The sequence below is a fragment of the Myodes glareolus genome, chromosome X (genome assembly GCF_982192425.1).
Source record: "Myodes glareolus chromosome X, mMyoGla1.1, whole genome shotgun sequence".
Lineage (NCBI taxonomy): Eukaryota > Metazoa > Chordata > Mammalia > Rodentia > Cricetidae > Myodes > Myodes glareolus.
Window position 1 is genome coordinate 29,683,919 of NC_142053.1, and position 127,353 is coordinate 29,811,271.

At 41.5% G+C, this 127,353-nt stretch overlaps 3 protein-coding genes across 4 annotated transcripts; 1 reads left to right on the forward strand and 2 right to left on the reverse strand.

Moving 5' to 3' along the window:
• Positions 1-30,999: 30,999 nt before the first annotated feature.
• Positions 31,000-35,997, reverse strand: LOC146889285 (uncharacterized). Its single transcript, XM_087903180.1, has 3 exons — positions 35,785-35,997; positions 34,568-35,294; positions 31,000-31,746 (listed from the first exon to the last, which is right to left on the reverse strand). Exons 1-2 carry the CDS (start codon positions 35,862-35,864, stop codon positions 34,928-34,930), a joined length of 447 nt encoding a protein of 148 aa, XP_087759306.1. The 5' UTR covers positions 35,865-35,997; the 3' UTR covers positions 31,000-31,746; positions 34,568-34,927.
• Zbtb33 (zinc finger and BTB domain containing 33) lies at positions 35,189-42,747 on the forward strand. The gene is made up of 2 exons (XM_048439301.3): positions 35,189-35,328; positions 37,668-42,747. The coding sequence occupies exon 2, from the start codon at positions 37,670-37,672 to the stop codon at positions 39,713-39,715; it is 2,046 nt and encodes a 681-aa protein (XP_048295258.1). The 5' UTR covers positions 35,189-35,328; positions 37,668-37,669; the 3' UTR covers positions 39,716-42,747.
• Positions 42,748-43,012: 265 nt separating this feature from the next.
• Tmem255a (transmembrane protein 255A) lies at positions 43,013-97,378 on the reverse strand. Of its 2 annotated transcripts, XM_087903178.1 has the most exons (10): positions 97,164-97,378; positions 90,399-90,541; positions 77,871-77,933; positions 75,343-75,432; positions 68,832-68,900; positions 67,003-67,074; positions 66,509-66,597; positions 58,603-58,765; positions 51,380-51,523; positions 43,013-45,128 (listed from the first exon to the last, which is right to left on the reverse strand). In XM_087903178.1, exons 1-10 carry the CDS (start codon positions 97,219-97,221, stop codon positions 44,973-44,975), a joined length of 1,047 nt encoding a protein of 348 aa, XP_087759304.1. In that variant the 5' UTR covers positions 97,222-97,378; the 3' UTR covers positions 43,013-44,972. The 2 variants fall into 2 exon arrangements, with proteins under 2 accessions (XP_087759304.1, XP_087759305.1); XM_087903179.1 differs by lacking the exon at positions 68,832-68,900.
• Positions 97,379-127,353: the final 29,975 nt, after the last annotated feature.

The window sequence follows — 127,353 nt, forward strand, 5'->3', positions numbered from 1 at the left end:
AAAGTACATGGTATCCAAAATGGATAAGCTGGACACAAGGAAAAAGACTGTCAAATTTTGCCAAGACATGGTAAGACAGTTCTAAAAATTTTCCTGCCTCTCAAAATGGTTTTAGTTAAGGTGTGGCCACACTGGAACCCAGGGTAAAAGGTGTGCACCTCCCTGTGCTCTCTCTCTGCCTTTTTCCGTGAGACATTGCTGTGCTTGGATTTCTCATTTCTTATTTCATGAGTTTTCCCCTTATAATAAATTAAATATGATATTTTTTTCCTTAGCTTGCCTGGCTATTTCTACACAGGCTCTTCAACTGATGGAGCTACTTGGGGAGGCCCTGTTGAAGGGAATCTGTCACTGTGGGCAGGCTTTGAACCTGCATAACAGCACACCTTTCCCAATGCATGCTCTCTGTTGCTTCCTTGTGGGTCAAGAATCCTCAGCATCCTGCCCCTGGTGCCATGCCTCTTGACATGAAGGACTCTTACCCCTCTCAAACCATAAGCTCAAATGAACTCTTTCTTCTATAAGTTGACTTGGTCATGGTATTTTGTCACAGCAAAAAAAAAAAAAAGTAACTGGCGCATATATCTCTAATGTCCTTGTTTAAATGACCTGACTATGTGAGAACACAATGCTCAACAAAGTTGTTCTTCAGCTATGCAGGAGAGATAGGGAACTCCTCACAGAAGGTCTGTCCAGTCTGTCTGACAACCACAGCTAAAGGGAGTTCTGCTGCCTATTTTCATGTCAACAGAAGCTAGAGTCACCTGGGAAGAGGGAGCCATAATTGAGACTGGCTTATAGGTAAGAGTGGAGCATTTTCTCAAGTTGTGATTGACATCAAAGTGCCCGGGTCACTGTGAGTGGTGCCACCCCTGAGCAGTGGAACCGGGGTGTAGAAAAAGCAAGTTTTGCAAGCCACAGGGAGGAAGCTACTAAGCGGTAAATGCAGAAGGAACCGGGAAAGGAGGGAAGCAGAGCAGTGGAGTCATGAGAAAATCAGAAGCAACTTCAGCAGCAGAGAGGACAGAGATGCAGAAAACAGAACCGAGGCCCAGGAGTGTGTGAAGAGGACAGCCACAGCTCCTTTCAGCTTACGTGGGCAGAAATCAACCACGGACCTCTGGTGCCATGTGCTCAGACACCATTATGGTGAGCAAGTACCGGGTGGGGAAATGGGTGAGAGCCAGGCAGAATGGTTCACAGACTAGGAAGAGAGGCGGATCTGAAGAGTCAAGGGCAGTGAGGAACGGGCTGAACTCAATGGCCCACTTGCCGCCCTAGGCCCAGGAGATGGATGTCTGGACTTGGGCTGTTGCCAGGGGCAATGTCTTGGTCAAGGCCCTAACAAGGTTGTGGGGGACTGTGTTGATGTCTGCGGCTCCTGTTGCCACCAAGGGCCATGCAGAGACTGTAGTCTGGGCCAACACCTGAGGTCATGTTGGTATTTGAGAGTCAGGGTGCAGCCTGGGCCATATAAAGCCAGGTGACCTGTGTTGTCACCCTGGGTCACGGTGTTGTCTGGACTGAACTTGGCCGAGGGTTCTGTCTGGGTCCGTGACTCTACTGCAGTCAGGGTCAGGTTCTGTGTTGATATCCATGACTCTTGCTACCATGGAAAACTGAGCAGATGCCTGGGATCTTATTGGGGACTTCTCAGTGCCAGCCTTGGTGTCCCGTTGAAAGTTCAGAAGAAGACTTACAGCAAGTGTGGGACTTAGATCTGAGGGTGAAATGAAGTCTCCATTACGTACATTTCTGATCAGTTTCTTTATTCTTCTCCTGCTGTTCTTCTATTCTGTACAGTTTCCACTTTATGTACACACACAAAACAGAGGCTTGGTCATCCCTTTGTCTTTGAATGTCCTAAAGTGATCTGTATGAAAGACTCTTTTCCTGACTGCATGTCCTGTCATATGGAAGAGAGTTGCAGGGAAGTAACTTCTAAGGTATCTCAGGGAACAAAGCAGAGATCAGACTGTGGGAACCAAGGTTATTGACTCTGTGCCTAAATTTCCCACTGGAGTTCCCACAGGGTGGGGGAGGAATGACCCAATATACCAGTACATGGGAAAGAGTTGTGCCCAATAATCATACTCTGCTGAATCTTGCACCAAGGTAGAGTGCTTATGGCTTTCCAAGAGATTTACTGTAAGAATCAGCGGATATACAAAAGGTGGTGTAGGCCCAGGGCCTTGTGAACTGGGTCTCTCTCCATCAGAGCGCATTCATCCTGGTGGGTCAGGCTTCTGCTCTATAGGCTGAAATCTCACTGTATCGTTCCTGCGGACCACAGCAGGATCTTGGCTGCCACCTGAGGCCATGTTGTTGTTCAGGGATCACACTGCCACTAGGTCCATGCCGTTCTGGGAGCCTGTGATGTCAACTAAGGCCACAATGACATCTAGGCCCAGGTTTCTGCCAAGGACCATACTTGGGTCAATGATTCTACCGTGGCCTGAGTCTGTGTTGATGTCTGTGGTCTATGTTGCTGCCAAGGGCCACACGGTTGCCCAAGATCTGGGCGGTCACCTTTCCTGACTGCATGTCTTGTCATGTGTAAGAGAGTTGCAAGGAAGTAACTTCTAACGTATCTCAGGGAGCAAAGCAGAGATTAGACTGTGGGAACCAAGGTTATTGACTCTGTGCCTAAATTTCCCACAGAATGGGAGAGGAATGACCCAATATACCAGTGCATGGGAAAGATTTGTGCCCAATAATCCACACTCTGCTGAATCTTGCACCAAGGTAGAGTGCTTATGGCTTTCCAAGAGATCTACTGTAAGAATCAGCGGATATACAAAAGGTGGTGTAGGCCCAGGGCCTTGTGAATGAGGTTTATCTCCATCAGAGCGCATTCATCCTGATGGGTCAGTCTTCTGCTCTATCAGCTAAAATCTCACTGTATCGTTTCTGCGGACCACAGCAGGATCTGGGCTGCCACCTGGGGCCATGTTGTTGTTCAGGGATCACACTGCCACTGGTACCATGACGTTCTGGGAGCCTGTGATGTCAACTAAGGCCACAATGACATCTAGGCCCAGGCTTCTGCCAAGGACCATACCTGGGTCAGTGGTTCTACCGTGACCTGAGTTTATGTTGATGTCTGTGGTCTATGTTGCTGCCAAGGGCCACACGGTTGCCCAAGATCTGGGCGGTCACCTGTGGCCATGTTGGTGTCCAAGGGTTGTGCCACTGCCTGGCCCATACAGACCTGAGTGACATGTGCTGCCATCAGGGGCAATGGGGTCTTACTGGCCTGGGCTGTTGCCAAGGACCATATGTGGGTCTATGTCCAACCTCGTTAGAGTCTGTGTTGATATTCTTGGCCCCTGTTGCCACCAAGGACCATGCAGTCGTCAGGTCAGCTACTACCTAGGGTCATGCTAGTGTCTGAGGGCTGACCCTCTGTTGGGGTCACAGAGATCTAAGTGGCCTGCACTGTTCCCAGGGGCCATGGTGTCATCCAGCGCATGTCTGAGTTGCTAGCTCTGCTGGAGTCATGGACTGTGTTAATGTCTATAGCTACTTTTACCATCAAAGGTAGTGAGGATAGAGTTGCTCAGAGTTGGCCCCACCCCTTGTTGGCTGCAACACTAGGGAGAACTGTCCCTGTGCTTTGCCTGGGCAGAACAGTAAGGCTGAGCTTATTGATGGGGGTGCAAATAATCTGGCCCCACGAACATGCGTGGGAAATCTGGTCCCACCCCTCATCTGCCATGTGGTGGAGTGGGTAAAGGAGAGAAGACCTCCCTGCTTTCTTGACCCTCGCTACCTATGGCAGCAGGGAGAGCTGGCCCTGACACATTCTTGAGAATGAGAGAGCTGGTACTGCCCCTCACCAGCTACAGCACTCAGTAGAGGAGGCCCTGCCCTCACCTGGGCTGCACACTACAGCTAACCCTGATGGCAAGGGCACAAGAGAACTTCCTGTGGGCATGACAGAGGGAGACATGACCCCACCCCATAGCGCTCACATGCCCCCTACCCAGCAATCTGGAGAGTGGGGCCTGCTCGTCTCGTGGGCAAAACTGTTAACCTGCCCTGGTAGTGTGAGTGTGGGTGCACAGTGTCTGAGAGCAGAACGAGTCCCGCCCCTGGCTGCAGGCTGCACTGGGTGAGCTAGCCTGGGAAATGCTGGAGAACTCACCTGGTAGTGATAGTGAAGGGAAGGTGGCAGGCTGACCAACCAGCTCCACCCAGGCCCAGGATTAGGTCTATGAGTTGGCCCACGCCAGCATCCATCCCATCTGTGATCTGTTGGAGCATGTGGAGGGGCTGAATGTGCCGATCCAAAGCTGCAGGATCTCCATAACACAGGAGGATATCCAAAGGAGTCCCAGTGAGGGCCCATTATCTACAGTGTAGCAGAAGCCAGAGGCCAGAGCAATGACTCACAGAAGTGAACACTTGCACTAAAGCTGTGTGGACCAAGGGAAAACTGTGTGACTCACTGGACCACACTGTAACATGAGGGCCGGCTTGTTGGGGTTTCTGTCCAGCCTGGTACCCCACAGCCGGCAACTCCCAACAAAAAATCACACACAGGACTCCATAAGGTTATAAACTGATTGGCACATTAGGTCAGGCTACTTATTAGTTCTTATAACTTATCTTAACCCATTATTCTGATCTATGTTAGCCATATGGCTTGGTACCTTTTTCAACTGTCAGTTTACATGTTGCCTCTTCAGTGGTCTGCGCAGGAATGGCAGAGGAACCTCCCTGCTTCCCAGAATTCTCCTGTTCTCATTGCATCACCTCTACTTCCTGTCTGGTTTTCCCGCCTATACTGCCTGCCTGGCCAATCAGCGTTTTATTAAAATATGATTGACAGAATACAGACAATTCTCCCGCATCACCACACCACAGCTTCCACAATGAGATGGTGGTTATGCTTCTTGTTCTCCTTCTTTTTTGCTTTTTGCTACGTATTTGGTTTAGCTTTTCCTTTAAATTTGGTTTAGTTTTGTGAGAGAGGTTGCAAGGGCAAAGGGCAGATGCAAAGGGGCAGGGAGATAAGTGAGATCCGGATGCATGATGTGAAATCCACAAAGAATCAATAAAAATGTTTTATTTTGTAAGATGAACCATGGGAATACGCAAGTGAGAGAGTTCAGGGGAAAGGGAACAAGTTCAAAGACCCCAAGGTCAGGATAGGAACATATCTCTGGTTGAGAAACAAGCAGCGTGGCTGAAGTAAGGAAGGTGAATGAAAAGGAAGGAAGTAGTAGATAGCAGCTTCAAAGTTAGAATTGGTAGGTAAAAGGGGGCTCAGATTTACTTGGGTTTTGCAGCCCATTGTCAAGACTTTTGGTTTTCCTTTCAATTTACTACATGACCACTGAGTTTTCCAGGCACAAATTTTCCCTATTTTTGTGCCTCATTCTACTCTCAGTCAGTAGTCCTGACTGCAGCCCAGACAAACAGAGACACACTCCAAAGCCAAACGCTCCAGAGTCACTTGCACCATTCATTCCCAGAATGCTCTAGACACCCCTCTTACTGGATATCCCTAATGGTGCCTACTGGTCCACAGAGTAAGGATAAGATGTCATCAGGCTTCCCTACTTCCTCCAGGAAGAACTCCTGGACAGAACAGCCAGGGTCTAAGAAACTGCCTGGGGTGGGGGTGGGGGGCTGTAGGATTGGATGTGCTGAGCAGAGCAACACAAACAGCTGGAAATATCCAGGGGCTGGGTGATCTGCCAGATTATCTCGCCTCTGTCAGAGAAAATACATTGGAAAGGGTTTCAAGCTGTTCTTTATCCACAGCACCCTTTTATGATTAGGAAAACATGACTATGCAAATCAGCTCTGAGTCTATTCCCCAAAACTACAGAAGCCACCCACATGAAGTCGAGCCAGACACATGGGAAAGGGTATGGAATTTGCAAGCATAAATTTCTGACTGTGTGGTCAACATATTACAAAACAAAATCAGAATGTCTTTTGGCCCATTCACTTTGATAAGAGCATATCAAAGTTGGTGACAGAAAATTCTTTGTGTAGGAGATGTGCCCTCCTTAGAACACAGATTGTCATTTAACACCTCAATCTGACCAAAATGTTTAGTAGGGAATTTAACAGAGAAAATGTAGAGTTAAAATATAAACACTGGAAACTAGGACTGGTTTTCACCCCCACAGACTACTGTCCCTTGGATTTTAGAAGTTAGATATAGGGACAATGTTCACTTGTTCAACTTACTTTCAATATGATTCCTAGTGTATCTATACTTCAAACTTTACTGTTTTCCTTTTTAAAATTGATTTTATTGAACTATATATTTTTCTCTGCATCTTTTCCCTTCCTCTCCCCTCCCCTTCTATTCTCTCCCATGGTTCCCATGCTCCTAATTTACTCAGGAGATCTTGTCTTTTTCTACTTCCTATGTAGATTAGATCCATGTATGACTCTGTTAGGATCCTCATTGTTGTCTAGGTTTTCTGAGAGTGTAAATTGTAGGCTGGTTTTCTTTGCTTTATGTCTAAAAGCCACTTATGAGTGAGCACATATGATATTTGTCTTTCTGGGTTTGAGTTACCTCACTCAATATGATGCTTTCTAGATCCATCCATTTGCCAGCAAATTTCAAGATGTCATTTTTTTCTGTCTTGTAGTATTCCATTGTGTAAATGTACCACATTTTTCTTATCCAATCTTATGGAATTAGTGTTGCTGTTGAATTCTAATTTTAAACCATGGTGATCTGATTAGATACATGGGGTCATTCTAATTATTTTTTATTTGTTGAGGATTGTTTTGTTACCTAGTATGTGATCAGTTTTTGAGAAGGTTCCATGATGTGCTGAGAAGAAGGTATATTCTTTTATGTTTGTATGGAATGTTCTATAGATGTCTGTTAATCCATTTGAGTCGTAAGAACTGTTACTTCCCTTATTTCTCTACTAATTTTTTGTCTGACACACCCATTCAATGGTGAGAGTGGAGTGTTGAAGTCTCCTACTATTTGTGTGTGGTGTTTAATGTGTGATTTAAGCTTTAGAAGTGTTTCTTTTACATTTGAGGGGGCCCTTGTATTTGTGGCATAGATGTTCAGTATTGAGATTTCCTCTTGATGGATTTTTCCTGTCACTACTCTGAAATGTCTTTCTTTGTCTCTTTTGATTGATTTTAGTTTGAAGTCTATTTTGTTAGATATTAGGATAGCTACACTAACTTGTTTCTTAGGTCCATTTGATTAAAGAAAATTTTCCCAACCCTTTACTCTCAGGAGATGTCTGTCTTTAAGGCTGAGGTATGTTTCTTGTATGCAGCAGAAGGATGGATTTTGTTTTTGTAGCCAATCTGTTAGCTTATGTCTCTTTATAGGTGAGTTGAGTCCATTTATATTAAGGGATATTAGTGACCAGTGATTGTTAGCTCTTATTATTTTTGTTTTCATTATTGGTGATGTTATTTTGTGTGTTTTCCCTTCTTTGGGATTTGCTGCTGTGAGGTCATCTATTGTCTGTGTTTTTCTTGATGTGTTCAATTTCTTTGGGTTGGAGTTTTCCTTCTAGTACTTTATGTAGTGGTGGGTTTTCTGGCTAGGTATTGGTTAAATCTGGTTCAGTCATGGAATATCTTGTTTTGTATTTCTATAATGATTGAAAGCTTTCCTAGGTATGATAGTCTGGGCTGGAAACTGTAGTCTCTTATTGTTTGCATAACGCTTGACCAGGACCTTCTGACTTTGTTTCCAATGAGAAGTCAGGGGTATTTCTGATATGTCTGCCTTTATAAGTTATCTTTATAAGTTGACCTTTTTTCCTTTGCAGCTCTTAATATTCTTTCTTTATTCTGTACGTTTACTGTTTTTATTATTATGTGGCAAGAAGACCTTATTTTCAATCCAGTCTATTTGGTGTTCTGTAAGCTTATTTTATCTTCATAGGTATATCTTTCTTTAGGTTGGGAAAGTTTTCTTCTTTGAGTTTGCTAAATAGATTTTCTGTGCTTTTGAGTCAAACTTCTTCTTCTTCTATGCCTATTTTTTTAGGTTTGCTCTTTTCATGATGTCCCATATTTCCTGGATATTTGTGTTAATCTTTTACTAGATATAATGGGGTTTTTTTGACTGATGAATTCGTTTCCTCTATTGTATCTTCAGCGCTAGAGATTCTCTCTTCCATCTCTTGTCTACTATTATTTATGCTTGCATTTGTGGTTCCTGATCATTTTCTCATGCTTTCTGTTTCTATAATTACCTCAGCTTGTGTTTTCTTTATTGTCTCTATTCCAATTTTCAAGTCTTGAATAGTTTCTTTTGTATGTTTGATTGCTTTATTCTTTTTTTTTTTTTTTTTTTTTTTTTTTTTTTTTTTTTTTTTTTTTTTTTTTTAGTAAATTTTATTAGATTATAAAAGTTTCCATTTCCGCCCCCCCTCCCAACACCCTCCCACTCCCCCCACTCCCCCCCTCCTTCCCCTCCGTCCCCCAGGGCAGTCAGGGTTTCCTGCCCTGTGGGAAGCTCCAGCTCCCTCCCCCTCCCTCCAGGTCCAGGAAGGCAAGCGTCCAAACAGACTGGATCCCCAAAATCCAGCATATGCAGAGGAAACAGGTCCCAGTGTCATAGTCAATGGCTTTTCAGAAAGACCCCGGGCCAGACACAGTCAGAGAATCCGGCCAAATTCCGAGAATCTGGCTAGATCACGTCCTCGTTCAGTCCCAGTCCGGCTGGCCCTGGTAAACTCTCATCAGATCCGTTCCCTTGTATCAGTGGGTGATAGCATCCCTCGCAGTATTGATTTCGTTTTTCATGTTCCTCCTCCTTCCGCTCCCCATCCGGACCTCGGGGGGCTCAATCCGGTGCTCCAATGTGGGCCTTCGACTGCATAGCCGTCCTTCGCCAGAGGAAGGATCTATGGTGATAAGCAAAATATACATCAGTATGGTCATGGGCCACGGCCGATTCAGGCACCCTCTCCTCTGTCCAGAGAGCAATCTGGGGGATTTCTCCTTGGACCTGGGATCCCATATATAATCAAGTCTCCTGTAAACCCTAAAATGGCTCCCTTAGTTGAAATATATTGTTCCCTGATCCCATATTCATCCTACCTCCCTCCTCCCCCCCTCCCCGGCCACCAAGCTTTCCCCTTTCCTCCCCTACTCCCTTCTCTCTAGTCCTCTCCCCCTCCATCGACCCTCCCACCCCCCCCATGCACCCGAGGTTACCTGGGACTCATGTATATTTCCTACCTCCTGGTGGATAGCTAAATAATCTTCATCAGGTTCATCTTCTTATTTAGCTTCTCTAGGATCACGAATAATAGGCTCAAAGACCTTTAATTATGGTTAGAATCCACTTATGAGTGAATACATACCGTGTTCCTCTTTTTGGGTCTGGCTTACCTCACTCAGTAAAGCGTTTTCTATTTCCATCCATTTGCATGCAAAATTCAAGATGTCATTGTTTTTTACCGCCGAGTAAAACTCTAATGTATATATGTTCCACACCTTTTTTAACCATTCTTCTATTGAGGGGCACCTAGGTTGTTTCCATGATCTGGCTATTACAAATAGTGCAGCTATGAACATAGTTGAACAAATGCTTTTGTAGTATGTTAGGGAATCTTTAGGGTATATTCCCAAGAGTGGTATTGCTGGGTCCTGAGGGAGGTTGACTCCCAGTTTCCTGAGAAACCGCCACACTGATTTCCACAGTGGCTGCACGAGTTTGCATTCCCACCAACAATGGATGAGTGTTCCCCTCACCCCACATCCTCTCCAGCATAGGCTATCGTTGGTGTTTTTGACTTTAGCTATTCTGACAGGTGTAAGATGGTATCTCAAAGTGGTTTTGATTTGCATTTCCCTGATCGCTAGGGAGGTTGAGCATGACCTTAAGTGTCTTCTGGCCATTCGAAGTTCATCTGTTGTGAATTCTCTGTTAAGTTCAGTACCCCATTTTTTAATTGGGTTAATTAGAGTTTTAGTGCCTAGTTTCTTGAGTTCTTTGTATATTTTGGAGATCAGACCTTTGTCTGATGAGGGGTTGGTGAAGATCTTCTCCCAGTCAGAAGGCAGCCTTTTTGTCCTACTGACAGTGTCCTTTGCTTTACAGAAGCTTCCCAGTTTCAGTAGATCCCATTTATTCATTGTTTCTCTTATTGTCTGTGCTGCTGGGGTCCTACTTAGGAAGAGGCCTCCTGTGCCTAAATCTTGTAGACTACTTCCCACTTTCTCTTCTATCAGGTTCAAAGTGGACGGATTAATGTTGATGTCTTTAATCCATTTGGACTTGATTTTTGTGCATGGTGATAGATATGGATCTACTTTCATTTTTTTACAGGTTGACATCCAGTTATGCCAGCACCATTTGTTAAAGATGCTTTCCTTCTTCCATTGTATACCTTTAGCTCCCTTGTCGAAAATTAGGTGTTCATAAGTTTGTGGGTTAATATCTGGGTCTTCTATTCGATTCCATAAGTCGACTTCTCTGTTCTTATGCCAATACCAAGCTGTTTTCAATACTGTAGCTCTATAATAGAGTTTGAAGTCAGGGATGGTAATGCCTCCAGAAGTTCTTTTATTGTATAAGATTGTTTTGGCTATCCTGGGTTTTTTGTTTTGCCATATAAACTTGATTATTGTTCTCTCAAGGTCTGTGAAGAAGTTTGATGGGATTTTGATGGGGATTGCATTGAATCTATAGATTGCTTTTGGTAGAATTGCCATTTTTACTATGTTGATTCTCCCAATCCAAGAGCAGGGGAGGTCTTTCCATTTTCTGGTATCCTCCTCAATTTCTTTCTTCAAAGACTTAAAGTTTTTGTCAAATAGGTCTTTCACTTCCTTGGTTAGAGTAACCCCAAGATATTTTATGCTATTTGTGGCTATCATGAAGGGTGATGCTTCTCTGATTTCCCTCTCTGCTTCTTTATCCTTTGTGTATAGGAGGGCCACTGATTTTTTGGAGTTGATCTTGTATCCTGCCACATTACTAAAGGTGTTTATCAGCTGTAGGAGTTCTTTGGTAGAGTTTTTGGGGTCGCTTATGTACACTATCATATCGTCAGCAAATAACGAAAGTTTAACTTCATCCTTTCCAATTCGAATCCCCGTGATCCCCTTATGTTGTCTTATTGCTATTGCTAGAACTTCAAGCACTATATTGAAGAGGTATGGAGAGAGTGGACAGCCTTGTCGCGTTCCTGATTTTAGTGGAAAGGCTTTGAGTTTCTCTCCATTCAGTTTGATGTTAGCTGTCGGCTTGCTGTATATTGCTTTTATTATATTTAGGTATGATCCTTGTATCCCCAGTCTCTCCAACACCTTTATCATAAATGGGTGTTGAATTTTGTCAAATGCTTTTTCAGCATCTAGTGAGATGATCATATGGTTTTTTTCTTTCAGTTTATTTATATGATGGATTACATTGATAGATTTGCGTATGTTGAACCAGCCCTGCATCTCTGGAATGAAGCCGACTTGATCATAATGGATAATTTTTCTAATGTGCTCTTGGATTCGGTTTGCCAGTATTTTATTGAGAATTTTCGCGTCGATGTTCATGAGTGAGATTGGCCTGTAATTCTCTTTCTTGGTTGTGTCTTTGTGTGGTTTTGGTATTAGGGTAACTGTAGCTTCATAAAAGGAGTTAGGCAGTGACTCTTCTGTTTCTATATTGTGGAATACATTAAGGAGTATAGGTATTAGCTCTTCCTGAAAGTTCTGGTAGAATTCTGCATTGAAACCATCTGGTCCTGGGCTTTTTTTGGTAGGAAGATTTTTGATAACAGCTTCTAGTTCTTCACGACTAACAGGTCTATTTAGATCGTTCACCTGGTCTTGGTTCAACTTTGGTATATGGTACTTATCTAAAAAAATGTCCATTTCTTTTACATTTTCCAACTTTGTGGCATATAAACTTTCGTAGTAAGATCTAATGATTCTCTGAATTTCCTCTGTGTCTGTGGTTATGTCCCCCTTTTCATTTCTGATCCTATTAATTTGCAAGTTCTCTCTCTGCCGTTTGATTAGTTTGGATAGGGGTTTGTCAATCTTGTTAATTTTCTCCAAGAACCAGCTTTTTGCTTCATTGATTCTTTGAATTGTTTTCTGTGTTTCTATTTTGTTGATTTCAGCCCTCAGTTTGATTATTTCCAGTCTTCTACTCCTCCTGGGTAAATCAGCTTCTTTTTTTTCTAGAGCTTTCAAGTGTGTTGTTAAGTCTCCAATGTGTGCTTTCTCTGTTTTCTTTAGGTGGGCACTTAGTGCTATGAACTTTCCTCTTAGCACTGCTTTCATAGTGTCCCATAGGTTTGAATACGTTGTGTCTTTGTTTTCATTATATTCAAGGAAGACTTTAATTTCTTTCTTTATTTCTTCCTTGACCCAGGGGTGATTTAGTAGTTGACTGTTCAACTTCCATGAGTTTGTTGGCTTCCTGGGGGTACCATTGTTGTTGAATTCTAATTTTAATCCATGGTGATCTGACAAGACACAGGTGGTCACTAATATTTTTTTGTATCTGTGGAAGTTTGCTTTGTTACCAAGTATGTGGTCAATTTTCGAGAAGGTTCCATGAGCTGCAGAGAAGAAGGTATACTCTTTCCTATTTGGGTGGAGTGTTCTATAGATGTCTGTAAAGTCCATTTGATTCAGTACCTCCAGTAAATCTCTTATTTCTCTGTTTGGTTTCTGTCTGTTTGACCTGTCCATTGGTGAGAGAGGAGTGTTGAAGTCTCCTACTATTAGTGTGTGTGGTTTGATGACTACCTTGAGTTCTAGAAGAGTTTCTTTTACATATGTGGGTGCCTTTATATTAGGGGCATAGATATTCAAGATTGAGACTTCTTCCTGATGAATTGTTCCTGTTATGAGTATGAAATGTCCATCTCCATCTCTTCTGATTGATTTTAGTTTGAAGTCGATTTTGTTAGATATTAGAATGGCCACACCCGCTTGTTTCTTAAGTCCATTTGCTTGGAAAACCTTTTCCCAACCCTTTACTCTGAGTAGGTGTCTGTCTTTGTGGTTGAGGTGTGTTTCTTGTAGACAGCAGAATGTTGGATCCTGTTTTCGTATCCAATCTCTAAGTCTGTGCCTCTTTATAGGTGAGTTGAGACCATTGATATTAAGTGATATTAATGACCAGTGATCGATGACTCCGGTCATTTTTTTTTGGGTAGTAGCGTGTATGTGTTTTCCTTCTTTGAGTTGTGCTTGTGAAGGGTCGCTAGATGTCTGAGTTAATGTAGGCAGTGTTGGGAATGTTGGATTCCTTGGGTTGTGATTTTCCTTCTAGTATTCTCTGTAAGGCTGGATTAGTAGCTACGTATTGTTTAAATTTGTTTTTATCCTGGAATATTTTGTTTTCTCCGTTGATAGTGAACAATAGCTTGGCTGGGTAAAGTAGTCTGGGTTTGCATCCATTGTCTCTTAGTTTCTGCAGTACCTCTATCCAGGACCTTCTGGCTTTCATGGTTTCCATCGAGAAGTCTGGTGTAAGTCTGATAGGTTTACCTTTATAAGTTACTTGACCTTTTTCCTTTGCAGCTCTCAATATCCTTTCTTTAGTCTGAATGCTTTGTGTTTTGATTATTATATGACGAGGGGATGTTTTTTTCTGATCCAGTCTATTCGGTGTTCTGTATGCTTCTTGAACCTTCATAGGAATATCGTTCTTTAGGATGGGAAAGTTTTCTTCTATAATTTTGTTGAGTATATTTTCTGGACCTTTGAAATGCAATTCTTCTCCTTCTTCTACTCCTATTATTCTTAGATTTGGTTTTTTTATTGTGTCCCACAGTTCCTGAATGTTTTGTGATGAGAATTTGTTGGATTTGCTGTTTTCTTTGGACAGAGTGTTTAATTTCTCTATGGTGTCCTCAGAGTCTGAGATTCTCTCTTCTATCTCTTGTATTCTATTGGTTAAGCTTGTTTCTGAAGTCTCTGTTCGTTTACCCAGATTTTCCATAGCCAGCCGGCCCTCGGTTTGTGATTTCTTCATTGACTCCATTTCAGTTTTCAAATCTTGAACTTTTTCTATTACCTGTTTGATTGTTTTTTCTTGGTTTCCCAGAATTTCATTTACGGATTTACTCATTTCTTCAAACTTTTTGGTATATTTCTCTTCCAATTCTTTACTCATTTCCTCAATTTTTTTGTTATACTTATCTTCCATTTCTTTACGGCAGATTTTCACCTCCTGTTTAAGTTCCTCTATTATTTTCGTAAAGAAGCGCTTAGAGTCGATTTCTTCTATTTCTTCTGGAGTAGGGTGTTCAATTCTTCTAGTTTCGAGCTCCCTGGATTCAGGCGATGTCATGTTGCCTTTCAGGTTGTTGGAGGAATTCTTGCATTGGCGCCTGCCCATCTCCCCCACTCTGGATGAAACTCCTCAGCACTTTCTGGATAGAACTCCTCAGCACTCTCTGGGTAGGACTTCACAGCACTCTCTGGATAGAGCTCCTCAGCCCTCTCTGGGAAGAACTCCTCAGCAGGGCAACAGGGCTAGCTGGTCTTCCCAGGACCCAGGAGACAAAGGGCCCGCAGCAGTGGGGGGAGGGGAGGGGTCCCTTGGAACACGGAAGACCCTGCCGCAGAAGCTGAGGGGGGAAGGGCTGTCCTCCCTTCCCGGAGAGGCAGGCAGGCTGCCCAGGCTAGCACCCACTCACCTCTCTGGGAAGAACTGCTCAGCAGGGCAACAGGGCTAGCTGGTCTTCCCAGGACTCAGGAGACGAAGGGCCCGCAGCAGTGGGGGGAGGGGAGGGGACCCTTGGAACACCGAAGACCCTGCCGCAGAAGCTGAGGGGGGAAGGGCTGTCCTCCCTTCCTGGAGAGGCAGGCAGGCTAGCACCCACTCACCTCTCTGGGAAGAACTGCTCAGCAGGGCAACAGGGCTAGCTGGTCTTCCCAGGACTCAGGAGACAAAGGGCCCGCAGCAGTGGGGGGAGGGGAGGGGACCCTTGGAACACCGAAGACCCTGCCGCAGAAGCTGAGGGGGGAAGGGCTGTCCTCCCTTCCCGGAGAGGCAGGCAGGCTGCCCAGGCTAGCACCCACTCACCTCTCCGGGAAGAACTGCTCAGCAGGGCAACAGGGCTAGCTGGTCTTCCCAGGACTCAGGAGACGAAGCTGATTGCTTTATTCTTTAAGGGATTTGTTGCTGTCTTCCAATTTCTTATTTGTCTTTTCCTTTATTTCTTTGAGGGAATTTTTTTCATTTTTTCTTTAAGGGCCTCAAACATTCTCCTAAATTTAGCTTTTAGGTCATTTTCTTTTGCTTCATCTATATTTGGTTGTTCAAGTCTTGCTGTTGTAAGGCCACTAGTTTTTACTGGTGTCATGTTGCTCTTTGTGGTGTTCTCTGTGTTCTTATCTTATATACCCATCTTTTCCTCTGGTTGGTATAGGTGGGACTGTCTGTGATTCTTGTAATTAATCTTCCAGGTGACAGTGGATCCAAGGTTCAGATGGTTGCCCTTGTGGTGCAGTCAGAGCCAAGGTTCCAGTCACCCTGTTGATCACTCCTTGTTCCTGGGGCTCACTTGGCGCTCTCAAGGTTCCCTCTGCAATACCAGGGGTCATTCAGACCTGCTCCCAAGGAGACTGCTTGCTTGGGGCTCTTTTTGCTGAGGTTGCTGCCTTGGGCCTGCTCTGGTAGAGGCCCTGGCTCAGACCTCGGTTGTCCCAGACTCATGGCCAGACCCAAAGAGGTCTCTGGTTGTGGTCTACTCCTTAGAATGTCCCAGACACATACCAGGACCTCAGAGGTCTCTGGTTCTGGCCTACGTCCTCAGTGGTTGCTCCATTGTACCTGCTCCTGTGGAATTCGCTGTCTCAGGCCTGTTCCAGCCTAGGTCACTGACTCAGATCCGTTTCTGTAACTGTCCCTTGTCTGGGCCCGCTCACTCCTGTGGAGGTCCCTGGCTTGAACCTGATCCCTTAAAGGTCTCTGGTTCCAGTCTACTCCCTTGGAGGTCCCAGACTCACGCCTGGACCCGCAGAGGTCTCTGGTTCCTGCCCACTCCCTCAGAGGTCCCAGACCTGCACCTGGGCCCACTGAAGTCCTGTCTCAGACCTACACCCTCAGACCTGCTCCTGCTGAGTTTGATGTCTCAGGCCTGCTCTCAAACTTTATTTTTATATTGTGCTGGAGACTCACTTCAGAGCCTTGGACATGCTAGTGAAATACATCACTATCATCATACATCAGTTTTTATCAAACTAGAAAAAATTGTTGTTATTGTTGTTGTTAATTGTGGCATACCAAACTGGAATGATGAACTTACTGAAACAAATTTCCCAATTTTCCAGGGGCCCAATTCTTTCATGTTCCATCACACATGAGCCACTTTATGTCTCTGCTGAGAGTTGTGCATCTCTAGTGTACACTCTTGGGCAGAAAATTCTTTAAGCTTTGCTAACTATTCTTTACATATCACCTGGTTTCTTGTTTCTGTTCCTTTAAATTATAAAAGGCAACAAACTTTGAAAATAAAGTAACAACAGCAAAAAGCAACAAACAGACTACAACTCAGAGTGCAGATTCATCTCTCCATTCTGAATTTTTATGCTAACAATTCATACTTGAATTAATGCAGATGTGTGTGTTATCTTTGAAAGTTTAAGTGTTTTCAGAACAAGGGGACCAAACAACAAACAACAATGAAAATGTGTGACCCAGGTGATCCAGCATCTCAGAGTGCTTCTGTTACAGTTTCCTCAGAGTTTTGTATCCATAACAGCTTCAAGGCTTCTGGCTGAGATGGTCCAGCCTCAGGCTATTCTAACCAGAACTTGACCGTTATCCTAATTTTCTCAGGGTCCTCCAAAAATTCCAGTACCCCCAAACAACAGGAAGCAGTCTACAGAACACAACACCCACATTCCCAAGTGGTGGGGTGGGTAGTTTTTAGTCATTTGTTGGGTTAAAGATGTTTGTCATAACCAAAATTGGTTAGAAATTGTTGGTTACCAATTGTTACTGATCATAGTCAGGAAGAAAGCTAAACAAAGGAGACCAGATTCAGGGATATCTTCCTGAAGGGAAAATAGTGGAATATAGTATAGAAATGCTGTGATAAAAGGGTAGATTATTGAACCTACTTTTTTTTTTACTTAAGGTTATGTTTTATTGGTTTTTTCATTATTAGTAGTATTATTATTAACATTTTCACCTCCTCCCCTCCTTCCATTTCCCTCCCCCTCCCACATTCCCCCTCCCCTCCCTCTCCAGTCCAAAGAGCAGTCAGAGTTCCATGCCCTGTGGGAAGTCCAAGGTCCTCCCCACTCCATCCAGTTCTAGGAAGGTGAGCATCCAAACAGACTAGGTTGAACCTACTTTTCAACAACCACTAGTCTCAAATATTTTACACTGCTTTGAATTTTTGTATATTGATACAAATTGAAGGCTATTTTTGTTATAATAAATATGTTTCTACTCTTGTTAAATGTCGTGTGCTTATGCAACTCAATTAAAAATGTAACGTATAATTAAGAAATGCAGGTTAGTAGTAAAAAAAAAAAAGAAGCTGCACCCATACGATCTCAGCAATATGACAGCCTGAACACTATCTGAACAAGAACAGCAGCAAGCATTGGCAGGAGAAAGTTCACAGGCCTCAGCCTTACCCAAAATACTATAGGCAACTGAGAAAATCTGGGAGCAAGAGAAACAGTGTCCCCCAAGGAAGAGCACACCAATTGATTATCCAACATCAAATAGTCATCCCTGAAAACATACATACAAATAATATTATACAGACCAAGCCCAAGCAGGTTATATTCAGAAATATACATGTATGTACATACACACATATGTATATAATGCAATTAATGAATTTTAAGGAAAATGGGGAGAACTGTATAGGAGGATTTGAAGGGAGGAGAGTGAAGGGGAAATATTGTAATTAAATTATAGTGTCAAAAGTAAAACAAACAAAAGGAGCTTAATGAAATAATTAATTCTTAAGTTTTATTTATATTTTTAAAAATTGGCAGTAGCTGGGGACAAGATAATTGTTTGAGGCTATTCTAGACTACACCGTCAGTTTCAAGCCAGCCTAGACTCTCCTTCAAACATGAAGAAAAGTTTAATTGATTTCAATAATAAAAGTAAACTTTTAAAGATATGGATTTTTATTTTATGTGTACAAGTGTATTGTGTATGCCTGGACCCTGGGGAGGTCAGAAAGGTCACTAGATTCCCTGGAACTGGAGTTATATAGAGATAGCTGTGACCCATCATTCAGGTGCTAGGATCTGAATTCAGGACCTCTGCATGAACAGCCGGAATTCTTAACTACCAAGCCATCTCTCCAGCTGCAATGAAATTAATTTCTTAAAGCTTAGTGGCCTGGTTTGAATTGGAGAGTTTCATGACTTATACTGATAATTTTGTTTTTACATCAATGATGATCCCATTTTCTAGAATGTCATCTTTGTCAAGTTATACTACTAACTTTTAGTTCACTGAGCTTCATCGTCTGCAATGATCGATTTTAGGGTTCCCGTTGCTGGTGCTCACTGCATTGCCCAGGCTGATGCAGGCATCCTTGAACTCATTATCCTCCTGTTTCTGCACCCACAAGTTCTGTTGTTGTAAGTGTCCACCCCCAGGAGTGACTTAATAGCTTGTTTTGTATAGGAGAGATGCTTGCTAGTGATTTCTGTCAAAGGGATTTTATAAAAAGAGATAAGAAGATTTCTGGAGTCATCTCTCTATATCAAAAGCAAGCTGATCCTAATGCTATTCAGCCTTCAGCATTGACGGGGGTGCTGGAACACCATGCTTGCAGTCATATAGCTGTAAGAGTATAGTAGAGCTAAGATCCCTCCTGTCACCCAAACCACAAGCCTCCACCATTAAACCTCTGTCCTCCACATGTACATACACACACTAGCACACAGCCACCTGAACATCTCTATAACACACATGCGGAGGGGGGGGGCAATGAATCTGGCAAGGTTATCCCACGAGTCTGGGCAGCATTATGGTTCCGCTGGAATCCTGCATCTGTAGGTAGGTGGAACAGGCTTAGCTGACAATGTTCTGATACCCAAAATATCTCAAGAGAATGAACCGCTTAGAGGTTGTGGAATTAACAATGGCCTGCATCTTCTACAAATCCCCATGTGGGCTATTGTTTTGAGTTTCCAGGAATTTAAACTTAGTGAGGTTAAACTTACCATAGTATTAAAGGGTTGAAAATCAAGGCAGCTTCTATAGATTCAGCAAGTCTTGTGTCCCAGCCAGACAAAATTCAGACTTTCTTGTTGCCATGATTAGACATCCCTCACCATGCAATATTAACTCTCAAGTGATTTCAAGGAATAAATTACCCATTAATCATGTTTTAAGGAAACATTCTGTCTAAAAACCAATGCAATCCTATCAGATAGTTAATTCACACCAAGGATAGGCATTTCAAATAAGAGGTTTTTTTTTTCTCAAGAGCTAAGGGGCAAACCCAGGGTACTGTACTTGTCAGACAAGCACCACACTGCTGATCTGAACACCAACCCCCAAACAGAAGGTTTTTGAGAGAGAGAAAGTCATTTTTCTCTATCCTTGCACAGTTCACAGGACTTGTGACACAAGGTTCTCTACTGCACACCAACTGAGTTGTGTTCTGTAAGTTAATTTAACCCTAACACTATATATTTGGCAATAGCATCAGATCTCCTGAGTTAAATGTTTGGTTCCATAAGACTACTGTCCACCCACTTCAGATGCCAGTCACCAGTTCTAGTCTGTCACCCACACTTCTAATTGGCTGGCCATAATTGGCAGATTCCTACAGCTTTCCTCCTCAGGCTCAATTAATTGCCTAAAGCAGTGCATGGGATTCAAACTCACAGCCCATCATAAGTATGCTTCAAGGACAAAGGAACAGAAAATGGAAGAGGAAAGTAAGGCAAGACAGGGTGAGGAGTGCTCATGCCTTCTCTGGGAATAGCACTCTCCAGGCACCTCACTTTAGCAATACAGAAGTTGATCAAGTGTAGCTTAATGCCTAGCTTGTTTCTGTAAGATAAAAGTTCTGACCTTTTTAATACTCTAATCATTTGCTCTTTCAGCTTACCAGCCCCCATCTTTAGCTATCTTGGGGCCTCAACCTATACAAATTCATTAGCATAAATCCAGGTGGGATCAAAACAAATTATTATATATATAAAAAAACCGCTCTATCACTAAGGAAACTCCAGGGGTGTGAGGAGCTGTGCATGGTCATAAGCCAGAGATCCAGTTTAACATTTACCTTATTTTTAATTATGTGCATATGGGAGAGGAGGCCTGCACGTGAGTGTTGCTACCTACAGAGGCCAGAAGTCATCAGATGCCTTGGAACTGGAGTTACAGGTGGTTGTGAGCTGCTGACATGAGTGCTGAGACTTGACTTGAACTCAGGTCTTCTGCAAGAACGATACTTACTCATAATCACTGAACTGTTTCAGCAACCCCAGGATCCAACTTTAAAGACATTAAACTTCACTGGGGATCAGATGGCACCATTTCTAGGAAGGAGGAAACAGATGAGCTGGAAAGATGATGACTGGATGTCAGGACACTTTTTTGTTTAACTCTTCTTACCAGGCATGAAAAGCATTACCAAGGAACCACACAGACTGCAATTCATTAGGCACACTTCCATCTGAAACCTGGAGGTGGTGGGCAGGGAACGAACCATAAATATGGGCATTTTGAGCACAGATCAAAATCTAAAGAAAATTTCCTAAGATGCTCCTTATGGGATCTTATGGGATGATGGTAGCCAAACACCCATTTGGTAAACTCCAATTTTTGCTCATAGTCCTCCCCTTTCTTCTGATGACATTGAGAAATTGGAGCTGTTTGGACCTAAAGGTCCTGCTACTTTAACAAAACCCAAGAGGAGACTACATCCAAGCCAGAATTAATGTGTGAAACAATCCCACACCAGTTTGGATTCAAAGGGTTATTTATTTGAGGGGAAAAAACTTACAGAACACTGTCCTACACGACAGCCAGGAAAGGAGTCTAGTCACTGGAGCAAGAGAAAGAGCAAAGGGCTGCCGCTGCTTTTAAAAGAAAAACAGACCACGGCCCAGTGGGCTGGTATCTCAACGACTATTGGCTGAAGGAGTGGAAGGAGCTCCCGCAGCAAGAATGAGCTCTCCTTGCTTTTTCTCTCATCCACATACCAGCAGGCACATTCTCCAGCTCAGAAGTGGAAGATCATGTATTAGGACCCTACTTCCTGGATACTAAATACTAAAAGGGATTGCTCTAATTCTGACAGTGAAACAAAGGACATAACCCTCCCATTCCCCCCATACACATGTTAACATTTCAATTATTGAGCTGAAGGTATAATTCAGTGGTAGAATATCTACCTAAGATGTCTGGAGTCTTGGGCTTCATCTCTAACACCACAAATAAAATTGATATCCCAATGGTTAACTGACCTTGAAAAAAAAAGCAGTTTTGGGTTTCCTTCATGCTGCCTTCCTCCACAGAAAGTTCAAGATACAAAACAATTTTTAAAAGCTAAATGGAATTTAATGAAATTGAAGAATTATTGTTAGGTATGATAGTGCTAGGGCAATTGCAGTTTTCAAATATCTTGTAGAGGAATGTGAGAAACTGATGATAAATGAAGACACTTGTACTGGTTTCCAATTGGAGGATGGTGACAAGCTTCCACTGGTTGGTAATAGTTCAGGATCAACACTGCATTCCTGTGAAATCATTACATATTCTCTCTACATATATATGTATATATAGATAGATAGATTATGTATATATATGTTTCCATATTAAAATTAGATGAAAAAGTAGCCATCTGTATTTTCATCTTAATATTTTCTTTGGCTTCTATTATTTTCCTTTCTACATCTTCCATCTGCAAATTGAAATATATTAAAATTACTATGGATAATCTAGTGAGACCAGTTTTTAAAAAACAAAATGAGAGAGTTAGAAGGAAAAAGGAAAGGAAAGAAAGAGGAAGAAGAGAGAATAGGAAGAGGAGAATGAAAAGGAAAAGGAGGGGGAATATGAAAGAGAAGAAAAGAGGAAGGGAATGAAAAAGAGAGGAAGAAGGAAACACACACACTGAGCTCTGGATATAGATACATAGGTATACCTGATATATATATATATATAGCTATATATATTATATATAATATGTATACAGAGAGAGAGAGAGAGAGAGAGAGAGAGAGAAATCAGAATCTCAGTGTAGTAAAAAGGGGTGGGTATTGAGGTGAACACATTCTAGAACAACTCAGAGAAATGGAGGTGTGCTTGGGGCATAGTAGTGAGCCCCCAAATTAAAGTGATTCAGAGAAAGTAATTGAGGAATGGTCTATAGGGAAGCAGTGACTCTTAAGCTAGTTGTTTTTGAAATCAGTTTATTGCAAAAGTAGCACATGTCCTTTGCTGTACTGCACAAAGCAAGCTAGAGCAGGGACTGACTGATCTGAAGGCAGAGGCCTGCTGTACCAGGTGAGAGTCAAGAGAAAGCAAGTGGAATACTTAAGGCAGGATAGAAAAACAGGAGAAACTGAGGGACATGAGAAGAGAAAAAGAGAAGCCGTTCACCCGGGCATCTAGATGAAGGTCTATCACCTGCAAAAATCCAGCACTATTCACAACTTAAAACCTTTTCCCTTCCCAGTTATAAACCTGAAATTTCCTAGCAGAAATCCCATTTAAAGAGGATGTGTGATAAACTTCCTGTGTAACTAACCTCACAGCTTCTGATTTTATCTTATTGAATTCTAAATTTCATACAATATATCTTTGGAGTCCCCTCCTGTATCTCTCTTGCAAAATGGGGAAGAGATGGATATAAAAGGTTTCTTAGCAACATTCTGAGATATATTTCAAGAGACACCAAAAGAATGTATATGACTAATGCTGAGACAACTAATTGCTTACTCTTTCTTGGAGAAGCTTATAGACACACTCCAGTACATCTTATTTTCCCCTCCTCTCATGGGAGCACAAGCCCCCACTTGTCTTATTTTCCTCTAAACCCTCATGCTCAAATCTAAATTAAAATATTAAGAAAAAAGTCTGCTTTACTGTACGAGCTAGTCCTGGAATCCTTTTCTGCATGAAAGTCATGAATCCCCATCTGGCCTGAGTCAGGCTCTTAAAGGCTAAAGGGAATGCCTCAGGCTGCTGAGGGGCAGCAGCGTAGAGCTGTGTGTCTGTGTTCGCTCACCGATGACACACTGAGATTACAAATGGTGCTGCAAGAGAGACAGTGGCATCTGTGACTAGAGACTGAGCAGGCTGGGGTTGAAGTTTGTCTTGAAGGTTAAAGGAGCTGGGCGATGATTTTTTTCTTTATGTAAATAACATTCTTCTCATTTATTTTACCTACCAACCAGTTTCCCCTCCCTCATCTCCTCCCATCCACTCCCTTTTTCCATCTATCCCCCCTCTCCATCCACTCTTCTTCTGTCTCCATTCAGAAAGGGACAGGCCTCCCATGGACTTGAACAAAGCATGGTCCATCAAGTTGAGACAGGATTGAGCTCCTCCCCTTACGTTGAGGCGGGGCCAGGTAATCCAGCATGGGGAATAGGTTACCAAAAGCCAGCTAAGCACCAAGGAGAGATCCCACTTACTAAGCCTTACACAATAAGAGATCAAGCTACACAATTGTCTCACACATTTGCAGAGCGCTTAGGTCGGTCCCATGTAGGCTTCCTGACTGTTGGTTCAACGTCCATGAGCTCCTGCAAGCTCAGGTCACTTGTCTCTGGAGGTTCCTGGGGATGATTTTAAGTAGCAGACTGACATGCTCACATCCTATAACTGAGATCAGTCCTCCAGCAATGCGGAAGTAGCAACAGGAGCCAGAAAACCGGATGCCATCAGAGGAAGAAGTAAAATTATCAGTCAGGATGGGGCACAGAAAGGTCACGCTTCTGCACGTTATAGTAGAAGTATAACATTTAGGAAGCACAGAAATAAACATAATTTTTAAAGATTGACAACATCATATCTGGTATATTTTAGCACATTTAAAGAAAAGTGGGATAAATCAAATTTGAGGGGTAGGAAAGTCGCTCAGTGTTAGGACATCTGCCTAACATATACGAGGACATTATTTCTTTCTTTTTATTCATTCTCTGTGGCTTTCACACCATGCATCTTCATCCCATTCATTTCCCCGACCCTTCATATCTACCCTCTGCCCTTGAAACCTTTACCCAAGATAAAATAAAATAAAATTTAAGAGGAAAAAAGAAAAATCAATCTCGTCATAGAAGCGGCAGTGTGATACAGTGAGTCACACAGTACACCCTTTTATCCATTTATCTTTACTCTCAAGTGTTTCTTGCAAAGAGTCATTGGTCTGGTTCGAGGTCTTTGGCTTCTGCTACACTATTGATGCTGGGCCCTCACTGGGCCTCCTCTTGGAGATCCTGTGCCATGGAGATCCTGCAGCTTTGGGTCTGCAGGACTGGCCCCCTTCACATGCTCCAGTAGATATAGATAGGTGGATGCTGGGGTATTCCAACTCATAATCCTGGTTCTGGGCCCCAGGAGTTGCAGGGTTGGCCAGCCTCCCTCCTGGCTCTCCCTTGTCCTCACCACCAGAGTGCGCTCTCCTGCCTTGCCCTGCCTACTTCACCCCTTGCAATGATAAGGAAGGGGCAGGAGCAGTTCTGCTTTCATGTCCTCAGGGTCAGATCTCCTGCACCTGCACCTACAGGATCAGCTCTGCTGTGTTGCCCAGGTGGGATGCAGCTGATTAAGGACAGAGCCAGCTCTCCCACCTGCCTCAGTTACCAGGAGGCATCTCTCCCCCACCCATGCTGCCCTATGACAGATGAGTAATGGGAGCAGCTCTCCTAGGCTCACACCTTCTGGGCTGGCCTACCCACACCTCTACCAATGGGGATGGCTCTATGCACACTGACATTTTAAATTAAAATTATGATTTGGGGAAAATAAAACTTTTTTAATGGGTGACTCTGTCGTGGTCCAGGTTTTCTGAATTTTAGATTCTAAACTTTCCTACAACCTGATACAAATTAATAGTTTACCTAAAGAGAGCATTGTCTCGACTCAACCTAATACAGACAAAGAAATAGAGAAGAAAATTATGAAAAACACTGAAAATAAATAAGCAAGAGAACATGCGCTAATCTTTTGGTAGTATGGCTATAAAAGACTAAACAACAGCATATTGTTACACTGATCTTTAATACACACACTATATATATGTGTGTGTGTATATATGTGTATGTATATACATATATATATATATATATATATATTTCTTTGTAATCGGGCCTGGTGATACAAGACCATCATCTCAGCTCTTTAGAAGCCTGTAGCAAGGAAGTCCACACATTTAAGGCCTGCTTAGGCAAGAAAGCAAGTCCAAGAGCAGCCTAGGCAGTTTAGCAAGTTCCTGGCTCAAAATAGAACACCAAGTAAAAAGCGGGGCTTAAGGAGATGGCTCAGTAGACAGAGCTTTTAACAACCTGAATTCAGATTTCCTGAACCCACATAAAAGACTAACACAGTAGTGCAAGTGTCTGTCATTCCAGTGAGCTCACATCGGATGGGAGGCAGAGCCAGGACATCACTGGAAACGCGCAGGTCTGCTAGCCCAGTACCACAGTAGCGAACTGCAAGAGAGAGCCTGTTTCAAAGTGAAAGGTGAGCACTGACTCACATTTCATGGCATGTGTGCACCCCTCTATACACACACACACACACACACACACACACACACACATACACACACATTATACACACAAAATAACAACAAAAATAATTTTTTGAAGTGCTTGGAATGCAGCTTAGTAGTGAAGCACTTGCCTGGCATGCTTGAGTTCCTAGGTTCAATTCCCCAGTAGCATAAAAAAATAATAACACAATAATAAAGATCCTCTTGTAATATATCATCAGACATGCAATGTGCTACTAAGTTAAATAATTCAATATTAATATATTATTTGCTTTCACAATGAATCTTTCTGTTAATGAAAAATTAGCACCAGATGCATTGATATTAATATTAACATTAAAAGAACAATTAATATGCTAAAACTGACTGGCAACAAGGTTTTTTTTCCTTATTTTCTTACAAGTTGTTTGAGAATTTCACATAATGCATTTTCATCATATTCATACTCCCAGTGGCAAAAGTGTTTGTTCATATGTAGGTTCCGTGTTTAAAATGTAAGAGATAGGAGGGCTGGGGGATGTTTCAGAATTACTGATGCTCAAGTAATTCTTGAGCAGATAGACTGGAGTTTGGATCACCAGGTAGGCAAAGCCACCATCTCCATTTCCAGTCTCAGGGGAAAAAAAGATAGAGAGCACTCCTGGATAGGGAGATTAGTCTTACTGAGAGAGTTCTGGGTTTGACTGAGAGACCCTGCTTCTATGACACAGTTATAGAAGAAGATTTAGCATTAGCATCCACATGTATGTGCAAACAAAAGAGAAAACACACACACATACACACAAAGAAAATTACTAGAAAAGAATAAATCACACACAAAAATGTGCAAGATGTACTTAAAGTTTACTTGCCAAAAACTTTGGAAGAAATCAAAGCATCCTTATTTGCAGGTGAACATGATTCCTTACATACAATTTCTTAAGATTCTACCAGAAAATTCATAGAACTTTCAGCAGCGTTAGAATATAAAATTGGCATACAAAAATCAGTAGCCTTCATATAGACCAATATCAAACATACTGAGGAAGAAATCAGGGAAATAATTCCTTTCACTATTGCCTTAGAAAATGCCTTGGGATAACCAAGGAAATTAAAAGCCTCTACAATGAAAACTATAAAGCATTCAAGATAGAAATTGAAGTCTAAAAATGGGACGATATCTCAAGCTCATGGACTGGAAGAACTAACATTGTGGAAATGGCTACCGTACCAAAAACAATCTATGAATTCAATGAAATCTTAATCAAAATCCCAATGCCACTAATAATAGAAATAGAAGAAAATAAAATTCATTTACAAGCACCAAAATCTTTGAATGGTTAAAGCAAGTCTGAATAAATAGAATAATGCTGGCAGTGGCATTATACCCGATTTCAAACAGCTAGGATTTCAGAAAGACAAATAAGTTTGTGGTTCCTAGATTTTACAGTCACATGTATGTATGTATGTATAAGATGAAAGCATAAATGAAATTGCCTATGGCAATAAAGGGTTCCAAATTGGGGTGAAGGAAGGGTAGAGAGGAACATTAGGAAACATATTCAATTTAAAATATATACTTTATATTTGTATGAATATTTTGTGGGGGCATGTGCATAGTTTTACATGTGGAAGATGAAGGAAAATCTGAAGAATTCAGTTCTCTCCTTCCACCATGTGGGTCTAGAGATCAAACTCAGTTCATCCAGCTTGGCAGCCAGTGCCTTTACCTGTTGAGTCACCTCACAGCACCAGTATAAAATTTTGTTTTAATATTTTAAATAAATTTTGTCAAGACATTCTATATTTAATAAATGTTCTAACATACTTTAGAAATATACTTTGAAACACTTTCTCTCATCCAGGTATGTATTAGTCAAGCAGGGCAGCTATAACAAAATACTACAGGCAACATAGCTTAGGCACTAGAAATTGATTTTTTCACCATTCTGGAGATGGTAACTACAAGAACAAGATCTCTTTATGGGTTGGTTCTCAATATGTGTTCTTTTCCTGACTGGTAGACAGCTGCCTTCAGCCTGTATCTGCACATAGCCTTTCTTCTGTGCACAAGAAGAAAGAAATTTCTACTGTGGCTTCATCTTCTTATGAGAACAGCAGTCCAACTAGTCTAGGGCCCGCCTTCATAATTTCATTTAGCCTCAATTTCCTTCTTTGAGGTCCTCTCCCCACATAATCATACCAAAAATTAGAAATTCAACATATAAATTTGTTAGGGTGGGACATTATTTAATGCAAAACTAATATTCTTTCAAGAAAGCCCCCGTACTTCAAGAACTTCAAATTCTCTAAATTTCTTTCTTCCTTAATCTCCTCAAGAATACAAACATGAAACTTATAATTCAATGTCAGAATTCTGTTATAAATATATAAAAACAGAAAGATAAGCATATTTAAGCATATATATGTGGGCAGAGACTGTTTGTTCATTTCCGGGCTACCCAGACCTGAAAAATTACACAGAAACTATATTAATTACAACACTGTTTGACTGATATCTTAGGCATATTTCTAACTATTTCTTATATCTTAAATTAATCAATTTCTATTAATCTGTGTATTGTCACAAGGCTGTGGTTTACTGGAAAGCTTCCAGGGCTTCTGTCTCCTTTGGCAGCTACATGGCACCTCTCTGACTCTGCCTACTCTCTCATCTCTGTTCAGATTTCCCAAATGACTTTGCTCTGCTAAGCCATTGGCCAAAATAGATTTATTCATCAACCAATAAAAAGCAACATATATACAGAAGGACATCCCACATCATATATATGCTTAAAACAAAATTATATAAAATTTTATAGCATTCTTTGTTACATGTAACTATAGAACCATGATTTACGCAAAATATAATTTATATAAAATAATTTCCAACATGTCCAGATAATAGCTTTTTTGAGGTTTACTTTTATTTATGAGTATGTGTGTGCCTATGTGAGTGGATTCCAGGATTGATATGGTGCACTGATAAACTTGAAGAAGAGGGAACAACCCTTTGGCTTGGAGATACAGATGGCTGTGAGTCACTTGACATGGGTGCTGGGAACCAAACTCAGGTCCCCTGGAAGAACAGCAAGCGCTCTTAATCACTGATTCATTTCTTCATTCCCTACATTTAAAATTTTTAAATAGAAATTTAGTATAAATGAATACTCCAATGTGAATGTTCCAGTGACTGTATCAAGAATAGTACAGACTGGGGCTGGAGAGATGGCTCAGAGGTTAAGAGCACTGGCTGCTCTTCCAGAGGTCCTGAGTTCAATTCCTAGCAATGTGATCTGGTACCCTCTTCTGACCTGCAGACATCCATGTAGACAGAATGCTGTATACATAATAAATAAATAAATCTTTAAAAAAAAAGAAAAAGAACTCAAAAAAAAAAGAATAGTACAGACCACAGAAAGTGATTAGCCCCTTGAGAATGGCAGTCTGGTAAAAACAAGTTATATCAGCAAGACAGCACAATAGAGTTTTAGTATTCATACACTTGAAGAAGCCTTCACAGGAGAAAAAAAAAACCTAGGTGGGTGATTATATCATCTTCACAGAGCACAGAAATAAATAAGAACAGATGCATATGAATTTCAACCTGCCACTTGATGCCTGTTTGGATTTTAACATTTTATCACGCAGTGCACTTAAGATTTTATCTGATTAGGCATAAATACTTATGAATAATTGCTTATGCAACAATAATTACAACTATATTCCTTCTCCTCCCCCACCGATTTTTGTAGTCCGGGATTTCACTACAGGAAAACACTCATCCTCTTATTCTTCAAGGACAGGATTGAGAAGACAAACACGTCTCAGGGCAGTCTTATCTGCACTTTAGCAGGTCACAATTATCTTGTCACAGGGCAATGTTGTTTCCCCCTTTCCACCTAAGCCCTTGATCTCTAATCTACAAAGAGTTTTCATTTGTACAACTTGGTACCATCTCAGCCTGGCCAGGTGTGACACACAATGATGGACCATCTACAGTCTAGTGGTAAATAAACGTTATGCTATCTGCTAGTCATGATGGCACCTGCCTATAATTCTGACACTACTGAAGCAAAGAGTTGAAGGCCAGCCTAGACAACACAGCCAATGGGCCTGACCTACATGGGGACACTATCTCAACAACAACAACAACAAGCAAAAACAAAAAACATATATATATATATATATATATATATATATATATATATATATATATATGGGCTGGAGAGATGGCTCAGAGGTTAAGAGCATTACCTGCTCTTCCAAAGGTCCTGAGTTCAATTTCCAGCAACCACATGGTGGTTCACAACCATCTATAATGAGGTCTGGTGCCCTCTTCTGGCCTGCAGGCATCCATGCAGACAGAATGCTGTATACATAATAAATAAATAAATATTTAAAATATACAAGTGGCAATGCTATACTTAGAACTTCTCTCCTATATCCATTTAATATCTGAGGCAGAAGGAGGACGAGGGTCTTTGCACCTACGAAAGGGACCTGGTAATAAGTGGGAATCTAAGGGAGAAAAGAGGTTAAGAAGGAAAGGAAGGAGCTTTTGTGGATAGACTGAAAACAAGAATGAAAGAGAGCACAAGTAAATTGAACAGAAATGGCCATTAGCACTTGGAAGCCCAACCCAATCACAAGTCAGAGTAGTGCCACCATCCCCCTCCCAGGAACATCCTATTGACCAAGTTTGCCAGAGTCCGCGCTGGAAATGTCTTTGGAATAAACCACTGGAGATGTGGAAGTCACCAGAACAGGGTACACACTCACCAAGTGCTGTGGTGGCTCAAGCGCCTTGCAGAATTACCCAAAATTAATGAAACCATTGTATTTACTTTGGTAAGTCTCCCTTGTGTTCCTAAAACCTCCAGCCAGGGAGAAGAGGTATGTGCATGGGTTTAAATATGCTGCCACTACAGCCGTCTTTGGGCTCTTCATTTCTTTGCCAGGTCTAAGCTGGACCAGAGACCACGTTTTGCTCAGTGTCCAACGGTTATAATAATTGAAGGACAAGAGGCTGCACCACATGTGAAGTGAACACTTCACAGAGTGGCTGTATCAGTTCTATCTGTGTTGCATGCACTTTCTATAAATGTGTTAGATATTTTATAATACTGATGCTTACTGTCTCTCAAACTGTGTGGATGCATACTGTAGACACTTACTGGACTCATACTGTGTCACATGTATGTACATAAAATCTATAAAGATATGTGCATATGTATGCTATATAGCAATAGCACACATAAAATTATATACTTTCCTGTATCTATTTCAATGAAGAGGAAAATTTTAATAAGAATAGCAAAGAAAAAGGACAAAATATTCAAAATGTTTTCTACATAAATTCAGAGGATCCTGCGTAACCAACAGCGTGTTTATTTTGGCTTTATAGGAATCAGCAAAAGAAAATAATAGTTTTCAAAAATGAAAATAGAGTATTTCAAATAAATAACCAATAATTTTTAGTATAAATATGTCCTATAGGATAATAACTCTATGAAATAACAACCATAGCTACATAGGGAGATCCAATCTCAAAGTAATTATCTTCTAAGTAGTCATATAGAATATTTGTGTGTCAGGTACCATATTAAGTATCTTACATGTACTAGTTACTTTCAAATTAAAACAAAACATAAGAGCCATGAGTGGCAGGTTGAAATTAGTATAAGTTTTTATTACTTTTTAAAAACAGGGTCTTACTATATGGGTCTGGTTGGCCCAGTGTTCAATATGTAGACTAGGCTAGTCTCAAACTCACAAATATCTGCCTTTCTCTGCCTCCCAAGTTCTGGGATTAAAGACATGCACCATCACTCCCAGCCATAGATGCTTAATACGGTTAGAAAACGGTGAAAGTATTCAAAGTATTTCCTACATGGATTCAGAGGATCCAAGTAGCCCATGAGGTGTTCATTTTTGTTCTATTGGATTTGGTAAAAAGAAAATATACAGTAGGCCTACTTATATTGGAATTTCAGATAAAGAACAAGCGCCGTGTTAAGAGAAATGTCTCATAATAAGCCTGAGTATGCCAAGATGGTTCAGGAAATACAGGCACTACTCGCAGATCCTCACGACCTGACTTCAAAATTAGAACCTGCAGGATGGAAGAAGAAAAATGATTCTCATGTTGTCCTCTGACATCCACACACATGCTGTGGCATGAACATGCCCACAATTTTTTAACATCTCTATTAAACGACTACTTGTTTTGAGGCAGATACTTGCCTGGTAGCCCAGACTAGCTCAGAACTAGACATGTATTCCAGACTGGCCTCTAATTCATAATCCTCCTGACTCAGCCTTCTAAGTACTGGGATTACAGGCATGTACCACTATGCTCTGATCAGAGATATTCATGAATTGTGTAAGGTGTGTGTGTGTGTGTGTGTGTGTGTGTGTTGCTGGCCATTAAACTCGGCCTTCACATGCTAAGCAAATGCTTTTATTACTGAGTTATCTATCTAGCCACAACTACCGCTCTCTAAGGTGGCAGTCACTCTCTTGTTCTTCCTCCCCCTTCTAAGACTCATTTCTTATATTCTCAGGCTTTCCAGTTGCTGTCTGAGAAAGTGGCATTTGAACAACCTCTGATATCATTTACAACTCGGCAAATTTTTCTCGTTAGACATAAACCGACAAGACACCAAGCGAGGTCATAGGAATATGACTCAGCTGAGAGTAAATGAAATGATCTTGTCTAAGCATAGGCAAAACAAGGTCAGTGTGCCACCCTGGAAACACTGAATTTCCCCTACTGTGCAACACAGGTGACCGCCATGTTCCCAATTCCGGCACTAATCTCACTTAAATGTGTATCCACTATAAATAAGAATTACTGAGTTTGGCAACCATACAATTGTTCCTAGTTTCTGATGGCATCTGCATTCAAAGGTACACCTGTGTCCTGAGGCCCACCTTCAAGTTGCCCAACTTCTCTAACGCTTTTGTTCTTGGTACCAGATATCAAAATGAAAATTAGAAAAGAGCTTCATTTTGAGATAAGGGCTCACTGAGTTGCCAAAGCCGACCTTCAACTGGCTTTATAGCCCAGACAGGTCTGAGAAGCTGTTGCCTCCACCTCCTATAGATCTGGGCTCACAGGTAGACATCAGAAGACCAACTCAAACTGGTTCTTTCTAACATCTTGTTACTGAGACACTCCACAGTTTCCTGGAGGGTATATTTTCTTTCTCTGAAAATAATAAGCTCAACCTACTGAGTATGGATACAATCTTCAGAGACCATGGTTCACATCTTGATCTGCAAGCAGGAGGCAGAGAAAGAAAACTGGGAACAGCAGGCCCTTCCAACATGGACACACCTCTTAATCCTCCCCCAAACAATTCCACCAACTGGGGACCCAAGTATTCAAATATATGAGCCTATGGGGGCAATTCTCATTCAAAACACCAAACTTATGCTATATGACTTGTTTAAATTCTATATTCATATCTGTTTATTATATGTTCCTCCCATTAGCATGTAAGCTGCATGAAGACTGGCATTGTGTCTTGATGATAAGTATATCCACAATACATAGAACCTTGACTGGCCCGAGCTGGTACAAATTAGTATGTATTTAATACATATTAAGCAACATAATAAAAAGATTTATATTATGTTCAGTCCTACACATTTTATTCTGTCCATAGTCAAAATTAATCTTATTGTTTGGTTTCATCCTCCAAATGGATAAGTTTATTATCAAATATCCATTCTCTCTCTTTTTTGCTTTTCTCTCTTTCTCTCTTTGTCTCATTCCCTCCTCTCTCTCTCTCTCTCTCTCTCTCTCTTTCTCTTTCTCTCTCTCTTTCTGTGTGTGTGTGTGTGTGTGCGCGCGTGCGGTAAGTGTTCATGTGTTGTATATGTGAACATATGCATGAAGGTGCATATGTCTATATATGTGCACACCTGTAGAGATTCATGCTAATATCTTCCATTACTTCTCACAGTGAAGTCAGAATTCACCTAGTGACTAGACTAACTGACCAGAGAACTCCAGGGTTACAGACCTTCCGAACTGGTTTTTATCTGGGTGCCTGCTGTGGTTTCAATATAAATGGGTCCCATAGTCTCAAGTATTTGAATATTTGATTCCTGGTTGGTAGACCTATTTGGGAAGGATTAGGAGGTGCTAATTAGTGGAGGAAGTATGTCACTGGGGTGTGAGAGCTTAAAAGACTTGGTGCCATTTTATATTTGCTCTCTTGCTTTTGGCTCAAGATGTGGACTCTCAGCTTGCTGAGATGTTGTTTCAAGATGTGGGTTTCAATTGCTGTTCCAGCCACCATACCTGCTGCCTCAGGTCAGTTTGCATGGCTTCCTACCCTCTAGAGCTGTATAAGCCCACATCAATTATTTCTTCTATAAGTTGCCTTGGTCATGGAGCTGTATCACAACAATAGAAAAGTAACTAAGACGCTGGAATTTCTGCAAATTGGTGCAGCCAATGTGGAAACCAGTGTGGAGTTGTCTCAGAAAACTAGAAATAGATCTATCATGTGACCCAACTCTACAACCACTCCTGGGCATATATCCGAAGGATACTATTTGCTACTATAAAGACACATGCTTATCTGCATTTATCGCTATTCTGCTCGCAATAGCTAGGACATGGAAACAGCCTAGATGTCCATCAACTGATGAAAAGATAATGAAAATGTTAACTATACACAATGGGATTTTACTCAGCTATATAACCTAGTCAATAAACAACCACCAACAGTTACGTGTAAGACTCTAAGTGCTTCTGAGGATGAAATGCTATGGGGATAATAAAGAGAAACAGGACAAATATTATTTGCTTCCGAGACAAGGCTCATTTGACACTGGTTTGTTATTTCCGTCTCCTAAAATACTTTCATCCGCGTTTATGGACCTACTGAACCCTATGAAAAGGGAGAAACTTGCCTTACCTGGTGTATATTTGCTGCAGATCAGAAGTGATCACTGTAAATAAAAACGGAGTTAATAAGGCACTGAATCATTTAATATTCACTTAACAAGAGTTATTCGAATATAGATTTCTTCTTAAAAGTAGACACTGTAATTTGCTTATCTTGTTATCCTACAATTTGAATTATGGGTTAAGTAAGAAATTTTAATACGCAGTTTATATTTCAAGGTGGTTTAGCGTCCAAGCAACACAGGCTAACCAAACAGATTTCGAATTTGGAGAAGACCTGAAACTCTGAAGGTTTTTTTTTTTTTAAGCCCTGGGGGCTTACACGGAGTTTGAACAAACAAGACTAGCTTCCCTGTCCCTTCCAACGGTGTTAGCGCCTTTCCCTTTCCCACACCGCCTTGCGCTCCAAAAAAGAGCAGAGCACTTTAAGAGCTTCCCGGTGACGGAAAGAGCCGAAGGCGGAGCGTGGCACTGAAGCGAGGACTCGGGCTCTTCCGGACAGCCCCGGACAGCTCTCGGAAGAGGAGGGCGGCTCTCTCGCCCGCCCGCGCGCTGCTCCCTCTGTCGGCTGAGTGGCGCGTCCATAGCGGCGGCAGCGGCGGCGACGGCGGCGGCGGCGGCGGCGGCGGCGGCAGTTGCTTAGACGTCGACGGAGACTGGAGCGACATTTAAAGAGGCAGCACAAGCGCCCGGGAGTCCGGCTTCTTCTCGTGGGAGGACTCTGACCCTTCCTCGGCCTGAGGAGGAGAAAGCGGCAGCGGCGCGGAGCAGGTGAGGAGCGGGCTGGGGGCCGGGCTGGGCACTAGGAGCTCGCCCTGCGCCTTCCATGCCCCGGCCGCGCCTACGTTTGCGTTCGCCTCACTTGAACCAGGAAGCTGCGGAGTCGGAGGCTCGGCTCCCTAGGCTCTTTCTTTGTGTGGGCCCGGGAGCACTAGGGGAAGAACCGAGAGGGCGCGGCGTGGTCCCCTTGTCTGTCCCTAGCCGGAGCTGCCGGCACCCTGGGCTAGGCCTCCGGGCGTGGGGGACCCCACCACCGCTACCCACTTGACTTTCACCTTTCCCTTCTGCCGGCCTGCGGGGGTGGGGGCGGGGTGCTCTTTTTCTGCCTACCACCTGATTTGATTAGACCGAGCTTTACTACGGGGCCCCGTCGTCCTCTTTGGTCCCCATCACAGGACACAACAATACCTAGTGCTTTGCCTGACCCCCTACCCCCCAACACCGTACCTTTCAGATCTAGGCCTTCTGCTTTCGCCAGCACCACCACCCCCATCCTCCCGCCTTCGCGCTGCTGTTTGCACCTCCATCTCTATTTGCGAGAAGCTAGCCTTTGCACGCAAATTGGCCTTTAAAAAACTCGATTGCGTCGAAGTTCAAAGGACGAAGAGGCAGGTGGTGAAAGAAAGATAGTGTTCAGCTGCTCCAGGGAGCCCCGCTTGGTTTGCTTCACTCTCTGCCGGGTGGCTTTTATCTCTTTGCTACCTTTCATCAGCCCTCTGAACCTGCCCACAGCCAAAGATTTGTCACACAATGGTGTAGGGTGTCTTTTCCAAGGTCAGGTCGCACATCACTGGGGAGAAAGGTTTGCGACCCACTTGGGTCGATCCTGGGCCAACCCTGACAAGCAGGATGGATACCTAAACAAAATGAAAGCGAGTCTCAGTGTCACCTGGACACCTGCATGTGAACCTTTCCGACATTGGGAGAAAAAGTATTTGCAGACGTTAAAATCACGTGGCCGTACGTAAAGACCTCTCCACTTGAAGGTGGTTTCTGTCGAAATCATCTTTTTTGGATTGTTGGTACCTTGTCCAAAGGTCACACTTTGTAATGAATACCTTTATGGTAGCCTATAGTTCCTTGCTTCTGTTAAAATGGGACCGCTAACATGTTTTTTAAAACTCTTAACTTTGAGGCTTTGGTCTATAGTTTGTTTTTAAGTTATGATGTTGGAAAGTTTTTAAAAAACAGATTCTCTGTCTGCCACGTGTCTATATTTGTGTGTGTGTGTATCTTCAGTACTGTAACAGTGATATCTTCTGCAACTTTAAAAGGAAAGCATATTAATGACGAAATAATTCTTTACCAATGCTCTTAGCAAGTCATGATTAATGCATTATATTTGCATTTAACACGTGTTTTGTGCTTTTTAATTGTTTTGATATATGAATATAGCTTTTTATACTCTGGCCACACTGTTTCCACGATGTCGTCTTGAAATGCAAAAGGAAAGTGTTGGGAGTGTCACCCAGCAGAGACACTTGCTGCCTTCTGTGTGGGAATACTGCCTATGTTCCAATGAGTTACTGTTCTCACTTTCGCTCTCATTTAAGGAGAAATAAGCTCTTATACTAGGGCACATAATTTTTTTACCAACAAAATATGTTTCTAGTTTTTATGTAAGTAAGCAATAAGAAATGGGATGCTTTCCCCTTCCGTTTTCTTATTCCTTCATGAGAGTGTGTCCTGACCTCACTTGGTGCTCTGTTTAACACTGCACCTCTGGAGAGTGTAAGGGGGTGGGCATAGACTGGCAAGGGGTAGGTAAAGAGAAAGAATGGGAAATTGTGAGGTAAAAAATTGCCAGTGTTTGTTATTGTCCTTGGCTGTAGGGCTAACTTTGGAATCTGATCTTCCTAAGAAGAGACTTTAAATTTCAGACTTAATATGAAACACACTAAACTGTTCTGGCATTTAAACCGTTCATTTTCAGAAGTAATTTGTATGCTTTATGAAGATTTTTCTTAAAATTAAAAAATAGTTCTTAACTCTTGAGGAAAAATAAAATTGGGGCTAAGAAAGTGAATTCTAATTTTAAGAGGGTGGTTAGTGAAAATATGTTTTCATGAATTTCAAAGGGAGGTGAGCAAGCGGATTATTGTCTAGATGCACAGCAATTTCAAACTGTCTTGCCTTTTCTCAGAGGAAGTCATATGATTGGACACATGGTCTAAAGTTAGTGTATGTACACAGCATATTTCAAAGTCAAGATGTTGGAGCAAACTCTGATTCAAATTTCAATAAACTTTAATACTTCTGTGCCTTAAATTCTAAATCATTAAGTAATTGTGGATTTCTCGTCCCTAATCCCTTCCTCCTTTCCCTTGCAGGCATGGAGAGTAGGAAACTGATTTCTGCTACAGACATCCAATATTCTGGCAGTCTGCTGAGCTCCTTGAATGAACAGCGTGACCATGGACTCTTCTGTGACGTTACTGTTATTGTGGAAGACCGAAAGTTCCGGGCGCACAGGAACATTCTTTCAGCTTCAAGTACATACTTCCACCAGCTCTTCTCAGTCGCTGGGCAGGTTGTTGAACTGAGCTTTATAAGAGCAGAGATCTTTGCAGAAATTCTGAATTATATGTATAGTTCTAAAATTGTCCGTGTTAGAGCAGATTTACTTGACGAGTTGATTAAATCAGGGCAGTTACTAGGAGTGAAGTTTATAGCGGAGCTTGGTGTCCCGCTGTCACAGGTTAAAAACATATCAGCACAGGATGGTACTGATGAGACCTTACCTCCTGATTCTAGTGACAAAAACCTTGATATACAGAAGTCCAAGGATGAAGCCCCAGATAATGGGGCTACTGTGATGCCCATTATAACGGAGTCTTTCTCATTATCTGCCGAAGATTATGAAATGAAAAAGATCATTGTCACTGATTCAGATGATGATGATGACGATGTCATTTTCTGCTCTGAGATTTTGCCTGAAAAGGAGAATTTGCCAAGTAACAACACAATGACACAGGTCCAGCCTAACCCAGCCCCTGTTGCTATTTCAGAAGTGACACCTTGTGCTAGCAATACCTCCCCACCTTTAACAAACATCACACCTGCTCCGAAGATACCCACACCTGTAAATCAGGCAACTCTTAGCCAAACCCAAGGAAATGAAGAATTGCTGGTGTCTTCGGCTTCAACACATCTGACTCCTAACATTATTTTATTAAATCAGGCTCCACTTACTACACCACCAAGTGTCAGTTCTGCACTTCCCAATCATATGTCCTCTTCAATCAATTTACTTGTACAGAATCAGCCGACACCAATCAATTTACTTGTACAGAATCAGCCAACACCAAACAATGCTGTTTTAACAGGAAAGAAGACCAATGGTGTGGAAGCGGAAGAAATTATAGATGATGATGATGTTACCATTAGCTCCAGTCCAGACTCAGCAGTCAGTAATACATCTTTGGTCCCACAGGCTGATATCTCCAAAAGTACCACTTTTGATGGATCATTGACACAGAAGGTACAGACTCCTGTAGTTCCTCAAGAGCCACCTTCCAATTCTTTAAAAGTTTCAGATGTAATTACTAGAAACACTAATGATCCAGGCTTAGGATCAAAGCATCTAACGGAGGGTCAGAAGATCATTACTTTAGATACAACTACTGAAATTGAAGGCTTATCAACCGGTTGCAAGGTTTATGCAAATATTGGTGAAGATACTTACGACGTAGTGATCCCTGTCAAAGATGACCCTGATGGAGGGGAAGCCAAACTTGAGAATGAGCTACCGAAAACATCTGGCAGTGAACCATCAAACAAGCGTATGAAAGTAAAACATGATGATCACTATGAGTTAATAGTAGATGGAAGGGTCTATTATATCTGCATTGTATGCAAAAGGTCATATGTCTGCCTGACAAGCTTGCGAAGACATTTTAACATTCATTCTTGGGAGAAGAAGTATCAGTGCCGTTACTGTGAGAAGGTATTTCCTCTTGCAGAATATCGCACAAAGCATGAAATTCATCACACAGGGGAGCGAAGGTATCAGTGTTTAGCATGTGGCAAATCTTTCATCAACTATCAGTTTATGTCATCACACATAAAGTCAGTTCATAGTCAAGATCCTTCTGGGGACTCAAAGCTTTATCGCTTACATCCATGCAAGTCTTTACAGATCAGACAGTATGCATATCTTTCTGATAAATCAAGTGCTGTGCCTGTCATGAAGGATGATGCTATTGGGTATAAGGTTGATGCTGGAAAAGAACCTCCAGTAGGGACCACATCTACTCCTCAAAACAAGCCAATGAACTGGGAAGATTTTTTTATTCAACAGGAAAATGATTCCATTTTTAAACAGAATGTAACAGATGGCAGTACTGAGTTTGAATTTATAATACCAGAATCTTACTGAACTCCTTTGAAATACCAGAAAGTTTGCATTGGATTAAGGGGCAGGGATTTCAGAAGGCCTGTGAAACAAATTAAGGTGAAAACATGTTAATTTAATCTGCCATGTCATCTGCAAGTAGCCAAGTTGCATTGTTAATTTTTAGAAGCAATTTTTTCTAAAAGTTTGAGTTGAGATTAAACACCCTCTGAAGTATCTGTATAGTTTAGCTTTCAGCTCATCTAAAAGATGAAACTTTTTGAAGGTACAGAGAGATCATTTTCTGAACAGAATTTGAAGCAGTGTAAATGTTCTTTGACAATTACTGGATTACTAATATACCCTAGTAGAGGTTCTACTGTACTAGGGTAACTTCCATGCTAGCACTTTACAGCTGAATTTTCAATTTTCTTAATGTTAAGCCTAAGTGTGTTGTGTCTTGTATACAGCATAAAAGGTAAATTTCAGAGTAAGTTCTAACTAGGTGGTTTGTTCTGTGAGTCCAAATAGAGAACAGCCTCCTGCCTCTCTCCTACTATAAAATAGCCATGCAAACAGGTCTCTCCTATGAAGAACGAGTTACTTCTAGCTAATTGGGATTAACCATTGCTTTCCTTGCCATAGTCTGTAAGAGACTTTGATGACAAGGCCGCTGTATGCTTTTAAAATGTCCCTGAGCAAAAAAAAAAAAAAAAAAAAAAATGAGCTAGCAGGCATGCATGTAGTTCAAAGGGGAGGTAATACAAAGTTCTTTTGTGCTTATCTTTAATCTTCTGCTTTTATGTGGAGATTTTTGTTAATCATGGTTAAAAAATATTCCCATGAAATGTTGTGAATTTACTATCTGAAAGCCACCGAATGCATCTTTATATGTAATGCTGGTAAATGCTGAGATTCCATAGATGAGACTCATGTATTTTGGGTGGAAGGCTACTGGCATAGATTTTTAAAAGCTCACGTTAGACTCCCCAGTAGGAAGTTTTCATTTTAAGTAGTTTTGATGGCAATCTAGCATTGTCCTTTCAACAAGGTCTTTTAGGGATTTTTTTAACCCCTTAAAATAAGTTCCAATCTGTGTGCAAACTGCTGTTATAACAGAAACTGCATGTGGAATACTGCAGGCATGTTGGTTCCTGTTTATTTTGACGACAGTATCCCCCTTCTTCCTTTAAAGATGGCACATATTTAAACACTTAGAATTTAAAACTTAAGAGTAGTAATAAAAGGAAGCAGGTTGGAACAGATATATAGCTTAGCATTTATAAAAGATTTAACACATTTCTGTAAAAATTTAACCTAATTTTTTTTCAATGGAAAAAATAATAGATACTGAAAATGGTTGTGTTGCATAGTTACTAGTCATTTGTGACCTTGCTTATGTATTTCTTAGTTCAGCATAGGTATTTTCATTCTCCTTACAGTGTATTTTTTATCTCTTTCTTGACTTTGAACTTAAAGCTTTAATCATAATTTTTCATGCATAGGTCATTTTTCTGGTGGTAAACTAGGTGTAAAGAGAAAAGTTTAAGTGTTTTTTAACTGGTAGCTGAGGGTATCAAGAATCAGTGTTTTCAATAATACAAAGGAAAAAGGATAGCCCCTGCTTACCAAGTAGTAGAGTAGTGTACATTTATGTTTTCTGTTTGGTAAGCTTAGACCTTCAAACCATTTCATAAACTAACTCTTAGAAAACTGAAAATCACCCTATAACTCTAGACTCTGATCTCTGTGATCACAGTATCTATATCCTTTCTCTGTAGATATTGATGTTACTGCCTTTTGAGTATAAGGTATGCTCAAGAAATGTTCCCAGTTGGAATTTCAGTTTCATGAATGCAATTTCAGCAGTTAGACACAATTACTTCTACCTGTGTGAGAGATAGTGACGTTGCAGTCTCAACTGCTAGGTAAATTAGTTTGCTGTGGTAAAACTTGCTAGTTCCTACAAGCCTATTATGGGTTTTTTGTTGTTGTTTTAGTTTTTTGTTTTTCTTAAGACAGGGTTTCTCTGTGTAACAGCCCTGGCTGTCCAGTAACTCACTCTGTAGACCAGACTGGCCTCAAACTCACAGAGAGCCACTGCCTCTCCCTCCTGAGTGCTGAGGTTAAAGGCACGTACCACCACTGCCCAGCTCCCTACAAGCCTATTATAACAAACTGGGAATAATAAAAAACCTCTCCATTCTGAATAACATTGGTAAAATTATTTGCCACTGCTGCTGTACTCTGTAAATTTTGAATAAGAACTTCTTAACTCTGTGCCTACTGAACATAGCTTCTGAAGTTTGCAGGGAGGAGAATTATAAAGTTCAATTGTAATTTTGCCAGGAAGACTCTTACACGTGTTTTGGGGTCTTTGAGATTTTTAAAATGTTTTTATAACCAAAGTTCAGAGTTTTGTAGAGTCCACCTGCCTCTGCCTACCTAGTACTGGGATTAAAGGCATGTGCCATCACTGCCTGGCTCAAAGTTCAGAGTTTTTGTGGAATATTTCTTTGGATAAAAACTCTTTACTCCTAGTCACTTTAGGATTGGAAATTTGTAGCAAGGTGCTGTTTAAAACCTACTGTGAAGATTTTCTGGTTGTTTTTTACTTAGCTTTCTGACTACTGAATTTTCTATCTTTCTTTCAAGTGGGCTTCAATTTTGTTCAAATGCTGAATTACCTGTAGGTATTCTGGGTAGAATCTATTTGAAATAGGAAATTTGTTCAAAGAATACCGACTTTCAGCAGTCTTAAAAGATTATGATATTTTGTTATCATTTCGATGGTCACTATCCTTCACAGAGTCACTGAAGAATTTGTTCCATTGGACTAAAAAAAAAAAATGACCACTGATCTGGGCATTTAAACGTCATCCTGGTACGTGTATTTTGAGAAATTATATGCAAATTCAACAGCACTAGCTTCCTTACCTCTGTTCATTTTCCCCAATACTGCAATGTTCATATTTGTACAATCTTCCTTATCATGACTTAAGTTCTGCTTTCCATTAACCATACTTGACATTAGTTCATAGAGTTTGTTATGGTGAAATAAAGCATATTCATTCTCATTTTTGAGTGCATTTTTTACAAGATTATTGTGAATGAATTACACAGGCTTTCTGTCCTATTGTTTTACTGGGTTTTTTTTTCATAGCAGGAGAAAAGCTGTGTTTCTGATGACAGCATGGTAGAAATTAACATTAGGTTTTGTGTATTGGTTAGACTTGTCGCATTGTTTCTCAAACCATCATAGTCAAAAGTGAGTTGTCATTGCCAGTGGTTTCAGAGTAGCCACTGGACTTTTGTACACACCATGAATGCCTGTAAAGTGCATAGGGAGAAGGATAATTTTATTAATTTGAAACATCACAAAAGCCGTCTGGGTTTCCAACATGGCAGTGATACAGATTTTAAGCAATATCTAGTTTATACAGGTTCTGAATTAATATTTTAATATTTCATGCCCAGTTCAATACTTTAAAGCAGAATTAGGAAGAAAGCAGTAAATGTTATAAAATGCAGTCAAGATACATTGGAAATAGAAATTCCTTCATTACAGCAAATGTTTTGCAGAATAGTGAAGCGGCGAATATCAATTTTCCTAAAGTAACATGCACTTTATATAATTCACTGTAATAAAAAAAAAGCTGCTCAAATTAAGTGTTAGAAAATCTATACTGTTTCAAGTTATTTTGTAAAGTAAGAAAAATACATAGAAATGAGTCATAGAATCTTAATACTTTAAGAAATGTGATCATTGAAGATATACTTTGTAATGGTGCCTTTAAAAATCTACACATCCACTAAAGCAAGGGATAAAGTGTAAATGACAAAATACTGTTAGGTATTACAAGGTGATGTTTGTACAAGAAGTCAATTGATTATTAGTCCTTTTTTGAAATCCAGTAGAATTTTATTATGTTCAGAACTGTAAAAATAACCGTAATTTTGTATAGCCTAAAAGGGTTGTGGCCTTTTGGATTTGAAGTTTGGATAGGACAGTATGGTGCTGAAAGGTAAACTCAGTAGTTCCTGTGAACAGTGAGTGCACTTGTTGTGCCTTGATTCTTGGTAACCAGGTGTCTACAAGGTAGATGGGAGCACCAGCATTTATCTGCCACCTCCAACTGGCAAAGATGGGAGGCAGCGAAATGGGCTGGAAGTGTTTCCAGTGTGTGTTCTGTGTTTGCAGAACTGTCTAATTAGGAGTCCTCTGTATCTCCTGTACGTTTACATAATACAAGTGTAGGATTATCAGTCTCCCTTTAAACCAGTTCTCAGGTTAAAATAAAATCCTAGTGAACGTGTTCATGCTGGAGTGAAGGCATGGGCTCCAAAGTGTTTTTAACTCAACAGCTTGATGGTTTAAAGCTCTGTATAATTAAAACAACTGTATAACTGCCACAGTGTGCCAGATGGATTTTAAATGCGGAACACTTAAGAATTTGTCAAGTTGGCTGCATTTAAGGTCTTGAAGACTTGAAGTGGCATTGTAACACTTTCATAATCTTGAATTGAATGCTGTCACAATTGATCTCAATGGGAAAAAGGACCAATAAGAGCAGTGGCATTAAAATACAGATGAGTTTTCAAGGGTGGGGTGCAGGATCGTGCGGTTTGCTGGGGTGAAAGCACAGTATCCAAAGATTAAATAGTCACAAAGATAAGTAACAATTCATATCACGACCCAGTCTAATCTAGCATTTTTAAACTCTGAATTTCAACTGTAAGATTTGTATCTCCAGTAGCAAATGTGTTTTATAATAATGCAACATATAATAGAAACACTGTCTCCTAAGTTGTCAGTTGTATACTGAGATCTACTGAAAATAGCACACATTTGCTCTGTATTTCAGTGCTTCTGAATCAGCCAGTCCTGATCTCCCACCACTCAAGGTGAGGGACTATTGCGCTTTTCCCCTTAGGAGGTACCAGTAACAAAAGCTGAGCTGAATGATCACAACAGCCATTTTCACAAGACTCAGAGAAGAACAGAGTAAGATATGGGCAGCTTTTTGTTAATATCCAATATCCAGACATGAGCAAACAAAAATCCTAGCCAGAACTTTCTGTGTCAGAACTACTTCCCTTCTTGGAAGTATTGGGTTTGGCCTAGCCAATCCTACCCTTCCCTTTTAATGAATAAGCTCCATCCTTATCTTTCCCTAGCCTGGCAAGCTGTTGTAAAACTTTATGCATAAGAGTCACACTTTAGATGTTGTACCCTACACACTTCCACTAAAGCAGAAACACAAAAGCCACAATGATCTCAATAGCCGACAGGTGCTCCTCCTTAAGGACTGTAAGGTGGTGGCTTTTCAAAAGGCGGGTAGTAGGGTGGAGAATAACGGGGTGGTGCGCTGGAGGACCACATGTAGCTGGGCGAAGGAGAGGCAGACTGGGGCTCTTGCTCATCAGAGGGAGGGGAGGATGGAAAGACACTGGAATGCTGTGTAATGAAAAAGAAAGCAACTTAGGCAGTGAGCTTGCAATCCCTTCGACAGACATTACTATTTAAAATGAATATAGGATAAATCTGTTTCTGTTTAGAAAAATAGCTCAAATCTCAGGGTGTCAATAGGGGACAGGATAAGTCTGCATCAAATCACTCATGTTGCAAACTAAATGCAGAAAGTTTTGGGGATCCTCCTCTTCCCCCTTGACCTTTACATCTAAACAGTTAGTCAATTCTGTTGCTTCAGCTGTGTGGTCTCTTGAAGACATCGCTCCATTTTCTGTATCTGTCACTCAAACCATCGATACCTCTGTCCTAACTTATGCTCAAAGCATTACAATCAGTGTTTCAAAAAGTCTTGGACTTAAGGATGTTTAATGAGGTTAAGTAATTGACCCCTAGGAAAAAAACTTTTCTGTGGGAATTATATATATATATAATTGGGAAGTTCAGGGCTTGGGGGCTCATATCATAGACTAAAACGGAGGTTACACAAATCAGTTGGCTGGCTTGCTTCTCAAGCCATGAAGTCCTGTTCCGTATGAACTACCATCCCTTTCATTACCCACAAACTCACCATAGATCAGAAAACAATGACTAACAAGGGCACGGGGGTGAGAAACCAACGCTAAGAATGAGGAGCTGTGTATCAGTTTACAGAGATACTGGGGGTTCAATTTCCTTTTTTGTTATCTAACCTTGGGAAGGGAACAGATGTGGATTTTTAAAATTAACCTAGTGAGATATGAAAAGTATAATATTAAGCAAGGTGTTCCAAATATGGGGGTGAGAGATTAAAGTGTAGATAAATCCTGAAAAATAGGAGACCAAGAGAGGATTAAAGATAGGTGACAAAGAAAGAGGAGTGTGAAGACCGAAAGACACATAGAGCATGAAAAAGGAGAGATGGGAAGATAGAGGGGTCGTCAGAGAGAGCAGGGTTGAAGACCTGAGAGGGGAGAAGAATTGCTAAAACATTGTGTTTGAAAATGGCATAGTATCTAATGCCTTTTATGCTGATTTACTATTTCTTAAATTTCTAAGTAAAAATGTGAGGCAGGTTAGATAAGGATATTTTGCCTGTCTCTCTTCCTGTGTCTTTCCGTGTAATTTGCTATTAAGGGGAATGACTTCTGAAGGGAGGAGGGCATGGCACAGCTAGCTGGTCACAGGTCCAGTGTGGCGTCCTGTTTCCATGGGCTCAGTCTGAAGTCTGCCTGTCGCTGTGCGAGAGATCTTGGCACAGTTAATGAATATGTTTGTGCCCATTGTTTTCTCTTCAATTGAGATTTGATATATGTGATGAGATGAGTGAACATTAGCTAAGCAAGAAACAGTCCTCAACACATAGTAAAAATTCAGTATTTAAAAATAAAATAACCAGTGAATTGCCATAAGAAGGATCACTTGCCTCTGCTCCCTGGCCAATGGCAACCCATAACCCTAATAGTTTTCCTGCTCAGGGACAGTATTTTTTTCACTGTTCTATTCCCCCAGAGCTCAGAACAGTGCTTAGAAAATAGTAAGTGCTCAATAAATCTTGAATGACTGATTGTTCCTTCAAGAGAATATATTAGGTGACCTTGGCCATGCCTTCTAAAACTAGAATCTATCTTCAGAGTCTACAGTCATACTAGAGCAAGGCTGAGATGAGGTCTCACATATGGAGGGAACTACAAGGACAGTAAGAGTTTGGAAACAAATTCAGGGTCTCAGAAAGAACAAAGCTAGTCAGCACCCAGGATAGGACTGCAGGTATTCTGCTGTGTCTGGACTCCATGAGGATCTGGTAATTTTTTTAGAGCCACTTACACTAAATTTTCTCAAGCGCTCAAGTGCTGTTTCACATGGATGTGGGATGGAGGGTCACATCTTTACTTGGTCTAGCCAGAGTTTGAGTTGAACGCATCATTTTTCCATGTTTGTAGCAATTGCAGGCCGTCCCTGGCATGTGGCTTCTAGAGCGTGAGACCAGTTAGTTGATGGAGTCTAATCCCCACGCCAGACCCCTATACTCCTGGGAAGGCAATGTCTAGATTTCTAGGCACTGTATGAGACACTGAAATACCTTCATTGCATCATGTTAGGGGTGAGGAGGGAGGCGCAATCCTCTTCCTTCTCCACCCTTTCCATTTTTGAGCTTAAGAATGACTGGATTACAGAACTGAGAGAACCTACAACTTGAGAGAGTGGACCTGAGAAAAACATGATGTCCTCCTAACTCTAAACTGCCCCCTACCTCCAAGAAGATATCCTTTACTGAAACAGTCCGGGTGTGTGTTGTTTAATAACAGGGTTACGTCCTGGAAAAAAATGCATTGCTCGATCATTGAGCAAACTTGTTCACTTAAGTAAGGTAACTATGGTGTCACTCCTGTCACTACCTGCCCTCACCATGGTGAACTGTTCCCTCTAATGGGAGATAAAATAACCCCTTCCTAGGCTGGGCATGGTGACACAGGCCCTTAATCTCAGGAGGTAGAGGCACAGGCAGGTGGGTCTCTGTGAGTCAAAGGTCAGCTTGGTCTATATAAAGAGTCCCACACTGGTCAAGACTCCATAGTGAGATCATATCTCAAAAAAAGAAAACACAACCAAATAAATAAGTAACTAAATAACCCCTTTCTTCTATGTTGTCACGCTGACAAGAAAAGTAACTAATAGATCCTCCTTTTCTTTCCCTTCTCTCTTGCTGCTTTTTTCTACTAAGAATGTTTCTCTTAACCAGAGAGGAAAAGAAGACCCCCAGGGCCGAGGATCTCTGTGCCTGGGCGTGCATGTGGCACTCTGCCCTTCTAAATTCCACTCTGGGGATGGCAAGAGGCAGCAGGGCGGTATTAGGTGTTCGCAGCCACAGAAGGGAAGGACAAGTCCCTGCAGTAGCGCTCAAGTCAGCTGTATCCTGAGAGCCATTCAAAGGCTCCTGTGGGTAGCAGCTGCCGTGGGTAACACTTGGGCACTTTGTTAATAGAGCAGGTACAACAGCCGCCTCTAGATTTTCATTTCTCAGTTTCGTCTTTGGTAAATATTAGGGGGTGGGTAGCAGAGAAGAGGTGATTCTCATTTCCCTCTGAGGTCAGAATTGGAAATCCAAATGATAAATTTGAAGGTTCCTGGCAGAGCTAGGGAGCTAACTGGCTGCAGTCCTCATACCCTTGAGGGTTGGAAAGGGAAAAGGCCCACAGTACCAGTGCATAGTTTCCTAGCAACAGGCAAGCACCTTGAGAAATACTTGGCTTTGTTGCAGCTAGAGAGCTGGCTTGATGTGTTTTGGTTCCTGCTTGAGAGTTGAACTTTACTAATGCTTTGAATCTCTGCACAGCACAAAGTACAAGAAACATCTAAGTACCTAGCCCACTGCTGGCCTAGTCAGCTTTGGCTTCCTGAGCTCACTCCAAGGCCTGGGTGGCCATTTAATGTACTTAAGGTAGATAATGTGCTCTAATGGTGCTAAGGAGGGCACCACCCTTCATGAACCCAGACATCTCTCTATTTCCCACCCCCTCACCTGCCCCATGCTGTCCACATTCGTTAATATCTATGTGCATTCTGTGAATGTGTGCACATCTCTCTTCAGGGGGGCCATGAAACTCTTACTCCAAAGGTGCCCTGGCATTGCCTAGCGACTGACTAGTTAGAGAAGTTGTATCCCAAAGCGGGGAAATGAAAGCATTTGTTGATTTTTTAAAAAGCATCCCCGTGCATTCTGCCCTAGAAAGAAAAGGCTACGCAAATGGAAGAGGAGCAGACAAAAGGACAGAGGAAAATGAGGAAGAAAGAGCAAAAAAGGAGAATATAAGGAAAAGTTGAGAAGGGAGGGGGGATATAAAGACAAAGCAGAAATGGCTTCCTGAGCTTCAAGGTAACCTGTACCTTTAACTCCTCCCACCCCCACAGGATTGAAGCAATCCTTTTATTAAATGGGCTCAATGTATACTCAGTCACTTTAATGGCTGCAGTGAAGCATCATGGACTCTCAGGTGCCGAATAAAGAACATAAGCACCACTGTTTGCATTCCTCATAGGCTGAGATTTTTGAGCTTAAACTTGGCAGTTCACCAAATGGACAGAAAATGGACAAGTCCATGAGTAAAGTAGAGGAACTAATCCAGCAGTCCAGATTGGGAAATATGGCTGGAAACATTCATGGTTTTAGATAAAACTGCACTGGGTTCAATTTCTGAGCAGAAGCAGGAACTGATAATGCCCTATAGAGTTTAGGCTTGGCTGAAACTGAAGAGGTCATAGGGAAATGATTTCAAAGGGCAAGAGAAGTAGTGCTGGGGAGATGAGAAAGGAGGCTAAAGCCTTCTCAGCACATAGACTTCCTGTTTTGAAGTACAGGAAGTTCACTAGAAGTAAGGACACATTGGAATGCAAGACTGAAGTAGTCCATTGCCCCACATCAAGGTCTCACAACTTCCTCAGGGCCAACTGACCCAAGACAAACCCTTGTCCATTTCTCACCAGAAGAAATGCTTCCCAGACTTCCTAACTAGATCATTACCCAATGAAGACAGAATTTTGAGGGACTAAAACAACCCCTGTGAGGGGCTGGTGAGATGGCTTATCCAGCAAAGACACTTGCTGTCAAGCTTGATGACCTGAATTTGACTTGGGACCTACATGGTGGAAGGAGAAAGCCAACTTATGCAAGTTGCCATCATTGCTTCATAAGTACATGAATGTGAATTCATGCGCACGCGCGCACACACAAAATTAACTAATTAAAACCATGAACCTTTCTCCTCATTCTTCTATTACCCTCACTAAAAAGAGAATAGAAATGATCAAATCAGAGTCACAGAGATAATCCTATTTAGAAATTAACTAAATGGGGGCTGGAGAGATGATTCAAAAGGTTAAGAGCACTGGCTGCCCTTCCATAGGACCCGAGTTCAACTCCCAGCACCCACATGGCAGCTCACAACTTTCTATAGCTCCCGGTCCAGGGGACCTGACACCCTCACACAGACATGCATGCAGGCAAAGTCAGTGTACCGTTGGGAATGAACAAGTGTTCAATGTATATACCAAGTTCTAGAGAGAAAGAAGTTAAACATATTCCAAGACCTACACCACAAAACTCTAAAGTATTTTGATTCATGAAGTAGGATTTGAACAGAAAATGATGGATGAATATATGCTTGAGTATCTTAAAAAGGAATTTTCTATTAAGAGTTTGTGGTAACTGTTACATGGGCTATATTCCTAATTAGAAGGTTCATCACAAGGTCTAACTTCCTCAAATCAATACAATTTACTTTGATATGAAAATAAAATGGCTCATCATGGAGGCACACATCTATATTCCCTGCGTTTAAGAGGTTGAATCATAACTTATGATTCTTGTTATATATGGTTTAGAAGTGTCCCCTAAAGGTCCAGGTGTTGAAGGTTTGGTCCCCAGCACTCTGAGGAAGTGATGCAACATTTACAAGCCTACACCATCTGGCCAGTCGGTCACAGACAGAAGCCTCCAAAGCTGTGCTCGAAAATATCCATCTCCTGTTTCCAAGCTGACTGCGATCTCATGGGTTTTGCCATAGTGAAAGAAAGCTGCCACCAAAATCACTGTTAATATGTAAAGACCCACTTGGCATGGCTCTCCAAAGTGCCTCCTCGCTGCACACAGTGAGTTCCTCGTGCCCTTTTTATGCTTTCTGTCTCTGCAGTTAGTCCCATCTCAGAAGAAAAGGCTGAAAATGTAAATTCGGTAACACTATTTCTGACCTATGCAATAAGGCAACATATGGGATAAAATGTTGTAAAAATATTTTCACTATGTAGTTCTCATTAGCATGTTTGAAAAAAACAAAAGGACTTCCTCATTGGAGGTCTGATTCATACCTCTGTGTGGCTCAGAACATGCTTAGGCCAAGCATCAGGGCTATGCCTCTCACCACGGCAAAAGCTGCTCTTGAACAGGGATCCATTTCCCAGCCAAATTATTTTCTTAGTGTATTTAAACACAATCTGAGCAACCTGACTCTGTTTTCCTCTCATTCTATTTCTTCCCTTATGCTACTCCCACTTTCTTGTGCCTTCTATCATTGCCTCCCTGCAGGTCCTTAATCTAATCACTGCTTCCTACAAGCTGATAAATTCCACTGAGGAAGAGCACCTGGGCTAATTCCTGTCAATTCCAAAGGCAACAGAAAGATTCTATAAATAAGTCAGGGGCAATAACAAGGGCTGGGTTACAGCAAAGGGGGCCAAGAGAGTTTTTTTCTCTCAAAACATACCTGAAAGTCATAAGCAGAATACGGTGGCAGATGAGGAGGGCTATGGTAGTAGGTATTGTACGATGTCACTTGGGGACGAGCATAGTAAGAAACAGTCGGATGGGCATTTTCAACAGAGCAGTTCAGTGCCGGAAGGGTAGGGTTCTGCAGAGAAACAAATTAGAAACAATAGATTACATACCATCATCATTAGGTGAATGGTTAAATAAGCCATAGCACGGACATTATAGCATATCACCCAGCTAGCGATAAACAAATATTTAGATTTAGTGATATAAATATTACTGATATTTGTTTATAATAGTGATATTATCAAAATAGTGATATTTAGTGATAAATATTTACACTTATATTTAGATAAGCAAAGTCCTATGTATAATGGCAGAGAAAGCTGTCCAGAATACATGGTTATTTATTTTATATGTTTGAATGTTTTGCCTATATGGATGCCTATGCATCCACATGTGTGCCTGGTACCCAAGGTGACTGGAAGAGGATGCTGGGTTCCCTGGAACTGGAGTTACAGATGATTGGGAGCCACCATGTGGGTGCTGGGAATTCCGGGTCCTCTGGAAGAGCAGGCATCCTCTCAAGCACTGCGTCATCACTCCAGCCTCTATTGTCCTTTTTCTAACTACTATGGAGCTAATGACAAAGCTCAGTGGTCGAGCGTTGGCCTAGTATGTGCAAGGCCTTGGATTCAATGCCCAGTTCTGCGGAAAGAAAGGCTACTGTGATAAATTATTGCAGTGTGCTCTAGTTTATGTTTCAAAACCTCGGTTACATATTTATCTGTGTAAATGCAAAGAAATTAACCTGGAAAGAGTCATAGCAAACTGTTATTTAAAGTTACCTCTGCAGAAGGAAGTAATATTAAGAGGAAAATGGAAACTCTTAACTTTCTATTATATATGCCAATATTTTCACAATTAATACACATTGGGTCATTTTCCTTAAGCTTTAAATTTGTTTTAGATTATGTTTTATGTGTCTGAGTATTTTTGCCTGCATGTATGTATGTGCACCACATGCATGCCTGGTACCCACAGAGATCAGAAGAGGGTGTCAGATTCCCTAAAACTAAAGTTACAGGTGATTATGATCTACCATGTGGGTGCTGGGAACCCAACATTGGACTTCTGCAAGAGCAACAGGTGCTCTTAGCCACTGAGCAATCTCTCCAACAGCTCTACCTTTTTAAAAAGATTTATATTTCTTTATGTGTGTGTATAAATGAATGCATGCACAGGCATGTGTTTGTGTGTGAACAAGTGAGGGCACTGTCTGTGGCGATCAGAAGATTGTATTGGCTCCCCTGAAGCTGGAGTTACCGATGGTTGTGAACCACCACGTAGGCAGTAAAACAGACCTTGGGTCTTCTGCAAGAGCAAGTGCCCTCGGCCTTTGAGCCAGTAGTGCACTCCCCATACCCCCCCCCCAACGTTTTGCTGGAAGAATCCAAATCTACGGAAATGTTGAAATCATTTGAGTAACGCTTCCATTATTTTTGCAAATAAAGCAGTGTATGAATTTCTGTCTTTGCTGTAACCTGCTGACAGAGTTAAAGCCACTGTCATCCAGGGTAGAGACTGGCTCTTTATTTCCCGAGTAGAACTGTGGTTTGTACCACATGGATCAAAGTTCTGGGTAAACGTTCGCCTTTTCCATCTCCCTTGTCCTAGAGCCCTCTTCCGTTTGTGTGGACAGTCAAGAGCTGTCTGAAAGGTGGACCTCTTCCTTCCAGCATGTCTCTACACCACATTAACACCGAGCAGGAGCTTTGTCTGAAGCAGTGAAAACATGTGGATAGGTTTTGGCCGTGGCACCGGCAAGCATGTCAAGGTATTGACAGGAAAACTCCTTTCCAGAAAGTTTCAGCACGGTTCTGTTGCTCTGTTGCTTGGGTGTTCTGTGGGCCTAGAGGCGCGCAGAGCTACAAGCCTCGGTCATTACAGTGCACCTCACAGGTGCCTCTTCTGTGGGAGAGGCTTGAAATCTTGGCTTACTTTACAGAGGAAGATCTCAGAGAAGTGCCCTTCTTTCGCCACCAAAATTCAAAAAGGACATTTCACCCCTGAGGAAGTATCAGAAAGTATGTTTCTTTGGTCTCCTGTTTACGAGAAAACAACCCTGCCAGCTGTTACAAAACAAAACCTTCTGTCCAAATAAACCAAGCCTAACCATAGGAGTGCAAGCCAACAATGTAACTATATCTGTAAAACGTTTTCATGTCTTCAGTAGGCCAGGGGTTCAGGATTGTGTCTGAAAGAAAATGAGCTATTACAGAGAAAGAAGTCCAGAAGAACATAAAAGAAAGATTTCCTGCAGGAAAGATGCTGATGAGTTCAGGATAGAGGGGACAGAGAAATGGGAAGGACAGCAAAGGTGAAATAGATGGGCAGGGATGAAGTAACAGAGATGGCCAAAGACTGATCTAGCCACATTTCAAATGGATAATAGGATTTTAAAGCATGCTTGTCAGTATTCATGTGCACACATAGGAGTGTGTGTGTGTGTGTGTGTGTGTGTGTGTGTGTGTATACATTTGTGTGTGCATGTATGTTATGTATGTTATTTCAATAGAAACAATTCTGGAGATCAAATTGTGATTTGATCTCTACTTCCCATTACTGCTCAGTAACTTTCTGAGCTCATCAAAGCAAAGGTTACTAGGAGGCACAGGAAAAGATGAAAGCAATCTTTCCTGACAAAACTGAGTCTACTGAGACAATGGTCATAGACTTGGGAAAGAATGCCACTTTTATTCTTCTCCAACTTATTCCAAATCAGAGACACCGGTGACTCGGGAACAAAATGTACAGATGTGTTCACTTTTTAGAGAGTCATCTCAAATCCTCCTATCTTTGATCAACAAACATTGCATTGGACATTTCCTTCAGTTCACTCTCAAGCATTTATGGCTAGGGTGCAAAGACATCCTCCTTTCATTTCAGCTCTGCAACAACGCTGCAAAATAGTGGCTCCTATCCCATTGTGCTTAGGTGCTGCCAGCTCACAGCATTTGGCTCCTATCCCTTCCATCAGCCAGCACCCCTGAGCCTCCCTACAGACTCCAGGGCACTGTAATAAGGGAGCAGACATGCTAGTCACCAACTGAATTGGGACCTAGGCCAAAGATTTTGTTTTGGCTCATACATTTGTATTCTAGGACTTTCTAGATCATGCTCTCATTTTGATGACATCATCTCCTTGATAGCCTCAAGTTCTACCCCCACTAGAATTCTTTTATTCCATGAAGCAACTATCTTTTGCCATGATCTTTGCTGTCATCTTTTCATTTCCCTCATGGGTCTTTGACAGAGCTTCCAGGCTTATGGTTTAATAACATCCAGTATTTCTCCTGCTCTCCACCCTGACTGCTAAGGAAGCTCACAAGCAAATAGCAGGTAGTATTTGTTACAAAGCTTAAAGAAGCAGAAAGGTCTGGACAAATGTCAGTTGGGGGCAGAAGGGATGGAGCAGAAGGAGCAAGAGTCTATCTGGGCTCCAGTCCACAACCTGCTACTTAATTCTTGGCAAACCACTTAAGCCCACTTGATCTGTTTTTCTTGTCTGCTAATTGGTTATAGTACTTAATATCTGCTAGAGGTGAGTATTGACGGTATCTAAAAGATCAAACAAAAGTAAATGCACAAAGACGTTTGGAAAGGGCACACGGTCACTATCAGAACCATTAACAGACTCCCCTCTCTTCTGGGCATAAAGAACAACTGGAGTTCAGAGTTCAGAGAAAGATCTATGTATGTGAGGTTAGCTTATTTTTGACACGAACACTAAGAGTGAAATGGGGGAAATAGCAGTCTCTTAAACATATGTGCTACAGTAAATCATACATCTGATTAGGGTTTAGTATCTCTAACAGGAGAAGAATGCTTATAAGTCACCAGCAAAAAGAAGAAAAACTTAACTGAAAAAAGAAAAAAAGACAGGCAAAGGCAGGCATGGTGTCCCAAGCTTATAATCCCGGTGCTCAGGAGGCTGAGGCAGGAGGATTTTTTTTCATATAAACTTAAAGTGGGAGCTTTGGATTGTGCATTTGAGGCTAGCCTGGGCTATAAAGTAAGAGCCTATCTGAAAAGAAAAGATAGATAGGTATGTAGGTGGGGGTAGTGGTAAAAAAATCTAAGATGGATGATTTTTTTCTAAAGAAGGAATATAAATGGTCAGGCCTGACAGTATTGGCTATTATAGAAAGGCAAGTCAAAATGACGGTGGTGTATCTACTGGAATCTTTTGTCAGCAGGGATGTAGAGAAGTTTGAATCCAAGTGACTGGAGAGATAGCTCAGAGGTTAAGAGAAGTTTGAATCCTTGTATACTATTGGTAGTAATATGAACTATCTGATAGGAAAATAGATTGGCTCTTTCTCTGGAAGCTAAACATAAAAGCACCATTCAATCCAAAACTCCCACTATAAGTTTATATGAAAAAAACTGGAAAATTTTATGAATATGTTCAACAGCATTTCCCCATGGCCAAAAGGTGGGTACAAATGTTCATCAATAAATTTAAAAAGGTAAATAAAATGTGGCATGTCCATAAGATGAAATATTATTCAGCCATTGAAAGAAACGAAGCACTGGTATATGCCAAAAGGCAGTTGTGTCTTAAGATAACGGTCCGTGGAAGGAGTTGCACAGGACTTTGTGTATTATATTCATCCATTTGTAGGCAATACCCAGAAGAGACGTGTCCATAATGACAGCAGATTAGTGGTTTCTGGTGGTTCGGGACAAGAGGAATAAGGAGTAGCTGACTAATAGCTACAGGCTTCATGTAAAGAAAGGGCCGTGAACAAAGCAGAGGTGATAACCACGTGGAATTTTGAGTGTACTGAATCACCGAACTGTACACTTCAAAGAGCTTGATGTTACCATTTAGATGTCCTCCTGGAGTTTTTAAGGTGAGGGAAATCTTTGGTATGAAGAGAAAGAAGGTCAAAACCTTGGAAGGGCTTAATTTCCTAGAACACTACCTTCTAAATCCTTCCTTCTCCCCAATTTGCAGAACTTTCTTGAAGAAAGTCGTCTTTCTTAGGCACACTTTGACTGCACATCCCAATTACTTCTGCCACCATAGAAAATTATTAAATCCTTCACTCGGAGAGGTTAATTAATACAAGGTTTTAACACCTCCGTGGCATATTAGCCAGCCTATTTAAAATGTTACTACTATCTGGGGCTGGAGAGATGGCTCAGTGGTAAAGAACATGTATCTTGTAGAGGACCCGAGTTCTGTTCTCTGCACCCACATCAGGAAGTTTACAGTTGCTTGTAACTCCATCCCCAGGGGATGCCCCTAACCTCAGGCCCATGCACATATACAGACATGTGCATATGTATGCATAAATAAATAATAGCAAAAATAGAAAAATATAAGTAACATGTTACTATCTTAATTTTGAAACTCCAGCCCCAGGGGATGCCTCTAAATTCAGGCCCATGCACATATACAGACATGTGCATTTGTACACATAAACAATAATAAAAATAGAAGGATATAAATAAAATGTTACTGTCTTAATTTTGAAAGCAGACAAGAAACAAAGGGGCAATGCCTACTCGAAAATGTGGAAGAAAAGCAAACAAACGAATTGTTAGCACCCTGACTTTATGGGGTAAAATTAGAGGAAGGGACACCTTGCAGGTAAGGCAGCATTCATTGCATCAATGCAGGATTCCCTACCGCTCCACTGGGTGGGAAAGCTTTTCTGGTTCAGACAGCCCCCACCACTAGGAGACTCTTCTGGGGAAAGCATCTGAGAAAATGGCAATTCTTTTCCCCCAAAGAAACCTCAACCCAGAAACAGCTATGACTTCTAAACGTTTCCTTGTTCCCAGGTGACAGGAAAGCCTTCTCTTCCCTAGGATGACAGCTGGGTCAAATGCTTGCCTTACTCCTTGGTGCTTGTATTTCCCAATGTAAGAGCAGAGGGGATGAGAAATGTGTGCACGGGAGATGGAGAGAAGAGGGAGCGATAGACTGAGGCCAGACAAGGAAGGGTTTCTCATGAGAGACCCACCAGCGGTATACCCACTCTTCCTAATCAGGTCACTTCTGCTGGAGACGTTGTAACCAAAACTCCATTGTCACTCTTACCCTAGTTGCTTTCCATTTTCCCATCACCCCCTTCTCGATTGTCTGTCTGGGGTCAGATTAGAGACTTCTATTGAGGATCCTGTTTCGAGGGTCCCTCAAAGAAGACATAAACAACCAAGGGTCTAGAATCCTTGGGTCCAAAGAAAATCCCTTTTAGGCACAAAACAACTCTGAAAGGGATATGTGAAGCAGTGGTCCTCAATCCTGCCTATGGATCAGAATCACCATTCATAGATGGGTTTCCATTTATACCAGCCAAATCAGAAGTCTAGGGGAAGGGCCCAAGCATGTGGATTTATTTTACTTTGCTTTGCTTTTTTTTTAATACTCCAAGGGATTCTAATATGAAGTCAGGTTAATAACCATGGCTCAAAACTAACAGCTCATAATTGGAGATTAAAGTTTACCAGCATAGCAAATAAATTATTAGAAACGTTTTGAAAGCAAAAGAATACGGCATCTACTGTTATTGAGGGAGCATGCATTATTGAGGATTCTGACTGCTGGTGTGTATTCGCAGTCATGCACAGAAGCATGAAAAACATTTCAAAGAGCACAACAGGAATGTGGGTAGGCTGGGGTTGAAGGCAAGACCAAACAAGCAGCTGAGCCTAGGGCTGAATCTTCAGGTACAAGAAAGTAGGGGGAGCCTATGTACTTTTACTGAGGAAACTCCACTGTGGAATTCCTATAGGAGATTAACATTAATCTTACCTACAATTAAACATAAGTTCTTTTTCCTTCATTGTCTCCCAAAGACCATTAAGGAGAAAACTAACTAGGAAAGTTTCTACTGAAAGTGTCGCAGAAGGTATGATAAATTGTTTGCACAAGCTGAGAGAATGGGAAGTCTGAAAAGTCCCTCTCACTCATTTTTTCTCTCAAAATATGCCTCAAGATAACAGGGAGTTCATGTTAACAAGAAATATAAACAGATTGATGGCACTTCTCGCTCCAGCTTGAGATATTTGAAGGTAGCTGCATATACTACATTCTGATTCCTCCCTTGGAATAATGTATCTCCATTGTCCCAAACATCCTAGCCTCATTTTCCATCTCCCAACTGACAGCCCAACGAAATGGAAAGTCGCTTTCTCTCTTACCATATCCTTAAATCCTCCAAGGACTGCAGCAGTGATGATACCCAGGAACAGGCCAACGATGTTGAGGATGGTGGCAGACCAGAGTAGGTGGTACAGGTGGATGATGTCCTGGCAGCTGCTGACATCAATGTATTCATAGTACCCGCCAGTGATTTCCACCCTACTGCGTGGGGAGAAGCACACCATAGTCAGTCTCCTAGGAGCAGAAAACCCTCCTTGCCAGCACCACCAGGATCTGTCTACTGTGTAGTTCAGGGAAAAAAAAAACATGCCTAGGAAGGTGGGGAGGTTTTGTAAAACGTATTATTGCATTTCACTTAGAGTGTGTAACACAGCAATAAATATAATTGTGATTGATGTTTGCCTAAAAAAATATGTTGCCTGCTAGAGAGATGCTTGTAACCATCATTAACACTGATCCTAAAGGACGTTAGTAGAAACATATTATCTACCAGGCATGGTGCTTAGCATTTCACATATGTCAGTTCAGCAAATCGGGGCTGTCCAATATTGCAGCTACTAGCCATGTGTGGCTACTTATTAAGTCAAATTTAAAGTCCAAGCATTTAGTCTTCTCATGTTTCAAGTGCTTCGTATACATATGTCCATAGTGGTTACTGGATTGGACAGAGCATATTATAAAGCATTTCTATTATCACAGCAATGCCTGTTGGCAATGCAAACCCTTACAATATTCCACAAGGTAGAGTAGCGATTCTCAACCTTTGGACCAAGATCCCTTTAGAGGTCAAATGACCCCTTCACCTGGGTCACCAAAGATCATCAGAAAACACAGATATTTACATTATGATTCATAACAGTAGCAAAATTACAGTTATGAATGAGCACCAAAAATGATTTTATGGTTGGGGTCCACAGCACATGAGGAACTGGATTCCTGGGTTGGTGGCAGCATCAGGAAGGCTGGGAACCACTGAGGTAGATGCCCTTATACTTCCACTTTTCAAAGGACGGAAGGGAGGGTAAGAGACTTGGTCAAGTCATAAGTGGTGCTGAACTCTGATTGAGGCTTCAAAGCCTTCAGTGTCTCCCCTTTCAAAACCAGCCACCCAAAAGTCTAATGTGCTAATACACTACTAAAACTGAGATGTAACCCAAAACTTAGACTATCATCTCCTTGAAGAGGTCTTCCCTGGCTACCTTGTCTAATGATGCCCACACTCAGCCTAGTTACTCTGAGCCACATTACTTGGTATAGACTGATTCGTATTCTCCATCCACAAATACACATATGGAAGATGTAAACCTTACAGGTTCTGCATCTACAAATTCAACCAGCCATAAATTAAAAATTGAAAACGTGGGTCAGTACTGAACATATACAGACCATTTGCTGTCATTATTCCATAAATAATATAGTATAATACCTCTTATCCTGACATTTACATTGGATTAGGAATTACAAGTAATCTAAAGGTGATTTAAAATATATAAAAAGTTGTGTGTAGGTTGTGTAGGTTAAAGTATTTGTGTTATAAAAAGAACTTCCGGATCTACAGATCTTATCAGTAGGGGAGAGGGAGCTAGAAACAATCACCTCCCTCACACCAAGGGATTAGTGGCAAGATAAACTCACCGGTTTACTAAGCTAAACTTGGGTGGAATAATTTATTTCGTCTATCTCTGCTTTTTCTGGGGTGAATAGATATTTGTTCAAATCTCAGGGGGAAAAATCCATAAAACTGCCATGCATGACACACATCCTGTGCTGTATAAATACCCAATAAAGGAATTAGATGAAAATTCCTGTCCTTCCGGATATTGCAAAGCAGTTAGCATGAAGCATGGCGCTTAAAATTAAACATACAATGAAATACCCTGGCATCTGAAGGATATTATATGAGACTTCCATGTTATTGCAATACCAAGAATGAAAAATGAAAAACAAACAAAACAAAATCAAGAATTAATCTCCACAATTCATGCAAGAATGACTTTTTAAGTTTGCAAATAAATTTAACTTAGGATCCTCTAAAAACGATTTCTCTGAGGAATTGAAATCAGTGTGCTTACAGGGTAGACTACATCAGAATCATTGATGAGTGTATTTACATGTGTCTGCCTGTGTGTATCAATTATATTCTTTGTGTGTGGTTATGAATGTGTGTGCAAGGTTACAGAATGTACCAGAGGGCATTGGATCCCCCAAAAACTGGAGCTATAGGCAGAAGACAGACCTTGGCTTCTGAAGCATTCATGTGAGGTAGTTCACAACTGCCTGTAACTCTAGTTAACCACCGAGCTGTGTCTCTAGCCTCTCATTGTAGAATTTTAAGGGTATTTGAATTTATCTGAATTTGAATTGAATTTCAGTATTTTTAAGATCTGACGAGCCCATTCATAAGCATACCTTGAGTGTCTCCTATGAGTTGGCACTGGTGGTGGGGAAGGAGAGTATACATATTACTTATTACCCCCAAAAGATGTAAAAGTACAGGTTCAATCCTTTTGATAAGGGCAGGTATGTGTCTGAGTGCAGGATTGTAGGGACATGTCAGTGGCTTCAGAGTCATCTTCTGACATCCTCCCAATTATCCTTGCCTGTCTCCTAGGCTACTTAGTATAAGTGAGTGGTACAGACAGGAAGGCAGCACACCCTAGCACACTCTGGAGTCAGGTTTCATTAGAATCCCGACTGAAGTTTATTTGCTGCCTGATTAAAACATTTTGAACTTTTCTGAGCCTGGGAGATTTAATAAAAATGCGCATGACAGGACCTGGAGATGGCTTGGTGTATAAAAGGCTTGCCTTGTAAGCTTTATGACCTGAGTTATATCCTCAGAACCCACGTTTTAAAAGCCAGATGTGGTGGCATCTTTAATCCCAGCATTCCTATAGCAAAATGAAAAGTAGAGCCAGAATTGCCTGGAAGCTTGTGGACCAGCTAGCAGAGGCAGGAACAAGAAAGGAGACTCTGCCTTATTAGGATGGAAAGTGAGGACTGACCCCTGAGTGTTGCCCTCTAAAAACTCCACACGTGTCACACACACACACACACACACACACACACACACACACACACACACAAAAGGCTGTGTATAAAGCAGCACATAACAAGCAGAAAGAATTTTTTCCTCCTGAGAGCCCCAGTCTGGAAACATAATTCGGACCTTTGAACCACGTGTTTAAAGACACTAATGCTTTAAGTGCACATGCCTCAACATGGAGCTATGAGTTTTAAGAGTATATATTAATTTGCGACTTGATACATAGCGTTTGCCTAGCATGTACAAGTCCCCTAGTTCCATCTTTGGCACCTCAAAAAAGAAAAAGTAGTCAATTTTCTAGAGTATAATTGGTTTCAATTTGAGTGGGTTCGGCAGCTATTTAATTTTTAAAAACTGAATCATGAAGCAAAAGAAAGTTAATGCTTAATTATAGTATGGGGTTTAGCAAATTAATGTGGTTTGCTTCTATTTGAGAGCCATGATTTCATTTGGTCCACTTTCTGGGAAAATAATTTACCTAAAACTGTATCTTTTGCCTTCCTATTGTCCTCACCCTTGGGCAGTCCTGCCAGACTCTGTCCATACTTGATTAATCTTGCTGCAATCTGAGTTAAAAATGGAACGCATACTCTAGCTAGGCTGCAATTCTTAGGGGGCCCAGACAGGGAATGCTGGGAGCTTTCTCAAAACCTTTATTCAGGTTTTTTCCCTTCTAGAAGGTACTGTCTTCAGTTCCCGGCCTAAATCCCCCTTTGACTCAAAGCTTCAACAGGGCCTTCTCAAGGACTCCAGTGCCCACTCAGTAGATTTTCCCGCGAACACCCACAACCTCCAACAGTCTTTTCTTTGTAGCTTGTCGGTTATGAGTTTTTCATCTAAGCTAATATATACTGAGAGGCTGCTCCGTGCTGAATAGTGCACTATAACCAGGCCACCATGTCTGTCTCTGTGAAACTTGTGACCTCTTGGAAGCAAGGGCCATCTCTTACATCTTTTCATCTCTCTTGCTGTCTAGAAGAGCTAGAAATATGCAAGACCACAGATGAACACACAGCACATGAGGAACTGAATGCAAAGACTGATTGGTACATCGATCATGAGCGTGTTCATCAGATGTGCGCTTGCTTTCCCTTAGACTCCACTCTCCGGGTGGGCCTAAAGAAGCAGACAACCCATGTTCAAAGGATACAAGTGGCAGCCGATTTGGGGCAACGCAAGAAGGCATCTTTCTGTTCTTAAATAAGAGAAAGAGTGGCAATTTATCTTCTTACCCCTGCTCTCTCCATCCCTCCCCTTCTCTATCTCTGTCTGTCTCCTTTACCCCCCCCTTCTCCCCCTCTCTCTCATCCACCCTATGTTTTAAATCCCTTTCTTGTAAACTGAGTTTCTAAAGAACACAACAGCACCTGGCACATAGTGGGAATGTCACCAAGGTTAGTTAGAGGAAATTGGGAATGAAAGTAAGCTGGCCTCTATCACTGTGTTCCCAGCCGAGGCAGTGCACAAACCACTCCATTTCCTTTAGGTTACACACTGAAAACCAGTGATATTGACTTGACCTCTCCAAAGATGAGTGAATCGGTGGAAGGAAGAGATGCCCTGCAAGGCCACTGCAGAGGAGCTGTGTCCTAGAGAAAGCCACCTTCCTGCACAAGGCTAAATGGAATAATCTATGTTTGGTATTAAACCTCACCACCCATGACGTCAGTGAAGGTCTGTGGGTTCGAGGGGACAGTAGACACTCTGTTTCTGCAGCACTGTACAAATGACTGCCTGATGTTTTTGTTCCCACTTTTTTTTCTTGGCCTCCTTTCCAGGAAATGGACTGGAGGAGCTGGCAATTGATTAAAAATAGGCTTCGTGTGAGGAAAACAAATACGCATTCGGCAAAATTAAAGTCTCCAAGCCTCAGAATGCTGCTTGCTGGCTATATTTAGGCCTTGAATTTAACTCTCATTGGCTCTGGCTGAAAAAAAAAAAAACCTGGGTCAAGAAAAAGCTTTCCATTCTTTTCAAGTCTGTCCCGTATTTAGTCTTAGGGCTGCTTTCTAAACTGAGGGAAGTGCAAGCAAGTCCTGTTTTACTGGTTTTGCCCTTGGGATCCTGGCCACACAGAACTTGGGAAAGGGCACTGAGAGATGCTTGGGTCTGGCTTCTAGATACAGGGTAGATTAAAGCTTGAAGATCTTTAGAGACGGCATGGCCCATGTCGGTTGCCTCATCTAATATTTTCTTTTACTGGTGAAAAGGAAGGCTGTGCTTTGTTTTAGAGTGGGGATTTTTGGGGGGATGGTTTTTCTTTTGAGACAGGGTTTCTCTGTGTAACAGTCCTGGCAGACCTGGAACTCGCTCTGTAGACCAGGCTGGCCTCGAACTCACAGAGATCCACCTGTCTCTGCTTCCTGAGTGCTGGGATTAAAGGCGTGCACCACCACGATCACCATGCTTGTCTCTCCATTTTCATCAGTTCTTTCTCTAGTCATGGCTGTGCTGGAGGCAGGGGAGACTGATGAAATGGAGTCATATCCCTTACCCTTTGGAAGTCCAGTTTAGTACAAGTTCATAAAAAATTGCTTTCTTAAAAACAGCATTGGTGCTGGGTGGCGGTGGTGGCACATGCTTTAATCTCAGCACTCCGGAGGCAGAGGTAAGTGGATCTCTGTGAGTTCGAGGCCAGCCTGGTCTACAAGAGCTAGTTACAGGATAGGCTCCAAAGCTACAGAAAAACCCTGTCTTGAACGCCCCCCCACAAACACACACACAAAAAATACCCTGGTATGAATTGTTTATGAAATTTGGTTATTGTGAAATTTGGATTATCAAAAAGATAAGTTGGGTTTGAGTCTCCACTGGAAAAATAGGGAGAAAATATTCACCCATGGGCTCTGATAAATGAGATTTAAGTAACCTTTTATATATCTAATCCTTTTCCTGAAACATACCCATTGTAGAGACAAAGCTCTCTCTGTCTATCTCTGTCTCTCCGTCTCTCTCTCTCTCTCTCCCTCTCTCTCTCTCTCTCTCTCTCTCTCTCTCTCTCTCTCTCTCTCTCTCTCATGTGTGTGTAAAATAGATCACTTCTTATCTCTCTCTATGGGTCTGCAGATCTCAGACCCCATTCAGTTCCTTTATAGGTGCTGGCTATTATTACAACATGAATAATTATGCCTCTCCTTCCACCCCGGATACTTCTTGCACCTCGTTTGCATCTCTGAATTTCTCTTTCTCTACTTTGGGTATTTCAATGAAATGAGACTGGTATTAGCAAAAATCATGCTAATGGCAATTAGCTCTCCCCATGCTTCTCTCCACTTCCAGCCGTCAGTTTTCGACCCTCACATCAGAGAAACTGCTCTCTGAATATCGATAGTAAGGGAATGTGTAGGAGTGCACTGCTTCCCTTTGAGGCCTCTCCATCTCTATTCATCTAGCCCTCCTCTGCTGCTTCCTGCCTCCCTCCTTGGGCCTTCAGCTCTCCTACCCTAAGTCTGAAAACAGTCCTGCATAGACAAGCATTTTCTGGCAACACTGTGTATGTAAGGCTATGCTCTCATAATTTGTATCCCACACTCCCAGGTCTCTGCCAATTCCACCTTCCAAATGGCTCTGTAAAAGATACTTTCTGTTGCTGGGTGATTGCAGCCCACACCTTTAAACTCAGCCCTCGGGAGGCAGAGGCAGGCGGATCTGCCTCGAACAGGTCAGCGTCTACAAATCAAGTTCCAGGAGAGCCAGAGAAACCCTGTCTCAAAAATCAAAAGCAAACATCCTGCATTTCATTGCCACTAACCCAACCTAGACTGGGTCTCATTCTCTCCAACATCCCAGCTGTCTAAAGTGTCTACCAGTTAGTTCAAGTTCATTTTCCATTAACTCCCAATCGCCTACATGGTCAAGGCCAAAGGGTTCTTTAATATGTGACCCTGGCTCCTGCTTTCCCTTCACCGGCCACTACATTTTTCTATACCTCCTGACAACTTGCAAGCATATTTTCCCCACCTCTACCTGCTTTTAGTTACATCCTAAATTCCTCCTAATCCTTTGTCTCCCATTCGCTTAGGCCACCAAGGTCCTTGTTATATCCACTGATCCTGACTACACTATTAAATTATGTTCAAATAGCAATTGTGTATTTATTTGTCTTTCCTACAAGCATGAAATCTGTATTCTTATCACCTAATGTTTTGAAGGAAAGAATTAACTGGTGTAATCCTAATTGGATGGCAGAGAGTTTGAATGGTTGGAGCATTGCTGGCACCAACCCTGCTTTGAACCCTTTATAGTTTGAGGTCCTCCTGCTTAAAAACCCTCTTCTTAAGTATCTTCTTGTTTTGCTCTTCAGATTTATTCAGGTCCCCATACCCACTTTGTGTACACAATTTCTCCCTCATTAGTGTCTACCTTTTCTCATTTACTTTTCTTCGGAATTCTAATCACAGCCAATATTATGCCAGGTATTATGTGTGTTTATAGTCTCTCTCCTGCTAGAACATGAGCTCCATGGGACAACGACTCTTGTTTTAATCATTGAATAATCCTTAGTGTGTAGAACAGGTCCAGGCTCTGAGAAGGTACTCAATAAATATTTGCTGGATGCTGTCGAATGTAGACATAGTGTTGGGTTTGATTTCTACTTCTAGTTTCAAGTTCTGTATAACCTTTAGTTAATTGTCTTTCTCCTGGGCTCCACTTTCCTCATCTTTAACATTCTACAGACTTTATAGGCAAAAATGAAGTGTAAAGAAAATTAAATGAGATGAAGGTTGTGAAAGCAGTCAGCATGAAACCTTGCAGAGAGAAGGCCAGTTAGGGGAAATCTGTAACAGACCTGGAGCCCGTTTCTATAACCCCCACCATAACAGCCTTCACCAGCCTTGGCTCGCCCATCACCGAACACGGCCAAACAATGACTGCTGTGTTTGTGGCACCATACTTACTTGCCACAGTTGTAGAGGTCACAGCAGAAGCAGGTGTTGCCCCGGATGCGAGGTGTGCAGAGTCCACGGCTAAGTTGAGGGCAGTTCACCTGAAGACACAAGATAACAATGGGAGAAGCTAGCACTGGGTGGGAGGATTGGTCCTCTGGGATTGGAGTGTGAGCTAGTGGCTGATGGAGACAGAGATGAGGGCTGTGGCAGGAGCATAGTCATGCACAAGAAAGATGAGGCAAAGCAGAGAGGTAGCTTTGTGTGTGCGCAAAGCAAGCGCCTGGAGAGCTGGCACTGTGTTCAACCCCAGGCACAGCCCTTAGTGCCCCACTCATCAAGGGCAAAAGGAGAGAAGAGGAAGGACAGGTGGAACAGTCTATGGAATATTAGATGGATCTCAGGGAAGGGGATGAGGAGGCTAGCAGAGCGGGACAAGGGATGAAAGAGGATCTGCTAGAAGGAAATACAGAGAGCCATACATGCACAGGGAGGTCCACCAGTACCTCTTTAACTGCCTGGGTAAGGTTCCGCAAAGCCCTCATCGAAGGAGTAATTTTGCTTGAGGAAGTTATGACCTTGTACAGGAAAAATTGAGTTAAGAGAAACAGGATTACAAGCAAACTTATGGAAACCATTATGATATTTGCGCAGTCGGAAAATGAATACAAGTCGCTATCAGAAGGAAATCAAGAGAATAACCGTAATAGTCTTTACACTTTCTGGGTTTACAAAAACATTTTCCAAAACTAAAAATATAAGAAAAAAATCTGCATTTGCCTTCTCTCGCCTACAGGAAATGGTTCAAGTTCCCTTCCCTCTGCGGGTATAGTAAAGTGCTTTCACAGTGTTTGGTTTTGTTGCAGAAATATTCATAGGAAATAGGCACTTTTCTTCATATTGGACCCTTTCATCCAAGGGCCTATTGCCTTTTTGATATGCTGTTCGCACACACACGCTTTATTCCTCTTTCTAACCCAGGAACAATTAGAAAAATGGTAACTTTGTGGTTACTAGCAAAAAAAATGGAGGAAAGGGAATGGTACTTCTACAATGAAAAGCATTTGGCATCCTTGGGAGCAAGACTATGACTTTGTCTAACTCCAAGAACACCACGCATGATGGTGTTTTATGTAAAGTGGCCTCCCAGCCACTTTATGTGTGTGTTGTAGTGGCCATTTTGCCTCCATTTTTCTTCTTTTCCAATCAAGCATGTGCTATCTTTTAATGTTATTTTTGTAATTTTTATTAGTTCTGAGAATTTCATACAATTCATTTTGATCCTATTTACCCCCTTTCTTAACTCTTTTAGACCCCTCCCTGCTTCCCTACTAACCCAACTTTGTGTTCTTTATTTTCCCCCCCAAGTCCAGTTTATGTGCACCAATGCACCCTTGGGTGTATCCTCACAGTGAATGCCTTTCATTTTGAGGTTAACAGAGTGCCGAATTGTCAGAGTTCCCAGAAACAGGTAGACCTTCATATGTTGGAATCCATTGGTTGGGATGGGATTATGACATGCTGAAATGAGAGTGCCCCCCCCCAATGTTGCCACTGTTAGTATCTCTAGCTGAAGCAGCATGGAACACAAGGGAGTGTGGGACAGGACACAAATACTCTCCAGAGATTACTCAAGGACTATTAGGCTGGCCTCTTAGCGGTGTCATGAGAAGGCCAGACTATCAATCTGGGCCTTTTTAGACCCTTGAGACAGAACAGATTGTTGAGCTATCCTGACTTGGCCTCCATACAATTCCCACATGTGGGGTTCAAGCTTTGTCCTCTTAACACAGGCCTAGTGACCTGATGGGCTTCATATCTCCTTTGAGCTGAGCACCAAGTCCAGGCAACTGAATCAGCAGCAGCCAAAATGGGGGAGGGACACACACTGAGAGACTACTGGCCGGGGTCAGAGAGGCAGCCTGTGTCTGTGGAACAAAATGAACCTGGCTAGGCCTCATGAGGCTCCAAACTATGGCATGTCCTCAGTAAGACTGTATTTCGACCCACTGAACAAATAGCTCAAGACACCTAGCAATAAGACTTAGGCCTGTGGAAAGAAATAATATAGAAAGTGTTTCATGGCTGGAGAGTTATCTCGGCAGTTAAGAGCATTTGTTCTTGCAGAGGACAGGGTTCGATTCCCAGCATCCACATGGTGTCTCATAACTAACTATGTGACTCCAGTACACATGTGGTGCACATACATACATGCAGGCACAACACTCATCCACATAAGATAATAAATAAATCTATTTTTTAAAAGAAAGTTTGTTTCAGATAAAGCAAGGGACTTTCCCATGAGGTAAAGACATGCAGCGTCATTGTGGCTCACCTCCTCAGCTTCCCTCTGGGATGTCTTGGGAACATAGTGGCACCGGTTAGCATAGAGTGGTTTCAAATCCTATAAAGGGAAACACCAAACCAAAAGGGTTTTGGCTTTGGAAAATAAAATATCAAGAGCCCCACTTGCTAAGAAAAAATCTGAAACACACACATGGGGTGCAGGGGGGCAGTAGGTCGAGTTAAATTCTTAAAGTTGTCTACGAGGAGGCCTGAGACTGCATGGATCGGATGAAATCCTTCTAATAACTGCTTTCTCTTAGACTACTTCGGTTAATGAGAAACCAGGAAAATTGATTGAAAAGTGAGCTTCTTGAAATTTCCTCTCTGGTTTTCTTTCACTTCTAGGCTTTGTCTTCTTGCACTCAGTCCCTAGGGAGCATGATGATTCAAAACTCCAGGTTATTGCAATATTACACCTCTAAATAGAGACAGCACAGCTTTGACTATGAAGTCTCATTATCACCTGGGGACTAGATACGGGCTGTTTGACGTGTGCTACCTGCTATTATTTCCCCAGCCTTTTGAAATGGAAGAGATGAAGAAGCCAGAAGCTGGAGGATGTGCAACCATCTAGTCAGCTGGAGATTTTAACTCAACTGAACTACAAGCCATTTTCACTCACCTACACAGCTTAGATAAAGTCAGAGAACTTAAAATGTACTTCTAAAGCAAAGGCAAAAAAAAAATTAATGTGGAGATTAAGGACGGTTGATGTACTCTGCTAGCTTGCCCAGCTTTCTGATGAAGCTCTCAGGCATGAGGGTTGGAAGTCAGAAATGCCTGGTAACCAGAAGACCTGTCATTTCCAGAAGATGCTAAGCATCCCTGTGTAGTGAGGGTCTTTAGACAAGGTCACATTAGCAGCATAACACAGCAGTTTATGCAAAATGGCCTTAGGGGTTTAGTTCAAAGGGCCCAGGTAGAATGAATTTATCTTTTGCCCTTCCCCTTCTGCCCTCACTTCTCTTTCTAGTTCCAGTCCTGATGGTTATTTCCCCTGTACCTGTGATTTAGAACCCCCTCCACTTGGCATTGAGTGCCTCTTGCCTTCTATTCTGTGGCCCCATCAATGACCCTGGGCTTTCATTAGCTCATGCGCCATAATTCTCTTTGCTGTTCAGTGTTACAAAAATGTGCTGCTGTTAATTCAGTCTGGAGTCAGACTAGGAAGGAACGTAGACTCTTGTGCTCACAACTGACAGGATTTATTTTCTCTGTTGGAGTAACAGCAAATTTATTATTATTGGCTCAAGGAAAGGTTTGACCATGGTGCTGACCATAGCCCAGGGACCTGGTTTTGCAGAAGCCACTCAGCTTAAACAAAGATAGGTATGCAGGACGATTGCCCACTAGCTATGGCTGCCTACTATTCTACACTTAATCCCCCAGGAGAAGGGCAAGAACAGGCAATTCAGGGGTGAGAAGAGGTCACTGAGCCTGAGCTTGCAACCTCTTTAGCTTGAAGGACTGCCAGACTTGACAGGAAGGGACGGGAAAGGATACTGCTATATAATAGATGACGTGCTCATACCTACTATATAACTGCATTCTCTTTCTAACCCTGAAAGGTCAATTTCTATTCTCTACACCAGGAAGAGAAAGAAATCGTGATGCAAAAGAGCAAGCCAACTTCTCCAGCTAACGAACGGCCTCAGGCGGGGAGATGGACAAAAGAAAGGAATGTGAAACAAGAAAGAGGAAGAACACACTTAAGAGGGATGCATCGGGAATTATTAGATCTTGGGAAAGTTTAGATTCACTCGAGTCAAAGAAATATGGCGAGATGATATTAGAGGGCCTCCCCAACAGGGCAGGCCAGCTTTAACCCACCAGAGCTGGCTAGGATCTAAATGGGACTTTCATTAAGTAGTCCAGTAAACGTTCACCAAACGATTCAGGTGCCAGTGACAACTGCCAAATCTCCTTGGGCAAATTCAGTGTTAGAAGAAATATTTTCTTGAAGATGTGCCCAGCCTTACCTTATGTAACTAAAAGACAGCAGCTTTCTTGAAAAAAAAAAAAAGCTGTGACTCTCCTGCCAAAGAAATGCTCACTAGTAAGAGTAGTATCACGGCCTTAGGGCAGCTGTGATGTGGTTCTGCGGGATCACAGATCACTTGATTCTGCAGGATAAAGAGTTTCTGACTCTCGCAGGTTTCCTGATGGCTGGGGATGGGGGTAAATTCCACGTCACGTGACCATCCTAGAAGTCATAAGGCACTGATAAAAGTAAAGTTATAATCCGGGTAGTCTGAGGCCTGGGAAGCAGGGGGAGCTGGACTTGTTGGCAGCTGAAAGGGAGAGAGGAGTCAACTCAGAAAGGTCACAGTATGCCTTCTTATCAACTCTCTGTGTGTGGGGAGAGAGAGAGAGAGAGAGAGAGAGAGAGAGAGAGAGAGAGAGACTGCAGGGGAGAAAGACTTGACTGCTGGGCCTGAAGGAGAGTCAGAGGATCTGTGATTTAACAGCATTGTGGTGCCACCAAAATCTGATGACTGTGATGCTACTGTAGAACTGAGCAACTGCAGAACTTGCAAAAGGCCTTGAGTCCTAGAGACAGGTAGGTGGCTGTGGTCGTTAATGATGATTGACCTGACAGAACCTGGAATCACTGCAGAGACAAGCTGCCTGGCGTATTTGTGAGCAATCATTTAGATTAGGTTAGCCTTCGATAATGACTGGGAGTGACGATCTTGGTTGGGTTAAATGAAGCGTAAAGACCCACAATGAAGGGCAGGGGCACCATTCCCTGAGCTGGCATCCAGCACTCAAACAGCAGAAAGTGAACTGACAACCAGCATTTCTCCTGCCTACTTCCCGGCTGCAGACAAGATGTTAACCAGTGCTCCGGGCCCCAGCCGCCATGCCCTCCCTGCCATGAGGGACTGTGCCTCAAACTGGGAGCAAACATAAGCCCATCCTTAGGTCGCTAGGTCCTTTTCCTCAGGAAAAGTAACTAAAGCTGCACTCATAGGAACTTCCCAGTCAATAGAGCTTGGGTTTTTTTCACCATTGCCCCTCACTGAACCAATGATCCAAAATGTTATGCACTTAAGGAAAATAAAAATCCCAGATGCCCTTTAACTGGTGAATGGACAAACAAAATGTGGTATATTCCTACAGAATTGCACCAAAGAAAGGAATGAAGCACTATCCCAGGGTATAACCTGGATGAACCTTGAAAACATTATACTAAATAAAAGAAACCAATCATAAAGTTCACATATTGTACTATGTTCCTTTTGTATGAAATATCTAGAATGGGAATAGCTATTAAAGTTGATGCTTAGGGTTGAGGAGGATGGAGAGATAGGATATAATGGGCAAAGGATATAGGGTTTTTATATGAAAAGAATCCAAAACTATCTGATGTCCCCATCTAGTTGTGAATATACTAAAAACTATTGGATTATAATCTTCAAATAGATGAGTTGCACAGCATATAAACTATATTTTAGTAAATACATTTTAAAAACATTTATGAGTGGAAGAAAGAAGAAGAAAAGGAAGCCATTTTAGTTCATGATGCCATCAAAATCTACTCTAGGCTTCTGAGTCGCTAGGCCTATGTTGCCATGGAGACTGTTTCAGAGTGAGTACCGCTTGTCAAATGGGGATAATAATGCCTGCCCTACATATCTCACAGGATTGCTGTAGGTCTCGGAGGAGGTAACAGATGTGAAAACACATTGAAAACCTAATGTATCACATAAAAACAAGGAATTAGTGTTATTTAGATGGCTCTTATTGAATACAAAATAGCGCACACACTATGACTGACAGCAACCAATGCTACAAAACATGTATACATTCAGGGAGTACTATGCAAAGGCCACCGTAATTGCTATGTTAAGGAACATAATTGTAACTGTTCATAATTACTGATATATCATTTAGGAATCAAAAGATGGCTGGAACAAAATGACTCCTCTTAGCTAAAATATTTCAGACTGGTAGAGGGAATAATATTTATATTCCTGACCCTCAAAACAAATCAGAGAAAGGGCATCTCTTTTCCATACCTGATTTTTTCTCCCTAGACAGATTATTTCTTAGGCTATTATTTCAGAGGCTGATTAGGTAGACAGCATTAACAATGATGAGTCCTTTGATCTTGGCAAATAAGGAGTAGGCTCTTTTGTCTGAAAGAAGAGTCTACAAAGGTGCTCCAATTGAAATAATGATGTCCCAGATCATTCTAACCCAGAACTAGTCACAGCCTTGATGCTTCTTCAAATGTCCTGAACAATTATTAGCCAATGGCTGAAGTGCGGCACCATGCCATTTGAGCCACAGAAAATTCTAATAAGCTAATTATGCTCTAATTCAGCTCTTTTAGAAAATATAATTTTCAATAGTTCAGGAAACATTTTCATTTTTAAGTTTAATTCATCTGAAAAACTGAGTTTGTTCTGGAGGCTTGGGAAGTGCTGCATCTTGCTCTTGATTTTGGTCCTTGGACCACATCATGGCTACTTAATATTTCCTATGTCCAAGACTCTTCTGTTTTTACAGTCCCTCTTTTCCACTAAAAAGTATTTTTAAAGAATGTTTTTTTGACTCGATTGGTATAAAAACAAATATATTTATGTTGTGTTCCAGACTTTTTGTCCCAACCTAAAAATTCACCATTTTTCTAATTTGAGAAGAAATAGCAGCATTTTTGTGGAATCCTAAAATTATGATGTGTTCTAGGCACTAACTATGCTTACTGTGATTAGTGAAAAAGTTGTTCCTGGGTCAGAAATCTGGAAAAGGGTGAAAGAGAACATGGTAAAAGAAGGACAAGGGCCAGAAGGTGCTATGGAAGTTGCTAGCATGGAAAAAACATCAAATAGTCTTACCTAGCTTTGACCACTCCGAACTGTAATACTAACCTGCCAGGAGTGTTGAACCCACTTGTGACAACTGTTATTGGTAGTAATTAAGCATGCTGCAATTGAATTTGAAGCCCACCCCAAAGGAGGAAATCTATACCGGTACTGAAAATTTGCTTAAAAGCACATGATGAGGGAAGTCATGGGCCCTGGGGGAGACCTTAATTCCATTGTTTAGCTGAATCAACATAGCACTGACCCAGCTCCTAAATACATATTTTGATACAAGTAGACAATTATCACTGTTGACCTTAATCACAGAAGCCGTTCTTTCTAGTGAACTGTGATAAATACAGAGACTTACAGTTGCAAAAGGTGTTGAGAATCAGTGACAGTTGAGTGCTCAGCCCTAAACATGACATTTATGCCATTCCCTCCAAGACTCAGGAAATACTATAGAAGATAAGGCAGAAAGAATGTAGGAACTGGAAGCTATGGAGAGGGGTTGCAAAATGCCATCTTCTGGGGGAAATGCACATTTTTCAACAATTACAGATGACTTTTCTGGGTATGTACAAAAGGGAGCCCATTAACAGTCAGGCATGGACACAACAGGGGCCCAGGAATCCCTAACATATTGCTGAACTATTTCCTACTGTTAAATTCAGTAAAAAGGGGGGTGCCATTGCCTTCAGTTATGGGCCCATTGGTGATTCCACCAAATTGCAATGCATAGTTCCAATAAAATGGTCACATAGACATCTCTGGACAAATTAAATAAAGTCACAAATGAAATTTTTAAAAAATCACGAATCTGGGGGAAAGACAGGGAGGGGGAGTAGCTGTTGATGGGAGTGAGAGGAGATAAAAAGAGGAGAGATGGAGACAGTAATCAGGATCCATTTCTATACATGCCTGGAATTGTCAAAGAACTAAGTTTGAAAAGGAGGCGAAGTCCTTTATAAGGAGCTCAGTGGGCATGCTCTTAGTCCAGACTTCTCCAGATAAGCAGCACAAATTTAGGGCTCAGGAGTGAGGACAGCCCTTACTGAATGCATGGCTTCTGCAGAGTGGGAAACATTTGACACCTGGGTCCAAGGACTGAACTCAGGGTAGAGGCTTTAGCTCTAATCTGTCTCCAGACATCCAAGCACATCATTCCATTCCAACCACTGCTATGGGAAAAGCAATGTTTGGATCTGAGAGAAAAGTAGCTTAGTCCTCACGGTCTGTTCTTTGTGGCTGTTGAAGGAGAGGTTGTTTTGGAGACTTTTAGCACTTCCAGGAAGTCATATGGCTTCCTTCTTTTCTATCCCTCCCTCCAGGACTAGTTTCATGCCATCCCTTAACCCCATGCTTTTGTCTTTGCCTTTCCAAATTTCACATGCCAAAAGGCTAGGCCTATTCCTATTGCCACTTAGCAGTCTTTCCTGTGCTTTGGAGTTCAAGACACAATGAACTCCAGGTACCACTATGGCACCTGGGGTGTATTCTGCCACTTTCTGTCCAGTTTTCTAGATGCTTGCATTGTTCGCTGATGTTGTCACCTTGACTACCAGCTACAGAAGAGCGAAGAGCTTCCTTCTCCCTTGTACGTGTGTGCCCCTCGAAGCACTCAGTACACACTGACTGGGGGTTTGTAGTGTTGCACAGTTACTTCAGCTCAAAGCTAATAATACTCACAATGTGTCTGGCAGCAAAGACCCCATCCACTATGGCACAACAAAAAGCTGCAATCACGCCAAAGCTGATAAACACGATAGAAGCCACCAGCTGCAGGAGGAAACAAAATCAACATGTCTGTTAGCTTGCTGCTGTTGCTGCTTTGAGAGACTGGTTAATTCCCCAGAGACTACCAGCCAAAGCAGAACTCTAGTCTGTCACTGATGGGGGATGCTTTTTTTTTAAGTCATGCAGGATGAGTGGGCATGGGAGTAGGCAGGGAGGGAGAGAAGGGGCAACTGAAGCAATTTGTTTTAATAAATTTCCAGGGTAAGCCCATAAATTCATTCTGTGAGCACTAAAGAAGCTTGCTGCTATCCAGCGTGCTATCCAGGAAGGAATTTAACTGCATAGCCCTTCCATCCTCAGATTCAGAAAAATGTTGGACCTTGAATATCATGTAATCCAACCCTATATTTTATTTATGTCAGAATGGAGGCACAGCAAGGGGAAACAGTGTGTCCAGTGTTGCTACTTAGCTTATGAAAGAACTGGTGCCCACCAACGCATAGTCCTTTGTTTTTGTACTCCCTAACTCTGCTGCTTGATGACACATTGGACACTTAGGATAGCAAGAGTGATTCTTGGGTCCTGCCTAACTCTACATCACCTTGTACATCACTGAAGAAAGGGGACATTCAACTTACTAACACTTACGTGTCAGAGAGATTTTGCAAGGATTGAAGTCTCTGAAATGGATAAATTCTGTGTGGTGTATGTTTTTAAAACTCCTCTTTTATGAGACATGGGCTGATGTAGGCCAGGCTGGCTCAAATTCATTTGATGGATAAGTCTGGCCTTAAACTTCTAATTCAGTCACCCACGGACTAGGAAAATAGGCCTAGCTAGAAATTTTCAAATAGCAAAACCAGATTGGCAAATTCATTAATCATGTTAGATAGCAAAAATTTTCCTAAAGTGTGTCTTCTAGTATCAAGTATTAACTCGGGGGGGGGGGGGTCATCACAACTTCAGAATGTCTCAAAGGACAAAGGGACATGATACATAAGCCCACAGTCTGCCATTGTGACCCTCTGAGCTACATGGAATCAGCATTTTTCTTTCTTGAGGCTTTTGGGGAGAAAGAGGAGGCAACAACATGGCATCAAGCTAGTCCCCAGGGAGAAGGAAAAAGATCAAAGCCAAGGGTACCCTAGGGTTCACCCACTTCAGCAGGCTGAGAGGAAATACTTATCTCCTTTGGGAGGTGTTCAGAAACCTCTCTCCATAAATCTCACTTCACAGCACTGCAGATAATTGGTAAATAATGGATGAACGATGTCATGAAATTGGCATTATTAGCTATGCTATGATCAGTTCTACAATTAAAACTCTCCCCCCCCCATTATTTTGAATAATTTAAGCCCAAAGTGCAAATGCAACTGGCAAGGGATGAAGTCCAGGTAAAATGGAAGAAGAAACTATTAGCAGTCCCCTGGCAGCGATTCCCATATTGCTGGGGGAAACATATGGTTAGAGTTCTATCCCTAGAGCTATTACATCATTTTATTAAGCGTGATGTTAAACAGACCCCACTGCCAAAGTTTGGATGCCACAAAGATTTGTCCACGGGGAGTCCGATCAGTTCAGTGTCTGAACACTCACCAGGCTTCCTGATTTGTGACTCTATAAAACTGTGCTGTGCTGGCAATTCTGCCTGTCCATTCTACCTCTTGCCCTCAAGAAAGCCTTATCAAAATTCAACCAGGAAAATACATCAGCTTGCCTTTGGGGGAATCTCATTAGGATGATTAACCTCACCTTCTGTTACATGCTGATCCTTCCTTTCAGCTTTATAACTAGGGATGGCAAAGACACAAAGATATTGTAGATAGACTGCATAAATTTCATTTGTCTGATCTAGGTCTTAAGTATGTTTACTTTCTTTATCTTTCTAGTTTGGGTCTTGGTTTTGGTTTTGAGACTAGGTCTCAAGTAGCTCATGCTGGCCTTGAACTCAAGAAGTATTCAAAGGTGATCTTGAACTGAGCTCCTGACCCTCCTCTCTCAACATCCTGAGTGTCAGGACTAGAGGCATGCACTACTATGCCCAGTTTACATTTGTTTCCTTAATTGAAGTCCTCTAGACTATAATCTCCTACAAGGCAAAAACCCTTTGTGATGGTGTTTCCAAATCCTTATGTAACCAAAAGAAAGCTATGAAAGTAACCAAAAATTCAGGGCTGAAGTATTGTATATCACAGAAACACAGGCATTCTGGGCCAGAACGGCAGTCTGATTGAGCAGCCTGAAGTATTCTTTTGAGAATGAAGGAGAAAGCTTAAAGAGACAGGGCAGGCCAGTGAGGAAACACTGGGCAAGATGCAAACCAGTCCCTACCACCAGCTCACTATGAGAGAAGTTCTCTGAAGACTTAGGGAAAAAGATGAAGTAACAATTTCTTTTGTGGTCAAATTTGCACAAGCTTAAGAGATGTGCTACTAGTCATCCACATAAACATTAAGCTTCCTACAATGGTGAAAACTTACCATCTGCCGCTTGTTCTCAATAAGGTTTGATCCGATGATTCCAAGGAATGATCCAAAGCCAAGCTGTAAAGCAACATAGCATTTAGAAAGACAATCAACCTGCCCACACAGTAATTCTAGTCCCTGGCCATGATTCAGGACAGTGGAAAAGAACTGGAGTGTAAATGTCAAAGCCACATGTAGCTTCTTACACAAACACACTATGTACGGGGAAAATATATTCTATTATTTGCAGTTTTCTCTTGTAGCAATGACTCACACTGAAAAAAAGAAACTCCTGTGCCCCCAAACGAAAGGGAAAGGTCAACTATAGCTTTTTAGAGCCTGCCTGTTTCAATTTTAATATCCATTACCTAGCATATGACTGGTGATTCAGTAAGAGACATATAATGGTGAAAAGCATATATTATTGCCTGATCTGTATCTGGTTTTGAAAAGGACCTTGCACTCTGAAGCATGGATTACAGAATAAAGGTTTGCCAAAGCGATTTTTGATGCATCGGGCATACTAATCAAACTCAGGAAGTACTTTAGGAATCAGCAAGCACCTTAACCCATACTAGAAAAAAAATAGAAATAGAAAAGAACCTTTTTTTTTTTGAAAGCCTATATTTGTGGTTGACCTACTGCAATTTATGTTAGCACTTATTCCCCTCTTTTTCCATCTCTGCTTCATTTATGGACAGAAAGCATTCATTAAAGGGTGAACAGAAATGGCAGTGTAAAACCCTGAAAAACAATTTCCCTGACTAAGTGGCTGGGATTATGGCTCCGTGTAGAAGATCCCACTGCCCTCTAGGCTCTGCCATTAGTGGATTGAGCCTGCCGGTCTCAGTTGAAAATGATCGCTAACCAATAGCTATTGATGGGTATGGAAATGGAAGAAGTAAAAAGTGGTGGAAATGGACCAATAAATCTTAACACCATTTCTCTTTCACCTCACTAACAGTCTCGCTTTGCATTTGCAGTGTATCTTGGCTCACAGGGGCATCTGTTTTAATCAAACTCCCAAGCTTTGCATCTAGGCTGGGAAATCTAATGAACTCAAGAACTGGTTCTGATGGGACCATGTTGGGGAGCTGTTTGCCTCAGGATCCCAAGAATGGAAGAGACTGAAAGGAAGCAAAGATTCCTTCTGCAGGACCAGCAATCATTATTGGGAAACCAAAGCTGATGTGTGTGAATGACAGTCCACCCCATCCCAGCCTCCTGAGATTAGCCTCCTGCAACAGCTGACATGTGCTTTTCTCCCTCTCAACATGCTTTCAAGTACAGCTACAATGTGTTGCCTCAGAGTATACCGATGTAAACATGGCCATTGCACTAGCCTGTGTGTGATGCAATTCCAGATCTTCTGCTAATGTCTGTGCAATCTAGAACTGAGGAATTAGCTTTTCTTGTCTGTAAAACAGAAGGGACCACAGTAATGTTATCTTATAGAACTCTGTAAAGATTAACTCAAACAATACAGTCAAATAACTTTGCATAGCACCTGCTATATAGTTAGTACTGAGAAAATATTGTCTTGTTCTAGTGACTAGAATCATATTTTTTAATTTAAAAATGTATTATTACATGTGGATGTCTATTTTTCCTGTATGTATGCCTATGTACCATGTGGGTGCAGTGTCCTCCAGGTCAGAAGAGGGAGCAAGCAAGATTTTGGCGTTACAGGTGGTTGTGAGTTACCATGTGGGTGTGCAGGGAATAATCAAACCCTGGTCTTCTGGAAGAGTGACCAGCATTCTTAACTATGAAGCCATTCTGCCTCACTATTACATTTTTAAAGACATTTAAGTTTTTAAGACTTATTACATTCATTTATTCACATACATGCACACACTCACACAACACACACACACACACACACGAGTGTCATGGTGTGAGAGTGAAGGTCAGAGGACAACTTGAAAGAGTCAGTTCTTTCCTTCCATCACCTGGGTCCTAGGGACTGAATGCGGGTTGTTGGACTTTGCGGTAGGTGCGTTTACCTGCTGGGCCATCTCACAGATGCAAAAGACATCTAACTTTGGAACCGCTCTAAACGTGATTTGACCTGGAAAATTCTATAACTGCTTCTTTCATTTCATAAACATCTCCATGTTTTGTCTCCTCTCCTCCCAATATGTTTCATAGCTTTATTTTTAGGGAGGAATTCAATGAAATATTATGTTATGCTATGACATTGTGAGCCACTTGTGGAGACTAGAAATCCAGAGCAACTTCTTACAGGGAAAATACATCCTTTAACCAGACAGTTTCTCAGTTTCCACGGATATTTATAGACTATCTTTTGAACCCAAACAGCAATCTTCCCCTAAGACAGCATGATGGTTAATATTGCTTGTCAATTTGACAGAAATGAGAATCATGGTGGAAGAGGAAAGCTTATCTCTGTGAGTTTGAAGTCAGCCTGATCTAAAAAATAAGTTCCAGGTCAGCCAGAGCAACATAGTAAGACCTTGCCAAAAACAACAACAAAACAAAAAACCTTATAATCACCATGGAAATACACCTATGCCATTGTTTCCAGAGAGGTTTGACTAAGGAGGGCAGACCACTCACTTTGAGTGTGAGCAGAACCATTTCATGGATGAGGTAAGCTAGTAAAGGATGAGCAGGCATCATCACTCTGCTTTCTGCCTCGGAATACAGTGTGACCAGCTGCCTCTCGCACCAGATGCCAGACCTTCCCTTCCACAAAGGATTGTGCCTCCTGTAACTAGAAGCTGAAATAAATCCTTCCTTCCTTAAGGTATTATTGTCAAGTAGTTTGGCACAGCAACGAGATGAGTAACCAATAGAGACCAGAAGCAAAGACACTGACTAGTTCTGACATTCTCAAACAATTCTTTGATGATGGTGACTGGAAGGGAGACACTTGTGGAACTGATTGCGAAGACAAGACACTCCAGAACTGGAAATCTCAGCTCCATCTAGGATTTTGTCCATGTCTCCTACCCTATTCCTTTTCATCCCATCTCATTCCAGTGTAATTCAGTCCTGGTGTGGGAGGTCCTTCTGTCTATGTGTTGCTTTTATTGGTTAATGAATAAAGAACTGCTTTGAGCCTATTGCAGGGAAGAACAGAACTAGGCTGGAAAGCTAGGCTGTATGCTGGGAGAAAGAAGGGTGGAGTCAGAGAGAAGCCATGGAGTTGCCAAAGACAGACACTGAGAACTTTAGCTGGTAAGCCACTGTCATGTGGTGATACACAGATTAATAGAAATAGGTTAAATTAAGATGTAAGAGTTAGCCAATAAGAATTTAGAGCTAATGGGCCAAGCAGTGACTTAATTAATACAGCTTCTGTGTGATTATTTTGGGTCTAAGCTAGCCAGGCAGCCAGAAACCAACAAGCGGCCTCCTCCAACAAATTGGCGTCAATGTGGCAAACTAAAATCCACTTAAAAAACCTGAGAGAACTTAATTCTAAACACAAAAATACAGAGTTTAACACAGCTTCTCTCTGTTTGCTGGCAGTGTGCTACAGCTCCTTTAAGAGAGGTTTTCCTGACTTGAGCGTACCAGAAAAAAAAAAAAGCCATGCCATTTTGAAATGCCAGCTTTATGGGCCGTGCTACCAGCGCAAACTCTGACTCTTTCTGGAGGTCTGGCTATGGAACATCTAAATGGGGTTTGTGATCAGGCTGCTACAACTGCTTAATGGATTGACATAAACACGCTTCATACTTGGAACTGGGGTGCTTTGCACTGCTCAGAGGCAGTGAATGGACAGTTCCGCCATGCTGGACTAGGCGGGCAAGCAGGAAATGCCATATTTCTCCTAGCAAAGGCACAGCTAAAGTTCTTAAAATGCGCTTAGCATTTTAGGAAGCATTCTTAGACAGTAAAGAATTGCAGATAATACAATAAGGACAGAATCAGACATAAAAGAACTCTAAATGGGTCACAGTGTTGGATAAATGTAGATAGGCTTGCGAGAGAGAGAAAATGAGTATAGAGAGTTGAAAAAAAAAGTAAATTGTTTAAAAAAAAAGTCTTCAAAGGGACAGAGTACAGGCAGCCATAGATTAAAAGTAGTAAAGAAAAATAAGCCACAAAAAGATGGACTATACACAGGGAGTCTAGATTATGTATATTATTGTGATTTCTTTGAATTTTTTGACTGTGAAGGAGCTACGTACAGAGAGACATTTCATTGTATGGACTGCTAAGTTAAACCAACATAATGGTATCTTGAGTCCAAAATTTGAGTCTAAGGATATGTTGTTTCGGAAAAGAGGTTCTTCTTTTGTTTCCACAGAAGATGAGAACCTGTAGATTGCTTCCAGATCAATGGTTTGGTGGAACAAGACCCCCTGAAAGGTTGTTGTAAACACCCCCACAAAAATTACTTTGCCAAATAAATAGCAGGAAGCAGTTTAGAGAAACTATGCCCATATTCCCAAATATTGTCTATAAATATTTGTTTATATTTAAAGGGGGATATGATATAGATATGAATAATTTGCATTGTTATATATCTTGGTTTACTGATACAAATTTAAGGTCAATTTTGTTATATGTATATTTCTGCTCTTGAATAAGGTATTGCGATTGTGTAGTTCATTTAAAAATGTAATGTATAATTAAGATATAGGTTAATAGATAATCATTTATAATAGTCAAGTTTGTAGTCATGTCATTTAGATTTTCTAGATATACAGAGATATATTTCAGTTAGTTAGGTATTCTTCAAATCTTTTAGAGACCTTCAGAATATGGTCTGAAGGTTAAAAAATGTTTTAAGAAGTTAGGACTTTTCATGACAGTGAGACACATCTGCTCCTGGCAACACCAAGCTACTTCAAGAGGGTGATGGGCATTGAAGAGGCTTCTTAAGGAGTTGATTAGCCTTTTGGACAAGAAACTGCTCTTACCTGAACCGCATGACTGGACATGTAGGACCCACATAGAAATGACTGCTGAACTTGCCTAAAGGTGAGACGATCCTTCGAAGTTCCTGCTTCATGAAAGACTCTACTAGACATTATGTAGAATACAAAATAAAGTGACTGGCAAACAGCAAATATAGGCAGAACTGTCTTTGAAATTTCATGATTCATGGAAAAATCTGCTGGATACTATGGGCCTGTAGGCTGAAGATGGATGTGCCCCAATGGTACAGAAGAACTTTGATGACTGTGTAGGCAGCAATGTGTCTTTGTCAATTCTAGAGTTTTGGAAGTTGCTTACAAAGCACTTCCTGTTTACTTAGGTAATATCATATCCTTCTGGAGTTTTTGATGGAGTTGAAGAATTTATAGTTATAGTTTTCCTTAGTTATGATAAAAGATAAAGTAGATATAAATATTATAACTGTAATTCTTGTTTGATAACTGTTTATATGTAATTTTACTATGTTAAAGTTAAAGCCTTCCTTTTTGTTTAAACAGAAAAGGGGAAATGGTGTAGGAAGTCCTTCTGTCTGTGTGTTGTTTTTATTGGTTAATGAATAAAGAACTGCTGTGAGCCTAAGGCAGGGAAGAAAGAACTAGGTGGGGAAAGCTAGGCTGTATGCTGGGAGAAAGAGGGCAGAGTCAGGGAGATGCCATGGAGCGGCCAGCGATAGACATGCTGAAACTTTGGTGGTAGGCCATGACCTGACCTTGTGGTGATATACAGATTAATAGAAATGGGTTAAATTTAGATGTAAGAGGTATCCATAAAGAAATTAGAGCTAATGGGCCAAGCAGTGATTTAATTAACACAGTTTCTGTGTAATTATTTTGGGTCTAAGCTACCCAGGCAGATGGGAACCAACAAACGGCCTTCTCCAACACAGTCCAGCCCATTCAATTGTGTAAAACGAAACAAAAATTTTATGTCAAATTTGTAAAGAAACATCACACCTGACCCCCAAGAGCTCACAGTCTGGTGAGAGACACAGACTGTAAGTTAAGGACCACAGGATATATATATATATATATATATATATATTAAAAACCCAGTACTCTGCTATCTAAGAGGAATTCACTCCAGATCTTAGTCCTGACTCTGCCACTCATAAACCATGTGACCTTGGGCCAGTCCCTGAAACACTCGGTGCTTCAGCTTTCTCATCTATAAAATGGGCATCAGGGAGCCAGTGAGAAGACTTAGCAGGAAAGGGCCCCTGATGCTAAGCCTGATAGTCTGAGTTCAACCTAGGATCCATATGATGGAAAGAGAGAAACAATTTCACCAAATTGTCCTCTGATTCCCACACCTGCACTGTGGCATGCCTGCTCATGTTCACCACCTTACCCTCAGCACAAAATTAAAAATTAAATAGACAAATGTGATTTAAACATTTTTAAGTGGTAATCATCAAAGTATTTATGAGACAGTGTTGTTATAAGGATCAAATGAAATGAAGTATGTGGCTGCTAAATAAAAGGTACCTTTAAATTTCCGTAGAAGAGGAGGCATGTTATATGGGCTCAGAGGATGTATGGAGGTCAGTAGGCAAGGAACTAACATCTATTGAGTAATGAAAGAAATCACTTACCTAGGTTGTAGGTAGATAAACTTTCCCATATTGTTGAAAGACCTTATGTCTAAGGCCTTTACATTAAATGTATACCTATGTCCCAGCTTTGACTATAGGAATGATACAGAGTTTAAAGGTGTTACTATCATTCTCACTTGCCAGAAGGGAAAGCAGAAGTCTAGAGAATTATAAGAACTGTATACCACATTAATCTCAAAGCCAGGAATAGCCCTCAGACTATCTAGTTAGCAACAGTCACATCTTGAGGCCTTAGAGGTCAGTGGCTATTTGTGGGTTTTGTTGTTTTTAAGACAGGGTCACACTATGTAACCCTGGCTGTTCTGGAACTCACAAAGATCCGCTTGAATGTCGGAATTAAAAGCATGTGCTACACATCCAGATCAGTGTTTATAGAATAGTGACTTTGAAGTAACAGGGTCTTACTCCGTAAGGAAAGTGTTCTCTGCAAGGATAGAGTGAGAGCGAGCTCAGGAGATGAAAATAAAGGAACCACTAGTCTCCTGAAAATGGGCAGCTGCTTCTAATCAAATGCTAGCTCTCAAGGACCAGATAAAGGGGTCAGTGGTTTGTGCATTGGCTAGCTCTTCCAGAGGATCTGAGTTTGCTCCACAACAACCACATGGTGGCTAACAACCACCTGTAACTCAAATCCCAGTGGTTCTAAGGCCCCCTTCTGGCATGGTGCATAGATATACATGAAAGAAACTCCCATGCATATAAAAAAGACACACTTTCTTTAAAAAAATGGTAATGGTAGCTTTCAAGACCTCCAAAAGGCAAGGTACTTTTCGGTTCCTTATCAAGAGCTTCAAGGAATCGGGTAATGTTTTTTTTACGATTTATTTATTATGTATACAACATTCTGCCTCCATTTATGCCTGAACGCCAGAGGAGGGCGTCAGATCTCATTACAGATGGTTGTGAGCCACCATGTGGTTGCTGGGAGTTGAACTCAGGACCTCTGGAGGAACAGGCAGTGCTCTTAACCACTGAGCCATCTCTCCAGACCCAGAATCGGGTAATGTTTAGACCTTTGGACTTCCATAGTTATTTCCCACTAACTGAACAAATAACTGGTTTTCTTTATTTTGACTGCTCTCCACTTGTCACATAAAAAATACAAATCACTAGAAATTAGAGTCAAATTGGAAGGTTTTTATGGATTTCTGGCTTGAGGGTATTTTTTTTAATTTTTGGACAAAGCTTCAGTTTGTTAATTCAGGTGGTCTCTAACTTGTCATTCCTTCTGCCTCAGGTTGGGATTGCAGGAATGGGCCATCACATCTAGCTGATGGACTCTTGGCCAACTGGACCTTATTACCTATTCCTATTCCCATCCACTGCCCCAGACACCCAAGACAGAGGCTCAAATAAATATTAATTGGGCATATACTCTGTGGCATATCTTGTGTTTGATCTATGGCTTGGAGTTGGATGTTGAGGTGGGATGTGATGCCAAGAAAAATGAGATTTAGGTTCAAGGAATTCATGCTACTATTAACTGAAACAGTCCACAATTCCTTTATATAACCCAGAAATTCAAAAATCTCTGGAAACTAAAAGAATATTCTGATGCCCAATTTGGTGGTAAAGCTTGATCTTGAACTGATGTGAGTTTTTTTTTACCATAATCTTTACCCTACTTTATATTAAAATTCATATTTTACGACAGAATTATGAAGGAATTTGATTGTATGTGCTTTCCAAAGTTCTACTGGAATGCTAGAAAGTATATCACTATAATTTTCTCCAAAATTAAAGTCTAAATTCTGAAGTATACCTTGCTCAAGAAATTGTGGACCTGTATAAACAAAGATAAATGAGGATATTGTCCAACAGAGAACACAAAATAAGATACGAGTCTTTTCTGGGAACCAGGAATAAGAGGTTTCAATAGAAGACAGTTCAAAGATGATAGATAACACTGTAAACTCCAGTAGTTTAAGAATGTTCCTGTTATGTAGAATAATAGACAGAATTTAGTGGAGACAATAGAGAGATCATTTGGAAAACTGTGTAAATGGCAGTTTGGAGACAGAAAAGCTCAAATTATAAACAGGAGATGCTGTGAAAAGCAGAAGCAGCAGGAGGCCAGATTGAGGGCTTCTTCAGAGAGTTCTGCATGGCATGCCACGGGCCAACAAGGAGACAATGGAAGTTAGACACTTGTGGCATTGAACAAGTTTGTTCAACACATCAGGATTGAAATTTTATCCTTAAAATGCACTCAGGAAGTTTAGAATTTGTTTTAGAACAATGTCTGCTTAATTTACAGCAATCACAAAACCCAACTCTCCAGGGCTCCTGATTGTTTCCTAAGTACTCAAACTACCGTTGGACATCAATGTCCTTGCATTTCTTTACAGAGTCCTTACCTGTGCAGGTAAAGAAAGTCATGTGGCTCGGAGAAGGCTTCTACACTATTGAATGTTTCTATTGTCCCTGTCTGCTGATATCCCACTGTGACTCTATACAGTTTTCAATCAACTAACCCTCTCCCGAAAATGGATTGAAGCTCCCATGTTTCTGTGCCGAAAGAAAACACGGGGCCCTACAGGACAATAACCCTGAGACTAGAATGCCAGAAAAAGGTTTTTCTCGCTGATCAAGGGGCCAACTCCATCTTGTGGGTTGCTTAGGAAACACATTTGCAGGCTTCCTTCTCCTGGCAAGAAAAGATTTAGAGGAATGGAGCAGCAACCTTCCTCCATGCCCCAGCCTTTTTCAGCTTGATTCATTAACCAAGGCTCGTGGACAGTTTTTAGGCTTTCAAGATAGAAAGGAATGGAAGATGCCTCAAACATTGGAGGACAATAAAAAAAATCATAAGCCACTTTGTCTTTATCAGTCCTAATGGTTCAAAACCTTACATTTCAGCCTGTACAGGTTAGCTCATCCTTAAAGAGGCATGTGTGCATGTGTACCTTAGAATGACAACATTACATTATAGCTCAGGTAGACTCGCTAGCATGCTATTATAATATGCCTCACTGCATATTAAACAGCTCACTGCATTTGAAATGCCAAAGGTCTTAGTATTTATATAAAATGTGTGTCCATTTTCTTGTAATCGAATATTTTATCAGTAATTTATGTTTTGAACACTAAAATTCTCATGTATTGCTAACACATTTAGTTGAACTTGAGGATAAAATAGTTGAGCTCAGGATAAATTGAAATGTTTTCACAGATCCATACAACTGTAATTTATATTCAAAATGACCGATTTGACAGTGCAGAATCTCAAAATACTCTGGTTTGTCTGTTAAGTGGGTTTTATTGTGTTTTAGCTCTCCATCTGGCCTCTGGGTCCACCTAAATTATATTTCCCTGGGGTGACTAGTAAAATGTATATTTAGCTTGTATTACTTTTTCGGTCAAAGATTAGCTTATGAAAAGAAATCACATTCATAGAGTCCACCAGAATCAGAATCTCTGGGGATATGGAGGAGAGATCTGCATTTTTCACAGGCTCAGCACAAGGTTCTTTCTCATACCTAGGTGGAGGAGTCACCATTTCTCCCTAATAACCAAAACTATTCAATTAGTGAAGCCCTTCATTCAGGGGCAAACCTGGGTTCTCGGTCATTTACTGCTGCAGGAGTCCTAATTGTATTTGCAATAACACTGTCTGACCTATAAACGTAAATGGATTTGTTGACTGCTCTATCTGCTATCTTCTCTGCTTCACTCTGTATAATTAAAACCCATTTTAAAGAAATGATCCACAGGCATTCAGAGAGCAAATTTGTAAAAGTTAAATCAACGTGGGGGGGGGGGCAGGGATGCAAAATTATCTCTGATTAAGTTTACTCTTAGTGAAACGCATACGCACACGGGTGGGGGGAGAAGAAATGCCCCCACTACTTCAATTTCCAATGCTAGTTGAACACCAAGTACTTGAATAACAGCAATCATGAGTCCTTATTCCTTTGTTAATGTATTCCAACCTAGCCTCCCACAGTCAGATATTCTACAGAGAAGGTTTTCACTAACATGAAAAATACCCTCCCTTTGCCCGCAGCTACTCTGGATCCTGGCTTGAGCATTTGCTCTTCGGTTGGAGAGATTTCACTAATGCAGCTACCTGAAGCACACAAAGTCACAAAGACCCTGTAAATTCCGTTCCAAGCCACCAAAATGCGCTCTCTCTCTCTCTCTCTCTCTCTCTCTCTCTCTCTCTCTCTCTCTCTCTCTCTCTCTCTTCCCCTCCCCTTTGCTTGCTTTTAAAAATAAAACCCAATTCTGCTGACAGCTGATTTTCTTGCCTCACCACAGGAAGTGGACAGGGTGAGTTCTCACATCACATGTTTAACAAAGGGCACTGGGTACCAACTGGTGTTTGTGAGACACCTGCCCTAAGCTGGGGGAGCCCTACCTTCCCCCCAAACTGCAGAACTTCCATCAGCAGCCTTAGACCTGAAGGAGGTTCAGCTTACGTCAGACCCATCAGACCCAACATCAAGCCCAGTTTTTCAAAAGGCTCTTGAGAAGTGAGACTGTGGAAGGGAATTGGTGACCTAGGCAACAGGCTCCAAGCTGGTCACTCACAGTGATAGCTTGTTAAAGGCGTCATCCTTAACCTCTTCTCTTCTGAGTGAGAGAGTGTGAAAGACAGACTGAGACCTAAAACCGTGTCTGCTCTCTTTGCTGTTTTAATTTTTTAAAAAACATGAACCATTTTTAACATCTTCCTACTCTCTAGCAATTACAATTCAGGAATCATTTAATTGATGATAATAAAATAAGATTCAATCTCTAGACTGAAGATTTGGGGTTCAGCAGTACTATTCATAGAGGGGGGTTATGTTTGTTTTGACAGAGTCTCATTATGTTACCAAGCTAGTAAATGAGATTATTTTTAGGAAGCAAATTCCACCATTGAGAAAATGGATTGCACGCACTGCAGGGGAGGGCAAACAATCCACTGGACTAAGAACTTTGATTCTTATTAACTGTTTATGCGAAGTAAGGAAACATAAGTTATTACTAATGTTTCATAAATGGACTGTCACTGGCTTTTCTCTATCGTTAGGAAGGCCAGATCACGGGTGCCATCCTTTGCAAAGAGGGAAAATTCCAAGTAGTGAATTGTTAATGGTAGGGCATTTTATGTATGATAGGATTAGATTATCAAGGTTTAACCAAGTGAGTACTAACAAAATGAACAAGAGATTTGGAAATCCTATTGGGGAATTACAAATTGAAGTTGATCCCAATAACAAATGACCAGTGAAAAATGGCAGAATTGCTATTCTACCTCCTGTACAAGTTTTAAATCAGACACATTGTAAGAGCCATATTTTAATTTTTTTTAAAGGCCAGTGGCTCTGATGACAACTTAAACATGTCTGATAAGAATCCAGCCAAAAATATTCATCAATAGCTCATGGGCCACTTGAAATATGGGCTTGTTGGCATTATCTTTAATAACAAACTTCACACTAAGTACATAACATCCTGTAACATTTTAGTGTTTGTATAAAAAGATGCTAAAATTGGAGTTTCGTTTTCATCTAAAGTTTGAATTTCCATTTTACATACATTTTTGTGAGTGTGTATGTGATTTACAAATGAATAAATATGCACATATTAAAAATATGTCTTCCACACCTTTTCCTGAGAGGACCACTTTGCAAGTGAATGAGGGCTCTTGGCCAGGAAAAGTGGAGATGTTGGTGTCCTCAGACTCAAGGGAAGATCAGGTGACCTCTATCACACACAGGAAAACAACTGAAAGGCGAGCACTTACTAAAATTGATGCTGCTAAAAAAGACCATCTCTTCAAACAGAAAACCAATGCCCTAGACAATAAGATGACATGTTTAGGATCTCAGTCTTAGTTAAGGAAGACACTGGGACTCTTCTAAGTCTCTTTCAGTCTTGTGTTTTTCCTAAGGAGAGACACCTCTCTGTGTAGTTACAAAGAAACAGAGGGAGGGAATTGGAGCAAATGCTAAAAACTCAAATGCAATTGAAAACCAGCCCAGTAGAGTCTTTAACTCTGTAGCCAGCAAGCTCTCTGTACTTACAATAACTCCTGGGTAGTAACCTCCCACAGTCACATTCTGGGTCCTGGTCGTTGCAGCGAGGCCCACCGTGAGAATTAACATGGACACAATAAGCAAAGTCACAGTAACATAGATGGAGTTCCGCTTCCTCCTATTGAAGGCCCCTGTAAGAACCGAGAGACATTGAAATTGCTCAGTTCATCTGGGAAAAGCAGAGAAAATGTACTAGTAAGCTTTTTCTTTCCTCCCCATGTTGCTAACTGGGGTATCTCTAGGGAGTGAACAGCAGAGAAAAAAGGGAGCCTTCCGTTTTGCAGTCGCCGGGCGCCACTTTCCTCATAAAAATATGGTGCTTCTTTGAAAACAAACAACAGGAGAAAACTCAGCAGTTACATAACAGCAAGAAACAATTTTGTGTTTTTGACATTCTATAAAAGATGTGTCGTACCCACTTAGTGGAGTGTTTTTTAGGGCAGATTATAAAGGCATATGATGAATGACAAGTGTTTGTATGAGGGTATTAAATGAAAATATTTTAAAGGCACCAGGTATCGAAGAACATTTTTTTCTTAGAAGCTAGAGATATGAAATTTAATTTTTAGGGTAAATATCAGAACTGAGCCAGGTACTGGCATTTTATTTTTCATTTATTTCTGACATTTGCTGCCTCATGCATAAACTTAAAAATGGTGTGCTGGCCAGATTTGTCACATAACAAATGTGCTTAATAAAGTAAATGTTTGAAGGCTATTAGTCCACAAAGATTTGTATCAGGGGAGGTAGATAAGAAGGATTATAGCTTACACACACTTACGCTTATGCGAGGCTGATATAAATACAAATGGCACGAAGCCCATGCTCCTTCCTGCTCAGGGCTTATCACACATGATAGCACCAACCAATATTTTTTTTTTCAAAACCAAGCTTATTAAGTCAGATAGAGAAATGGTATCTAGGCTCACTTTTCAATTTAAAATGTTTTCAGGAACCAAATACTGCCTTATACCATGCAGGTATTTCTCTGGCACAAGGAAGACCTTCTCAATGGGAAATACCGCGGGAGAATTAACCACCTCAGGGGAAAAAAAATAACCAAATGGGCAACACTATTAGGATCCAGCTCTCTTGAAGCCCTAAGGAAGATAGGGCTATAAGAAGCAGTGGGGAGTTGTATGATCAGTCTTTAAATATCCTGAATGGCCCTGATGAGAACCTTTGGTTCTGCCCATTCATGAGATCCAGTATTTTGAGAGGCCTCACTGCACTCTCTGCAAATTATGGGGCAGAGAAGCTGCCCAGACTGCACTACTGGGAGGAGAGGGAAGGAAAGGAGGACGGGAAAGGAGGTGAAAACCCATTGAGAGAGACCCAGGAGGCTTGCTGGTAGTGAGAGCAAAGAGTGAACAGGAACTAGGATTGTTCCAGCAGCTTCCTGAAGCTACCTTTCCATAGAGAAGAGCAATGTAAAAATGCCACCCTGGGTCTTTCCCAGTGTACTCTCCACAGAAGGCTCGCAGGGAGGAGGGAGGGGCTGGCGGTCTCCCCTGACGTCATCCTTGAAACTAAGGGATGTGACTCATCAGGTACCCAGCTAAAACAATACTATTCTAAGACTGTTTTACATCAAAATGGAGGGGCGGTTTGAGCTGGTACAGGCCCCTAACCTACTGTAAAGCTCCAGTCTGGAGGCAAGGGGGGTTGTAAATGAGTATGCTCTGCAGTGAAGTGGAAAGCTAGCCCCTAGGCAGAAAAACCGAAAAGCCCTTAGACACCTGTGACAGCAGGATCCTTTGTCTGCTGTAGCCATCAGGGATGCAAAGGACAACCTGACTGCTGTTGGTAAACTAATGAACAAAGGCTGGCAAGGTGGACTGCCTGGTTCTGTAGAGGGGTAGGGATGGAGTGGACAGAATTTATTTCTTTCTTCTACCTGCAGGTTCCTTATCCTTCTTGTTGACTTCAGAGCACCCAAGGGAGTCTGTAAACTCAGGTTCCTAATTTTATTTCTTGATAGATACTTGGTGAGTCTCCCAGGCTCCCACTGTGGGGCTCTAACATAAATTTACTAATACAACCTCCCATTCTTTTCTTACTTTTGTGTTTGTCATGCACATACGAACTCGAGCCTTTCTCTGCCCTGGAATATGCCAAGAGCATCTTACATAGGGACTGTGTAACCTTAGAGACTAAATCGGAAGAGCATGTGTGGCTGCTGTGGTCTCTGTAATTTGTTGTCTCGCTGACCAGCTCGTTCCTACCAAACGACCTTTAATCTCATCCACAGCTCTGGAGTCTTCTTTGCAAATATCACTCACTCTTAAAAGCCAGGAGCCAGGTCAGAAAAGTGACTCAGCAAACCACAGGGTGTCATTTGAAAATCTTTTTTTTCTTTTGATTTAGAATCTGAAATGAAATTTCATCTGTTGAAAAAACTAAAGATCCTACCACCCTCAGGGGGGGGGGCTTGTCTCCGACTAAGAATAGTTTTGGATCACAAACAACTCTTAGGGCACTAGATTGACTGTCCATTCTCTGGTCTGTCAGTCACTTTTTATTTAACATTCTTAAGACCTTAACTACATAAAATCAAATGATTTTAATTGCACTTGGAGAAGTGACTATTTTAAAGAATTTCTGGGTAAATTCTTTTGAAATGAAGAGACCCCCCCCATTTACCTGTGGTTTCAATTTGACTTAATAAAGTCCATTTCTACTTGTAGCAAGACAAGCCTTAAAGTACTCCGAAAGTGTGGCCAGAGAGCCTAAAAGGCGGGAATTGTATGTTCTTATGCCATTTGCTTGCTTGCTGCTGTATTTTAGAAGGCGGGAGGACCCTGTTTTTACTAAGGTACAATCTGGGGCTGGCCTTAGATGGTTCTGTGAATACAGGAACATCTTATTCAGGTTTTGTTTAATAAATTAACATATAAAGCCGGGGGCGGGGGCAGGCCTTTAATCCCAGCTCTTGGGAGGCAGAGGCAGGCCGGTCTCTGTGAGTTCAAGGCCAGTTCAGACTGTTCCACAGCGGGAGTTCCAGGACAGCGAGGGCTGTTACACAAAGAAACCCTGTCTCAAAATAAATAAATAAATAAATAAATAACATATAAAAAAGCTCAGACTATGAGCTACTTAAAATAGCCTCAAAGGCTGTAAAGAATGCCTTTTGCTGTGTCAGATACACAATAAATAAGTCGTCATCAGTTACTAAATAAACAAGTGATGACATCCCACAATTGTTTTCCTTCTAGAGAAAATGTCTGGGCGTGTGTGCAAATAAATTTGGTCATGCTCATAGAATTAACTTTCTGAAACAGGGTACACTTTGCGGGCTCCCCAGAATAAAAAGCTTTATGGCTAACTAGTGTCAAAACCACAGAGCCTCACCGCCCCATCTACTTGGTACTTAGTATAGGCAGTCCTGTTTCAACAACTATTGCAACCGATAGCAGTGAGAGTCCAAAATCTCCTTATTGGCACTTCCTGCTCCCCCTCCCAGCAGTCTCCCTGCAGAGCTACTGCAGCCCTCCCTCTCTGCAGTGCCCCACCTTCACCCCAGATACCGAGGATCAGGATGTAGCTCTAGAGGCTTCCAATCATTTGCTGGCTTCCCCTTTCCAGATAGCATCAGATTCTTTCTCCTCTGGTCCCTCTAAACCAAAGCCCCCCCCCACCTGTATTTGTCTCTGAATCCTCTCTTCATTTGAAACAAGCTCAAAACTCCTTCCACCAAAAAATTTCTCCTAATCAAGCCCCCCAACTCCAATCACTCATTAACTCAGTTTCTGATGCCCTAAAGGACTTAGTGAGTATATAAATTGTGACAGCAGATTTCTTCTACTGATGGCCACCAGTTCCAGGATTGTGCATCTGACAGGAGCCAAGCTGTGAGTTACTCTAAGATAGGATACTGCCTCTGGACACTGTGCTTTACGTTGTACGTATTGGTTGATCGCCCCCTCCTAAAAGAGGTCATGTAATTTTTATTGAAATGTAGAAAGATGCTCCATATCCTGCTCTGTGCACTAAGGTGCTGGTGACAGGGTAATTTTCAGACCTGAATGTTCGGATGGATTAGGATTTGCTTACCTGAGTCAGCTTTTGCCGCAGAGTGGATCTCAGGACGTCCCCGACTTGAGCATCCCTGGAAACAGGTGGCTGCCCACACATGAACCTTAAGGCTTCTGCCAGTCTCCCAAACATGTACCTAAAGGCGCTGAGATCTACTACCCTCGCCTCTTTAGTAAATTATTCAAGACATGGAGAAATCAAAGATGGCTCAGTAAATTCCAAATGTGTTGTTGGGAGTGGAGAGAATGCCCTGATGTAGTATTGGTGCGTTAGCACCTGAGGGCGCTGTTGCCAAAGTGGAGGAGGGGTTTACTGGGAGACGATGGAGGGGCGCAGCAGCTAAATTACTCTCTTCGTTTTTCCCAAGTGCCTGCTTCCTTCCCAGCCTTGGACTAAGGGCTGATCCCGAGGCAACCAGCAAAAGTAGTGCAGGCACCTTGGTGCAGGTGTGTGTGTGTGTGTGTGTGTGTGTGTGTGTGTGTGTACTGTAGTGTGTAGTGTGGGGTGTGTGTTACTTTTTATTTATTTATTTGTCTATTTGCTTGTTTATTGCAGCTGTGTCTTACCTGTAAAAGGAATCCCCTCAGAAATGTTGCCCTTTAAGGCAGAAACACAAACCCACCACCTCTCCTCCCGTTGGCAGAAGAAGGTGGCTTTGCCGGAGCTTAGTTAAATGGGAGTATTCTAGATGCTGATTCAGGCCTGGGCTGTGGGATCAGCGCCAGGGAATTCCAAGGAGACTCTGCTGTCCAAACTGTGGGAACCTAGAGTTATTACTCTACTCAAGAATTTTCTAGTGACTTCGGCCTGTGGATTATTACCAAAAAGCGATTCACGGCGATGGTTACTTATCTATGTGAGATCTATGATTCCCTTCCCTGCAGTGGCGAACCTGAGCTGGGGCAAGCCCACTCAGCTTCTTGTTGCGCAGATCTTTACAGAAATACAAGACCGACTGGGGGCCCCTGGGAATAAATGAGAGAATTTTCTTCATCTTGTTCTGAAACCCACAGAACAGTGTCAAGTAGCAAGCCTTTGAACCCTGGGCCTCGAGTCTGTTCAGTCCCCGCAGCCACAGGGCTCTAGGTGGGGAGGACTGGTTCGCAGGTGGTTGTTGCACGCAGTTAGAAAGGGTGCTGCGGAACCCTCGCCCTCTTGCGTCCAGCTCTCTTTAGCGCTGTGGCTTGATGTCTGGGAGCCTGGGCTATGTTAGCGCCACAGCTGGTCAAGGCAAGGAGTGCGTTTGGTGTTCTGTGTGCCTGTGTATGCGTGGGGTGGGGTGGGGGGCGGGGTACTGGAGAATCTGGTACTACTGGGCTCTGGATTTGGACCCCAGTCCTTGGTCTCATTTTGTACCCAGTTCCAAACTACGACCTTAAAAATAAAAAGCACAAGTCGCGTAGTAAACATGCCAAAACACTGGAAATACGAATATTTTCACCATCCAGGTGATAACACTTTCAGGGGCCCCTTCCTTGAACGAAATTTGTTGCGACTGAGTCTTTTGCAGGCAGCGGAGAGCTCACACTGGGCTCAATCTTCTCCCGGCCCCTCCCCTGTGGATGTTCCAGCAAATTCGTCGGAGAAGACTGAATGGCAGAAATTCGGAACAGAGGAGTTTTGCAGAATATGAAGTGTGATAGAAAAGGTGAAATGAATTTTTGCTATAGTGTATCATAGGCAAATTTTAAGATTAGGTGGAATCATGGCTCAACAATCCCCTCCCGCTTTCTCAGGCTCTGAATTAATTTCTCCTCCCAGCGAAATCACAGGGCTTGGGAAGGTGCCTAACAGCTAAAGGAAACTGTTTTTGTTTTTGTTTTTTTAATTCGTTTGTAGCTACCGAATAGCACCCTCAAAGAGTCACCAAGTTGGTGCAAGAAGGTAGCAATCCCCTAGTTTTTAGAAAGGTTGAAAGGTGCCCCTCCCCCTTCATTCCGCTGAAGAGGAAAAGCGCGACTTCAGAAGATGCGCGGGCTCTCGCTGGATCTTCTTTTCTTGTGTTCTTTACCCCCCCACACACACACACACATTCACACTCACACACATTCTGTGTATTTGGAGAAGAATAAGCATATTCAAGGACTGTTTATCTTTCTGCTGCGTATGTCATGTCAGGGCTGGGCTGTCCTGAGTGATTCCTGAGGAATTCCCGTCCCTCTTTTTCTTCCCCCATCCCCATTCCCCGGGGTTGCACCCCCACCCCAGTCTGCGAATTGTAAATTAGCCCCCCCCCACCACTGCAGGTCTGAATTTCAGAATAGCACCTAGAGAGTTGAGGGGGTGGTGAAGACCCTGCGTAGTCTAATTATCATTAGTCGTGATCTCAGAAGTGATGAGGACTTTGCAAAGAAGGAGAGTTGAATCGAAAGCGAAGTCTCAGGTTGAAGGAAGTGTTTTGATGCCCAAACAGCTGGAATTTACCACTGGCTGCAAGTCTGTACACACGCACACAAACACGCACACACTCGCACTCCGGGCTAGGTAGGGCTACTCCGACCCTAGCTTGGCGCTCCAGTCTCTGCGCGTCACCCTTATCACAGCTGGGCCGCTCCCTTGGGGCTCCTGTCCGCCTCCCAGACACTCAAATTTGAGGACCCCCCAACCCGGTTGCCCTCTCTCTGTCTCTGGGGCAGCTAGGAGCCAGCTGTCCGGAGGACAGCGCACTTACCCCCTTGATATCGTCGCCCTGAGGACAGGACTAGCGGCTAGACTTACCCATGGAATCGGGCAGGGACATGTCGCTGGACCGTTGCTGAGTCAGGGACTGATGCATGATGAAAGCTGTCCAGTTACCCCGGTCCCCGAAGATGCTTCTAGAGCCCCTGACTCAGGGCGCTCCGCAGAGCATCCTACTCCGTCGCCGCCTCTCTTGGTCTTTCTGAGCGCTGAGAGAGACTGACTGCCTCGGGTTGAGAGCTGCAGCCCAAGTGCCGCCTCCCCCTCCCTTCCCCTCCTCTCCCTCCCTCCTCTTCTGCCTCCCTATGCTCCAAGAGGCAGCAGCATTGGCGTCCTTGCAGCAGCGTGCGCTTGCGCAAGACCCCCCCCCCCCTTCGGCCTCCCCATCCTAGTTATCCACCTCCCAGCCTCCCAAGCCAGACAGGGAGACGGTTTCGCCCCTTGGGGCCAAAGCTGCGCAGAGAAAAAAGAAGGCTTCAGCCTGGGGCCAGTTGGCCTCTGCAGTTTAAAGAGAGGGTCTTGCTTGGGCAATAAACCTTTTACAAGATATATAATTGGGGAAGGGGGCAGAGTCGGGGTCAGAACTGAAGAACGCATACAGGGACACAGACAGACACACACACACACACACACACACACACACACACACTTATGCAGGTCTGATCTTACAGCTTCCAGAATGACATAATGGACCTGGAGATGATCCAGAGAAGAGTCACTCTATAATCAAAAGGATGGTGGTGCTTGCGGAGTCGGGACAGGGGGGAGGGGGAGCACAATGCCTTATGAAGATAGATTAAACAAATTCGTACTCTTTAGTCTAGAATGATGAAGGCTGGGAAGGGATGTGACCAGAGTGTATAAAATTATGCAGTTAGAGACAGAGAACACAGCCTTATTCATCACAACTGAGAATTCTAGAACTAACAGCCCCCTAAGAGCTAGAAGGAAGTTCAGCTAAAGAAAACATGACACTATGTCAGGATCCCAGTTTGAGTTTTTGTTCAAGACAGTTTTATATCAAGATAGACTTTTTAGACCATAGCAGCCATGAAAGGGAGACAGAGGGATTATCAGTAACCCCATTTTATAGATGAAGAAACTGAATATGAGTTAAAAATTCTCTGTGACTTTGCAGCTACTAAGTGACAGAAATGTGATTCAAAGAGGAATCTCAAATCGAGGGCTCTTACTATGAAAGCACATACAAGGCCCTGCTCCCACAACTCAACCCAAGTTAAGTATGAAATACTCCAGGCAGGCTGGGGAGGTGGGGCAAGGTGTAGCCTGTCTGCTCTGCAAGCTTGAGGACTGAGTCCCATCCCCAGAGCCCAAGCTAAAAGTCAGGTGCAGCAGTGCTTGCTTGTAACCCCAGCCCTGAAGGTGCAGAGATGAATCCCAGAGGTTGTTGACCAGTCCCGGGGCCAGTAAGAGATCCTGTCAAAAAAAAAAAGATGGAGAGAATGATTAAGGAAGACTCTCCACAGATAATCTCAGACCTCCTTATGCACGTATGTACACACACACAGGCACTCACACATACACACAGAGTCCTGAGAAGAAGGAATGGGGGTAAAGTCCTTGGCTCCTTTCCAGATCTGCCTTGCTAATCTGCTCGGAGACATTGTTTCCTTACCCAGGAAATGGAACCAAAGGCCCTTGCCCTTTCTCACCTTCCAAAGGAAGAAAAGATTCTTCCTGAAGGTTAAAAAGGAAGGCCTTTGTAAAGAACTTGGGCGCCCCAGGGGCCAGGTTGAATGCTGTGTCAAGTATTATTAGCAGTCCTACACTACAGCCGTGGTTTAAAGACCTGTGGCACATGTCCTAGATAGAGACAAGATGGCCACTCTTGTAAAGATGGGTGTCTTAATCAAGCTTGGCGTGTACGTCGTTCTCCAGAAGCTCCAGGGAGGCAGAAAGCAAACCTGTGTTTCTACTGTAGCAATGACTGTCTTTCAGTCCGATTTACTTAGCTCTTCCTTCTACCACTCTGAATAGCTCATGTTTAATGTGAGGAACTCCTGCAACCAGTCCTGATTTCTCAGGAGTGCTTCATAATCAGCTTGTTTTGCTTCCGTGAAAGTAGCCTTGAGGAAAAGAGATTTTTATACAGGCTGGAAGGTTGTTCACCACCATCTTCTTTAGCAATGCGTGTCTCCCCTAAGCAACAACACAGCTAGAGAGACTGAAAAATTCCAAATACAGGCTTGTTACTGTAGCATGCTGCCTTTAGTAGACTCAAGGAAGCTTTTGCATTTTAGAAAGAAATGCACCTAACCATCCAGTGAAACAGAAAGCCTATGGTATGGGACCTTTATAAAAAGAGCCACAAACCAATGAGGAACTCTTAATGAGGGGAGGGTAAAGCCTTACCTTCTGCAGCGTCTGTACTCCCAAGTCGTGTGTGAAAATTGAACATAGTTTCTAAAAGAGCTAGAGGAGCCAGCTGTTTAAAAGACTTGCATTCGGCTGGGCAGTGGTGGTGCACGCCTTTAATCCCAGCACTCGGAAGGCAGAGGCAGGCGGATCTCTGTGAGTTCAAGGCCAACCTGGTCTACAAGAGCTAGTTCCAGGATGGGCACCAAAGCTACACAGAGAAACACTGTTTCTAAAAACAAACAAACAAACAAAAACAGAAAAAGCCTTGACTTCTATGTATGTCTTCCATACTATCTCTTGGGGGAGGGGGGCGGTGGGAGGTATGGGTCTTGGAACATAGCAAACACGCAGTCAAGTTAAAATGACTTTGAGACCCCGAGCAGAAAGAGCAGCAGTGGCTGTGACAGGGCAGAAAATAGTAGCAGTCTCCTTCCCAGAAGTGATGTACCTGTTTGGATCTCGGAAAAGGAGAGGGGCTAGAATGAGAACTAGTGGGTAGGGGGACTCGGTAGGGGCCTTTCTTCGGTATCTAAACTTCTTTCTCATCCAAAGAAAGTGTATCTGAATTCAGAATGAACTGGGCAATTGAAAAGCAAAGGACAATTTCTTCATGGAATTCATCCCAATTTTCTTCCTTTCAAAACATGTACAGATTGTATGCATAAATAGACTCTTAATAAATTTTACCAATAGACAAACCATATACATGAAGAAACAGGTATTTCATGGAAATGGAGGCTACTGTAAAATTGCTTGGTTAGTTTCTGATTAAAAAAGAAATTATTATAGCGGCTTAAAATAAATCCTTTTCATTGCAAGTTTAATCAAGCATATAGTGCTGCCCTAGGTTGCAAACTATTTTACGGCATCAGGAAACTTTGCCAACAGAGCTGCAGCCCAATTCTCTCTATCTTCTTGAAGCCAATAATGAAGACTCTTCCCAGAAGCCTTCGGAGTAGAAAAATGCCAGATGGCACTCTGTTTCTAACACATTCACCCTGGGAATACTCAAAACAATCACCTCCTTATTTTGATGATCAATTTGACTTAGTTAAATTAATGTAGTACGTTTCAGACTCCAAATTTGTGATTTGGAACCAGAAGGATATCTACACACACACACACACACACACACACACACACACACACACACACACACTATGCATGCATATTTAAAAGGACTGGTCATACACATTCATATCATAAATATACATGCACACATATTAATTCACACATGCTATATTATATGCATCTAAACTACTATGTCTATACACTGATTATTACCACTTAATTCTCAGTTTTCAGGCTTCTGTTGACCAAAAATAAAGAGGAGCTTCAGAAAAATGGAGCAGCTCGGAGTCCACACATTCCTAGTTGAGGTTCGGCGCTGGATCTTTATTACTTTAGGTCAGTGACTGGTACTTAGTGCCTATACCACAAAGTGAGTCCATACTCAAGAGAACCATAGTTGAAGGTCTCATTTCAACCGTGAAACTTGAATGGTTCCCATTGTCAGCTGGTCACTTTCATTGGGTACCAGGAAAACAAGTACAGCACAAAGGGATAACAGTGGTACTGTTTTGACTTTGCTTTGTCGTTGTTTTCCATTTTATAGTGAACTTTGTTTATCAATCACTATTTCCCAATAGCAGTAAGCAATTTATCATAATGTGATATGGACGTGGATGGGCCATCATTTACTTACCCCTCTGCTGTTACTGGACATTTTAGTGATTTCCAGTTTTCAAACTTGTAAATGGCATAATGAACTTTTTCTTAGTAGAAGCTACAAGTATTGAATTATTAATTGAAGAGTTACAAAATACATATTATTGAATGAATTTTATTCCCATACTGTGCACATACTGATACATTCACACACACACACACACACACACACTGACCAGATTAACCTTTCCAACATGGATGCCCTTTCTCCGTTATCCTCCAGGAAGTTACCAGTACTTTGATATTTATTTTTGTTTATTTTTGTAAATGTATTTTAATTACAATATTTCTCCCTTCCCTTTCCTCCCTCTAATCCCTCCTGCATACCTCTCCCCATCTCTTCTTAAAATTCATGGCTTCTATTTCTGATGATTGTTATTGCATGCATATCTGCATTTGCATATACATATATATTCCTAAATATAACCTGTTGAACCTATATGTTACCTGGATGTATGTTTTCAGGGCTGACCATTTGGCACAGGACAACCAATCATTGTGCTCTTCCCTGGGGAGGACCTCCTCTCCCGCTCCCAGCTTTCCTCAGTTACCCGTAGTTATTTGTGTAGGACTGAGGACTCATGAAGCCCAAATACCTTAAAGTATGTACTGTCAGATTTCCTCCAAAACATTGGTAGCAAAGCATAGGAAAATGTCTGAGTTCCCAGACCATTTTGGTTTGCCATAGAAAAGGAGATGCTTAGCTGAAGACACACCAAGATAGAGTCATCAATATGCAGAGATAGTCAAGAAGCTAAATTGGGGTTCCAATGAGCAAAACACATCCAGTAGGCACCACAGATATAGACTACAGACACAGAAGTCAGTCCAAGGAGACAGACAGCATGATCACAGCCCACAAGTATCTTAGATCCTCCAAGCACTCACATGTTTCCATCATTGTATTTTTTATTCAATTTTTTTTTAATGTTTTGAATGTTTTGCCTAAGTGTATATCTGTGAGTGCCTGATGCCCAAAGAAGCCAGAAGAGGGTGTCAGATTCCCTGGGACTGGAGTTACAGACAGCTGGGTGCCACCATGTGGGTGCTGGGAATTGAATCCAGGTCCTCTTGTATGTTCTCTGTTGCTCTCTTTTGCACATACTTAGTCTTTATATGTAGCTTTCAGTTTCCCTACACTAATCACTTAGCTATACCTGGTACAGAGCTGGCATTTAAATACTCGTTGAATATAACACTTTGTAGCTACATTTTTTTTGCTTATTAAAATAAATGGCGACATTCTAAAACTTTCCTCAGCTGCTTAGTTCTACAGAGCAGCAGAGTCCCAGCCCCCCACAGTTCCAATCACAAGTAGAAGAAGGATCTACAGCTTGGTTGTCATTTTTCCAGAAATATTCTCCGCAAATATTTTTTACTTTTACTCATCCACTTTGAGGATTCAACATTCGTTTTTAAAAGTAAACTTTTGAGCTAACGAACAGTAAATCTTTTATTAATCATCGTGACATACTTAATGGTTCACAAGTGATTCACATCTTCAACTAACCAAACCTCCTCCAAGGTTATGATACATATTGAGTTGTTCCAGACGGGGAGTGGAAATTCCATCTCCATTCTATTCACTAATGTGTGATGAAGAAGATCAGGAGAGGTCTAGGAAAATGAAGAGAACAAACCCGTTTTTATCTCAAGCGACATGGTTTGGAAACATTCACTGAGCATCGCAATGATGCAAGGATACATAATTCCACTGAATTCTTGATAGGAGTGTTCTGAAGAATGAGCAATCTGTTTCCTACAACAGGAAGGGGATGGTTTCTTTGTAAGGTCAAAGTATTTGTTTTCCCACAGAATTTCACGTCTCCCTAATGTAAAGGCACAAAAATGCAACAGAGAACAATGGTGCCTAAAACAATGGATACACTGAGGACGGTGTGATATTAAAAGAGCTAGACAATGCTTGAGTTTTAGAATAAATGCAGCAGTCTCTAATAATAATAATAATAATATAATGATATTAAAATCAGAGTAAGATCACTCAAGGAGTAAATGTAATTAACATTTTGTAGAATAAATATTTACATAAAATGCTATTAAAGAAGCATAGCCTTATTGAAAAATTCCCCACGCTTATTACTCTTTCATCAGGAAAAGAGGGAAGATAATGGAGAAAGTAGCTTTAAAAGCACAGGAACGATTTGCGGGGAGCATTCAGGGGTATCTCATCATTTACATACCCTGGTTTACCTGATAGCAGTGGCAGTTGGTGGGGTTAGTACATACAATAGAATTCAGTTAAGCCATAACTACCCTGTTTCCTTCCTCTAATTAATTACTGAGTTCAGTACATCCTTTTCCCTTTTTGTCATAAAGAAAATCATTAAACACCTAATTAAATGTGGCATTGTCACTGGTGGGGAAGTGTTTATCCAACTGCTTCGTTCAGGTTTAGCCTGAAGAGGATGCCTGTGTTCAGTAGTTTCTGGGAATCAATAGATTTGCTACCAGTTAAAACTGTTCCACAGAACCTTTCAAAATGTTTACTCTCTGTGACCCAGTAATTCCACTTCTGGGAATCTGTGCTAGGAAAAGAGAAATCTGTACTAAGATTTATTGTGGAAGTCAGCGATGGCAATGTTATTTACAGCTTAAGAATTGTAGGGGAAAAAAACCCTGAAATACTCAAAATTAGGGGAGTGATTTAGAAGGTGATGACATAGGCACGTGGTGAATTTGTAATACAGCTAGGAAAATAGTGTTTTCAAATACGATTTTGAATACGAGCCCAGACACATACATAGCAATGAGGGAAGGGGTAGGCTAAGATGTGTGTGTATGTCACAATTCCAGTTTTGTTTAAAATTTCACATGTTTGCAGAGAAAATAACTCAAAGGTCATTTGCAATATTAACTGTATCAGAGCAGGGAACTGGCCAATTATTTTTATGCTTTCTTCTATTTTTAAATATATTGTCCTATTGAAATTAGAACCAACCAACCAATTCTGTTCAATAAACAAATTAAACAAATTGGTGGGTGTGAATTATATTCTCAGCCTTGCAGGGTATGCCTGGACTCACCCTGGATGTGCTGTTTGATTCCCCAGCGTGCGTGCATATGTATGCAGGTGAATACACATACACACACACACACACACACACACACACACACACACACCTTTTTCAGTCTTGTTTGCCTTCGTACAAGTTTCAGAAAATGTGACACCTCTTTCAAGGGAATTCGTAGTGCTCGTTGGTGTGATTAATGCTTGTTGGTGCTGGCAGGTGGGCACGTAGTTATCCTGGTATGGTTGTTTATGCCCCTGAAATAACACCGGTAGAGGGCTGTCTACTCTGTGGATTGCCTGGAAGGAGTTGTTTGGTAGAAAACTGGCAAGTCTGTGAAGACAAAAGAAAATTTGTGCAGCAACCTGACAAAGGGGAAGAGAAATTTGGGGGCAAGACAGAATAGAGAGAGTGCTACACCATCAACTACTGTTTGCTAGAGAAGATTGCCCTGCTAAGACTTTCATGAGTTACAATTTACAAGAAATAGGACTGAGCCAGTAAGAAATCCTATTGGAGGTGAAATGCACCAAGCCCATGCCTGTTTACCCTCTCTGTAAGGAACCCAGATTCTTGCTATAACAAGCAGGGAAGTGTTGAGGAAGGGCCAACTTCCTTTAACAAACACTCTGAAGTGGGATGTCCTTCTGTATTTGTGTTTCTTTTATTGGTTGATGAATAAAGGTGTTTTGGCCAATGGCTTAGCAGAGTAAAGCCAGGCGAGAAACCCGAACATAAATACAGAGAGAGAGAATAGGCAGAGTCAGAAAGACACCAGGTAGCTGTGGAAAAAGAAAGACGCTGCTGCTGGAATGCCACAGTCTCGTGGTGATACACATATGAATAGAAATGGGTTAATTTAAGATATAAGAGCTAGGTAGAAAAACGCCTAAGCTATTGGTCAAACTATTGTGATTAGTATAGTTTCTGTGTGACTATTTGGGTCTGAGCATCTGGGAAATGAACATGCAGTCTTCACCTACAAAACTCCTAAATGACACAAGTAAAATATACATACAAATCTCAAATAATACAATTGCATTAAAAATGAGTCTTTCCTGCCCCAATTTCACTCACCAAAGGTAATCTCTATTGAAAGTCTATTACCAGACATTTCTATTTCTCCTATGAATATACAGTAGGCACACAGGTTCACACATATTTATAAATGCAATAAACAAAAATTGAACCACATTCTAAATATCATTCTGTAGCAGACTTAAAGAAACCCATCTGGGTAGTGGTGGTGCATGCCTTTGATCCCAGCATTCAGGAGGCAGAGGCAGGCAGATCTCTGTGAGTTTGAGGTCAGCCTGGTCTACAGAGTAAGTTCCAGAACAGCCAAAGATACACAGAAAAATCCTGTCTCTAAAAACGAAAGAAAGAAAGAAAGAGAGAGAGAGAGAGAGAGAGAGAGAGAGAGAGAGAGAGAGAGAGAAGGAAGGAAGGAAGGAAGGAAGGAAGGAAGGAAGGAAGGAAGGAAGGAAGGAAGGGGAAAAAAGAAAGAAAGAAACCCAACACTTTTCATGAATCTTTTTTCTATGTCACTTTCTATAAATCTGCCTCATTTTTAGCTGCTGCATATTATTCTATAGGCTTTTTGTTTGTTTGTTTAAAAACAAATCCCTCCATGATTGAACATTTAATTTAGTTCCAGTTTTTCATACCTATAAGCAATGTGCTAAACATGCCTGTGTGCACACCACAGAATCAATTTAAGGAAAAATCTTCCTTCCATCAGATATGCATTACCTAACCATTTGCAATTAGTTTCCTGGGCTCTGGAGAACAGTTTTTAATGGCTATGCCAAATGTTCTGTAGCATCTCGAATAGTCCAAGGCATCCTTTCCAATTAAGTTGGAGTCTACTACACACTGCATTTTAAATTACACTGTGCTTTAAGGACAGGGAGCTGTCTTACATTATTGATACAGTGTTATAATGTCCTATCTTGGTATTAATATCCTGAACTTGAATGAGCACTGTCTGAAGAGAGACGACAGAGGGAGGGTGCTGGTACCTACGACCAAGGGCAGCCCAACCCAGGGCAGCGCAAACACAGAAGAACGATTGTTGCTTCTCAGCAATTGGCAGAAGGCCCAATTTCAGACAAGGCATTTATCTGCCGCCTATTGGTTGGCAGGAAAGGAGGGAAGCACCTATCTGGCCATCTGAACTGGTAAAGGAGACCTGCTGCTTTCTGGTACCTCCCATCCTATCTGTCTCCCCTTAGCCAAAGTGAAACCCATTGTTTCAAACATGCCATTTGGCTGCTACAGGCTCTTATCTTGATATCCTACTTGGAGGTGAACTCCTTAGCCATTGGGTGATGCCCCCATCAAAACTTAGCCTTTTTTTAAAATAACATCTAGCTACTAGTATTCATTTGTATTGGCAATCTTGGGATCAAAAGACCACTCTTTATCTGTATGTATTTGGTCAAATCAGCAAATGCCTCTCTGAGTCTTGGGGTTTTTTTGTTTCATTTTATTTTTTAATTAATTAATTAATTGTTTATTTTACGTACCAACCACAGCTTCCCCTTCGTCCTCTCCTCCCTTTCCCTCCCCCACCCCCTTTATAACCCTCCACCCCTGAGAAAGGGTAAGACCTCCCATGGGAGTCAGCAAAGCATGTGAGCCTCTGTTTTCACGCCTGTAAAATGGGAATCATGCAGATATTTTTTAAAATGTGCATGAGTGTTTGACTTGCATGTTTTTGTGATGGAGTTGGATCCAGTAGAGCTAGAGTTAGAGACAGTCGTGAGCTGCCATGTGGGTGCTGGGAATTGAACTTGGGTCCTCTGAAGAACAATCAGTGCTCTTAACTACTGGCCGTCTCTCCAGCCCCCATGTAGAACTTTGCAATATTTCATCACACTTTATCTCACATAATGTCTTACCTCACTGGTGTAAGGAAGGGTTCTCTGATTATATGATGTTCCTTATTATTTGTTTCAGATAAGCTAGTTTCATCTCCTACTGCTTCAGTTGGATTTTTGGTTAAGAGAATGTAAGAAAACTTCTTACTACAGTGAAAATGTCAGGCAATGGAGATCCATTGTGATGGGAAAATCTTTCCAGACCTTCAAACCCACATATGGGGAAGATGATATTATAATCAAGAAAGAAGCTCGCCAGAGACCATTAAAAAATAATTGTCAGAAAGATCTCTTGTAGTCTTTTATTGTCACCAGTGAAGAGGAGGGTTGGTACGAAGGGGGCGGGATAGCATAGACTTCTGTGGGTTGGCCCGAGGCTCTGTCTTCCCTGGGGAGATGTGCGCTAGCAACTGTTTGGTGTATTTTTAAAGGTCAGAGAGGCTTGGGCTCTATAGGGTGGAGTGGCTGTGGCACCTGATTAATGTCTGTGCAGTACTTTCCAGAATGAAATTTAATCAGCAGAATGATTGCAGCAAGCAGCTGCCTGGAGGAAAATGATCCTGTTCTAATGGTGACTCGTTTGATGTGTTGGCATTGTAGTAAGGCACGTACATTATTAGTTCAACCAAAGGGGCCCCAACTAGGACACTAGATCAACGAGGAGGGAAATGTAGCAAACACCATCGGCCCTGCCATGGATCTGCATAGGGCCATCACTGTCAGACTGTCAGTTCCTCCTCACTCCAAGAACCTTTCTGTCAGCCTCCTTCCCACCCCTAGGGTCTTCCTTGTCAGCCCTTTTTGCATCCCCCCAATTATTATCCATTCCCAGAGTACCCTCAGATCCATCATTCTGGACACGCTCTCGCACTGCGACGTCAAGGTATTCACTGACTGCTTCCTCACAACGTGCGTGCACGCACGCCCAAGCACATTTCCCTCCTCTCCCCTCATAGCTATCCTCGAGGTTTAAGTGAAATGATAAAATGGCCTCTCCTCACAGAAAATGATGGGAGTGTTCATGTCTAATTAATCCTTCTTGCCCTGTTTTTCCATCGTCAGCACAGAGGTGATTATACTGACTTACAGGAACTCTGTGCTCACTAGTACACTCTTTAATATGTAGAAAATTCAGCACAGGCCCATGTGACTGACATCTCCTACCACTCAAATGATGAATTCTGCATGAAAGCTGAGTGCATGAGGCATTCCTCACCAGGATGTGTGGTTCTGTGGTGTGCGATAATTTTTTCTAATAGAAGAGGTAATACAGTTGAGTTGGTCACGATTTTTTTGCTGGACTTTAGTTCCCTAGCTGGCATTTTTTTTCACTGAATCTCTCCAGGGTGTCCCCCAAATGATGATCAGTGTCTGAGTCAGAATAAGTGCACTACTCGAAGCTAGGAAGTCTACAGTCCGCCGTAAGAGGAGAGTAGTGCAGGGTCAAAGTGGATGGAAGCATAGCCTTCTCTAACATCAGAGGCTGAACAGTCCAGTGTTCTGTGGGTCACTGAGACTGCTTCAAGATTCATACACTTCCGCTGCCCAAGGGCCCTGTGTATGAAATAAATGTGGAATCCAAGAAAAATGTAAGCCCATTTAGTGTCCCTAGTCATATTAAGTTGTGTTTGTGGCGGAAAAGGGTTATCAAGATGGCTGGGAAGGATTAGAGTGTGTAGAAATGTTAAGTTGTAGTTAAAAGACACTGCACCTAGAGTAGAACAGACCCTCAGCGAGCACTTGATATTTCTTGGGACTAGAAATAAGAAAAATGCAGATCCTGTTCTCTGGGAGTTCATACTGAAATAGGGGAGAGAGATTTTGAAAGATCATTTCAGTCAGGGTTAATAGCACATACCCATAATTCTAGCACCCATAAGAACCGAAGAAGGAGGATCACAGATTGGAGACTTCTCTAAGTGGCAGGGCAAGACTCTATTTTTTTAATACAAATACTTAAGAATATTGATAAAGGTTGTGTTGGCTACTGAGAGAAGAGGGAGAAAGGTTCATGGACTGAGGGTACAGAGGAAGTGTCACCTGACTTCATTATTAAAGAATTTATTCATTCATTCATTCCCTGGGAACATAGTCAGGGATCAGTTTTGTTCATTATTGTATGCATAATGCTGAGGATATTCCCTGAAATATTATAGATCAATAGATTTCATTGAACAAATGAATATCTGCTGATATGTGCCAACCCATGTGTTAAACACTTGAGATACATGAGGAAGAGTATCTATGTAGATTTCAGTCAAGACTAGATAGCTGAGAGGTTGGAGAGATGTCTCAGTAGTTAAGAATACTTGCTACACCATCATGAGAACCCTAGTCCAGACCCCAGTACCCACATAAAAAGCTGGATGTCCTACAAACACCTGTAACTCTGACTTCAAGAAATCCAGTTCTTTCTTCTGGCTTTCATGCCTGTACAGGTACACACACACACACACACACACACACACACACACACACACACCACAAAATCAATGATAAAATCAATCTTTAAAAAGACTAACAAGTTTATATCATTCAGATTTCTTTTGCTTCTTTCATTTTTTCTCCTATGTAACTGTATTAAAACAGGGTATTGAGGTCTTTACCTGTTACTATTGAATTGTTCCTTTCCCATCACAGTTGTAGCTGAGATAGTAGCTATGAAACATAGCAACAACCAGAAGATCCTGGTAGTGTGGGAATCCAGTGTCATTCTAGGTGTGCATTTATTACTGCTATATATTCTGAATTCCAGGTCATTTTAAACTATAAAATTACCATTTCATGTCGATTACCTCTTATCTCAAAGTCTATTTTGTCTGAAGTATGTGTTCTTCAACTCTCCTTTGGTTAGACTGCATGGTCTAGTTTGATCTATGTTTACTTTTATTTTATTCATTTACTTTTAACATAATTGTGTTGTTTAATCTTAATCCTTGTTTCTTGCAGGTATCAGGTATTTGGATCATTTTTAAAATGTGTTAATTAAATTAGTTCTTTGATTGTTTCATACATATATACAATGAATTCTAATTATTCTCCCCCATCATCTCTTATCTGTTTCCCATGCCTATCAACACCCCCTCCAGTCTCCAGCTCCTTTCCTTGATTTTTTTTTTTTGGACAGGACCAGTCTTGCGCATACACAGTGCAGGTAACTGAAGCTTCTGTGAGCTCGTGATTGCAATGGCTATGCCATGCCCAGACGATGGCATTCCACATCCCTTCTCAATTAACTAACATTCTTTCTACTTCTTCTTCCATGATGCTTTCCTAGTCTTAGAGGGGCTGTTACAAATGTCTTATTTAAGGCTGCGAATGAAACACACTCAGTGTCTATGAGTCTCTGCATTCACTGCTACTCACTGCAAAGAGAAGCTTCTCTGATCAAGACTGAGAGCAGCATCTACCTGTGATTCTAAACACAGGGATTTAGAAGGCAAATTGGTACTGCGTCAATGTAACTCAACAGTAGGAATAAGTTCTCCTATAGGGCCCAGGACTTCCCCAGCCATGTGTTTTGGCCAGGGGTTACAGTATCAGGCATGGATTCCCTCCTGTAGAGTGGGCCTCCAATTTAGTCAAAGGGTGATTAACTGTCCTCATAGCAGCCGAAGCACTATTGCACAAGTCAACAAATCCTGCCTGGATGGCTGATATTGAAGATTATAGGGCTCACACCTGGTTAAGAGCATCTGGATCATTTCTTTAACAGACATTTTCTGTTTTAAATGAAGCCTGTTTCTTTGTATGCTAACTTCAAGATTAACTAACCAAAGAGAAACACAAATGCAAAGAGGGAAAAGGGACTTTGGTCCAGTCCAGCCCCACTCATTTCCCTTCCTTCATGCTTGCCACATAAATTACAAATCACATCTTTCCACGCCAGATGTGTAGCAATGCAGGTCTGTTAGGAGTGCTTTCTGCACTTGTCTCTTAAATCAGAAAAAAAAGAATATGATGTGATTTGTGTAAACAGATGATCACCACTAAGTGATTGTGAGGAAAGTTTTCTGGGGAAGGGTGGTGGGGGTGGGGGTGGGGAACTAGGACTCTGTAGTAGAACCATGGCAGAACGGTAGGCCAAATGTTTCTTTCTCTACCGCCTATTACTAATGCTGTCAATGTAACAAAAGACTCAGTTTTCAGGGGTGCAGAAAAGAGAGATGGAAATGTGGGTGCAGAAAACTGAACATTCAAAATGTATTACGATAATTTATGCAGTGAATCATGAACTGGGGCAGACTAGCCCTTGGACCTCCGTATTACTCACATATTCTGAAGTGACATCATCGTTGGCTGAAATCCACCAATTAGTAAAGCTTTACACATTGATCAATATAGAGAACCAAATTATAGCTGTATCTCAAGGCCCATGAACTTTAAACAAGGTACTCCCCACAATAGTAAAGAAGTTACTAAGTAGAGTTGGAACACAGGTGTGACTCGATTCAACTACCAGAATCATTATTTGGCTTACATTCCCTGTGGTCATCATACTCATTATGCTGAAAATCCTTTAAATTTTTAAATTGGCATGGACATTCTGAGCAATAAACTTAAGTGAAATGTTTGGCATTTTAAACTTGGCTCAGTTAAATGAGATGAAATAGTTTCATTAAAATAATTAATATGGCACAGTGTGACTTATATAGCAAGGAAGGTCCTTCAATAATGAAAAAGTATTATATAAGACTTAACCAGCAAAGGGGCAACTATTCCAACCACATTTCTACTTAACACCCCAGATTTGCCTGTTCTTTTTGTTTGTTTGTTTTTCAAGACAAGGTTTCTCTGTAGCTTTGGAGCCTGTCCTGGAACTAGCTCTTGTAGACCAGGTTGGCCTCGAACTCACAGAGATTCTCCTGTCTCTGCCTCCTGAGTTTAAAGGCGTGCACCACCATCGCTTGGCCCAAAATTACATGTTCTTAAATCTGAAAAGATAGTGCCTCAGTAGATAACTACACTTCAATACAAGTCACATCCATTAAGGGCCTTATGCCCAATAGCCAACATTACTGGAATTGATGACATTATCTAGCTAGCAGCCAGTAAATACTAGGTCATTATAGATTTGGATTGTATGTTTTATCCAATGTCCATTTCAACAAGCTCTCTGTGTAAATAGCCTTAACGTTCTAAAGGATACAATATGCCATTGTGTATGGTCTTTGCAGGCAAGCCACTGAGGCCTCCTTTCTTCACAATGACTCTAAATCTGGGACCTCCAGTAAGTCCTATCCACAGGAGAGATTGGACTTCCTTCTCCTCCATCATTCACTAGATGTCCTGGTACTGAAAGGAGTCAGTCTTTTGATAAGCCCTTGGTGAGGTAGGAATTCATTTACTATAGATGGCTTCTCACCGTTATACATTATAGAATTCAATAGAATGTTGTTATTCTTCTTTGCTAGAAAGTCTCTGAAAAGAACATATCAAAGAGTTAGCATAATTAGTCACACTTTAGGCAGCCAACTGGATGCCCTGGTCAATAAATGGTCCTACACACACCTTGTGTGTAAGCTCTGGAATTGTTGCATTAAAGTTGTCTCTTCTGGAAGAAAGGACTCTTGAAATCTATTTTATAGATACTCAAAATATAAACCAATATGACACATGTTTCTGCATATACTGAGGTCACGGTAAAGGGACTTATCAAGATAATCCTTATTCCTTTTGCAGTTTCATGTCCTGATAGCAGGAAAAGCACCAATTTGCTTTCCAGAGCACAAAATACCAGGTTCTTGAAGAAGGCATTCGGCATACCTCCCACCCCATGGGCAGCTGCTTTAATTGAAAACATAATGGACTCTTTAGAGACTCTCAAGTTGAAAAGTAACAAATGGACCCCACTGAATGTCACTTTTGCCATAGGTACTGATTAATCTAAATTCATACAGAGGAGGGCAAGTATTGCCTCCATCGATGCCATATAGGTCCTTCAAATGCCATTATTGGTATACAGGGCGATACCTGTAAGGTTCATGGTTTTTGAAGACCACCCAACCATGCTCACGCTCCTAAGTACCTACCTACTTCACTTCTTAGGAAGATGCTTCTACTCCTCCACAAGGCTCAGTTGTCACCAGTTTAAATTGGTGTGATGATACCAAGGGGTCAATCCTGCCACAAATCCTAAAATTAAGCACTTCTTTGACATTCAGAGAAGTCACAAGGGTATAAAATAGATTAGCTATAAATTTTCTTCTCCACTGTGCTCCTGCAGAGAAAATCCATAGCCAACCCCCAATCTTTAATATATGAATTCAGCACAGTTCTTGCTTATCCCTACGTGGGTGGGAAGCATCAGTCCTTGAAGAGCCCATGAAATTATTCAAACAAGTTAATCACATCCTTCCATGGGAACAGGGGGCACATAAAAATCGTGATCCTACAAGGTCTCTCTCCCACAAACCCTGCTGTTCGCTCTTTATCAAGGACATCTTGTGGCCTTGCATGGTACAAACTGTCCTCCTCCTTAGGCTGCCAGTATTGTTGTCTTATAAACTACTGTCAGTATCATCTGACAAATAGCGAGTGTTATGTGCTCAGCTATCTTGATAAACCTATGAGGATCCATGCGTCCTTCACCAATGGATTGAAGATGTGGCCCAAAGAAGGAAATGCTAAGGGGGCAAACATATTGCCATTTATGCTTACTTACATAGTTACTGGCTTATTTTTTTCTTTCATGTGGATCTAAGTTATTAATGTCCTTTCATTTCAGCATGAATTCCCCCATTTTCTCATTTCTTGTAAGGCGTGTGTACCAGCAATATATCTGTTTGTTAATCTGAAAATGTTTTCATTTCCTTTTCCTTTTTTTTCCCTCTGAGATAATATCTTCCTTTAGCTCAGGCTGGCTTGAACCTTGCGACTCTTCTGTCTCATGCTGGGATCACAGCCATGTGCCTCCACACTCAGCTTCTCCTACATTTCAGTGGAAGTCTTACTGTGCTTGTAGGTCCTTTTCTACAACAGGCTTTCACTATGTTGCCCAGGCTGGACTTGAACTGGTGAGTCTCGTGCTTCAGACTCCAAGTAGCTGGGATTTTAGGTATGTCCCACCTCTTTCAACATAGACACAGAATTCCTAGGTGACAGTATTTTTATTTACAAGCCATTTTACTGCCATCTAGTCTGTATAGTTTTCCATAAGAAATGTAACTTTTAAATGTGGTGAAAATCCCTTGCATATGATGAGTATTTCCTTTCTCCTTGCAAATTTCGTTGCCTCTCAGTGGTTTAGTTATCGTAAAATTAGGCATGGAACCCTGAATTTATACCATTTGGAGCTCATGTCATTTCTTGAATGTGTAGAGTCATGTTATCATGCAACTATAATGAAATTTGGGATTTGTTTTTACATTCTTTCAAATACACTTCTACCCATGTTTTCTCCCTTTTCCTTCTTGGCCTCCCATTGTGCTTACACTGGTATGCTTGGTCATCTCCAGCAGGTCTCTGAGTCTCTGTTCTTTATGCTGTGTTTTATTTTCTCTATCCATTGTACTTAACAATATTAACTAGCTTATCTTTGTGTTCACTGATTCTCTCTTGTGCCTGCTGAGTCTACTGTCAAGTTCCTATAGTGACTAGTTTGCACTGGTTATTTTACTTTTCACCTCCACACTTTCTTTTCGTCTTTTTTATTTTACATTCTTTTTTAGATAGATAAGGTCTCTCTTTTATGTAGCCCTTGCTGTCATGGAACTCACTATCAAGACCAAATCAGACTTGAGCAGAGATCCACCTGCCTCTTCCTCCCAAGTACTGGAATTAAAGGTGTGTGCCACCACCAGTCAGCTCAGCTCCACATTTGTACTGTATAATTGTTATCCCTTTACTGATAATCTCTAGTTGGTGATATCATATAATGCTTCTGTAGATCTGAGTTCCTCTATGTTAGCGCTAATAAACTTCATATAATAAGTAGTATGTCTGGGCTTTCTCAGGGACTGTTACTACTTATTATTTTTCTCCATCAGCATATCACCCATCCTTAACTGTTTTTTGTAAGTCGCAACTTTGCTTCCTAAAAATGATATTTTAAATCATGTATGATGGCAATTATGGAAATTAGATTCTTTTGAAAGTCTGGGGTATATTTTAATCACTAGTTATTTTGTTATTATTTCTGTTTGTTTATGTAATGGCTTGCTAAAGCGATTCTGTGATGTTTATACTCTTTGTCACATGTGATAACTGAAGCCTCCATTTAGTCTGGTGGCCAACTAATGATTAAAGAGATCGTTTTTGAAATGCTGGAACCAGGAAGTTTGATAGTCTTCTTTGAGGTACTCTGTGCCCCTGAGAGGCATTCACCACTCAGTTTCACAGTTGGAAACTTCATACTGTTCTTCACATCTGTCTCTGTGGAGCTCAGTACAGCTTGAAGTGAAGGTTTTGGCTCTCCACAGGTCTTTCTTGTGAACATCCAGCCCCATTCATGTGTGTGGCCCTCTAGGTTCTCTAGGTTCGGAAGAACTTTGTCAGCACCCTATGGATGTTTATTTTCAAATTTTTCATTTTGAGACCTTTTCTTTAGTCATCCTACATTGTTTGTACCAAGCTTTGCTTTATCAAATGACCTTGTTTTTAAACAATTTCTGCTTGTTATTTTCAACTCAATGAAAAGACAAACTGAATTAGTTCAAATAAGGACAGATTTTTAAATGGACTCTTCCAGAAAATGATGAAACAGGTGACTTACTGACCATAATAAGGGCATGGCCTTATGGGAGCTGCAGCCCCACTCTGCTTCCTCAGTCCTCGTGTTTCCACATGATTCTAGAAGTTCATTTTTTCAAAAACTCCAGAGCTAGAGAGATGGGAATAGTCATGTCACAAGTTAAAACATATATATATATATATATATATATATATATATATATATACATATATATGTGTGTGTGTGTGTACATGTATGTATGCATGTTTCTGGTGTGTGTGTACATGTATGCATGCATGTTTCTGGGTGTTTTACCTGTATGTGTGTATGTACTTGCATTGTTCCTGGTGCCTATAGAAGTCAGAAGAGGACACTGGATTTTCTACAAGTGGAGTTCTGAGATGCCGTCTGGGTGCTGGGGACCCAACGTGGCTCCTCTGCAAGTGGGACAAGTGCCATCTCTCCATTCCCCAATCTTATTCTTATCACAACCTAGATGACGGGGAGGAAAACACTTGATTCCTATCATTTTAACCACTATTCTCTTCCTTCTGAAAAACTTTTTTTCTTCCTTACCACACTATTATTTCTGGTATTACTCTGACAGTTTTGAGCAGTTTGTAATACAGAGAAGCTGTGTATTTGAAGCTTAGAAGGAAGCAATCTAGTTAGTGTAAAGACAAAAAATGTAGAAGATGCCATTGGAGTAGATTAGATCATTCAATGAGAATTTGAAGGCTTAGAAAGTCTTAGGACAGAATTCTAAGGAACAGAAATACTTAAGTTTTAAATAAATTGGAGATAAAGAAGGCCTGATCCAAAAGGTAAAATGAACTGGAAAACCTAGGCTTTATAAAAGGGTTTCTTGTGGACAATCAGCCATAGTTTGAAAGTCAGTATAGTCCCATCATTCTTCTTGCTGATATGGAATCACCATTGTGTCTATCTAGCCTAGCAGCTGCTCTAGTTTTCATTCAATGATAGAGAATTCAGGGCATTTGTTGCATCCACCAGAAAAAAAATTGTCTACTTCAGTAATATTTTCAAATCTTGCTCAAATCCAGGCTTCCCTCTAAATTCTTCTAACATGAATTAAAACAGAATAATGTATAATCCTTATTGCTGGGTCCCCTGAAACTCTTTTTTTTTCTTGTTTTTCGAGACAGGGTTTCTCTGTAGCTTTGCAGCCTGTCCTGGAGCCAGCTCTTGTAGACCAGGCTGGCCTCAAACTCACAGAGATCCACCTGCATCTGCCTCCCGGGTGCTGGGATTAAAGGCGTGCGCCACCACTGCCCGGCCCCCTAAAATTCTTTTTATCTTTCTACCAGTATTATCTTTATTTGTACACATACCTATCTAAAATATTTTGCTTTGTTCCTGAGAGCTATGTTTTGAAAGCAGCTCCTCAACAATTCAGAAGTTGTCAGTAGTGGGCAAGGCATATCTTTGCATTATTTTCACAACAATATGTGAACTAAAGTTATGTCCATAATAATTAACTTTTAACAGGCAGTAAGAGAGAAAATATGTAATCCCTACAAGAGAAGGAGTTTCTTGGGAGACTTTTCAATAGCAACAATGTAGTATGGAAAGTCCTTCTGTCTACATGTTGTTTTTATTGGTTAATGAATAAATCTGTTTCAGCCAGTGGCTTAGCAGAATAGAGCTAGACAGGAAAACTAAAGTGAATGCTGGGATAAAGAAGGTGGAGTCAGAAGAAGCCATGTAGCTGCTGCCAGGGACAAATATGCCAGAACCTTGCTGGTAAGTCACAGCCATGTGGTGATACACAAATTAATAAAAATGGGTTAAGATATGAGCTAGCCAGAAATACGCTTAAGCTATTGGTCAAACAGTATTGCAATTAATATAGTTTCTATGTGATTATTTCAAGACTGAGAATCAGGAATGAACAAACAGCCTCCCCTAACAACAATGGAAGTCAGCGGTCAGTGCAAGAATTTCCTTAAAGGGCTAGTAAGTCTGTTAACTTTGAACTGATGAACAGGAAAGTCATTTTGTTTGCACAGTTGTAAAACAAATATACTTTAATATATGCAAGCACAGAAAAAAGTGAAAATGTTATACTTCAGGAAAAGAAATTCCTTTCAGAAAGAAGGTCTCAGACACAAGAAGAACAATGGGAAGTGTGGTTGAGTGTGTTTGGACAGGGTCTGAAAAAAAGCAAAGTAAATCAATGCTATGGATTTGTTCTGTAAAGAAGCAATACAATAAAAATACTAGGCAATATTTGCACAAAATGTGTAAAGGATTAAAAAAATGGCTTATTACAAAGTGTTGCTTTTTCAACTAAATAAAATCTAAAAGTAAGAGAGTGAGATGGGAATGCGAGATGGAATATAAGCAGAAGCAAACAAACCTAGCAACATTTCATATACATAACATAATCGTTTTGGTAACTAGGCATAAAGAGAAAATATACAAAGAAATGTTTTAATACACCATTTTGACTGAATGTCGTCCAGTTAAACACAATGAACTAGTACTTACTAGGTATATTTTTATGCACTGATATACTTCAACAGGTCTGAAAGTTGTTGTAAATACACTTTGGAATAACACACACAAGGTTGCTTGGTGTCAGAGCAGGGAGTCACAAAATAGAAAGGAGGATGGCTAGAAGGTAGTCTTGTTGTTTGGGATCTGAAGCACTGTAGTCAATGTGAATTTATGGCTTTTGATATGTGTGACTTTTCCTGACAACTAACAAGTTCCAGTAGCAATGTACGTATCTATGGCATGTATTTTCATTTCTATATAATCATCTGTAGGTAGAGGGACAGAAAACTTGGAGAAATAGATGAATCCAGGGTAGAACAAAGCATGTGCCTTAGACTGCTGGAAAATTAGGAGATACTGAAAACATGATAGATAAATGTCCAAAGGACACAGTTGCTGACCTGAAAGGATACCAACTGGCCAAATACATGACAAATTTATGAACAGCATGGAGAATAGTAATAAATTAAAATCAATATACAACAATGTCCACAAACATATTAAAATAAATAAAAAACACTTTACTTTCATATGGTAAAATGCCAGTTAGTAAATGGAAGAGGACTGATGGAATTCAAAAATTACCATTTGGCAACCACCAAAATAATATTGGTTTTGGGCTGAAACAAGCAAGTGAAATTATGGGTAAGAAAAAATATCTTCATAATTCTCAAAGAATCCATAGATACATGTTTATTTCAGTGTAATATTTATTTTATTCAATTATGTGTATTGATTACAATGTGGAGTATAACGTCACAGTGAAAGGAAAGAGTCCCCTGTTTGGAGCCACGTTAAGGAAGTAAACAAAGATCAAATTATGAAACAAAGGACGACGATGGCTTAGCAGTTACGGAGCCCTTGATATTCTTGTAGAGGACCCAGGTTCAGTTCCCAGTACCCCCAAGAGGACTCAGCCATCTGTAGCTCCCATTTCAGGCGTTCCAACTCCCTCTTCTGGCCTCCACAGGCACTGGGTATGCAAGCGGTTCACAGACATACCTGCAGAGAAAACATCTGTATACCAAAAAGAAATAAATCGATCTTTAAAAAGAGAAAGAAACAATGGCAGTTCTGTGACACTCCTGCCCAGGATGCATAACCTAAATCCAATAATGGGGAATCAGCAGAAAATCCCAAATTAAGAGACATTCTAAAAATAGCAGACCTTTAGTTGTTGAAAAAGTCACATCCAGACAGAGATTGAGGAACTGTGAAAGATTTAAAGGAATCTAAAAGGTTATAGTAATTAAATACTGTGTATAGTCCTGGATCCAATCCTGGACCATATTTTTCCTTTTGTTACAAATATCACTAGTTCAACACTGATGAGGCCTAATTTAAAATAAAAATTTGGCACATCTAATAATATTATTCTATCAGTGTTCATTTCTGAGTTTGATAATTGTTCTGACATTAAGAGAAAAATCTCTGTTTTTAAAAAATATCTATGTAATATCACAAACTTACAAAACAACCATCTGGTCTAACTTGCTAACTTTGGTAAACGGAGTAAAATGAAATCTTAGATCCTTTGTAGCTCTTGACATTGCTAGGCAGCAATGCAAAGTATTCCATATCCTAAAAGACACACTATCTGAGTGCAATCTTTCATTTGTGTTTATAAAGTCCTAGCATTCTCAAAGTTTCTGCAATAGCTTTACATTCTTTTGCTGGGTGTAGGTGCTAAAGACCACAGATCTTGTTCCCAATAATCAACCTCACCGCTAGAGCATTTATTGTCTCAATATTAAAAATCATATTTGATTATGTGTCTGTGTGTGGGTGTGTGCACACGAGTGCAGGTGCCTGAAGATGCCAGAGGTGTTGGATTCCCAAGGGGGTAGAGTTACCAGTGTTGGTGAGTCAAATTATGTTGGTGCTGGGACTTGAATACAAATCTGCTGGAAGTACAGTACATGTTCTTAACCCTGTGTCATTGCTCCGGCCCCTTGAGTAGACTAGTATGTGCTAGTTACTAGTGATAAAAGAGTAAATACTCATCTACTCTACCCCAGACAGGTTCACACCCTAACATGGAATGTGAACTTATAAATGGATATATGCTAATCCTGTAGCACACATAAAACACAGAATACCAGAGGACAAAGCCCCAGAAAGATAAACCGTGCCTTCAACAATCTTCAGAGCGGGCTGCAGAGATGGCTGAGTGGTTAGGATCACTGACTGCTCTCAAGAGGACCCAGGTTCGATTCCCAGCACCCACATGGCAGCTCACAACCATCAGTAATATCTGTTCCAGGGCACTTGTCATCCTCTTCTGGCCTCCTCAGACACACACATATGTGCAAGCAAAAGACTCATCCTCATACAATTAAAATCAATGCATCTTTTAAAAAAGAATCTCGAGGAACTTCTAGTAGCATCATAAGTAATGATTTGGGGGAACAGTGAGTATGGAACAGAGCAAAAATCATTCAAAATGGCATATGAGTGCCTCGGAGTCATGAAAGCTCTTGTCACATGAAGAGAATGGTGAAGAGTTTGAGGTGTCTGGAAAACAGTGTCGGGGTGACAAAGAGAACTGGGAGGCTAGCTATGGACAAAATAGTAAAAGATGGAGAACAATGCCTATTCTCACATTCCCTCTGATCCCAACTGCAGCACACTCCACATTCCTGTTTCTAATGGAGAAGAATTCATGCTGGAGACCAGGTAAAGCAAGCGAGTAATCAAGGTTTATTTCAGTAGGCAAGAAAAGCAGAAAGCAAACACACCCTCCAGGCCAGAGGGAGCACCACGCACAGCAATACAAAGGGCTGGCTTCGAATATAAGGACTCATTAGCACTAACCTACCGTGTCTCCTCCCCTTGCCCACCCTTGGGGCAGTCTGGAGTACTCTCCTTCCTGGAATAGGCAGAGGCTTTCTTAGAAGTCATCTTTACCCACAATTCAGTCTACTACAATGCATTCAGTCTGTTAAATACATTAGATATGTGAATATATGCAAAGGCTTAGTTATACTCAAAGCAACAAATGCCTCACGCATCCTCCCCAGGAAGCTGTACTTGGGAGTTGGGCAGAGCAGCTTTGCTATTTTGCCCAGAGCCTGTCCTTCCTGTTATCTGGTCAGCTTGGCTATCTCATGCCCAGCAGCAAGTCTTATTTACCTCCTTAAGTGTTCCTGGCCTCACCATTTTAACTCCAACCATAACAAGCTGCTCTCCCCAGGGCCCCTCCAAGGACTCAAGTATGTGCAGACAATGCTTTCATAAACTGGTCACATTCAGACTGGGATGTAGCTTGGTTGAATGTTTACCCAGCATTATGGATGACCTGAGTTCCATCCTCAGCACCACAAAACAAAATGAAACAAAAATTCCAGATTTAGTTTTAGTCTATTAAATTCAGAATATGAAGTAAGTTCACATTCACAACTTGGAGGAATAAGTTATTTATAATTCACATTAAATGAAAACCACTACTAGTAATTTTATTAGTTCTACCCAGTCATTTTTTTGTTTTTATTTATTTATTTTCTATTTTCTTGATCTTTTTTTAATTAGATTTAAAAAAAATACCAATCCAAATTCCCACTCCCTCCTCTCCTCCCATTCTCTCCACACACCCTCCCACCCCAACCCTTCTAATCCTCAGAGAGGGTAAGGCACGTGGCTTTGTGGAAGGTCCAAGACCCTGCCTACTACATCTAGGCTGAGCAAGGTGTCCATCCAAAGAGAATAGGATCCCAAAAGGCCAGTACATGCAGTAGAGATAAATCCCAGTGCCACTGCCAGTGGCCCCTCAGTCTGCCCCAGCCATACAACTGTCAACCACATTCAGAGGGACTAGTTTGGTCCTATGCTTGGTCCTTCCCAGTCCAGCTGGAGTTGGTGAGCTCCCATTAGCTCAGGTAGACTGTTTCAGTGGGTGTCCTCATCATGGTCTTGACCTCTTTGCTCATATTCTCATTCCTTCTACTCTTCAACTGGACCTTGGGAGCTCAGCCCAGTGCTCCGATGTGGGTCTCTGCCTCTGTTTCCATCTGTTGTTGAACGAAGGTTCTATGGTGATATTTAAGATAATCATCAGTCTGACTACAGGGCAAGGCCAGTTCGGGCACCCTCTCCTCTATTGCTTAGAGTCTTAGCTGGGGTCATCCTTGTGGATTGCTGGGAATTTTTCTTAGAGCCAGGTTTCTTGCTAACCCCGTAACGGCTCCCTCAATCAAGACATCTCTTTCCTTGCTCTCATATCTGTCCTTCCTCGATCTTGACTATCCTGCTCTCTCAAGTTCTTCTCAGTCCTCCTCTTCTCCTTCTCCCCTTCCTTCTACCCCAGCCCCCACCCCCCATGCTCCCAAATTTTGTCAAGCAATCTTGTCTGCTTCCAATTTTGAGATGGATATATATATTTTTTTTTCTTTGGGTTCACCTTATTTCTTAGCTTCTCTAGGATCATGAACTATAGACTCAATGTCCTTTCTGGCTAGAATCCACTAATGAGTGAGTACATACCATATTCATTTTGGGGGGGGGTGATCTGGGTTATCTCACTCAGGATAGTGTTTTCTAATTCCATCCATTTGCATGAAAAATTCAAAATGTCATTTTTTTTTTTTACCACTGAGTAGTACTCTAATGTGTAAATTGCCACACTTTCTTTATCCATTCTTCAGTTGAGGGGCATCTAGGTTGTTCCCAGGTTCTGGCTATTACAAATAATGCTGCTATGAACATAGTTAAACAAATGCTTACTAAGGTGTTTTAACCAAAAAAATCTTGTATTGCAATACACGAAAGCGAGCATTATAAAGACATTTCTGAAGAAACAGAAAATAAAACATGAGATTCCTTTTCACACATGAGATTTATTTTTTAAGCAAATATTTTATTTATCTATGCATGGGTTTATGTATGTATGCATGCAACCATGTATGTGAGAATGTACATAAGTGTGTGTGAAAGCTGGGCCTTTCACTTAACATGGAGATCAGCAGTTGGCTAGGCATGCTCACCAATGAGTTTAAGGGATCCGCTATCTCCTTTCGCACCACCAGCACTAGGATTACGCATGCGCACCACCTTGCCTGACTTCTTAACATGATCCCAACTCTGGTCCTCATGGTTGTGTGCAGATATTATACTGACCGAGCCGTCTTCTCAGCTCAAGGCAGGAGGCTTATTGTAAAGCCACAGCAAACAAGACAGTATAATATTGGCAGAAGTAGAAGGACAGAAGGAACAAAGGAAAATGGTTCCAAACAGATTCTTATAAAATGGAGGCTTGATATATAACGACAGATTTAGCACCGCAGTGAAATGAAAAGGAGACAGCCTGTCATTTTAAGACCTGTGGCAGTGCTGAAGAGAAGGCTCCAACTGTTAAAAGCACTAACTGCTGCATCAGAGGCTCGGAGTTCAATTTCCAGCACCCAGTGTGATTAAGAACTGCCCATAACTCCATTTCCATGTGGGGAGTCCAATACACACTTTTCTCAATCATGGGTATCACTCGTGAACGTGGTACACAGATATACATGCAGGCAAAACACCCGCATTCATAGGATGAAAATAAATAGACCTCCAAAGATTTACAGACACTTGTGAGTTACCATGTGGCTTCTGGGTATGAAATCTGAGTCCTCTGGAAGAGTAACCAGTGCTCTTTTAAAGAAAGAAAGGTTATATTCATAGTTTTGTGATTTGATCTCAACCGGAATTCTGTACTAACAATCATGCATAGAGGTCAAGTTGCTTTGGGGGAAAAAAAGAAAAGAAATATCCTCTCTCACTTCATTTCAAACACATTTTATTTTAGTCTTTTTTCGTATAATGCATTTTGACCATATTCTTTCCCATTCTCCAGTGCCTCTCACAGCCCTCTGTATCTCCAGTCCCAGGGGGTTCTCTGCCCACTTCTGGCCTCTGTGGTCACTGCATGCACATGGTGCACAGACATACACACAGGAACAACACCCATATGCATAAGTAAATAAAAACCTTCCAAGAATTTTAAAAAAACACCTTTTAGCTCTTTCCTTTATAAATCTAGTTAGCAAGTGATTTTGGTAATTTGAGGCTTTTTTTATTTTTGAGATTTTTAGTTTTTGGTTTTGGGGTTTTTTGTTTTGTTTTGTTTTGTTTTGTTTTTTTGGGTCAACACAGTAGATGTTTACTGGGATTATTAATCCTCTCAAAGAACAAGGTTATGCTTTTACTCCTAGTCTCTACTTGTATTGCATAGTTTATTCATTTCATTCTTCTCATTTGAATTCTTTCCTTCTTGCTTGGTTGAAACTTAATCTGCTCGTTTTTTTCTAGCTTCCTCACCACAAAGCTCAATTTATTCATTTGCAGTCTTTATTCCTCCTGGACTCCTGTGCAAAGAGTCTGAGCACTTTGCCCAGGCTAGTATCAAACTCCTGGACTCAAGGAAATCTCGCCCGTGCCTTCCAAGCGCTGCTACTACAGGCATGTGCCCACAACATATGTTCTTCCTCCTCCCCCTCATTTTCCTCCTCCTCCCTCTCCTCTTCCCCCGCTTTTCTTCTTCTTTTGCATGCTGGGTACTGAGCCTTGGCGTTATGCTTGGTAGGCACGGGTCTTTTTTTTACTCACGTATCATATAGGTGCTTGCAATTAGAAATTTCTCTACTTTTTTTTTACCAGCTGTATCTTGTAAGTTTTGATATACAAGCCTTCATTTTCATTCATCTCAGGTTATGCTCTAGTTTCTCTTATAATTTACTCATAGATCTCTAAGTCAGTTTATTAATTTTCATTTATTCGTGAATTTCTGAAAATTTTCGTCCATCTCTAATTTTATTACATTGGTTTTTTTTTTCATTCGAAAATTTACACTTCCTCCCCTCCTCCCATTCCCCTCCCATTCCCCTCCTGTTCCCTCCCTCCTCCTCCCCCCTCCCCCTCCCTCCTTAAGAGAGGATAGGAAACCCTACACTGTGGGTAGTCCAAGGCCCTCTCCCCCCTACATCCAGGGCTAGGAAGCTTTGCATTCAAATAGACTAGGGTCTCAGAAAGCCAGTACACGCAGTAGAAACAAGTCCCAGTGCCATTATCAATGGCTTCTCAGTCAGCCCCCATTGTCAGTCACATTCAGTGTTTTGTTTGATCGCATGCTCATTCAGTCCTGGTCCAGCTGGATTTGGTGAGCTCCCATTAGAACAGGCACACTGTCTCAGTGGGTGGACCAACACTTTGCCGTCCTGACTTCCTTGCTCATCTTCTCCTTCCTTCTGCTCTTCAACTGGACCTTGGGAGCTCAGTCCGTTGCTCTCATCAGGGTCTCTGTCTGTATCTCCATCCACCACCGGACGAAGGTTCTATGGTGATATTCGAGATAAACAATAGTGTGATAGTAGGGCAAGGACAGTTCAGGCACCCTCTTCTCTGCTGCCCAAGGACCTAGCTGGGGACATTCCCGTGGACACCTGTGATCCCCTCTAGAATCAAGTCTCTTGCCAATCCTAAAATGGTTCCCTTAATGTAGATATCTTCTTCCCTGCTTCTATATCTGTCCTTCCTCCATCTCCACCCTCCCACTCCCCCAAGATCTCTCCAGTCTTTTCTTTCTCCTTTCTCTCTCCCCTTTCCCCTTCCCTCACCTCAACTCTTTTGGAAATCAGTGTGGCGGTTTCTCAGGAAATGGGGAATCAATCTACCTCAGGATCCAGCAATACCACTCTTGGGAATATACCCAAGAGATGCCCAATCATACTACAAAAGCATTTGTTCAACTATGTTCATAGCAGCATTATTTGTAATAGCCAGAACCTGGAAACAACTTAGATGCCCCTCAATGGAAGAATGGATAAAGAAAGTGTGGAATATATACACATTAGAGTACTACTCAGCAGTAAAAAACAGTGACATCTTGAATTTTGCATGCAAATGGATGGAAATAAAAAACACTATCCTGAGTGAGATAACCCAGACCCAAAAAGAGGAATATGGTATGTACTCACTCATTAGTGGACTCTAGCCATAAACAAAAAACACTAAGCCTATAGTTCGCAAGCCTAGAGAAGCCAAATAACAAGGTGAACCCAAAGAGAAACATATATAGATCCTCCTGGAAACTGGAAGCAAACAAGACTGCAGGGCAAAAGTTGGGAGCATGGGGGTGGAGGTAGGGGTGGGAGTATTACATTGTTTTTGCAGAACAATTTAATTTTTTCATATTATTTCTAACACCCTGAAGGTATTGCTACCTAATTTTTAGACTAGCATATGATTTACTTACCTCAAGAGAACATTCTATATGTACTTGAGAAGAATATGTGTTTTGTTGCTGTAGGAGAAAATGTTCCACACGTAGCTGGTAACGCTGTTCAGTTTCTAGTACAAGTCAAGTCCTCCGTTTTCTTGTGGATTTTCTCTGTAGTTATCCTAATTGTTCCCAAGAATAGGATATTGCTTGATCTGTCTATTTTTCCATTTAATTGTCTAATTTTACCTTATGTGTTTAGTTATTTTTTGTTAATTGAAAATATATTTGATAGTATGTTTTTAGTGGATTAAACTGTATTTTTACATTTTAAAGAATATTTAATTTAAAAAACTCATAAGATTTATTCAGAACAAATATTCCTAAGCATTTTACAAGAAAATACAAATTTCTACTTGTCAGAAAAATTTCAGATCAGTATCAAAAGATATACTTGAAAGAAAGTATCATTTTCAGTATTTTTAAATATGCTTTTCTTTGTTACTATTATTTATTTTATGAGTACAGTTGTCTCGCCTGCATTTATGTCTTTGCACTACATGGTGCCTTGGAGGCCAGAAGAGGTTACTGATTCACAGAAACTTGAATTTCAGACACTTGTAAGTCACCATGTGGGTGCTGGGAATTGAACCCATGTTCTCTGGGAAAGTAGCAATTTTCTCTATCACTGAGCCATCCCTCCAGCCCATTCCTCTTCCCCCCTAAAGCTAATAGTTAAGCATACATGGAGCAAAACGAAAAACAAATCTAACAACCAACAAAACTGGCTATAATAGAAACAGGGACTGTCATTATCTTAGTTAGAATT

What these genes read in the sequence shown, in the direction of transcription:
- LOC146889285 (XM_087903180.1), bottom strand. Translation starts at nt 35,864, where the DNA reads ATGGAGGTGCAAACAGCAGCGCGAAGGCGGGAGGATGGGGGTGGTGGT. An exon ending in AGAAGGCCTAGATCTGAAAG is followed by an intron (nt 35,295 to 35,784) that starts GTACGGTGTTGG and finishes TCTCCTCCTCAG; the next exon opens with GCCGAGGAAGGGTCAGAGTC.
- Tmem255a (XM_087903178.1), bottom strand. Translation starts at nt 97,221, where the DNA reads ATGCATCAGTCCCTGACTCAGCAACGGTCCAGCGACATGTCCCTGCCC. An exon ending in GTTACTACCCAGGAGTTATT is followed by an intron (nt 77,934 to 90,398) that starts GTAAGTACAGAG and finishes GTTGCTTTACAG; the next exon opens with CTTGGCTTTGGATCATTCCT. An exon ending in TCTTTGCTGCCAGACACATT is followed by an intron (nt 68,901 to 75,342) that starts GTGAGTATTATT and finishes TTCCCTTTATAG; the next exon opens with GATTTGAAACCACTCTATGC.
- Zbtb33 (XM_048439301.3), top strand. Translation starts at nt 37,670, where the DNA reads ATGGAGAGTAGGAAACTGATTTCTGCTACAGACATCCAATATTCTGGC.